This window comes from Brassica napus, chromosome A3 (genome assembly GCF_020379485.1).
Source record: "Brassica napus cultivar Da-Ae chromosome A3, Da-Ae, whole genome shotgun sequence".
In the NCBI taxonomy this organism is placed as follows: domain Eukaryota; kingdom Viridiplantae; phylum Streptophyta; class Magnoliopsida; order Brassicales; family Brassicaceae; genus Brassica; species Brassica napus.
In genome coordinates this window covers 10204440-10321903 of record NC_063436.1, presented here as the reverse complement: position 1 = coordinate 10321903, position 117464 = coordinate 10204440, and the positions used below count along the sequence as shown (strand labels likewise).

General features: G+C 34.9%; 22 protein-coding genes, 1 long non-coding RNA gene and 1 pseudogene across 25 annotated transcripts; 11 read left to right on the top strand and 13 right to left on the bottom strand.

Moving 5' to 3' along the window:
- The first annotated feature begins 4169 nt into the window (after positions 1 to 4169).
- LOC106352788 (protein STRICTOSIDINE SYNTHASE-LIKE 2) lies at positions 4170 to 6598 on the top strand. The gene is made up of 3 exons (XM_013792416.3): positions 4170 to 4636; positions 5441 to 5707; positions 5932 to 6598. The coding sequence occupies exons 1-3, from the start codon at positions 4362 to 4364 to the stop codon at positions 6518 to 6520; spliced, it is 1131 nt and encodes a 376-aa protein (XP_013647870.2). The 5' UTR covers positions 4170 to 4361; the 3' UTR covers positions 6521 to 6598.
- Positions 6599 to 13180: 6582 nt separating this feature from the next.
- Positions 13181 to 13730, top strand: LOC106443562 (protein ORGAN SIZE RELATED 1). Its single transcript, XM_013885116.3, has one exon. The coding sequence runs from the start codon at positions 13254 to 13256 to the stop codon at positions 13527 to 13529; it is 276 nt and encodes a 91-aa protein (XP_013740570.1). The 5' UTR covers positions 13181 to 13253; the 3' UTR covers positions 13530 to 13730.
- A 7944-nt stretch (positions 13731 to 21674) lies between these two features.
- LOC106437999 lies at positions 21675 to 32355 on the bottom strand (annotated as a pseudogene). Its single transcript, XR_007338116.1, has 33 exons — positions 31847 to 32355; positions 31466 to 31778; positions 30928 to 31370; positions 30714 to 30845; positions 30380 to 30478; positions 30234 to 30304; positions 29813 to 29909; positions 29280 to 29372; positions 29067 to 29212; positions 28622 to 28781; positions 28371 to 28481; positions 28063 to 28278; positions 27507 to 27664; positions 27115 to 27244; positions 26896 to 26954; positions 26656 to 26761; positions 26062 to 26158; positions 25684 to 25799; positions 25402 to 25599; positions 25194 to 25304; positions 24822 to 25061; positions 24648 to 24746; positions 24223 to 24318; positions 23897 to 24094; positions 23733 to 23807; positions 23530 to 23655; positions 23357 to 23455; positions 23022 to 23164; positions 22837 to 22930; positions 22521 to 22759; positions 22346 to 22424; positions 22184 to 22267; positions 21675 to 22082 (listed from the first exon to the last, which is right to left on the bottom strand). The product of XR_007338116.1 is annotated as a ferredoxin-dependent glutamate synthase 2, chloroplastic-like (transcript).
- A 299-nt stretch (positions 32356 to 32654) lies between these two features.
- Positions 32655 to 38413, bottom strand: LOC106441863 (phosphatidylinositol 4-phosphate 5-kinase 5-like). Its single transcript, XM_013883617.3, has 7 exons — positions 36530 to 38413; positions 36278 to 36445; positions 36033 to 36198; positions 35826 to 35942; positions 35549 to 35742; positions 35265 to 35468; positions 32655 to 34981 (listed from the first exon to the last, which is right to left on the bottom strand). The coding sequence occupies exons 1-7, from the start codon at positions 37708 to 37710 to the stop codon at positions 34690 to 34692; spliced, it is 2322 nt and encodes a 773-aa protein (XP_013739071.2). The 5' UTR covers positions 37711 to 38413; the 3' UTR covers positions 32655 to 34689.
- Positions 38414 to 38593: 180 nt separating this feature from the next.
- BNAA03G19360D lies at positions 38594 to 40757 on the bottom strand. Its single transcript, XM_013885117.3, has 4 exons — positions 39824 to 40757; positions 39519 to 39657; positions 39362 to 39434; positions 38594 to 38949 (listed from the first exon to the last, which is right to left on the bottom strand). The coding sequence occupies exons 1-4, from the start codon at positions 39843 to 39845 to the stop codon at positions 38698 to 38700; spliced, it is 486 nt and encodes a 161-aa protein (XP_013740571.1). The 5' UTR covers positions 39846 to 40757; the 3' UTR covers positions 38594 to 38697.
- A 373-nt stretch (positions 40758 to 41130) lies between these two features.
- LOC106346035 lies at positions 41131 to 43862 on the top strand. The gene is made up of 3 exons (XM_048775785.1): positions 41131 to 41655; positions 41973 to 42829; positions 42920 to 43862. The coding sequence occupies exons 2-3, from the start codon at positions 41975 to 41977 to the stop codon at positions 43706 to 43708; spliced, it is 1644 nt and encodes a 547-aa protein (XP_048631742.1). The 5' UTR covers positions 41131 to 41655; positions 41973 to 41974; the 3' UTR covers positions 43709 to 43862.
- A 225-nt stretch (positions 43863 to 44087) lies between these two features.
- Positions 44088 to 47207, top strand: LOC106453424. Its single transcript, XM_048775786.1, has 2 exons — positions 44088 to 44395; positions 44479 to 47207. The coding sequence occupies exons 1-2, from the start codon at positions 44297 to 44299 to the stop codon at positions 45160 to 45162; spliced, it is 783 nt and encodes a 260-aa protein (XP_048631743.1). The 5' UTR covers positions 44088 to 44296; the 3' UTR covers positions 45163 to 47207.
- LOC125607143 (uncharacterized protein At4g04775-like) lies at positions 45959 to 46488 on the top strand. The gene is made up of 2 exons (XM_048776968.1): positions 45959 to 46114; positions 46186 to 46488. The coding sequence occupies exons 1-2, from the start codon at positions 45959 to 45961 to the stop codon at positions 46486 to 46488; spliced, it is 459 nt and encodes a 152-aa protein (XP_048632925.1).
- LOC106453427 lies at positions 46881 to 49157 on the bottom strand. The gene has a single exon (XM_013895674.2). It carries the CDS (start codon positions 49155 to 49157, stop codon positions 46881 to 46883), a length of 2277 nt encoding a protein of 758 aa, XP_013751128.2.
- A 1412-nt stretch (positions 49158 to 50569) lies between these two features.
- On the top strand, positions 50570 to 53924 carry LOC106438000 (amino acid transporter AVT1A). Its single transcript, XM_013879034.3, has 11 exons — positions 50570 to 51039; positions 51137 to 51384; positions 51767 to 51981; positions 52089 to 52112; positions 52182 to 52362; positions 52442 to 52661; positions 52739 to 52874; positions 53028 to 53193; positions 53294 to 53337; positions 53470 to 53532; positions 53645 to 53924. The coding sequence occupies exons 1-11, from the start codon at positions 50867 to 50869 to the stop codon at positions 53735 to 53737; spliced, it is 1563 nt and encodes a 520-aa protein (XP_013734488.1). The 5' UTR covers positions 50570 to 50866; the 3' UTR covers positions 53738 to 53924.
- A 1350-nt stretch (positions 53925 to 55274) lies between these two features.
- LOC106438003 (sigma factor binding protein 2, chloroplastic) lies at positions 55275 to 56171 on the bottom strand. The gene is made up of 2 exons (XM_013879036.3): positions 56021 to 56171; positions 55275 to 55934 (listed from the first exon to the last, which is right to left on the bottom strand). The coding sequence occupies exon 2, from the start codon at positions 55861 to 55863 to the stop codon at positions 55438 to 55440; it is 426 nt and encodes a 141-aa protein (XP_013734490.1). The 5' UTR covers positions 55864 to 55934; positions 56021 to 56171; the 3' UTR covers positions 55275 to 55437.
- Positions 56172 to 60832: 4661 nt separating this feature from the next.
- On the bottom strand, positions 60833 to 64063 carry LOC106438002 (CDPK-related kinase 1-like). The gene is made up of 11 exons (XM_013879035.3): positions 63275 to 64063; positions 62963 to 63093; positions 62851 to 62892; positions 62652 to 62760; positions 62468 to 62546; positions 62089 to 62385; positions 61897 to 62009; positions 61693 to 61800; positions 61545 to 61607; positions 61289 to 61456; positions 60833 to 61203 (listed from the first exon to the last, which is right to left on the bottom strand). Exons 1-11 carry the CDS (start codon positions 63728 to 63730, stop codon positions 61066 to 61068), a joined length of 1704 nt encoding a protein of 567 aa, XP_013734489.2. The 5' UTR covers positions 63731 to 64063; the 3' UTR covers positions 60833 to 61065.
- Positions 64064 to 66277: 2214 nt separating this feature from the next.
- On the bottom strand, positions 66278 to 67135 carry LOC106438004 (calmodulin-2). Its single transcript, XM_013879037.3, has 2 exons — positions 66898 to 67135; positions 66278 to 66803 (listed from the first exon to the last, which is right to left on the bottom strand). Exons 1-2 carry the CDS (start codon positions 66971 to 66973, stop codon positions 66430 to 66432), a joined length of 450 nt encoding a protein of 149 aa, XP_013734491.1. The 5' UTR covers positions 66974 to 67135; the 3' UTR covers positions 66278 to 66429.
- Positions 67136 to 69593: 2458 nt separating this feature from the next.
- LOC106438008 lies at positions 69594 to 72017 on the bottom strand. Its single transcript, XR_007338115.1, has 3 exons — positions 71640 to 72017; positions 71329 to 71551; positions 69594 to 71238 (listed from the first exon to the last, which is right to left on the bottom strand). It is a non-coding gene; the product is annotated as an uncharacterized LOC106438008 (long non-coding RNA).
- A 2855-nt stretch (positions 72018 to 74872) lies between these two features.
- Positions 74873 to 77411, bottom strand: LOC106438006 (F-box protein At2g40910-like). The gene is made up of 2 exons (XM_013879040.3): positions 76582 to 77411; positions 74873 to 76464 (listed from the first exon to the last, which is right to left on the bottom strand). Exons 1-2 carry the CDS (start codon positions 76675 to 76677, stop codon positions 75169 to 75171), a joined length of 1392 nt encoding a protein of 463 aa, XP_013734494.2. The 5' UTR covers positions 76678 to 77411; the 3' UTR covers positions 74873 to 75168.
- Positions 77412 to 77642: 231 nt separating this feature from the next.
- LOC106352772 lies at positions 77643 to 80378 on the bottom strand. The gene is made up of 2 exons (XM_013792402.3): positions 80219 to 80378; positions 77643 to 80014 (listed from the first exon to the last, which is right to left on the bottom strand). Exons 1-2 carry the CDS (start codon positions 80223 to 80225, stop codon positions 77940 to 77942), a joined length of 2082 nt encoding a protein of 693 aa, XP_013647856.2. The 5' UTR covers positions 80226 to 80378; the 3' UTR covers positions 77643 to 77939.
- Positions 80379 to 85526: 5148 nt separating this feature from the next.
- Positions 85527 to 88863, top strand: LOC106438007 (WAT1-related protein At2g40900-like). The gene is made up of 7 exons (XM_013879041.3): positions 85527 to 86577; positions 86670 to 86732; positions 86829 to 86945; positions 87119 to 87347; positions 87763 to 87921; positions 88075 to 88226; positions 88319 to 88863. Exons 1-7 carry the CDS (start codon positions 86390 to 86392, stop codon positions 88590 to 88592), a joined length of 1182 nt encoding a protein of 393 aa, XP_013734495.3. The 5' UTR covers positions 85527 to 86389; the 3' UTR covers positions 88593 to 88863.
- A 4167-nt stretch (positions 88864 to 93030) lies between these two features.
- Positions 93031 to 95691, top strand: LOC106438010 (cytochrome P450 98A3). The gene is made up of 3 exons (XM_013879044.3): positions 93031 to 93698; positions 94170 to 94567; positions 94885 to 95691. Exons 1-3 carry the CDS (start codon positions 93215 to 93217, stop codon positions 95527 to 95529), a joined length of 1527 nt encoding a protein of 508 aa, XP_013734498.1. The 5' UTR covers positions 93031 to 93214; the 3' UTR covers positions 95530 to 95691.
- Positions 95692 to 95780: 89 nt separating this feature from the next.
- On the bottom strand, positions 95781 to 96424 carry LOC106443565 (cysteine proteinase inhibitor 3). Its single transcript, XM_048775783.1, has 2 exons — positions 96221 to 96424; positions 95781 to 96130 (listed from the first exon to the last, which is right to left on the bottom strand). Exons 1-2 carry the CDS (start codon positions 96320 to 96322, stop codon positions 95948 to 95950), a joined length of 285 nt encoding a protein of 94 aa, XP_048631740.1. The 5' UTR covers positions 96323 to 96424; the 3' UTR covers positions 95781 to 95947.
- Positions 96425 to 96948: 524 nt separating this feature from the next.
- Positions 96949 to 100277, top strand: LOC106438011 (protein kinase and PP2C-like domain-containing protein). 2 transcript variants are annotated; one of them, XR_007338114.1, is made up of 12 exons: positions 96949 to 97153; positions 97233 to 97350; positions 97437 to 97603; positions 97688 to 97755; positions 97839 to 98062; positions 98205 to 98256; positions 98411 to 98957; positions 99081 to 99147; positions 99228 to 99442; positions 99527 to 99631; positions 99738 to 99833; positions 99910 to 100277. XR_007338114.1 is itself a non-coding variant. In XM_048775782.1 (12 exons), the coding sequence occupies exons 1-12, from the start codon at positions 97039 to 97041 to the stop codon at positions 100102 to 100104; spliced, it is 1974 nt and encodes a 657-aa protein (XP_048631739.1). In that variant the 5' UTR covers positions 96950 to 97038; the 3' UTR covers positions 100105 to 100277. The 2 variants fall into 2 exon arrangements, 1 of the variants encoding a protein (XP_048631739.1); XM_048775782.1 differs by having other exon boundaries at positions 96950 to 97153; positions 99228 to 99447.
- Positions 100278 to 100545: 268 nt separating this feature from the next.
- Positions 100546 to 103348, bottom strand: LOC106438012 (phosphatidylinositol 4-kinase gamma 1-like). The gene is made up of 2 exons (XM_013879046.3): positions 102356 to 103348; positions 100546 to 102268 (listed from the first exon to the last, which is right to left on the bottom strand). Exon 2 carries the CDS (start codon positions 102148 to 102150, stop codon positions 100561 to 100563), a length of 1590 nt encoding a protein of 529 aa, XP_013734500.2. The 5' UTR covers positions 102151 to 102268; positions 102356 to 103348; the 3' UTR covers positions 100546 to 100560.
- A 234-nt stretch (positions 103349 to 103582) lies between these two features.
- On the bottom strand, positions 103583 to 105541 carry LOC106438014 (probable E3 ubiquitin-protein ligase RHC1A). Its single transcript, XM_013879047.3, has 2 exons — positions 105331 to 105541; positions 103583 to 104841 (listed from the first exon to the last, which is right to left on the bottom strand). The coding sequence occupies exon 2, from the start codon at positions 104723 to 104725 to the stop codon at positions 103772 to 103774; it is 954 nt and encodes a 317-aa protein (XP_013734501.2). The 5' UTR covers positions 104726 to 104841; positions 105331 to 105541; the 3' UTR covers positions 103583 to 103771.
- A 324-nt stretch (positions 105542 to 105865) lies between these two features.
- On the top strand, positions 105866 to 107428 carry LOC106438015 (protein SRC2 homolog). The gene is made up of 2 exons (XM_013879048.3): positions 105866 to 106474; positions 106672 to 107428. Exons 1-2 carry the CDS (start codon positions 106024 to 106026, stop codon positions 107232 to 107234), a joined length of 1014 nt encoding a protein of 337 aa, XP_013734502.2. The 5' UTR covers positions 105866 to 106023; the 3' UTR covers positions 107235 to 107428.
- A 1074-nt stretch (positions 107429 to 108502) lies between these two features.
- LOC106441865 (protein SRC2 homolog) lies at positions 108503 to 111410 on the top strand. Its single transcript, XM_013883619.2, has 2 exons — positions 108503 to 109093; positions 109347 to 111410. Exons 1-2 carry the CDS (start codon positions 108631 to 108633, stop codon positions 109883 to 109885), a joined length of 1002 nt encoding a protein of 333 aa, XP_013739073.1. The 5' UTR covers positions 108503 to 108630; the 3' UTR covers positions 109886 to 111410.
- The last annotated feature ends 6054 nt before the right edge of the window (positions 111411 to 117464 follow it).

The window sequence follows — 117464 nt, the reverse complement described above, 5'->3', positions numbered from 1 at the left end:
TAGTTGGAGTCCTTAAAAAACAAATTATTATAAAATTATATGGGGTCTACGATTTTTAGGTTTTTTTGCAAGTTGGTGCTTCTAAATTCCTTAGCTAAGGATCAATTTTGTGGAGTCTCTTAACTATTCGCGGGCCCCACTAATATGTGGCGGTCCGCGATTGGTTATATTTAAAAAAAAAAAATCCAAAAAAAGAGAAAATAGTTAAAAAAAATAGAAAAACATTTTTTTTAAGGATTTTAGTGGGAGTCCACGGTTGTGGATGCTCTAATTGGAACTCATTTAGTCTTGATTCGTTTCAGTTTCAGTTTCAATTTCTTATATATATATAGTAAGCAGTTAAATGACACCAGTAGGCATCTTATAAGGACCGTAAGAGCATGCGCAGCGTAAGGTTCTTAAAGAGTTTCTAGTGATTAACAAAATAAAAAAAATAGAAAAGGTAGTGGAAAGAGAAAGAGACTACTCTTCATGAAGGTACTCTTGTCAAAGCTAAAGAGATTCATTTCATTGCTGTCACCTTTCCATTGGTTCTTTTTATTTTATGATTTAATTTTTTTAAGATTCAATTAAATATCAATAAAGAAATGTATGAGGTAACTAAGTAGATATGTAACCACTAGTGACATCTTTAATCCTACTCTATTTTCAACTCCAAACATCATTATAGAGTAAAATCTTTTTCAAGCCCACTCCATTTTTAACTCCAAAATAGAGTAATGGCTAGGCTTACTTCATTTATGGAATAATTTTAGAGCATCTCCAATGTATTACCTCATTTTTTACTCCAAAATGGTGCAACACCAAAATGGAGTAAAGTTTTACTCCAATATATTACTTCTACTCCAAAAATAATATTTCTTAAATGATTTCACTTTTATTTTATTAATAATTGCAAATAAAATCTTATACTTATAAAAATTTACCAATTAACCCCAACTATTTTATGTTTACGATAAATAATTAAAATATAAATTATTTGAATTAAATATTTCACCGACCTTAGCGGATCCAGAATGGATTTTCCAGATTATTAAATTACATATTTTATGTTATTTTTATTTTTATTTTAATTATTTATGTTTTCGGTTATTTTATGCATTTATTTAAAATTATTAAATAATCCTTTGTGGAATATACTATTTTCATGTTATTGTATCATTTTAAATATTATTTAAGTAAGAAATAAAAACATTAAAGAGTCAAATGACCATTTTATAAATAAAAAAAAGTTCAACTTCAAAATGGAGTAATGGGTAAGGGCATCTCCAGCCCTACTCCATTTTCAACTCCAAACATTATTATGGAGTAAAATCTTCTCCAACTCCACTCCATTTTTAAAATCTTGTCCAACCCTTAGCCATTACTCCATTTTGAAGTTGAACTTTTTTTATTTATAAAATGGTCATTTGACTCTTTAATGTTTTTATTTCTTACTTAAATAATATTTAAAATGATACAATAACATGAAAATAGTATATTCCACAAAGGATTATTTAATAATTTTAAATAAATAAATAAAATAACAAAAAACATAAATAATTAAAATAAAAATAAAAATAACATAAAATATGTAATTTAATAATCTGGAAAATCCATTCCGGATCCGCTAAGGTCGGTGAAATATTTAATTTAAATAATTTATATTTTAATTATTTATCGTAAACATAAAATAGTTGGGTTAATTGGTAAATTTTTATAAGTCTAAGATTTTATTTGCAATTATTAATAAAATAAAAATGAAATCATTTAAGAAATATTATTTTTGAAGTAGAAAATGGAGTAATACATTAGAGTAAAACCTTACTCTATTTTGGTGTTGCACTTTTTCGAAGTAAAAAATGAGTTAATACATTGGAGATGTTGTAAGGACAACTTTAACGGAGAGGGTCCAAGTTTCTAAAAAAATAAAAAAGTAATATTCTAATGAACATTGTATTTTTCAGTTTCTTTTAAATACTAAAATCCATAAATAATTGACATCTGTCAAACCCAATTTCTAAAAACTCTGTGCAGAGGACTCATGCATCTTCTCTCACCCACTTTTTTATTATTTTTATTTTTTTTGAATTGAAGAAACTTACTTTAAAAACCACCGTTGGACTTGTTCTAACAATGAAAAAACAGTTTTTTATTTGTTTGATATTACTTTTCTATGAAAATATATTGTGGTGGGCAAAAAACTCATTTCCTATATTTTTATTAATTAGAAACCATTTTTTGGTAATATACTTGGAAACAAAGTTAATAAATCTATATATGAACACAAGTATCTATTATTATTATTTTCTTCTTTTTAAGTTCATAAGTGTTTTTGAAAAACTGTGAGGCTAATGACTGGCCTGTGCAGTCCACAAACCATAGACAGGATAAAAGTGGGATATGTAAACATTAGGAGGTCCATCCTTTTTGAATGATTTCCTTTTATTGGCTCTGATGTCTTTGGAATGGTTTGTTTGGATGGGTTTGATGACATTATAAAATAAAAAGGGTCAGAACTCAGAGGGCAACACAACGAATAGGTTGCTATGTGGGGCTCATGCAGTTGCTTCTTCTGCCCACTGCCGGTTCTCCTGTCAATTCGCTTCCTCTAACCTCTGTCTTATATTATGTTTCATTTATAAATACAAACTCAAATAAGAACATTTATTACTTGTTGCAGGTTAAAATGTGGATAGTACGAATATAGCAATCTTAGATGGGTTTACATAATTTAATATAATATTTTAATCTGATTTTGTTATACAATCAAATTTTCATTTAAAAGTGAACTAACTAAAAATAACAAATATTTTCACAATTTTTCATGAATATTTTATAAATTTCCTTTTAATTCTGAATTACAAATGTCTTTCTCATTCAAAATTTGATATTCCGAGTAAGGAAAATTTTACTTTCAATATATATATATATGCACACATTTTGTTGAATAAATTTTACACTTTACCCAACCAAAGTTGTAAATTGGATCATAATAGACAGTAAATCGTCAGATTTGGATGGGATAATATAGAGTACAACCCCAGTTTTTAATACAATGAACTAAATGTGACCCCAATTTCCGGCGTTCGTAAGTAATCATACGATCTACATGTGTAATATACCCTACGTTGCACGGAAGCTTCATCGGACGTCCGCTTCCCGCTTCGGAACCGGAATCGGAATCGGAATCTTGTGGAAGCTTGCGGAATCTCGCTTCCAAAACGTTTCTAAAATATTCTCTTTAAAAACTTGTTGGAAGCTTACGATTCCGTTTTGGAATCACGCTTCCGTTTTTAAAAAAAAATGCAATGTATATCAATAAAATATAAAACCGTAGTTTTAATCTATATAAAATAAAAAATCAATAGTAATGAATATTGAGTTATTAATATACAAATATTAAAAATAATACTATAAATTATCTTTATGCATTGAGATTTTTTATTAAAGATATAGCACATATTGAAATATATTGTGTCAATTATTTATGAAGTATTAAAACTAATTAATATAATATTTTTTGTAAACTTCATTTATGTGTATTTTTACAGTTTTAATATAAAATCATTTCAAAAATATTATAAATGAATGAATGCTTTATTTTAAATTTAAATCATATAATTTTTAGTCCTAATTTTTTCAAAAATTAATAATTATATATATATATTTATATTTATTTATATATGGATATACGCTTCCAACACGTACCCGCTTCCTAATATTTTTAAAAAATCTCGCTTCTGCGCTTCCTTACGCTTCCGTTTCCACGTATCTGCTTCCGTTTCCATGTAACATAGAATATACCTCAAAAATCACAACTTAAACGATAATATAATCTAATCTGAATTGAGTTATTATTTTTGTTTTCTTGTTTACTTATAGACAAATAAGAAATGAGTAATCTTATTACAATCATGGAAACTTTCAAATTCATATACCTAACCGATACACAAATTGAGGCAAACTAAAAGAAATGTAATGTTTAATTCCCTTTATAATCTCATTCCATAAACGGAAATATTTTCTATCTTATCCAACTTAAGTAGGTAAATGGGTATCACTATCATGACTGTCTGGTTTATAAAGAAGAAAACGTATATTTCATAATAAAGCTATTTAGAAGATGTTTGAACAGAAATAATAAACATATGAACCAGTAAATGCATGATGACAAAAGAAAACTAACAAACGGAATTCACCACAAATCCCAAAAATACAATAATTCAGCTACAATATTTTAGTTTATTCAGCTACAATATTTTTTAGTTTTGAGTTTTTGACACGAATTCGACATATATACGAAAACTAATTATTATTTTCTGACATCTTGGTGTATATATAAGAGAACCATAACTCTCTAACCACAAAGACAAAGAAAAATGATGAAACTCTTCTTGGTGGTGGCGATATGTGTTGCCCTTTTCTTGAGCCTCACAGATTTTTCCGGCAAGAGTCCAAAACATGGGGAGTCAATGCTGACTGTTCATTTCCCTGAGTTCCGTCTGATTCCGACCACCGGAGCTTCAGGACCAGAGAGTTTTGTCTTTGATATCTCCGGTGAAGGTCCTTACACAGGTTTATCTGACGGTCGAATTGTTAAGTGGATAGCTAATGAGAGCCGTTGGATCGATTTCGCCGTCACCACACCAACAAGGTACACAGTCTTTTTTGTGATCTAATTGTATCCACCAACTCCTTGTGTCCCATTCAAATTATCAATCTAAAAAAAAAAAAATTATCAATCTAAATAAAATCACATCCTTGGGAATTTCAACTTTTCAATAATGGTTAACTTTAATCTTTTAAGTTTATGAATTTATCTATAGTCTTATTTAAAAAAAACGAATTTATATATAGTCTTTTGTTTGATACAGTTAGTTATGAATTCCAGACTAATGACAGGTACTTCTTTTGTTTCTGCATATGTACTTGAACTTTAACTTTCTGATTCACAGTTTGTTATTCGGACATGCATGTGAAGTTTCCATTCTTAGGGGACTCTAGAACTCAGTTGCATGTGCAGTATATATATTATATTTGACAATGCAACTTAATTGCTTCTTTTATTTTCTTTGAAATTTTTTTCCCTCTGTTGTAAAATGCTCACAGCTAAAGAACTGAGTCACGAAATAGAAAATGATGTAGTCTTTTTATTTACTAGGAGTCATGAGCTTACAACCCCTTGGTTACATACTTACATAAGATAGGATATGAATGTGTTATTGACGTTTTGGCCTTCAGGGGTTCAGATTTGTTATAAAAAATTGATACATATTGCAAAGATTATAATATATACTTTTTAATATACGAAAATGTCTCTCTTCAGTAACGATTATGCAATCCTTAATACTAATAGCAGAGAAAAAACAAGTATGAAAAAATAATTACTGCTAACGGGGATTTTACACTTGGATCTCCTTTACCCTTGGATGGCCATTTATGTTTTGACTAAATGCAGAGAAGGTTGTGAGGGCCCGCACGAGCACCAACGAACGGAGGACGTGTGTGGTCGACCATTGGGGCTGGCCTTTGAAAAATCCACAGGTGATCTTTATATAGCCGATGCGTATATGGGCCTTCTTAAAGTTGGCCGAGAAGGTGGTTTAGCGAATCAGATGTTAACACGTCAGCTGGATGAGCCACTTAGGTTTACCAACGGACTGGATGTTGATCCACGGACCAGAGTAGTATACTTTACCGATAGTAGTTCTGTTTATCAACGGAGGTAAAATTCTGCAAAATTTAATAATCCTAAAGAAAAGAATTCTGTGAAAATTAATTTTAAAAAGGTTATATAGGATATACACATGCATTATACATATACCTTAATAGAACGTTTTTATGGTTATGTGCCCGAATTATTTAAATCCTCATAATACATTATAGAATACCAGATTTTAAAACACTGGTAAAAAGTGTAGGTGTTATATTTATACTGTATTTTTTTAGGAATTATATAGGAGTGATGATGAGTGGGGACAGAACTGGGAGACTGATGAAATACGACCCAAACACAAAACAAGTGACAACTCTTCTAAGCAACCTTGCGTTCCCCAACGGCGTCGTTCTAAGCCAAAATGGTGAGTACCTTCTCGTGGCCGAGACTGCCAAGTGTCGGATCCTACGTTACTGGCTGAACGACACGACGTCGGCTTCTAAGTCTCGCGAGAGCTATGAGATTTTCTCCGACCGGCTTCCTGGGTTCCCAGACAACATAAAGAGGAGTCCACGAGGCGGGTTCTGGATAGGCGTGAACACGAAACACACAAAGCTGACAAAGTTTGCCATGTCTAACGTGTGGCTAGGGCGCGCCGCCTTGGGATTATCGGTGGATTGGATGAAGGTCCACTCGTTCTGGGCCAGCTACAAAGGGAACGGGATGGCCGTAAGGTTGAGTGAGGGTAGTGGCGCAATATCAGAGGTCTTTGAGGGTAAAAATGGAAACAGGTGGATGTCTATAAGTGAGGTTGAGGAGAGGGACAGAACTCTATGGGTTGGATCGGTGAATACTCCTTTTGTTGGCATGTATAAAATCTAAAAACAATGCAAAACCTTTTGTATTAAGCAAACAAGCTCATTTTTAAAAAATGAAATTCATATATTTATCAAAAATAAACAAACAATGCAAATAAGCGTTTCCATCATTATCTTAGGGTCTGACTGGTTCAAACGCAGCGGTTGCGGCTGCGGACGTTTGCGGATGCGGGTGGTTGCGGTTTCTAGCGGTTTTAAGAGATTTGTACGACTGGTTCTGCGGTTAGAAATTGGTGCGTTTGCGGGATATTTATGACTGGTTAACTACCAAATATAGTAACGGTTAAATAATAAATTAACAATATTTATATTTTATATAATTATAAAAATATCAAAAATCATAATATTATAATAAATATGTAAATTATATTTTCAAAGTTATAGTTTTAAATTTTTAAAATTATAGAAAATATTTTTATTTTAAAATTTGATAATATTAATTAAAATATAATAGATATATTTTAGTATTTTTATAATTCCATTTTAAAAAATTTATTAAATATTTTTATTTTTGTATTTATATGGTTTTAAAAAAAAAGAAAAAAAATTATCCTCCCGCAACCGTCCGCAACCGCAAACGCTAGCTGAAACCAGCTTTTGAATTTAAGAGGTTCGGAGCGGTTTGAAGCGATTTGTAGCGGTTTGTATGATTGTTTCAAAACGCTGACAACCGCTACCAATCGCAAAAGCTGCGTTTGCGGGTGGTAGCGGGGAAACCAATCAAGCTCTTACATTCATAACTAAAGATACAATTTCGCAAATTAGCGATATTTTTTGTTTCGTCATAACGTTTGGGACACTAACTAACAAATTAAACATATGCATGGTTTTCTTTTTACAAAGTAAGATACGTAAATATCCAATACAAATGAACTGTTAAGAGCAACTCCAGTGGGGAAAAGGATTTTTCTATGGATAAAGAAGATCAAGGTTCTTCAACTACTCGCCCACCTACCTCATGAAACACTTCAAACAATCACCTCCCGGTCACATATCTCTCCATCTGGTTCAATAGAGTGCAAGGATAAGCCTGCTTCGATTAAAAGGAAATATCTAGACCCAAAGTTTGCTTCGCATTTTCAGTGCCAATCCATTATACGGCTTTTCAAATTTTAATTCTGCAGTCTATCAAATTGGTAGTAATTAGACATGTGTGGGGAAGAATCATAGAAACTGATTGACAAACTGTAAGAAGTTTTTGATTCTACGGTTAATTTATTCGCCTAATTGTATTTTAGCTTTATATGATGGCTCTAGCGATGTTTATTCATTCATTATTTTCACGTTTATGTATTGAGAAATATTCAGAAAGGTATTTAGGGAATCAGTGTTTTCATTTGATTTGAATCAATGGGTTCTTGCAAGGACGTGACCACTCTCTTGCTTTGTAGATGGTTGAGTTTGGGTACACGAGGGTCAGCGTGCAAGAGCTTCTGATCCTTTTATACGTTTTCCCCGCTTGGAGTTTCAAGGTTCAACCTTGTGCCTTTCCTCTCTTGGGTTGTCCGTGGTCTTATTGCAGACGTGGTAGTGGTTATTGGCTCTGTTTGCGCCTCGGTTTTTTATTGTTTCTCGTGAGGTTGTGGTTGTTATCTGTGATGGATTGTGGTCTTCTCAAATCTTTGTTTCTGAGTTCAACTCGTGCGTCTTCTTCAGGTTCTTGGTTATGATTGGCGACCTGGTGCTGTTATGGATTTCGGTTTGAGTTCTTTTGATCATTAAGTATTTCAAGTCATTATCATTTGCTTGTGGTAGTCTCTAGAGTAATGGTTCTATTTATGTTTTTAAATTTGGGTCTCTAGGATGTTCGATCTGTGAACTCTCTGGTTTTCGTTTTCGAAAGAGTTGCGACTCTTATCGACTTTTGGCTTGTAATGACAAAAATAAAATTCAAAGATGACTGAAAGAAAAGAATCTCACGATTGATTTATTGTTTTTGTTGTAACAAAAAACTGCGAAAGGGAATATAACTTTTCTGGGTCGGCTGAATCAACGAAGCTGTAAAGCCTGCCCAGTTGGGAACAAGGTGACCATAAAAGAAAGCTACTTGAAATAGAAAAGAAGTTGAAAACAACCTGCCGTCAAATGCCCACACGGTCGTGGTCGAGTGGTATGTTGATTCCGGAGAAGTGTTGAGCGTTTCGAGTTCGAAACCTACCTACTTTTCATATTTGTCACACACATATGGAAATCAGGTTTTCACCGACTTATAAAATTAGTTGGGTGTTCGAATCATATCACCTAAGAGCATCTCCAAAAAGGAACTCTATTTTGAAATTTCCAAAACTCTATATTTGAAGTTTCAGTGTATTCTTCTCCAAAAGTAAAACTTCAAACCTAACTTCAAAATTATTTATATTTTACACTATAGTCCTTATATTTGTCATAGTTGATGTAAATTCACAAAACTTCTATAAATAACTAGTACATATATATAAATATTACATAAATATTAATTAAAAAAATCTTACACTAAAATATAAAATTATAAATAAAAGTACATAATTAAATATTAAACTGCAAGAAAATACTACATTATTCTATAAAATTATTTTCGTAATGCTCCCATATATGATCAACTAGTGCATTTCGAAGTAAGATTATGGTTTTTTGTAATATTTTTGTTGTTTAATTCTAGTTTTAAAATATTTTAAATCTTGTTTTAAATTTTTTATTTAATTTCATGTGTAAAACTTAAATTTATAAAACAAATTTAAAATATTTATGATAAAAATTTTAAGGATTAAAACAATAAACAAAAAAATATTTAAGAATTATAAATATGATTTATAATTGTAAGGACCAAAATGCAAATAAAAAGATGAAACTTCAAATTTGAAGTTTTGAAAAGTGAAACTCTATATTTGGAGTTTCACTCTTCAAAACTTCAAATTTGAAGTTTTGAAGTTTCTTTTTGGAGAGCAAAAAACTCTATATTTAGAGTTATAGAGTTTCTTTTGGAGATGCTCTAAGTAAAATAGTGGTCAAATGATAATAACAAAGAAAGTAAATGCCAAATCTCCAAGGAAAACATTTAAAATAATGCAGTTAGGTGCAATGCATTCTTCAAATTCAAAATGTATATTTAGAAATGGAATTTTCAATTTTTTTACCTGCATGATCCAACTTGCTTTATATTTGAAAACCATCATTGTGTAGTTCTCATGACGTTTCGGCTATCGTTCAGATCAAATATCCCGTACTTACAAAAAGAAATTGTGTTAATTATGTTTATGCTCGTTCTTTTTCATTTGGGCTAATGGTTATATACTCATATGTCCACTTTCAAAGTCCCACCATGGAATCCAAAAGCAGTCAAGCTGAGAATTACATAAAAGATATGAAACTACTAGACCATCAACTTTTGTCATGTTTGTGTTTCTATGTGATAGTAAAACACATAGGGACGCATAAACTATTTGCTAGTGTAGTATATAATATATTATCTTTTAAACTTTAGTATAATACTATATGATGTTATTATGTATGAGATAGATTGATTGAGTTTAAATGAATCACACACCCCCCCCCCCCCCCATCCCCCGAATTAATATCTGAAAAACCCGATCCAAATGTCTAAATTAGTATATAATATATATATTTGAAACATAAATATGTATTTTAGATATTCAATTTCATACTCCTTTCGTTTCATAATATTTGATGTTTTGCCATCTTCCACAAAGATTAAGAAAATTATATTTCTCTAAAAAATATTATAAAGATATAATTTTAAAATCAGTTAGCCAATTATAAAAAAGACTGTTAAATCTAATTGGTTCAATAATTTCCAATAAAGTTAAAGTTAACCTTAAAATCTCAAAACTTCATGTAAATTGAAACAAATACTTCATCTAAACATCATCTATATTGAAACGGAGAGAATATTTATTATGATGTGATATCTAAAAATAAGTATTTTAAAGTTCCAATAAATATCTTAAATACCTAATGCTATATAAATAAGTATATATTTTATGTTTTGTTTTTAATTTTAAATTTTATTTTGGGTTATCCAAATCTGAACAATATAATAAATTTATGGGTTTTAGGCTGTGATACAAAACCGATCTAAATCAATGTGTTTATCTGAACCTGATTCATACGTACAAATTTACTTGAATAAAATCTAAGGTATAATATACAAATTAGAATTGAAATTCAAAATATCCGATCTGAATCTCAACGGATACTCGAACGTCCAGATCTAATCGTGGTTGGAGAAATGAGAGTGTGAAGTCTATATTGTTATACTAAATACAGAGATATTCTTGTATTGTTATACGTAGTTTGTGATTTTCTCAAGAAGGAGAATTAAGACAAAGAACCTCCTTGGGAACTACGAAAACTATATACAGAAAAGTGCATCAGCCTCCGGTCACCGTCAACTTACCTATAATATCTATCTAAAGCTTTTGGGGATGTTCATGCATCTACCTTTTCTCGTTGCCTCGTTAAAATATTTGCTTAGCTTTTATTCTTCTAGAAATTTCGATGCAAAGAATAGCCATGTCACTAAATTAAATTTTTTTTTGTTGGGTCAAAATAGAAAAGAATTTTATCCGTTACAGAATGCTTATTTCAATTAACACATACAAGCAAAAATATTGTAATATTTAGCAAACAATTTACTTTTTTTTTTAACAACAGCATACAATTTACTTATACAGCACAATTATGGTTGAAGCAACAAACAAGGCAGGAGAGTGAAATTGGTTGATTACTTGAATCAGGACATATCAGTGATACCACAGCTGTGGCATGAAACCGGTACTTTGGAGTTACTCTTTTTGCACATTTATATCCCCCCTAATGCAAAATAATAAATTTCGTAACTAATTAGTCTAACTTTTTCGGTGGGTTATAAGTATAACTTGTAAAATATTTAGGGAAAATTGTTAAAAGAGAACAAAAAAACAAGGTTGTTGTCCCTTTAGTATAAAACCAACATAAAGTTGTCTCAATAGTATAATTTTTCTCATAATCCCAAAACTAATCCTATATTTAATCTAATTAAACACAATTTAAAAGTTAATTTGAATTTAAAAAAAAAGTTAATGGAAAAAAGGTAAAAAACAGTTGAAAGGCAATCGAAAAAAAAGAGGTATAGATATGCATCATAGAGAACAAGAGTTTGTGAGAAGAATCAAAAGAAAAACTATGGAAAAACCATAGATTGATGAAGAAGAGAAGGAATAATCGTTTTTTTTTAAATTTTTTAAGTAAAATCGACCATAACACGTTTTAGAAAGTTAAAATATTTCTAAGAGATTTTTAGAATATTTTCTTAACTGAAATTTCATTAATTTTCGCAAAAAATCAAGTATTCTTATCCGTAGAAGGCGACTTCTAAAAGTTTAGAAGAATGATAAAAATGCTGAATACACTTTCTACTTTGAGTAGACGTAAGATTACATTGTAGAAAACACATTCCTCGAAATTTAGAATACTTTATAAAAGTAGAAGATGCATTCGGAAGGAAAGTGGATACCTTTACGATTAGTAGAATGTGCATTCCTCTTTTTTAGAAATTTAGTAAATAGTAAAATGAACGTTCTAAAAGAAGTAGATGAACGTGTTTATTTTAGAAATCGTTTTCTACTATACCATTTTTCATAGAAGACGCATTCTACTTTTAGTAGAACGTATTTTAAAAATCTTGTTTACCAAGTTTTTGAGCAAAAGAAAATTACCAGCTTGTGTATATGGATGTTTTATTAATTGTTTATATTTTTAATAATTTTTTTGATTCATAAAATTCTTTATTTCATTAGTTTTCAGAAATACAAAGGGTAAAAAGGAGAAAAACTAGACAAAATTAGTTTTATACTAAAGGGATAACAACCTGATTTTTTTGTTCTATTTTGACAATTTTCCCAAATATTTATTACTAGTATACTGCGTATTGGAACTTGGTCATCGGAAAGGCCTTTTTATTTAATTGGACAGGATCAATTTATTAATGTTAGAAAATGGCTATTACATTAATGTATATATTCTATTAAAACAGCAATATAACATATTGATATAAATATAATATAATCCAACTATTTTAATACAATTACTAAAAAAATTATTAATCATTTAACAGAAATATTATACTCCCTTTTAAGGGCATATCAAAATCTAATTACATATACATAAAATCAACGATAAAAGTTAAAAGCCTAATATTGCAACACGTCAAAAACAAATCACAACTCCCTGTATTGCAATCTATAAATTATTTTAATTAAAAATAAACATATCATATTTTATATTTTATTAAAAAACAGTACTTTGTCTTTCGTATTTGATTAAAGAACAAAAAGAGTCAATAATAATCATGTTTAAAGTTTTTACTTTAATTTTTTAAAAATTAAATATTATTTAATTAATTAATTTTTAAAGCAGATTTGAAAACAAATTACATTAGGAAAATAAAAAATCTTCAAAATCTTAATATTGAAATAGAGAAAATAATAATATGTTTCAACAAATCATGTATACCAAAACTGTTTGATAAACTCATAAAAAAATTAGTAACAATGTGTTACTACTAAATATGGAAAATATTTACATTTTTGGGGGTAAAATAGACCGGTAAAATAGACCGGATATACATACGTATACAGTATACACATATTATAAACAGATATTCCAACTTTGCCAATTGCCCACTATATAATTAGAGGCAGGCACAAAGGCAAAAGGATCAAAGTCATTAAAAAATTGCTTCATAAACATACTAATGGATAATGAGGGTACATAATCACCGGCTGAGATTCGAAGTCACACCCAAGCCAACAATGAGTTTGCCCGGAATTTCTTTTATCACGGCGAGATCCGTCGCAGTTATTCTCTTTCTCTGTCTGTTTCTTCTGATTCTGCCACCGTTCCTTCCGCCGCTTCCACCGCCTCCATCGACGCTCCTCCTTCTCCCTCTTCTGCTCATGATTCTCCTCATTTTCTTGGCTTTTTCTCCTTCTAATGACCCTAGCCTCACCGTGGAAGTAGAACCTCTCGACCCCTGATGAGTGATGTTCGCCGACTTCAGCACCGACCGTACATTTATATATGCATTAAACAATTATGTATAAGTGTGTCTAGATATGCATGTGTAAGAAGCAGATTAAGAGCTTTTAGTTTCGTGCAAGTAAGATCATCTCATGTGACTGATAGATCTCCGAGTTTATTTTGAATGATTTCGTATAAATTTAGTTACCTTTCTTTGATTTTTTTTCTTTCCTTCTTTTTTTTTTTTTTTTTTTTATTTCTTATTTTGTAGAAGAATATAATGTTTATCAGCGCGACAACACGACTTGTATAAGAATATTTTTTTTAAATTAAATAGAAGCCTTCTTGTTATAGTTGTATGTAATTTTTCTTCTTAACCTATACTGAAGACTTTCTCCGCAAATTAAAATATTGACATTTTAGACGATACAACGGTATATTTTAAATCAAAAATTAACCAAACCGAAATTGGTGAATCATTGCCGTTAAAAGTACCATTTTTTCTTTTTGACAACTGATAGTTTATTAGTGACAAAAAAAAAAAAAAGACAACTGGTAGTTTATTAAACAAGAGCAAAGATAACAAAAACATTCATAATGAAAACTATTTATTATTATTATTATACTTGTTTATTATTAATACATTTACCATCTCTATCTGCTTGTTTATCTAATAATTTTGTTTGTAAAACAATAATTATCTTTAGGTGGGTTTAGTGTGGAGCGGAGCCCACATATGTTAATCACAACTATCACGCACTGGAAAACTAGGGAATCGTCCTTTGATGTCCGGGAGACAGAGTCAAACGACGGATGTGCCATCTGTTCATTAGTCCTTGACACACAATTAGATTCTTAGAATATGGTCAAAATTGATTTCGGATTTTAATTTGTAACACGCATGCTCTTCCTCTTGTTTTACCAAATTGGTTTATTTAGTTGATTAGACTATCTCCAATAGTCCCTCATTCTGAGGAACATCAGAGAATAAGGGAAACTTTTTTCCAGTAGTACATTATTTTGTGTTTAGCCTTTTAATTTTTATATAATTTTGTTTTATATCTTAAAAACTCAAGATTTGTTTTATAGTTTAACAAAATTATTAATACTTTCATATAATAATTATAAGTTTAAATAAACCCTTGTATCTTTTTTTTTTAGAATTTGTAGTAAAGATTTTGGGTAAAATTTGTAAGTTATATAAAATAATAACCATTATTTAGAATTAATAATAAATATTAAAAACATAATATATTTGAAATTATTTTTTAGGAGAAAAAAGAAGAGAACCATTGGAGCAAAATGTAAACTTTTTTTGAATTTATCTCATTTTGGATTTAAACCCGTAAACCCTCTAAAATTGGATACCATAATTTTTAATTTTACCTCAAATTTATACAATTTTCATATTTACTTTTATAACATAATTATAAGTTTAAATAAACCTTTGTATCTTTTTTATAATTTGTAGTAAAGATTTGGGGTAAAATTTGTAAGTTATATAAAATAATAACCATTATTTATAATTAATAATAAATAATAAAAACATAAAAAAAATTGAAATTATATTTTTTTGAAGAAAAAAATAAGGAGAACCATTAGAGAAAAATGTAAATTTATTTTGAATTTATTTCACTTTGAGAAAAAAAATGAAGGTAACCATTGGAGATGACATTAGTGCTTTGATTTCTCTCATGAAAAATATCTCGTTTCTTTTTTCATTTTTTCACAAATAATATTTATATTTACAATGCAAATGTTTAAACCAAATTACAGATTTAACTTTACTAGTTTAGATTATTACTTTTGACAGATAACATATGGTAAAATTTTATTTGAATAATAGTTTTGATTGTGTCAGAAGAGGATGGGAGAATTCAAACCTTCTTTTTAATATTAATTACAAGGTTCTGGATCAAAACCCGTATTTCCTCTAAAATTGAATACCTTAAATTTTAATTTTATCTCAAATGTTATACTATTTTCAAATAATAATAATTTTCGTAAATATTTTAAATTAGTATAGAAAAAAAATTCTTATAAATAATTTATATTTTCAAATTATCTACCTCATAAATACTAAACCCTAAACAAAAATCACTAAACCTAAATCCTAAACAATAATCACTAAACCTAAATCCAAATGTTAAAAAAATTTGTTAAATGTATTTTTGAAAATAGTATTTAACTTAGTGTATTTTAAACAATTGATTAAAAATGATATCAGAGAAACTATATTTTTATAATTTTCGAAAATTATAAAACAATGATTGGTCAAGTAGTATACTACTTTAGATAATATTTTCTTTGAAGATCAATGTTCTAAAAATTGTTTCATAAGAAATGTTCTATGTATTTTATTAAACATTAGTGGTAAATTATAAATTTATAACACTAATTGTGTTTATTAAATTTTGGCTTAATATAATAAAAATAGGTATAACAAAAATATTATATTTATGATCAAATTTAATATTTTTAGTATATGCAGAAACACCAAAATATACATTTTAGTGCTATTGATATATTAAATTTAAAAATAGTTTACGATAAGACATTAGGAACGACGATACAAATCCTTACACATATTTATTGTTTTTTTAAAATGATTAAACAAACATCTATAAACATATACAAAAAATGTTATTTAGAAAAGAAAATTAAATGTTATACATTGATAAAAAAAGATGAATGCATCTATGAGAAAAGCGATGAACAACAAATAAACGAGCCAAGCTAACAATGTTATTTTTTGCCGGCTAAAATTTATGTACTTATCAGCGATAACAAAGCGTTTAAAAAAATTCATGATAACAATAAAAAAAGTTCAGTTAAGTTTGAGTTGTGATTAAATTCCTAGCTAGAACATCAACACAAGTGTTAATTGAACGGATAATATGAAAAAGAAAAATACTAGATTGCCATTTCGTAATAATTTTAATGATTGAGATGTTTTCTTAGTGTTGAATAGGCCACTAGTTATTGTATTATCTTCTCCAAAACCTTTTTTTGTAACCCAAAGATGACCATAACTGCATTATCCACATCAAAAATAAACATTTTGATTGTTCCAAATAATGTAGTCTTTCTATTTAAAAGCATTACTAGACTATTATCCGCGCTAGACGCGGCTTTATTTTTATTTTATTTTAAAAAATATTTAACTTTATTATTTTATAAAGATGTATTTGTCTATTTTTTTCTTCACCAGAGTCTCACATTATCCATATAACAAATTTGGTTATATAATCTAATTTTGTGATAAAATATTGATGTTTTTAGAAAATAAAATCTTAATTTTTGAAAATTTTGTTACTAAATTTTCTAACAAATTCGAGTTTTTAAATATCCTACTTTTATTATTATTTGATTTATTATTTAGATTTTGCATAAGGAAGTTTTGAATTTTTTTGAAAAAGGATAAGAAAGTTTTGATTTATTAAATATATTGCCGGATTTGGAAGCCAGATTTGTGTAAATATATGTGATAAATATTTTAAACTTCTTTATAACTTGATTTATTGTTTAGATTTTGTATAGTTTTTTATTTATTAAATATGTTCAATATCAATATCATGAGAAGTTGATTGTATCTAAAATAACATTCTTTGGTTAGTATACGTTTACTGTCATTGTCATCACGAGAATGGTTCCATTTGAACCATCACATATTTTTGATATTGAATTATAGTGCTGATTTAGTGTCAGTTTAGACCAACATTAAACGGTTAATGGGTTATGCACCATTGTGCAAGAAACAGGGTAGAGAAATGATAATTTGCTTCCGGTATGTATTCTCTCAATAAAAGTCATGTATGTTTAGAATTTAACGTTTCTGTTTATCTTACACATATGCATTGTTGTAGCAAAGAATAATATAAGGCGTTAATAGGTCCAAAACTTAAATGTCTAATGAAATTTGAATAGGTCCAAAATTTAAATGACAATTATTTTATGTAGATAAAAAGTAGGACTCTAAATTAATAGATTGGATATCACATTTTAACCATCCATTTAGTACAGAACCTACAATATTAAAGTATGGTACTATTTTCTTGAATTTTATTGAGAATTTGCATCCATTTGTTGAACCTTTAAGACCCTTTTTATATAAATTTCAAAATTATCTTGTTTTTATTGGTTCATGTTTTGTTCAAACCAAAGCGCCAAACTGAGAAACATAAGTAATCATCAAACAACATCATTCCATTAAAAAGTAGCTTCAAAAATTCGTTCAATGCTAAAGTTTTAGAAGAAAATAGTTTTTTTTTCTCAAAAAACTTTAAATCATATATGTAAATAAAAGAGAGTAAAATATATATTACCGGGTGTTGGAGAAAACTGATATTATGCCTAAGACAGAGAAAATATACTTTTTAACCTATGACTAAACATAACTATGAAAAAAATATAAAACGATGTACTATAATTCTATAAACTACTTTGTCACTCAAATATTTAATAAATTTTGACGTAAAAAGCCTTAGCTTGTTGGTAATTAGGTTAAGACTTGATTTGTATATCAAGATATCTCAATCTAAAGATATCTGATATAATACAAACGAATTGTAACATGTATCATCAAAACCCTAATTCACAATGTTATACAATAAACGTAATTTTAACGTTTAGTGAATATCGGCATTCGAATACCTAAAATTTTTGCATTATAATTATTTTAATTTAAAAAATGTTTTTGTCCGATCCAATCTTAATTATTATTGATCATTTTACGGATTATGTCGGTGCCGTTTTAAATCGAATCTCAATTTAAATTTTCTTTTATTGAAAAGTTAGATTCGTTAAATTGTTGGTTTTCGATTGTAACCGTTTAAATGCTTTGTCGGCGCCGCTCTAAATCAAATCCCAATTTATAACTTCTTTATTGACATGGAAGGTTCGTTAAATGTGGTTTTCGATCTCATTTCCATAATTTTTGGTTGTCGTATCCAAAATATATAACGACAAAATTTTAAACATTAATAAATATAATCAACATTCGTTGTAGAACGGATTAAGAATATATATTTACGGATATAAAGCAACATGTCGACAAGAAAATTGGAAAATTATTTTAAGAAAATATAATAAAATTATAATTTCTAAAACACAACCTTGTAGAGAAACTGTAAGTAAATCAACACTCTTCCAATTTTGTTTTTGAAACATTTTTGAAACACTCTCTCAGTTTTATTATATAAAATTTTCTAGCTAATATTGCAGAGTTTAAACATATAAAATTATGTTTTATTATTCTAAAACTAGAAAAAACCATTTGATATTTAATGAAATAATTAAATAATAAAAATACTATAGAATACAAATAATCACCAAAAATAATTATTTATAGAATAATATAATCTTAAAATAAGATCTGTATAATAAAGGAAATACATCTTATTGAAAATTAAGTTTTTTGAATTAAGGAAATAACTTCCTACAGAATGTGTATACTTTGAATGGAACTTTATTAAAATGCCAATTTACTAAACAAAATTTATTAACAATAGGAAAATTGATTGATTCCCTTTCATTTTTACTAAAATGTGGCAAATTTTAAACGACATTTATATAAATATGGAGATAATTTTTTCCTTAACAAGAAGAGAATATTGTGTTTTAACAAAATCAAGAAAACATCACGTTATTTACACAGACAATATTTTCACGTGTATATGGAATGTTTACAAGATATCAATTTAAAAGATAATGATATAAAAATGTATTTACAAGTCACTGATAAACCAAATCTAGTAATTTAATGGTAATTTTGGGTGATATCTTCGTGTCAAAGATCCCATAAGTGAAATTTAAAACAAAATCAAGTTGGTTGAAATTTTGATGAAAAATAAGTAAATGAAAAAGAAAGAATAAGGATAGTTTTGTCATTGGGTGGATACTGAATTGGCAAATGGTGATACTCACTGCATGAGCTTCACCTGTAAGCCGTAACGTCTTTCTCTCTCACACACATAAAAAGAAAAACGTATAAAACATTTTTTTCTTTCTTAACATAACATTATATATACACACACACATCTATGTGCAGGAACATTGAAGAAAACTTGAAAGCCTTTGAAAGAACTAGAGAAGTTTCACGTTTTTGTACAAGAAGGATCATCGCAATGTTTATGCTCGCAGTGGTGATAGTGATTTTGGTGGTGCTTCCGGCCGTTCTTCCGCCGCTTCCACCGCCGCCAATGTTTCTGATGGGAATTCCGGTGGTGCTGATGCTTATGCTTATCTACTTAGCCATCTCTTATCCACCTCTTGGTTCCTCTACCTGTGCTTCTTCTTCCTGTGACACTAACTCTACTGATGTAAAGTGAATGTGAGACAATGTGTATCCTATCCATATGACAAAGATAACATAAAATGCGTCATTAACTAATAAATTATTTCCTGCTCGACTCGTTCTCTATAGAAAACTAAGACTGAATACACGACGTAAAATCAGTTTAAAAAAAAAACATACACCGGCGTACGAGTTCTTATTTTGTCAAATAATTTGGTATAACGAATGCCAAACATCGAAGGAACAATATTTAATTTAATTATACGCTCCATTACTCAAAGCGTTCAATTTCGAGAATTCATGGAAACTGTCTTTAATTTAAGTTTCTCTTGTTTTCTCCATGGTCTTGAGTTAATTTTTTATTCTCTTTGTCTTGAGACATGTGAACTCAACTTCAATGTAACAATACTCTATGTTAGGAAGTTTAGTGGGTCCTTTGAATTGAACTTCAATCTACTAACCCTTTTAGTATCATTATTCATTATAGTTGTTGAATGCAGACTGAATACCTAAATGCTTTTTGATGAATTTGGTTTGCTTCAGGCTTTCTTTTATTTGTTGTTTTCAAAATTTAGAACAAAACTGTTTAGTTCATATTTTGAAATCTCTCACATGATTGATTGAATGTAGTTAGCACAACTAGAAAAACGCCAAACTGTTGATGTCACATGATTGATTAACGTTTGAGACTATACTACATATTATGGTTTCGCGCCCGAATGAATTACGAACTTTAGGCAAAACTTCCTGTCAACAAAAGAATCAGTTCACGCTAACTGCTGCTTCTAGCTTTGAGCTTCGCTTCTTTGACATCTTGTTCTCATTTCTCGTTTCATCAATGGTTGTGATAGTTCTCAGCTTCGTTTTTGGTGGCAATGCCAGTGGTAGTGTTGAGGTGGACGAGCAGTGGATCTATTATATTGTCAATATCAAGAAAATATACTATAGATTGAAGTCACAAGCATGGACTCGCCTAGACTCCGGCCCTGTCCACACGTCTCAAAGTTTGTTGATTGTTAAGTTTGTAAAAGTACGTTTATTCTTGGGACTAAATAAGTTGCAATATTTGATACAATGTGTGGTTGATAAATGTTTCTTATCTTTTAAAATTTTCTTTAATTATCTACGAATAAATAAAACGGAAAAAGAAAATACAATGTATCGTTAAGGAGGAGAGGACGTAACGATTTCACTCGTACATGCAATGAACTTACACTCACTTCCCACATTCCGTTTCCTTTAAACTCTTTCTTGTTTTGGTAAAATTAGTAATCTGACATGTACTGTCTTTTGGTAAGGGATGCAATGAACGTGTCTTTTGGTGCTTAAAGAACTTTCGCATTTTGAGCGTTAAAGAACTTTCTATAATTTAAAGATTGGAACATTTTTTGGGACACGATCAAAATTGGCCGTTAGGACATGCACGTTCACGCGTGTCAGCTATCTCTATTACGCTTACCACGTGAGAGCTGATAACAACAGGGAATAAACATCAAACTGAACTGAGTTTTTGTCAACCAACACACACGTACCTTTCTCGTGACGCCTATAACCTCTAATTGGTAGGAATAACAAAAGTATCGGTTTACGAAATTGAAGCATTAAATTCTAAACGTTCAATGTACATTACTAGGAAATCTGAAGACATTTTATTGGTACAAGTCAAAAACACAGAAGTTGTTCGTTTCGCTATCACATGACTGATTACATCAGCTTCTTGCACGATGATAATTTTAAAATTTTAGCGATTAAAAATTTAAACTTTTCACGTTTGATGATTGATCTCAAAATGTTACATAAACACATTGAATTGCAGATCTCAACGATGCAAATCGAACATAGTTAACTCGAAAACAAATGCATAAAAAAGTACAAACACGCTGGATTTCCTTTTATTATCAACATCGACCGGTTGAAGTAAACCGAAAGACAGCCGAATCCAGACCGAATTAGAAAAGAAGAAAACAAACCATGTCAAAATCAAATGGAGGACTTGTAATGTAATCTCAGAAACAGAGAGACTCATCTCCATCAGGACTTTGACTGTACAAAGAAGAAACTACAATCAATTCTGAATACTTCTTATCACTTCGGGAAACTACACTGCAAATGTGTTTGACACTTGTTCTTCCTCTCCTGCGGTTGTTTTCAGGTGGTGGTCGGAGTTAGCTTCTGGTGTATCTTCTTCACTTGGTGGTACAAGTTGCCAGAACATTCCAAGATACTTGTCCCATTCCTCCACAATCGCTGCTCCTTTACTGCTTCCTGTTTTCTCCTGTTTTTTATTTTACATAGAAACGGTTCGAAGATTGAAACCCAATTCATCTGATTAGGGTGGGTATGAAGAGAAAAAAGAGAAAGGAGAGAGTTAGTTACCACATGAGATTGGATCAGGCTCTTAAGCTGTGTTTGTCCCACTGGTGAAGTCACTCTTTGGATCTTCACTATCTCTTTGTTGACCTGTTTCAATGTTTCACAAAACGTTTAAAAGAAAATATCTTTCGAGATAAACTCAGAGGAGTTTAGTGATATTAAAACCTTAGGGAGGAGAGTGTCGTCCTCGTCAAGAATGTACGCCAATCCACCTGTCATCCCGGCAGCTACATTTCTACCGACTCTACAATTTCGGACAAGAAACATTCGGCGGTTAACACACTCTTACGTTCCCCGTTTTGGTTTCGTGGTCGAGGTTGAGGACAGTGTTTTTACTTACTTGCCAAGTACAACTACACAACCACCAGTCATATATTCACAGCAGTGATCTCCAGTGCCTTCTACGACAGCTTGAGCTAGAGAGTTTCTAACCGCAAATCTCTCTCCTGCTTTGCCTCTTACAAATAGTAAACCACCTGTTGCACCATACAGACAAGTGTTTCCTACAATAGTTGCATCTTCAGGAAGAAAACCCGTCGATTCCACTGGTAATATCACAACTTCACCTCCGGCCATTCCCTTGAGGCAAAAGGGTGTTATTAAGAGACTATTTATCGAAGATATTGTAGAAAGAGAACATTGATTTTGAGACACACCTTTCCCACGTAGTCATTGGCTTCACCCACAAGACGTATATTCATTCCAGGACTTAGAAAACATGCAAAAGATTGGCCAGCACTTCCATTGAACCTGTAGGGGTACGTAACGTAGTGGATCATGGAAGTTGGTTCTCACTATATATACTCAAAGTTTGTTTTGTGTTTACTGAATCCCAGCTTACGTTAGGTTCAGTTGTCCAGCAAAACCAGTGTCTCCGTATTTCTTCGCAATTACTCCCGCAATCCGACCGCAAACAGAACGGTCCACATTGTATATGCTCATGGTTTTGTGAACCATTTTTTCGTTCTCAATTGCATCCATTATCTGAGAAACAACCAAAATGTAAGTATTAAGTCCTCTTGCATATGTAAAGAGACAGTCTTCTCTCCATTGCCATAAATACAACGAACCTCTTCTAAAGTAAAAGGGTTTTGCCACTCATTAACAACTAAAGATTGTAAGCTACATTATTTAACGTTCAATTAAAGAGTCAATAAGAAAGACAATACAAGTTACCTCCGGATCCTGAAGTAGAGTATCATCAAGGACTGGACCATTTGAGTGGACCTCCTGCTTCCTAATGGAAGTACTGCTACGTTTTGGTAGCCCAACGGACTGAAAATTTTAAGAAGAAATGAGCTAAACACATCGATAAAACTTGTGAATAAACATAGTTACGGACTACTTACAGATAAGAGATAACTGAGGTCAAGATGGGTTTTCACGAGCGAGATGTCCCTTGGCTTCAGCAAATCTGTCCGCCCAATTATGTCATCCAATTTTTCATATCCTAACTGAGCTAATATGCCCCTCACCTACCGAAATTAAAATGAAATATTAAACATTAAAGTTAGTGATAGTTTTGTATCATTGAAATTTTCTTGAAGACTACCTCCTCTGCAATATACAGGAAGAAATTGACAAGATCACCAGGAAGACCAGGGAAACGTGCACGCAGCTCCTCTCTCTGTAACCAAATTTAGGGATATATTAGCGGGAATTGGTTATGAATTCGAAATAGAAACATAAACAAGTAAGAAGGGAGTTCCAATTTACCTGACTGGCAACACCAACAGGGCAGTTATTAGTGTGGCAAATGCGAGCCATTATACATCCTGTGGCAATCATTGCCAGAGTACCAAACCCATACTCATCGGCACCCATAGCTGCAGCAATCAACACATCAACACCACTCTTGAAACCTCCATCAACCCTGATTATAACTCTTTCCCTGAGTCCATTCCCAATGAGTGTCTGCAAGAGATTGAATCTTAGCTTTTAAGACTCTTTCAAGAGTGAATCTTTGACATCCAAGAATTAATAAGATATGAGATGGAAAACTGAAGCTAGTAAAGGCTACCAGTGCAAACTAAAGTATATACCTGCTGGGTTTCAGCTAGTCCAAGTTCCCATGGACCACCAGCATGCTTTATGGAACTTATAGGGCTGGCTCCAGTTCCACCATCATACCCTGATATCTGTAATCAAAGAAGCACCATAAATTTCAAAAATCCGTAATTGCACAACTATGTTTCTGCAAGTCAAAGACACATTTGAACATATACATATAGTTCGAAGAATGGAACAAAGATGGTCACTAGGAAAAGTATAGGAGTGGCATGATACAAGTGGTCTTTCAAGCCAAATTTATACTGATTATATATATCTTGCCTTAGCATGTCCCCAGACAGTACATTTTAAAAGCAGACTGATAGCATAATTACATGTCGTTTGAGCTAATATGTTGATTAAAGAATTACACAATTCTAATTTCAGATCTCTCGCAAACTCTGAAAGAAGTGCATACCTGTATGATATCAGCATTAGCCTTCGCTACTCCTGAGGCAACTGTTCCTATTCCAGCTTCTGATACAAGCTTGACTGACACTTTTGCCTTGGGATTGACCTGATTATTAATTTTTGTTACGAGGGAACCTTGATTCTCGAAGTTCGCCAAATATTTACACTGGAATAAAGGTACCTGATGAAGATCAAAGATTAACTGTGCCAGATCCTCTATGGAATAAATATCATGATGTGGAGGTGGAGAAATAAGCGGAACTCCTGGTTTAGAATTTCTAAGTCTAGCAATATATGGGCTAACTTTTTTCCCAGGAAGCTGGCCACCTTCACCTGGCTTCGCTCCCTGAGCAACTTTGATTTCCAACTGGTCTGCGTTAACCAAAAACGTCGGAGTGACACCAAAACGCCCTGAAGCAACCTATGAGACGACACAGGGTCATTTTGGTATTTGAAAATAATGAAGGGAATCAAGGTCCCGGAGTAACTTCCTGAGAGTTACCAGACTGTACACATGAATAATGACTTCTAGTCAAGTTGACTTTTCCAGTACCTGCTTAATAGCGCTTGTAGCCGTATCCCCATTTCGGAGACCTTTAAGATGTGGTAGCGTTGAAGAGTACCCATCAACAACATCTGTTAGCGGCTTCCAGCGGATCGGATCCTAGCAAGATAGACAGTGAAGTTTTAGCAACTAATGTGGTAAACTCGGCGTTTTGAAGTAAGAAAAAAAAAAGCCTAACTAGATAATGAAGAACTACCTCGCCTCCTTCCCCTGAATTAGACTTTCCCCCTAATCTGTTCATTGCAATAGCAATTGTTTCATGAGTTTCTCTCGAGATTGCTCCAAGGGACATTCCACCTGTACAAAACCTCTCTACAATAGAGGAAGCAGGCTCAACCCTCCCAACAGGGATAGGTTTACGGTCACTTTTGAACTCAAGAAGATCGCGGAAAACCTACAGCAAAAGAATAAATAAAAATAATGTTCACTTGTTCCAAAAAACAGGATCAAGTTTGAAGGTGACAGTATTATGACTCACTGTAATGGGACGGTTGGCTAAATGCTGCTGATAAACTGCATAGGCTGTTTCACTCTTTTCACGGACGGCTTTATGAAGTAACTTAGACATCTCTGGATTGTTTCCATGATATTCGCCTTTCAAATAACCAAATAATACCAAATCAAGGATATTACTAGAAAGCTTGTGCATAGTAACTAGTCTACTAAAGAGACGGTAAAATAGTGTACAGAAAGGTGTCCGCATATTCAACCTTATTATGTAAGAATATATACAATTTAAAATCTCCAATTAACTTGATAACGTTTTACGAATAAACAGACGCAGTAGTATGTATGTGTTTTTGCATGGACATCAAAAAGCTTATCACCAAATAACTGTTTCAATCTAGAAAAGTACCTCCAGGCCTAAATTGAATGAAACCAAAGTTCTCTAGACGTTTGGCTGTATCCTCGGAAAATGCCCTCACCCAAAAAGTTAATGTCTCTCTAGCCAGCTGCAGACAGAGAAAGATAAGTATGAGTGACCCTGAAAACCCTTTGAAACAGAAACTATCTTACATTGAAAGATATGAGAAGCATTCAACAATAGAGGAGATCTCAGGCTTTTATCAAAACCTTTATCTATTTTATGTTTCTCCACAATAGAGAAACATACAGCTAATGCCGTAAGAGTTTCCCATAGTATATATCTCCATTCTAGCTCCGATAATTTTATATTTATCAGTGACACTTTAGCTATTTTCATCTTGTCACGGAAGCAAACTAAATCAATCATCTAGAAAAGAAAAGTACAATTCTAAACATAAAACCCAAAAAGACACATATTTTGACTCCGTGAGAAAATATTAGTACACGCTCCCTTAGGTTTGGAAGTATAAATAATAATAACAGCATCTAAACTGAGATCCAAAAGTATCAAAGAGGTATGAAGTTAATATATGAGAAAAAATGCTCCAATTAAGTATTCCAAAATGTTTGGGAGTATTCTGACCTCATCCAAAGTCAACCCACCAATGCGTGATGCACTACCACGGAATGAAAATTCAACAACCTCCTTCCCCAATCCATAAATCTCAAATATTTGTGCTCCACAATAACTGAAAACAGAGAGCTCAGGCATTATGTTACAAAGAAAAAAAAAAGAGAGAGAGAGATCTCAGGCATTGAAATGGAAATAATCAGATACAATTATAGGATCATTAAACAAAAATAGATAGTAGAGAAACTGAACCTAGAGAATAACGAGATGCCCATCTTAGAAAGAACCTTAAGAAGACCAGTGTTAACAGCCTGCAGTAGCAATTCAAAGAATCTTAGGATGCCTTCCTTCAATTACTTATAAAGACAATGGCAGTGATACAACAGGAAAATATATGCATGAAGCAAGGGTTCGAATGGCTTATCAAAATTTGTCAATGATCAAGAGTTCATAATCATTAACATGCCTAACCTTGCGATAATTCTTTTGAGCCTGTTCCATAGTTACAGTCGGCATTTTTCAATTTCTCATCATGTTCACGGTCTTGTTGCTTAGCCGCCACTGTCTACATGTTTCCAGTGCTAGGTGCGGGCATATAGCACTGAAATATGGTTATAGACATAGAGCCAGTACGATTTAAAAAAACGTGACATCAAACAGTTGAGGAAAGCACTCTCGAATCATTACTCAACTCAAAATTAAGAATAAGTGCGTATTATAAACTAGAGATATACATGAGCATACTATAACGCAATTAATAAAAAACGAGAGAGAATAAATTCATCAGAATTCCACATGATTTGCTGTCATAGGAAAAGAAACAGCCTAACAGGATGAAGACAATGAAAAGGAAAAGTAGAAACCTTGCTCCATATCCGATCAAACAGGCAAAGTGATGCGTACTAAAGCACTGAGCTGTATCTGCAATAATTGAAGCTGACATCCGAAGACCATTCTCGATCAGATGTTGATGAACAGCACCTACTGCCAACAACATTGGAATTGCAGGACGAGTTGGTTCCTGAAAAAGGGACAGGTTGTAGGATTAGGAGTAGAAACTAAAAGTTTATTTAAGAAATAGATAAAGATAACTAGAAAAGAAAACAGCACCCAAGTTCGGCAATTCATTAACACACAATGCTAGATTGTAGCAATTCATTAACACACAACCAGTAACAATGGAACTTTTACGTTCACATTTGAACTTAACAAACAAGTAAAATAAATCTGCAAACTGACTTTCTTTCCCTAAACATTTCCAACTTTCGCAAGAGCATAGACAACAATTTCGCTAGTCCAAAAACAGAGCCTAGGGAATAGTTGTTGGTAAAACAAAATAAACAAATCCAAAGGTGATAACCATATATCATAAGATCTAAAATAACAATTGACCGTATACACTTGGAAATATGTATGTACCGGATTATCAGATCTGTCTGAGAGAACAAGCACTTGGGAACCATTACGAACAGCTTCATCTGCAGCTTCGCAGAGTTTTAGAAGAGCCTTCTTCAAAGATCCGTCAATTCCTCTGTGGATGTCAAAAAATGTGGGCAAGACTTCAGATTTCAAATGTGGATCGCTGAGCAGACCTTCAAGCTCCCGTTCATTTAGTACAGGACCAGACAAAACAACCTACTCGTGAAATCACAAGTATGAATGAATATAAAATCGCGCAAAAGCCAAATGTTTCTAAGCCAACACAAAATCCAAATTTAAACTCTTACCTGTGAAACATTCTGAGGCCCAACCTCCAATATATTCCCACGCTTTCCAATATTAACTTCAAGTGACATGACCAAACCTTCTCGAAGGGGGTCAATAGCTGGATTCGTAACCTGTAAGCAGACCATGCCAAGAACCACAAAAGAAACCATTTCAAGGACAATTTAATGTTTTACTACGACAAAGCACGCAATTAAACTAGATCAGAAGAAACAAACAATTCAAATTGTGCCCTTTCGAAAGGAGGGCAAACCTGAGCAAACCGCTGCTTGAAATAATCATAAAGCATATGTGGCTTCTGAGACAAGACTGCCACTGGAGTATCATCCCCCATGCAAAAAGTCGGTTCTTTTCCCTGTGCAGCCATTGACTCAATTACCATTTGAACATCTTCGCTCGAGTAGCCAAACGCCCTAGTCCATCAAAGTCAAAATAGCCAAAATTAACGTCTTGATCAGGGAAAAGGCAACTAGTAGCTACAAAATGCAACTTATAAAATACTACTGGTGAAAAAAATTGATGAACTTTCTACAATTCTACTTTGAACAAAAATCAACCTTTTCACCCACACAGCAGATATATGCCACTTATACAAAAAGAAAATAACAGTTATAAGAAGTTAAGTACTTTGACTTCTGATAAATCGCCATATGATGCGCACATGATGGAAGCATAACAGAAGAAACAGAAAGGCTTACTGTTGGCGTCTTAAGATCTCTTCAGTCTCCATGCTTGCTGATGAAAGAAAATTAGAAGGCTTCATGGTTCGCAGGTTTTCACTTACCCATTTTCCATATGGGTTATACGAGGCAACCCGCTTCTTCACTTCAGTGTTCTCATATACCTGGAAAAAATTCACATTTTAACAATGGGAGACATCCGAAAGATCGATAGTAATCAGGTGCACCAACCTGTCCACTTTCCAAGTCGACAGATATCATCATGCCAGGTCCTAGACGACCCTTCATGGTGACTTTTGATTCATCCATTGGAAGAACACCGACCTGTATAAAGGCATGACTTAGTAACTTTCTAAAGCCAACATATAAACACAATATGATAACAGAGCCCCTGTGTATCTTAACCAATTTGTATCTATTTTGATTTGCAAGCCGTAACCAATCATATATCTTAATTTGCAAGCCTTAACTCAGTTTCTAAAGAAAACACTTCGTTTGCTTGACTGGATTTAAACTACTCCAAGATTTCACACTAAATGATCACGAAGAAACTATTTTATACTGATCACCTATCTAAAGAAACAGTTCGCAAAGCTATGTCAAGAAAGGAAAACGAAGATACTTCCAAAGTGATTAAATGAACTGGTTTTCTGACCTGTCAGGACCAAAGCTTTAAGATTCAGGCATAAGCCCAGTCATCTGCTGGCAATCATTAACCTTGCTTAGATAAAGAACAAGTACATAGAGTAAAAGACAAAACGCACCTCTGAGGCTACATAGACAACATTATCACTTGTCCGCCAATATCTAGCAGGCCGAAGACCATTACGGTCAAGGCAGGCTCCAACCGTCTTTCCATCACTGAACCAAACAACTCAAGGTTACGAAGATTGAAATGTGAAGGCACAAAAAGAAATGCGACAGACTTGCTAGCTCAACTACTACCACTTTGAATGACAAATTATCACCAGGGTCATTTGTCCGCCAATTGTCCACAATGGTGGACATTTTGAAAAGAGTAGCAGAAAATATCTGAGTGGTCAAAGTCTTTCAAGCCTCTGAGAACAGTTATGACCACTCAGTTTTCTTAATTAAATAAGCTTCAGAGGAATAAGGGCAAACTGAAAACTCAATCTTACTCACATGACTAACTTTTCATGGCTAAGAATTCGTCAAGCAAATTACCTGAACAATATCAATGCAGGTCCATCCCATGGCTCCATCTGTCCCTTGTAGTAATCATAGAAGTCTACAGCCTACAGTCGGAAAGCTGATAAGAGAAGCACTTGCAAGTATCCACAAAGATCAAAAAAGCAAACACGAAGAAATACCTCAGGGTATTTAATCATTAAGGTCGGGTGATTTTTATATGCCTCTGGCACAAGAATCATTAGAGATTCCTCTGGAGTCCGGCCACTTCTTATCAAAAGCTGCACAACCTCACTAATATAAATACATTGAACTCTTGCAGCAATAAAAACAGTCTATTACCATGTTTTGTTCAACAGTCAGAGAAGTTTTATGTAAGCAGAATATCACTATTTATTTTATGTTTTAGCTCCTAAAGCAAGAGACTCTTACTATGCTTCTTCTTAATCCAGGAGTAGATCCCAAAAAAAAAGTATCAGAACGGGAAAACAAGTTCGGTAATTAGATGACTCTTACTTCCGCTGCACTATCAAGGTTAGAGGAGTCCGAAGCCTTTGGATTGCTGATTGGGCGAATATCATCTTCACGTCCATGCCAGACAGGTGATTTTAGAGATGCTTCTCGAGATGTCATCCAGTTTAGGTTCCCCTGCAAAACTTGTTCGGTTTCAGTGAGAGGTCCTAGCTTAGTCTCGATATAACAAATCTATCAACAAGAGGAGACGCATAACCTGTATGGTATTGATCTCCCCATTGTGTCCAAGAAACCTCATTGGTTGAGCAAGAGGCCATCGGGGACTAGTATTTGTGCTAAATCTTCTATGATAGATGGCAAAAGCAGATTTATAAAGATCATTTTGAAGGTCGGGGTAAAATAACCCAAGAACTTCTGAACGAAGCATTCCCTTGTAAACAATGGTCTGGTTAGACAAGGAGCTGAAGTAAAGCTCAGATGCCCAACTTTCAGAAGCAACTGCTCTTTCGATCAGCTTCCTGCAAATGTAAAGCTCTCTTTCAACGTCGTCTACTTTATCTTCTTTGACAATTCTAACAAAGACCTGTTGCGTATTTGGCATTGTCTTTCTGGCATAATGACCAACGATGGATGGTTCTACAGGAACATCCCTCCATCCAAGCACCTCCAGGCCCTCTTTCTCAAAAATACTTGTAACCACTGAAGAGATATTCCAAACATAATTTAGCGAGGCAAGATATTACATGTTATAAATAGGAAAATAATCAATATGTATAAAACTATTCTAGATTCACCTTTCTTGGCTTCTCTCCTAACGTTTTCATCTCTAGGCAAGAACAACATTCCAACACCCGTATGCAGCTTATCAAAAGAAGCCAATCCTTTCTTCTCAGCCCAATGGTTAAACAAATCCCAAGGGATTGAAGTCATCAAACCAGAACCATCACCAGAAGCATTATCAGCACCACAACCACCCCTGTGTTCCATACAACCAAGCGCTATCAGAGCATCCTTCACAATCTTATGCGTAGCCTCATTCTCCAAGTGTGCAATGAATCCAACTCCACATTCTCCCCTCTCTGAAACTATATCTTCCAAGTAGGCCACCTGCAACGATCCAATGCAAACAATTAACCCCCCGGAAAATCAAATGAATTCAAAAGTGCATAAGTCACCTTAGGTTTCAGATCAGAACCAGAAGCCGATGCATCGAAATTGAGGATCGATTTTGCCGATAGCGGAGACCTCAGCGAGGACTTTAGCAGTGGAGTGGAGCCGCGAAACACGGAGAGTCCGTTACGCCGTTTGGTTCCGACGAAGTCAACCGAGAAGAGAGTCTTAGTAGAGCTCAACTTCGCGGAGGAGAGAAGACGGGAGAAGGAGGATGAAGCTCCGGCGGCGCCGGGAGATTGTAGCGCCATGGGATGATCGATCGGAGGCTCGAACTTTTACTATCTCTCTGCGGCTGTTGCCGTTATTATATTCAAAAGTCGAAATAGAAGGAGAGACTGATTCGCTGCGAAGGGGTGTACGGTGCACCGGAATCAGCAGAGAAGATTTAGCCGTTGATGTTGTTCAGATTATGGCACGAGGTAAGGGAAAGAGGTTGAGTGATCTGATCAGTGAGCGCACGGAGGAGTCGAATCAAATCGCCGTCGTTTTTTTTTCACAGTTGCTGTTGTTGCAAAAGGTGGTGATGGAAAGCTGAATTTATTAGCTTTTATGTTTTCAAACGTAATCGCGTCTTTCAAGATCTAGCGGTGCGTTTGGTGACGCATGTGTGTTTTAGAGGTACAAGAACAATTGAATTGAATGACTACACACTACTATTTAATGTTGAAAAGAATAAATAAAATCAAGAAATGTGGATGTTATATGCAACATATCTAAACAACATTGATATTTTTCTAACTACAAAAACTGTGTAATTAACATAATAACATGCATTATATAGTTTACATTATGCTTCTAATCTATTAAAATAGGAGTACAAAATTAGATTATCCCTTAGTTTTCCACTATATTTACAATGGCATGCCACTGAAGTTATTAATTAACCTATCTTTTAGGATTTTTGTCTTTTCTCTTCAATTAATGTATTTCCAAAATCAAATTCTAACTAAAAAATCATGGCAACAATAATTAATAAACCTAACTTTTAATATTTTTTGTCTTTTCCTTTTTATTATACATATGTGTATTTGAAAATAATTAATTCCATATATACATTTCGTAATTACATACATTATACGGTAATTATTTTACTAATTCCACATATACATAATAAATAGTATACAACAATTTCATTATACATAATCATAAAATTTTGATCCATAAAAACAGTTTATACAATAATTTCATTATATATAATCATAAAATTTTGATCCATAAAAAATAAAAATACATTTGTGTGATTTTACAGGTCGTATTCTAAATAAATGGATGATATAATTAAGGGTTTACATGATAAAATAAAACTACTCAATATAAACTATAAAATTATTTTGTTTATAAATGTCATATTAAAAAAAAATTAAACGGGTAAATTTTAAAATATATATTATCACTTATACAAATAAATATTCATTTATCAAAAAACTAACACCTGCGCGGATGCGCGGATCAAGCTCTAGTATATCTTTATTATCAGAACAACAAACTAAATATAGGAACCTAATTATCCAATATTAAAAATTGTTTCATTCTAAAACTGATTCATTTTAACCAATCTAATTTAATTTAGCTGATATGTCAAACTTATTTAGATTTGTTAAGTTGGTTATGATTGATTTCTCTTTAAATTATGTTGGATTTTAATATTGAATTGTTAGGCTACCAAAGTATGTTTATAATTTTGAAAAATTATGATATCAACCAGATAAAACATAGGTTATTTAATACATGTCGTCATATTGCTATAACTAGTAGTACTTTAATGTTATTTAAATATGTAATCATCTATAGTTAGTGTGGATGTCGATCATTTTTCTAAAGTAAATGGGAATACGTAATCATCGCTTATAAAACTATATTAGTGGATGTAATTAACTTTGCTTGAACAGTCGCATATTTAATTATATACTGTGCTCTGACTCTGAGCCTCTGTGGGGGCAAATCTCATAACAAAACAAAAGATTCTTTCTCAACTCTTACCCACAAAACAATAACAACAGCAAGTGTTTCTAACTTAGAACAATATTGGAATATTACTCTATTTCTTTATTGAAGAAAACAAAAGAAAGCATCATCACCTACGTAACTCCATTGCCCAAAGTTGTGTATATTTATAAAAATCTGCCTGCTGTCTTGTTCAGCAACCTCTTACCAGACCAAGAAAGTTTCAATTTTATCAACAATCTTTTTTATAGCCAAAATGATGACCAATCAGGTTTAGTTTTAGTCTTTTGAATTGAATCTTTTGATTGGTGCATCAAAGATACTTTCTTGCAATTTATATATATATATACACTTAAATAGAAGCAGTCACAATTGCAGTTCTAAATCAGTGTATACCACCAGGCCATGTTCTGTTAACATGATTGTATATATATTATTATTTTCCTCTTAACTAAAGCAAGTTTATCTTGAAAAGCAATATGATTATTATTATTGAAACCGTTCAAAATATATTAGCTTTTAACAACAACAAAATAAAATTTTAGTCGAAAACTTGAAACTATATACTTTACTACATCTGATAGACCGGAACAGACTTGATACTGCGAATGTCACATTATTTCAACCACCATGTTCGCTCAACCCAATATCTCTACAAGAATTATGCATTTCATAAGATGAAAAGTTAGAGAACAGTATACAAGAAAGCAAAAGAATATTCATTTTCTATGGTTTTCAACTGATTACAAAGTTTAATACAACATCACGAAGATATATATAAACTGAAACAAACAAAATGGAATTTCATACTCGCAAGCTGCGGAGCCCTTGCCGAAGTATGTAAATTATATATGTAGCCCTATTTCTTGTGACACAAGAAACCTAAAAAGCACAGAGACAATCAATTATCATCTGTGAACGCCTTGAAGATAAAGTCACGGAAACGCCTCGAGTATTGTTTCGGATCAACAGCAGAAATAGAGGAAGGATCATATTGTATGCTTTTGTAAGCATGTTCAAGCTTTTTGCTGATATCATAATCTTGAAGAATGTCAATGATACCAAATATCAGCACCACTTCATAGAACTCTCCTGTTGGCTCTCCCACAAGCTCAAACTCGCTATCACTGCTTTTCCTCACCGTTCTCTCTGCACGTGCTGGCATGTTGGTTCCCAGTCTGATACTAGCCCACCTGCAACAATGTAACCATTTTTTTTTTTGGTGAAAAACAAAGTTTTATATTTTTAGTGAAAAATGGGATGGCCATTTAAGTTTTTTGAGAGAAAACAAATTTTATATTTCTGACAGAAAAACAAAATTTTATGTTTTTGGCGGAAAATAGGTATCCGCCCGTTTCCAACCATATGTATTTATTTAGTCATATGGGTAATTAACCATTATTATCACTCCTAGTGTTTTTTTTTGTAACTTATTATCATTCCTAGTGTTGGTATTGTTCTCTTGTGTTATGTTACCTTGAGGGATCTGAAAGTAGTTGGTCAACCTCTGCTCTAGAGAGACGATGGCATGCTTCTTCATCAGATTCACCAATAGGTGTTTTAGCTCCAGAAGGAATCAGATCTCCAGCTACTGAAGATTCTCTGAAGTGAATACCAACTAGAAGACTATAGTCCATGATCCTCTCTTGTTCTAAGAACTCACAGTCTTTATCTATTTGCCTGTAGTTTTAACAATGAGACATGAGAAATGAAACAAGCAAAAACTAACCAATCAAGAGTAGAGTAGAATGGCTTTCCACCTGGTGAATTCTTGGTACCATGCTTTCTGCAATCTGAAAATGAAACTCAGGTCACGGTCTTTTAAGATGGTGTTTGAATCGATTTCTGATTCGGGTTTGTCGGTGGTGCGTCCAAGAGAAGATCCTTTCAGATCAAAGATTCTGTGAACAGAGTACTTAGAACAAAACAGATTACCCATTATGACAAACCTCACCTGTTGCAGACCAAGAGAGATATGAGATCAAACCAGCCCTTTCTAAGGCCATGTCACATTAAGAGTTAGTGTTTTGTATCTACCTTCTTTTGAGTTGGTCCATTCAATCTCACACAGTGTAGACCAAAGAATCTGATTACTAAAGAGTTCTCAAAAGCTCTAACATGGTTGTAATATGCTGCAAGCATCCTCAGAAGCACCTAACATCAAGACGTTTTAAGTATATGCAATTTAAATACTTGGTAACACCAATAACAACAACAATATATGGTAACTTGAATAAATCTTACTTTTGTTTCAGACTTCTTCATTGTTTTTATCATGTAACGGTCATCATTTGTTAAGTAAAAGAAGCTCCCACTTTTACCAGGGGATGATAATTCTCTGAGGGCATCATCCCCACAGATGGATAACATATAATCAGCTGGGTCTACTTTGAATAGCTTCCTCAAGCTCCTGGAGCATTAAATCATGAGCAAAACATGTTAAGTGTAAGAAACACATGATTACTAAGAATGTTAAAAAAAAGACTAACCTGAAAACTAGTGGGCAATAATCTTTCCATTTGAACTCAGTAGATTGATGTGGAGGTGTGTACTTAGTTCCTTCACGTGGAAACCTCCTCCATATCTTATCTTTTGGATCAAAAGCTGAAGGTTTCAGATCAAGAGATGCCGCTGGAGCTTGTCTTCCAACAGAATGTCTGTGGAGACAAAACCACTAAACATGACACCAGAAACAATGGCATGGCTCCATGTGCATATATACCAACAAAGATCATATTTACCTGATCCCTAGCTGTAGATTAAGCATAAGGTCGTAATTGCGATGACCTTTAGAAATAGTCTCCCCTTGCTTCCTCCCTGCCTTTGGTAGTTTCATAGGCACAGGGCTAGACTTAAGGCTCTGAATGCCTTCAGCCTCCAATCTCATCAACTCTGCATCCAACTCCTTCCTCAAATCTGTGCCTTCTTCACCGGTTTCATTCCCCCACATATTCATCTTCTCAAACGCTCTATCTACACCCACACTCACCCTCCCATCAACTGACACCCTTCTAGGCTTCTCTATACGCTTAGAAGAGTTCCAAACAGCTAGTTTCTTCTGTGATGGCAGCATAGGAACCCTCTCCCCGCTGCATATAGTGTACTCACTCAAATTATCAAACAAATCTTTAGGATCCCATTCAAGATTCCCTTCATTTCCTGATGGATAATAAGTACCATTCATCTCCTCTGGATCTTTAGACCAGTTACCAACATAGAAACTACCATCATCCCATTTATAAGTCCCATTCCCTCTAGGAAACCCTTCATCCCAACACCCATCATATCTATTACCATTAGTCCACACAAAGCTCCCTTTGCCATAGATGGTACCATTCTTCCATTCACCAGTGTAATGACATCCATCACTCCATTGATACCTTCCATGACCTTCTTGCAGACCTCTCCTCCATTCACCATCATAGGCATCTCCATTTGCAAAACTCTTGACACCATGTCCATGCTTCAGGTTCATCACCCACTGGCCTTTATAAGCATCTCCACTTGGACCAGTGTATGTGCCGGTACCATCCATGTACCCACTTTTAAACTCTCCTTCATATGTAGCACCAGATGGCCACCCAAACTTTCCATTTCCCATGGTTTTACCATTGTACCAGTCACCAATGTACATGCAGCCATCTGTCCAGAGGTATTTTCCATGGCCGTGAGGAAAGCTATCGTACCATTGCCCTGTGTAGTAGTCCCCATTGGGTAGTACTCTCTCAGCGTGGTAAAATTCCTCTAAGCTGCTCCTGTTTGTGCTGGTATCATCATCGTTCTCATCAGTGGAAGTATCGTTATCCGTGTGTGGAGATACCGATACTGTTCCAAAAACGCTGTTTGCTCGCTTCTTGGCTTGTTGTGTCTTTCGCACGGTCACCTCCCATGCTTTTAGAACATAGCTTTGTTCCTTGCTCATTTTGTTAAACTAAGAAAATGTATATCTAAGAAAAACTGTAACATGTGCGTTCTTGTCTTGATAACAATGCCAAAGATGTACACATGCCCAAGAAATCAACAAACATATGTCTCACTTGTGATTTTCTTTTCTGCCTCTTATAATCTCAATGTAATAATTGAGTCAGAGGCAAAGATCTTGCTTACTTTTTCCTTCAGATTGCAGCATTATTAGATTGAATATTTCTTTGGACCATGTTGCAAAACCAAACAAAGACTCATGGCCAAAGAAAGAGTACTTAAATGGGAGACAAAATGTCTCCGAGATTTCATCTTTTCTAATCAGTTTTTCAAACTAATTTTACCATACTCAAAGAATGACTCGTTCATGTCCTCAAACTAATGAAAGGCCTTGAAGTTTAGAGAAACAAGCAAGACCCTCAAAGTTTCTATATTTAGCATCTCCTCGCTTCCTTCTCACGCAAAGGTTCATTGTATAATAATAAAATAAATAATATTTTACAAGTGAACAAACTTTGACGAAGAGGCTAAAAATATCTCGGACCTTCATAATTTACTACAAAATAGAGTTAAAATATTATCATGAAAAAACAAAAATATTATAAAATAATAATTTTTTGTTCATCCATAATAATATTTTTAATTTATTTTACAGTAAATTATGCAGTTGGGTTGGAAATGCCTTAAAAAATATTTTAGTGTTTTTTTTCACCATGTCTTCTATTCCTCGGAAGAATAACACATTGCAGATTTGTTAGGTAAAAGTGTTAAGTTTTCTATTTGCAAATTGGTTTTTATTGATTGTTTATCTTGGTTTGGTTTTCCTCCGAACCACTTCAAATTTGAACAATAAAATAGTCTCGTAATTTCAAAGAAGTAAGAAATAAAAAAAATCTCCAAATTTAACCATTGACACATTCACTCATAAACGTTACCCAATACAAATTTAGAAAACAATGTAAAGCTAGAAAAGACCAAACAAATAGAGTCATATCTTGTTAAGCTTGGCGAGGAGGAAGACAGTGGCGGAAGTGACGGCGGGGATGAGCAAGTCGTTGGGAAAAGACGTCGGAGCTATACGGTTCTTGAGGAATACGGTCAAGGCAGGAACTCCGAAGATGAAGAGTAGAAACTCTTTTACTCCTCCGACGCCGGTGAAACCCGCTCCGATCAAAACCTCCTGAAGAAGCTTCTGAAACTCGTCTTTTGATATCTTCTTCCCCTCACCGAGATTGTGTCTCTGGCATGGTTAAGTATAAAATGTCCATGTTATAATAATTTTATAAAGATATTTATATAGTAATAATTATTTGTACGTTTTTAATATTTTGAAATATTGATTATTTAGTAATCTCTTTAAAATATTATAACGTCCATGTGTGAAATACATAAGATAACATGTTTAAATACGTTTACAAAATTAATTTAAGTATTTTGTCAGATATAATATGAATGTTATACCATGTAATATTTGCAAATATAATGTCTTAACTTTGATTTGCTTTGTTTTATCAGATTATGTGCAACCCATCGTGTCCTTACTTCGAATATGAACCCAAGTTTTGTTACAAATGAAAAAAAAAAAAAAACCATGCTACCACTAATTTAAGTAAATAAAGCTGTTTAACAAAATAGAAACTGGAAGAATTTACCTCATAAGCTTCTTGTAATTTATCAACACTTGGCACCTTAAGTTGGGTACCACCGAGTCTTCTATTAATTTCTCTATCAACACCAAATAAAATAATTAGGTGTAATCACATCTCATGTACGAGTCATAGCATAGTGTATAAGAAGGGTAAAAATTACTCGACAGCTTCATCCACAATACGGTAGAAGTCACCAAAAGACCATTCTTGATCGTCATCTTGTTCTTCAAGGCGTTTGCGGTAGCAATTTTCTGCCATAGTTTCCAAGTCTTTCCCATTTAACTCACCATTCCCTTTTGCTGCGCTCCACGACCAAGTGTCACAAAAAAAGAAAACAAAAATATTAATATTAAAATACGATAAACTTTCATTAATGGAATGTATATATCGTATAAATGAACATTAAAAAGACATGTCACGGTTGTTGCTCCAAAAAAAAGAAAAGAAGACATGTCACGGACGAACCGGTATTGAGGGCTTGACCCATGATAACTTCTTCTCTTCTTATGATTTTTTCGTGATAACTTCTTCTTCTTCTTTTTTGAAAAAAGGCATATAACTTCTTCTTTCTTATTGTAACATATTTAAAGGATAGTATTATACGAAGCAAATGATGGAGGCGTAACTTGTGAGGTGCGCTCAGTATCTTGGCATTCCTGATCGGTAAGCCACGTATCGGAAGCGTGACAGATGATCCTAAGGATCGGGAGAGAAAGTGAGATAATTTCTTTTGCTTATATAAAAAATATCGCTACTTTATACTTCTTTTTGCTCTCAGTTCAATATCTCAAAAGTTGCTGTATATGTACAACCCTGGATTTTGATAAAATAACATGTGTTCCCGATATGATTTTTGAGTGAAAATTTGATAATTTATTTCTTAACCAACTTTTTGTTTTCTCCTAAAATTGACATGCAAGATTATAAGGAAGGCAATGCATCACGCCTTGTCTCTGGGTTACAATAGTGTGAACTTCGAATTGGACTCCAAACAACTGGTGGCAGCTATTGCAGAAGAATCCTGCTACTCAGAGATTCATGGAATTGCAGCTGATATCACCCTTTTCGCAAGCTCAATGGAGTTTATATATTTTAGGTTTTGCAATCGCAACTTTGTTTCTTTTGAAGATGGTTTAGCTAAAACAGAGACTTGGTTCTCTTGTACCAGATTCTGATTAATTTCTCTATAAAAGCATAGGTTTGACAGGAAATAAAAAGGTTATAAGGAAGATATTCTCATGTTTTGCTAAGTACCATGGGCGCAGACTAAGAGGCATGCAGATCCTTCTTTAATAATTCCCTGTTTTCCTTCCAATAATTCTCTGTTTAAAGTACACTGAAGAACGTTAACTCAAAATAAAAATACATTTGGGTCAAAAGGAAAATTATTAAATGAAATGAACCATATGAAGCTTGGACACTTAGGTAGGATTAGGAATCACATGCATAGATAACGTATTTCTAATTTTTCTGCCTGACAAGGATGACAATTCCACCCCATTCCCTCGTCGACTTCGCGTCACTCAAATCTTCTTTTGTATTTTCTTGATTTGGACTCTTTTGAATGCTAAAGATTCAGATTCAGACCAACGAATGAGTTTTAAGGAAGGATTAAGCATAAGAACTCAGCGACATTTAATTGTTTTTTTTTTGACAAAATCATTAAGATAAATTGTTTTCACAATTTTAATTCGAATTTGTTAAAAATCAAGATTACGACAAAATAAGGAAGAATTAGTAAGTCTCTCTATAGTCAATTAGAAGATTTTTTTTAGGGAAAATTGGAAATATGGAATAAAAAGACAAGTAGATTGTCCCTTTGCCATAATATGAATTATAAGTTGTCCTAATGTCATAATGTTTTCTGTAAACCCAATTAAACCCCTAATCTAATCTTTTAAACGTTTTTGTTAATTTAATTATGTTAAAAAAATATTATTATTATTTTTAATTAATTTAATTATTAAAAAAAAAATACAAAAGGGGAAAATCGACCAAAATTTCCCCCAAGCTCGACGAACCCTAATTGCTCTCTCCTCCTTTGGCGACAGAGAGAAAGGACGATTTGAAGGGGATCTCGCCGTCGCCGGTGTCGTTTTGGCCGGTAATACTCCGCCGGTGTTCTTCTTCTTCTTAATCGAAGTCTCAGAGACCTCGTCTCACTTCGCGACTCGTTCTCAATTAAGTCGCCGAAGACCGCTGAAGCTCGTACCTCGCCGATAACTGAACTCGTGCCTCACCGCTCCGCTCTCACTCTCTCAGCCATAGTTTCAAGCAAACCAATCGATTCTCCTCAGGTTTGTTTATGAATTTTTTTGCATGTCTTTGTATCTCTTACTTGAGCTTGTTTAAGATCGATTTTGAATGTCATAAGTTTCGATTCTTTTTTCTGTGAATTATTATTTAGGCTTCAATCTTATCAAAATTTCCTACTTTTTTGAGCTTTGGTTAATTTGTTTTTGTAGCAACCGATCTCTAGTGATTGTGTTTCTTATCAAAATTTCCTACTTTTTGAGCTTTGGTTAATTCTCTTGTTTTATCTTGTGAATTATATTATGATGCATGCGTTTATAAATATTGACTGTAGTGATTGTGTTTCTTGCATTGTTTATAGGTATGACAATTGATCAGTTGCCTAAATGCTTATTCAAAGAGGGAACTGAAACACAAGTTGAGAAGGTCAACAACAGTTGTCGAACTTCCATACTTGCGAAGGTGGCGAAGTACTGTCCAGACGAGTACAAAGAAGTGTCGGAGGATCCGCTATTTGCTCAGATTGTGGCCATTCATGTACACAAGCTTCAGTTTTCGGCAAGAGCGATCCACACCTTCGTTTGCAAGCAGCTTCTGTCCGCAAAGCGTTATGAGTTGTGGTTCCATTATGCTAGGAGGCCTCTCAGATTTTCAATGCAAGAATTCTATGCCATCACAGGTTTGAAATACAAAGACGAGCCCGACTTGGAGATTGATGACTGGGCATATGATGGAGGGTTTTGGAGTAAGTTGCTAAGGAGACAGAAAAATATTTCGGTTCAGCAAATCAGGAAGGTTCATGTGAAGTTGTGTAATACATGGTCTCGTGTTGATAGGCTGCGGTTGGTCTATTTGTGTGTGATTGCTGGTATTCTTATGGCGAAGGATGAGAAGGTGTGGATCCCATACAAGTACATCAAGCTCGTGATGAACTTCGAGAAGATGAGGAAATATCCGTGGGGTCTTCACTCTTTTGATATGCTGGTGAGTTCCATTATCAACGCTAGGGATAAAGTGAAGACGCAAAACAGTTATGTCGTAGATGGATTCTCGTATGCACTTCAGATTTGGTTGATGGAAGCTGTTCCGGACATTGGGTCTCTTTTGGGTCAGAAACTGAGAGAAGGCGTGACTACCATGAGGTGCAGGAATTGGAAAGGATCTGCTAAGATTTCCTATGAGGATATTATTACCATAGAGTCTAATTTTGCTTCCACCGTAAGTTCTGTTTCCTTTAATTGATGTTATTGATGTGCATAGTTCTTAAATTGGTGTGTCTTTAACCTGTTTTAATTTTTTTTTTTGTAGGGAGATGTGTTTCCATCCATTTCTACATCTGGAAATTTCAAAGACGTGATTACTGATGCCGAGTTTGTTCGAGCCTGTGAGATGAAGGATGAAAGAGTTGATCTAATCATTGACATGCAGCGAAACAAGTATGACTGGAGTAAGCATGTTTGGGCTTATAAGGAAACAGTGAAACCATTTCAGTACAGTTCTGAGGAAGATGGTTCAGATGAGGAAGCGGCTGTAGAGACAAGTGAAACTGAAATTGAAGAAGAAATAGAAAGCACCCGTGTGTCTCCTACTAAGAAGAGGAAGAACAGGTTTCGGGATACTGGTGCGGAGTCGAGGAAGAAGAGGTTACTTTGCCAAAGATCAACCGAGAAATATAGAGATCTTGAAGAGGAAATGAAGTCCTATATCCAGAGTATGTTTAACTCTTCTTTTACTGCCTTAGGCCTCGAGGTACGCGAGATTATTGAAGACCGCTTTACCAAATTAGAGGAGAAGATCCTTTCATCTCAGACTCAGGGTGGTGCGCCTGCTAATACTCAGACTCGTGGTACTGATCCGTTTTGGACTCCTTCTGCTGCTGCTGCTGCTGCCACTGCTCCGGCTTCGGTTTCTGGTCGTCCTCCTGCTCCTACTCGGGCTTCTACCGAAGCTCCTGCATCAGTTTCTACTCGTGGTCTTGCTCCTTCTCGCAGTGCGGCTTCTGCTCCTTATCGCAGTCGAGCTTCTGCGACTGCTCACAATGGTGGGCCTGCGAATGCTGCGAAGACAAGGTCTCAGACAAAGGTAAACAAGAAGTAGATCATTTCTCATGTCTTCGGTTGCTGTTATATTTTCATGTCTTTGGTTGCTTTTCTTTTTCATGTACTCGGTTTGCGGTTTGTAATATTATTTTAAGGATGATGTTGTCTTTGCTGTGTGTAATAATTATGTAAGGATGATGTTTTGGATGGAATCTTTCTTTTAAAAATATTAATGTCATGTTTTGTGTTTCATAACCAGGATGCAGATTTGTCTGATGTGTTTGGCAGCTTATTTAGCACCTTAGATGTGAATATAGGGACCCAAGAGTACTTACAGAAGACAATGGGTAACCTTACACAAGAGTCAAATGTTGACGGTTTTGATCCATCTCAAGACAAGCAGTCCGAAGGACCTTCTGATTTCACTACGCCAATGACTTCGTTTCGGCCACAGATCTTCAAAACACCATTCTTGGTTGATAGTGATGATATAGAAGTTCGTTGCAAAGCGAAAGACTACGAGCTAGTTTTCCTTCCAGAAGAGAAATGGGCCAAACTAACTGAATGGACATTGAATCCCACGTAAGTTATTTGAATTGTTTTATTTATTTTTCCTCAAATCTACCTCTTCACTAACATCACAGCAATGCTTTCTTTTTACAGAGTACTTCAGATTGGGCCATCTACATTTGATGCAGAGTTAGCCTCGCGGATTATTGGGCCTAATATTTGGTTGAAGAACTTTGTGAGTTTAGCTCTGAAATATTTTGCAGATTGCTTTTTGTTGTTGGTTCTCATTCCTAAACAAAATTGTATTGTCTTTTTCAGGACATGGACGCCATGATGTATTTGTTTCGGGAGAAAACCACATTGCGTCGGTGGAGTCCAGACCGAGTCGCATTTTTGAACTGTATGTTCAGTAATCAGATTATCACGGCCTATGGGAAGTTTGATGGAAACAGGAGAGGGTACAAAATCGACGACAATTTTCTCGAGTATGGAAGAGGCGAGCTTCCATATCATGGAAGCACAGGTTCAGTATGGAGCGTTGATGTCGATCGTCTCTACATCCCTATATGTGTTAACCAAATCCACTGGATCTCTATTTGCGTCAATCTTGTGAACCGGACAATTGATGTCTTCGATTGTGGGGGTAAGAAGAACAACAGGGTCATCGAAGCTTTTGCCGTCCTCATTCCACGAATCGTCAAGGCAGTCCAGTCGCCAGAGAGGAAGAAAGATTTCAATGTGAAACAGTATACTGTTTCATATGTCCCCATGCGCGGCCTAAACATGAGTGGTAATGATTGTGGTGCTTATTCATTGAAGTTCATAGAGTGCCATCTACTTGGATTAGATTTCTCATTGGTGAACGACGAGAACATCAAAGAAGCCCGACACAAGATAGCTTTTGATCTTTGGGAAGCAGCAAATGATGCGGTCTTGCAATCTCGGATGTCTACATTTAAGCCTCCAAAACGTGCTCCGGTGAAACCTGTTGACCTCGGTTGACTTCATGATTTTTAGCTTGATCCTCTTAGATTTCAAGTTTGTTTCTTCTTTGGGTTTAAGACATGGTTAATTGATTCTTACATTACTCTTATTGTTATGGAATTATTGGTTTTTCTACTATTTTACTGTTTCATGAATTACTTTAAGGAAATAAATCACATAGGGTGTCATTATATACTCTAAACCCTAAAATACCGTAAACCCTAAATCAGCTCCGATTCATACTCTAGAACCTAAAGTAACTTTGATTCATACCCTAAACCGTTTATTAGCTATGATTCATACACTAAACCGTTTATTAGCTATGATTCATACCCTAAATCCTACATTAACTATGATTCATACCCTACACCCTAAATTAGCTTGAAGTTATATCAAAAACTTTAGTATAGATAGGTTTCAAATACAATACCCTAAATCACATAAAGAAAGAAAAATAATTTTTTGTTTTAAAAAATAAAAATTAAGTATATTCAAAAGACGATTTTAAGTTGGAGTTATAGAAATTCGTATTTTCAAAATTTGTCTTCTTACAATTGTCAAATGTCGATTTTTGTGTATTAGGGTGTAGTATTTTAGCAGTCAATATAAGAGTTATAGAGTATTAACCGTTTATGGTTTATACCCAGTAGGCCCACCCGAAAGTTATTAAAACCCGACCCTGAACCCGGATCCACACACCCCCAAAGACGTGATTTTCTTTTCAGTTGTCGAAACCTAAGAAAAATAAATTTGAGAGAAAAGGGGATTAGGGTTCTTTGTCTGCGATTCCTGTGAGCCTCGAAACGAATTAACAATGACCAGTTCGACGACTTCTTCTGCTCGTTTTCCTCGCATCTCTAATCATGGTGTGCCCACAAGATGTTGGTGTGGCGAGGGTATAACCACTTTTGGTTCATCGACGGCGGAGAATAGGTATCGACGATTCTACAGATGTCAAATCGCAAGAGATGTAAGTCCATGTTTCAATTTTGTGTTCCACATAACACCATACTGACTGATTTTTGGTTTCTTTTGCTATAGAGAAAAACTGAGAATCATCTATTTAAATGGATTGATGAAGCTTTGATTGACGAGATACGGATGGTAGATGCGAAACATGAGAGAGTTGCTCAAGAGATTACAAAGTTTGAAGAAAGGGTTATGGAAAAAGTGAAGTCCGAAATTGTTAGAGTTGAATCTGAGATGTCAGAAAAGTTCAAAGAGAAGGTGAACTTGGAGATTGCTAGAGTTGCACAGGATATGAAACAGAAGCTAAAGATTACGACGGTTGCTATGGTTGTTGTGGGAGCAATCGTGGGAATATGGACTTCTCTTACTGTCTGATCAAGTTTCAGTGATTGGTTGCTTGTCGTTTGAGTTTGATGGGTTCAAAATAGCTTAAGATTGCATTATTGTTTTCATTATGATCGCCTATAATACACTTGATGGCTTCTTGTTGACTCTCGGTTGCTGACTATTATCAGCTTCAGTTCACAATCTAATACTTTTCTTCTCCTTTATGTTGTTTCAAAGCTAGTAGCTTCAGTTCACAATTTTCTTCTCCTTCATGTTGTTCACGAAGCTAGTAAAAATACAAGAGAGATAACACGATGTCTAATATCCATAACCAAGAACAAAAAAATCCAAAACCAAGCAAAACGAGTAAATCAAGTAACCAACACCATAATGAAAAACAAGCTAATCAAAAGCAAGAAAAATCCAAAACAACGAACTGACTAAATCACTCTGTCGCATGTAGCTCTGTTATGATTCTCTTCGCCACATCGACTGCATCTGCGCCTCTTCTTTTCTTCAGCTCCTTGCGATGAACGAAGTTTGTCTTCGACCGTCTCGTATCTGCGCTTTCTTCTCCTTCCTGCTCCTCTTCTTGATTCAGGAGGTTCCACATTAGCATTCCAGACATCATCTGGAACAACCCAACTATCCTCCGGAACACCTATTGGATTGATAGTTTCTTCATAAGCTGTTCTCCAAGTGGAAGTCGTGTACATTTCATCCGTTAGTGAGGATGGGGCTCGACCAACTGTTAAACCAGCCTTGATTGCGTGTCTACATGTGATTTTCAGTAGGTCGTATTTCCCACATGAGCAGGTTCTTCTATCCAAATCAACCAGGCAGTCGATTGTATCTCCGCGAACCAAAAAACGGTACTCATCAACTGGCTGAACCAGAAACGTTTTACCCTTATTAATCCGCCTGTCTATCTTTTTCTCGATGGCAATAGTTAATGGTTTTGTGTGCTTCCTGCTTCGTGTGCGCCGTTCGAAGAACCAACGGGTCAGCATTTCTCTGATGCTATCCAACAAAGGAATGACTGGATACTCTCTTGGTGTGCGCAAAGCAGAGTTTATTGATTCAGCTGGGTTAGTCGTTCTGATGTCATACCTGAATCCTGGAAACTGACAGCGAGCCCACTTTGTAACATCTGCATCTGTTAAATATTTTCCAATAGCTGGACTAATATTGCAGACAGCTTGGAATCGCTTCTGAAAATCAATGACTCTATAAGCTTTAGAAGCTTTTGCAATTAATCCAGCCAGTCCCTTTCCTCTGTAATGTGTGACCACATTATTCAACAAATGGTGGATGCAAATTCCATGATGAGAAAGAGGATACACATTCTCTATTGCCTTACAAAGTGAGGCATTTCTGTCTGACACAAAAGCTAGAGAATGCTCGTCCGCAATAACAACCTTTAGCTGTCTCATAAACCAATCCCATGAACGATCATTTTCTGAGTCCACAACCGCAAACGCAACAGGATACAAGTTAGAGTTTCCATCTAAAGCGGTCGCAGCAAGTAAGACCCCTTTGTATTTGCTCTTCAAAAATGTCCCATCTACCACAAGAACTTGTCGCATGGCTGTCTGAAAACCTCGTACTGATTGGCCAAACGAAACGAAGAGAAATCTGAATCTACCATCAACATCGGTTTCATAAAACGTATGTGTTCCTGGATTAGCTTCTCTCAGCATGTGCAAGTACTTTGGAATTTTTCCAAAACTCTTCTCTGGAATACCTCTAACCATGCTAATTGCAAACTCCCGAGCATCCCATGCTAAGGACTTAGATATCTCACATCCATGTTCCATCCTCATAATCTGTATGACATCATTTGTTTTGGGACCTTCTTTCACACCATCATACCTATGCATTATTAGACTGCCAATTGTCTTTGCAGAAGCTGTCCGACCACCATTATTCATACTCGACGCAGCGCATGTATGATCCGCCACATATTTTTTGATGATGAAATATGTGGAACCTGATAACCCCTCAGCTCGAACACTCCATTTGCAAGGGTTGTATTTGCATCGGATGTACCAAAGGTTTCTGTCAGATTTCACAACTTTGTAATCGAAATTATGCGTCATTGCCGACATTTCCATAGTTGCTTTCAACATGGTTTTGTTTTGAAACGTTTCACCCCTCTTCACAACATCCACCAAAGAAAACCGAACACTTTTTCCATTATCGTCTTCTTTTGCTTTAATGGCGAGAACATCATCTTCTTTATTGGCGTTTGAGTTGGAATTATCTTCAACATCCTTGCTTGATTCAGATGAACGAACACTGTCAGCTCGAGGTGGAAACGAGGAAGGTTCACCTTGTTCTCTGATAGGCGAGCTAGATTTCTCATTATCAACCCCAATGTTGCTGTTGTTTCCACTGATAGGTGAAGTAGACACACACAACCTTGTAGAAGTTTTTCCACGTACATAAGTAAGAAAATTTTTGACTTGCCGATCACTCTCAATGATAACTGGAGGACAGTCTATTGAACCGATTAACTCCATAGGTAAGTAGCTTAACTCAAGCTCGACAAGGTTTTGGTCAATTCCAAAATCTTCTAAAACCATACGGCTTAGGTCTTCAAAGGAACTTGTCAATTCCATGTACAATACTCTACCTCGTTTGTTCGTATCAACCGCAAATCCCCATCCTTTAAGGGGATCAAATTTCCACAACCCACAAGAAGCATAGATATGCATCTTCTTCAACAAGAAATTCAAAATTTTTGGATGAAAAATATCAAAATCCTCTCACCAAGAAGAAGACCACGATTTTTTTTAAAAAATTTACTTGGAATACACGAAATTTAAGGAAAATAGATTTAGAAGATATTCTCTTACCAGATTATGGAGATATTTAAGGAAACTATACAATTCGAAATTCGTAGAACGTACATTACGTTGTCCGAAGAATAAAGGAATGTGGTAGATTATGGAATAATATTATGGCAGACTCGTGAAACATGGCAGATTTTGTCATTTGGCCTCTGTAGTTATATCAGGAAATAATAGTAAATCAAATCTACCGTAGTTCAGAAATAAAAGTTATGGTAGTCGTTTACTTCTACCATGTCTACCGTAGTTCAGAAATAAAAGAAAGAGTAGTCGTTCAATTCTATCATGCTAGAATTATAACAAATGGTCGATTTAAATTTCTGGTGTTTGCAGATATTTATGTAGTTAACCGAATATGCAATCTACATCCTCGTAGACACTAGATTATGTTTTCTGCCATCGGTAGACCAAAATATGAAATTGTGTTCCACAATTATTTAGTCAACCAAAGTATTTTTCATATGTTTGTCTCTTGTTTATATACATTTTGTATATTTTTCCATATTTTTAGGATTCTTAAAATAATTGATATGATTTTTCAAAGTTCATCAGGGGTACCTAAGTCCAAATCTGACCAAAAAGAGATTTATGGCAAAGGGACAATGTACTTGTTTTTCTATTCCGTTTTGGCAATTTTTTCTTTTTTTTATGTATTCGACAAGAGTAAGTTGAACATCTAACACATAATGGACATTTCGACTTTCCAAATATAATAATGCTTTGTATGTGTTTCACATATCTGTGTTTTGTATCCAATATAAGAAAAATGCTTTGATTAAGACAAACATGGAAGAAAATCATAAGATAAAGAGAAGAGATGACATTAAAAGAAAAGACGATGTTAAATAAACTTGGATTTTATTTGGTTAAAAATAAGTTAAATAGAGAATTTGTTTTTTTATTTGCTCAATTTAGTCAAAGTGAAATTGGAGTTTTGGTCAAAAAGATAAAAGAATATAAGGACAAAAAGTTATATGTTTCCACATTAAGTAGATTTAAATCTATTTAAACTTTTCACTTTAAATTTTTGTATCAAACATAAATAGTCCAAGATTTTAGTCATTGTAATCAAAATTTTCAATAATGATAGACTTCAAACTTTTGACTAATATTCATAAATACAATATTTCGAATACAATAAAAATGACATTGGATTTTAATAAAATAAAAAAAATATTTGCCCAAAAAAAAGATTTTAATAAAATATTAGTTTACTTGTATTAAACTCTGCCGCCACGTCACCATTTCCCGCCTTATAATAGCCATGCAACTCGCAACACAGAGAGACAGAGAGTGACATCAATCAAATCACAAAAAGCTTCAAAAAGAAAACTAAAAAAGAAAAAAAAAAACGGACACACTGTTTTATTCATCTTTTCACAGCTCTCTCTCCTCTCTGCAAACTTCTCGAACCCTTTTAACATGATTACCAAAAAAAACTTCTCGAACCCTCTCTCTCTGTAATAACAACAACACACAACAAAACCAATCAAGAAGATTGATCTTGTTTCATTTTCTTTGGTTCTCTGAAACACTCGCTAGATCGATCACCACTGAAGGGTTAGTTTCAGAACATGGAGGTGAAGAAACCCGAGTTCACGTTGGAAGACGATGAAGATTTAGAAGATAGCAGTAAGTACGAGAACGACAGTGACACTGATCAAAGTGATGTGGGTGATCTTCCTGGTGACGACGACAACAACGATGACACTTTCATCTCCCAAGTTCAGTGGCCTCAGAGCTTTAGGTAATCTTCATCACCCTTTCCACACAAGAATCATTACCAAACCGATGACATTCTCGGATGTTTTGTAATGAACAGAGAAGCTTTTTGTTTTAAATAGGGAAACGACTGATTCTTATACGATTGCTGCATCACCAATCTTCGGGTCTCTCAGGAGTAATCCAAGTTTCTATAGACAGAGCAGAAGTAATCTTGATGTTGAGTCAAAAGCTCCTTTGCTTCCTGAGAGAAACGAAGAATCCGACAAAGCCTCAGTTACACAATCAGTTTGGTCTCATAAAGGCTCATTTGCTGAAGAGTTGCCCATTGGTGGCTATGGCTGCAGCGTTACTCAAACCATTTTCAATGGTAAACTATAAGAAATATGATTCTTTTACTAATCAAGAAACATGTGTAACGAGTATCACTATGATTCTTGTCCTAGTCAAGAAACATTTGTAACGGCTGCGATTATGATTCTTGGCCTAAACATGTGTAATTGATATGACTATGATTCTTGCTCTAATCAAGAAACATATGTGACGATTATGAATATGTTTCTTGTCCTAGTCAAGAAACATGTGTAACGGTTATGACTACGATGCTTGCTCCAATCAAGAAACATGTGTAACGGTTATAACTATGGTTCTTGTACTAATCAAGAAACACATGTAACGGCTATGACTATGATTCTTTGTCCTAATTAAGAAACATGTGTTAACTTTTTCTAAAAAACTATACTTGATCACAGGGATTAATGTGATGGCTGGAGTTGGACTTCTCTCAACACCTTACACAGTGAAAGAAGCTGGATGGGCAAGTATGGTGATTCTTCTCATGTTTGCTGTTATATGTTGTTACACTGCTACTTTGATGAAAGATTGCTTCGAGAACAAGCCTGGTATTATCACTTACCCTGACATTGGAGAAGCAGCTTTTGGGAAGTACGGTCGTATACTTATCTGTGTAAGTCACTTTGCTGACTTTATCTAAGTTGTTCTGTAGCTTTCCATCTGTAGAATAAAACTTTCTTATGGTTTCTGCAATGTTTTGTGTTTTTTTTCTTCTTGCAGGTGCTATTGTACACTGAACTATATGTAAGTGAAGATCAACCCTAAAGCTTGTGTTTCTGTCTGTACACTGAATATTTTTCCACCTTTTTGTAGTCATATTGTGTTGAGTTCATCATTCTGGAAGGGGATAACCTGACCGGCCTTTTCCCTGGTACGTCCATAGATTGGCTCGGGATCAAAATCGACTCTATCCATTTATTTGGAATCATAACTGCTCTCATCATTCTCCCAACTGTTTGGTTGAAAGATCTTAGCATCATTTCATACCTATCAGGTATTAATCATCTGCTTTTTCTTGTTGCATACATGTTTATATAGTCAAGAATCTTGATCAGCTTCTTGTGATTCCACAGCTGGTGGAGTTATTGCAACTGTTTTGATAGCTGTGAGCACTTTTTTCCTCGGTACAACGGGAGGAATCGGGTTTAATCACACTGGTCATGCTGTGAAATGGAACGGGATACCGTTTGCTATTGGTATCTATGGATTTTGCTATTCAGGTCACTCTGTGTTCCCAAATATATACCAGTCCATGGCTGATAAGACCAAGTTCAACAAGGCGGTAATCACATGGTAAAACGATAATGTTTTCAACTCTTATAATGGGTTGATCCAGTTCTTACATCAAGGTGCGTGTGTCTACATTGCAGTTTCATTTTATGTGTTTTGATATATGGAGGAGTTGCAATCATGGGTTATCTCATGTTTGGTGAAGCCACATTGTCTCAGATTACACTGAATATGCCAAAGGGCTCATTATTTTCTAAAGTGGCTCAATGGACAACGGTTAGAAAAGAAACTAGTGTTTTGTTTCCCTCTCCATCATCTTTTGAAGTTCAATCTAACAATTAATTTTAACATTTTATTCAAAAAAAAAAAATCTAACAATTAAACTCCATCTTGGTTCTGTTTTGTCTTTACCTTTTTTTATTGTTTCAGGTTGTGAGTCCGTTCACAAAATACGCTCTATTGATGAATCCACTAGCAAGGGGTATAGAAGAGCTCTTACCTGAAAGAATCTCAGAGAACATATGGTGCTTTCTTCTTCTAAGAACAGCACTTGTTGCTTCTTCTGTTTGTTCTGCTTTCCTTATCCCATTTTTTGGTAAGAAAGTTAAGCTAGAAATGTTGAGAACTTGCATGTCTTTAACTTGGTTTAATCCTTAATGATCTTCTGCAATTGGTGTATTATCTGCACAACACAGGTCTTGTGATGGCCCTGATTGGATCTCTTCTCAGTATACTTGTGGTTAGTAGTATTCATCATCTCTCCTCTCCTTATTTTCTTAAGTTGCTAAAAATATTGTTCTTATCAAGACCCAGCACACGTTCTTGGATCAAAACTTATAAATATTTTTACATAAATTGTATTGTGCCTCAGGCAATAATAATGCCAGCTCTATGCTTCATGAGAATAATGGGTAACAAAGCTACAAGAACACAGGTATATATTACATTGAGCTTTTGTATAATCTTCTCTTCTCAACTTCTTGAAAGTAATTTTGGGATTCTTAGACTAAAACTGATTTGTGTTGTGTTTTTGTTATGGGATATAGATGATTCTGAGTTCGACAATAGTAGCGATTGGGTTGGTAAGTGGGATCTTGGGGACATACTCTTCGGTTGCAAAGATCATTAGGAACTATTAATGACTAAACCCCCTATAGTCTTTCCTTTTCTTTGAGTTTAATGTTCATGTTGATGCTCGAATAAAATCTTGATTAGTATTGGTTTTGACTTAATAAAGATAGTGAAAGGTTTGCTTTATCAAAGTTTGTTATGTTTTGCTTTTGTATTTTTGTGTATTTCCTTCATTTTAATAAGCATCTTTCTCCATTTTTGTAAGATTCCTTTTTGTCAAACAATACATGGTCGACAACGTTAACATTTAGAAAGAATACCTGGGATATTGGGCCCTCGTTTGATATTAAGCCTCTAGGCCCTATACACGTTTGCTACATAAAGATACCATGAGCACACACAAGCTAGGTAGCACGCCAGACGTGCGGTTCCGAAACCGGAACCAAAACTAAAATTGGAAGCTTGTAAAAATTTCTGGAATCTCGTTTCCAATATATTTTCAAATATACATATTTAAAAACATGTTGGAAGTTTACGCTTCCGTTTAAGAATAACGGTTCCATTTAGAAAAAAACTAAGTGTTATTAATACAAAAATAAAAAAAATATGTTTTATTTTACATAACATTCAAAATTAATAACATTAAAATAGAGAAAATACAAAATATACAAATATAAAAACTAATATTACAAATTATCTTTGTGCATAATAATTTTTTATAAGAGATCTTGCACATATATTAAAATTTATTGACACATATTTTTGAACTATTAAAATGATTAACTTGTTAATTTTTTTTATAAAATTAATCTATGAATATTTTTATAATTAAAATATGAAATCAACTGAATGGAATATAATTATTAAAAAATAAGTATTTTTATGTTCAATCATATATTTTTAGTCATTAATTTTATAAATTCATTTTATGTTATATATATATGGATATACATTTCAAACAAGTATCTACTTCCTATTTTTTTAAAAAAAATTTGCTTCTACACTTTTATACGATTCCGCTTCCATATATGTATTTCCGATTCCATGTAACATAGCACATAAATAAGTTTTATATTTTAAAGACGAGAAAACGAGTTTTATCTTCAAAAGTATTGTAATTTAGGAAAATATAAAAATGCCCAAAAAATTGAAAAGGATTCCTTAAGCCTTGAGATAAGTTTTACTAAGCTTAAATACGAATCTTTTGAACAAAAAAAAAAGAATCTCTCAAAATTTTTATTTTATTGATTAAACATAAATTTACAATATCTTGATAAATAATTAAAAATACAAGTTATCCAACATATTATGTTTATTTTGGGATTTAATCAGTAGTGCATTAGACATACATATATCCACGTTCGAAGATTTAAGAGTACAATAATTTATTATCATACATGTGTTTTGTCTCATTTCTGCTAATTTTCTACATCGAGATCGGACTTATTACAGAATTATTACCACCAAATATGAAAATGTTAAATGTCATATGTTTCAATAATGAAAATTTGATATGTTACTTTAGGTAATTATATACATAGATCGACCACCTAACAAATTTTGATGAAAAATGCAAGATTTCTTCTTTTAAATGAACGCAAATAATTACTCACTCAAAAAAAGAAAAACAATTCGCCACATGAAAAAACAGAATACATGTTTTTTGTAAACAAAAACAGAAATACATATGTCGGTATCCAGGAAACCCTAAGATGATTTCTTCTTCTGATCTGTGTTACATTTTTATGTAAAAAGACACATAAGATTTTCAGAGAGAACCAATGCTTTCTAATGCATTCACGTTGTAAAACCCAGACGAGAAAAACGCAGACAGAGCTGCCGACATTTGCGGAGCATTAAACACTTCATCATCCATCGGTGAGTAATACTCACAAATCCCTTCATCCAACGGCTCAGGATTAATCTCCTTCTTGTGAGGATCTTTGGCGGCGAAAGTTGTGGGCCCCGGAGGTAGATCGGCGGCGTTTTGACCGGTCAGTTCTTGAACGAGCTCTCTGAACTTAGAAGCACACGTCTCCACTCTCATCGGGTTTGATATGTAACGGACTTTGATGGGTTTGTTATTGCTCGTGGTCGTCGTTGTCTTCCTCTTTTGCCTTGGTGGTTTCCTTGTCGGAGACGATGGTGACTTTCTCTGGTTTGAGCTTTTGAGCAACGTTGATGATGACTCCATTTGCTTGATTCTTTGTAAAGAACTCAAAAGGAAAAATAATCCAGATGTGAGCTCTCTTGTTTTAGCCTAATCTGAAATTATATATAAAAAAAAAACAAGTATAAGATTTTTTAGGATGGATATTAATGGTAAGGAAACCAAACAAAAATTTAATGACAGTCTCATCGAGTCCTCGGCTGGTGTTAGCCGACGGCGCGTTTAATCTACACGCGTGTATATTCACCGTTTCACACCTACTCCTTTCTTTTAAACAGTTGTTTCTACATGAGGTAACAAAACAAGATTGATAACCATACTTGGTTTTAGTATATCAACAAAAGAACAAATAAGTTAATTTGGATATAGACGTATTTATAACAAAGCTATATTGATATTCATGCATGTATTAATAGTTATTAGTAATTTTATAAAAAATTGATAAGAAACGAAAAAATATCAGTAAATTAAAATGTTTATTAATATTACATTTTTTAAACAATAAAATTTTTAGGAAAATAAGTTTCAGTCAAATGATTAGTTTGTTATGCGTGTGTTTTCACAGAATACCCGCTTGGTGCATTGAAAGTTTGAAGCTTGTTTAATTTTTTACATACCAAAGAATCTACAAGTTCTACCTATGTTTCAGCAGGCAAATAATGTAATTATAAATAATTAGTCCAATGATTTCTCTTAATACGTGATTGTACGCGCCAGTCGCATGACAAAAGAAAATGTGAATAATGTTAAAGTGGAAGCCGCCATCCGCTTATTGGTCATCAAGGCATCTACAGAAGCGCCACGTCTATATCCGTGACATAGACACATAGACGCCATGACGTCAGTTGACCCGACGATAGTGATGTCACCAGATTAATACTGAAGATAAATCACAAATATGGAAGCAAAAAAAACTACTCCTACCTCTGCTAGAACCATAGGAGTCCATTATGCTGATACTTAACCAATAACCATCATGACTTGACCAAAACTTGACCACAAGCCAAAATGACTTAACCGACACGTTCGAATGATAGATAATTATGTACTTTTTTTTTTTTTGGGTCAAAATTATGTACTTTTCTAATCTTCTTTTTTAGTGTATATTGGTTCTGTATGTTTTGCACGTTTGAGATTAAAACAGTATTTGTTACGTTTGTCTAGTCCATTGTTTGATATGTTACCAATTAGTTTTTTTTAACGAATGTTACCAATTAGACTCGAACAAAAAAAATTCACCAATTTAATCAGGACGAGTTAGTCTGGTGGTAAACGGCTTGCGGCTGCAAGTACGGTTTCGGGTTCGACTCGCACTGGCCACCAGAGAATTTACATGCGGATTTGCTCTGGCGCCCGAGACCAAAGACCGTTGCTTGGCCATGACCCACCTTTGGGTGTGCGTCCGTGCCGCTAAAGGGTTCGGTCTCTAGTCTAGACCACCACGATGAGGCCAGGACACTCGGTTATCAAAAAAAAAAATTCACCAATTTACATTTTAAAATAAATACATAATTCGTACTCTCCACTAGATTAGTATATTGTACTGATCCAATAGCATTTAATTTATTAACAATTATCTTTGGAGAAGAAAGAATGATAAGACCACCAATGTTGAGTTGGCCTAGTGGTAAAAGGATTGCGACTGTAATTTCTGTTACTTAGATTTAATTCACGGTGAAAATGACTATTTACAATGCTTGAGTTTCTAGTAAAGAAATTGAAAACACCTTTTTTTAGACTCAAAAAAAAAGAAAAAGAATGATAAGACCATCCGAACAAGATGCTGTAATGTCAGTGGAAGGAAAATAATGATAGTGTAGGATATTAGTGAAGATGTTGCATATCAGCATATGCCATTTAAAAATATATATATACACATAAGATGTACTTACGCCGAAAGTCTAGTAGAACTATAGATTTATAGAGATATATAAAACCAAAATGACAATAGCCTCGTCATAAGGTTCTGGTTTCATTACAGTAACCTAAAGTAAAAAAGTGAAAAATAATCAAAAATGAAATGATGAAAAAAATAGAAATATTATTGTTTATTACATTACCAAAATATGAAATAAAGCCGAGTGTATATTTTTTGAGGAAAATATGTTTTACCTCATTTTGTACTATTTCTTATGCTTATTTTTGATAGAGAGATATCTTTACAAATACTTTAAAGTATGAAGTTTTATTAAAAAAAACAAAAACCCTTCTATCCTTACTTTATAGATATATAAATATAAATAACTATATACATAAATAATAATAATAATAATGATAAATAAAGTTTTCAAATTATACATTTTTAACTTTTATAATTTTTTTTCGATTTTTCTTTTCAATTTGTTTTTGTTTTTAACTTCGAATTTTTTTTTGAAACTGTTTATAAAATTTAAGTATTTATTTATTTATTAAAATCCTAAACCTCGACCTCTAAAAATTTCACCCATCAAATCTAAATCATAAGTCTAAATTAGTTAACCATAGAGATACAGTCACAACCTAAGTTAATCGACGAATTATTAGTGACCGGCGAATTGTTAAGAGTAAAAAGTTACGTTAGAGTGATACCGTCACAACCTAAGTATAGTGAAGGAACAAGTTTTTAACTATAGTCAGTTCAACTATTTGTGCTCTTTGCTCCAAGTTCATGTTCATTGTAAATAATAAATACTAGATGAGTATTCCTAAGTCATAACTAGTAGACAGAGTAAATAAGTTTTGGAGTAAAAATTTGTGGTAGAGTGACTATACAGTCATAACCTAAGAGGTTTTTAACTATAGTCAGTTCAACCTTTTGTGCTATTTGCTCCAAGTTCAAGTTCATTGTAGATAATACTAGATGAGTACCCGTTTGTGCTCTTTGCTCCAAGTTCAAGTTCATTGGGAAATAAATGGAGAATTAGTGAAGGGGGTCAAGGTGGACAAGTGGGGAGAAGGAGGAGGTTAGCACTCTGGTGTCTGCTGTGTTGTTAGTCCCTGCTTAAATGGTCTACCATTAACGGGGCCCTCTAGTCTCCCCTCCCATTACTCCTAATTATAAGCTCCTTTAACCATACTAGTACATTTTCTTCACACAAATGTTGAGGCTCCAACGTCTAAGATGGACCCTAAGAAAATACTGTATTGTGTCAGTTCAGTAACTAAGTTTCATATGGAAAATAAAAGTTTCAGTTTCTGCATCGCCTACTAGACAGGAGGAAATAAATGACATTGCATGTGATCGATACATGTGTGTTATGAAATAAATTGCTATGGAAATTAATGTCTTATGAATAAACGTTATGAAAATATCTAAAATACTATTTCCTCAAAAGAAAAATCTCAAGTCTGGCAAAAAAAAAACTATCACGTTCGTCATTAAGAAAAATAAATATATATATCACATTTACCGCCTTACATCAGTCTCATAATTCAAAACGCGACTCATATTTTCTTCATTTAATATTCCTGAAATTTAAAATCAAGAACTTGTCGGCGAAAGCTTTGCTTATGATCTCTAGGCTAGCTAAGTTGGCCATTGAGTAATGACTAATGACCGTACTATGGTGCGGGATATTAATTTTGGCCTAACTAAAGAAATTGAAATAATACCATAGCCGGATAAATTGTTGAATCAAAAGTTTGGAAACTACAAAAGTCAAAAAGCTTTCGTGGTTGAATCATAAGGAGAGCACGTGTGTTGACTTTAAAGTAAACGGATAGATGCAAACAACTTCTTCTGATAGGATCTACAAAGTTGATACGTTCGCTGGAGTTATTGTCCACCAACATGTCCATTACACATAACCCTCCAACCATTTTTTTTATCGGTACGATTGATTTTTTTTTTTGGTCATTTGGAACGATTGATATATCCTACCACCTTTTCAATATAAAAGTAGTTTTACTTTTAAAAAATAGGTTTGAAAAAATACAATTTAATATATAAATTTAACCAATAATAAAAAATCATATATAAATGAATTGGTCACACAGTATCCAATTAATGCAAAAATTGTTTTGAATTGTGCAAACACCTTATATTGTAAATTATATTTTTTGGCTAAAACCACCTACATATTGAACAGAGAGAGTACTATTTTATATGTTTTTGTATGTAGATTTTTTATAAAAGTAAATTAACTAGTTATAAATCTAAAAACAATTCATTCAAAACAATATCTTACAAACTAGTAAATGCTTTCATATGTTTTTGTTTTGTTGATTGAATTTCTTAACTGAACAATAGATAACCCCACTGAACCAAATTTTAAAAACAAAACCTTCTTCATTAATGATTTTCTATAATAGGTGTCCACTGGACCAATTTACAAAAGATGAATTGTCATGGGTTAGAATGCATTTTTTTTTGTAGTTCAAAAAAAAAGATTGCATTCTTTTATATTTAGGGGTTGGTACATTTATTTACCGGCTTATCTTCAGGGTAATCCAAAACCAAAGCCTTTTTTTTTTGCTACAGCCAATATTCTATAAATCGTTAGGCATAGTTACACGTCTTAACCGGATGTCTAGAACGATTTTTTTGAATGTATAGACCAAATTAAAAAAAAAACATTTTAGAAAAATCGTTTTGTTTATACCCAATGTACCGACTAGGCGGTGGTCAAACGTCTAGGCGAACATTTATATATTGTCTAAACCAACTTTTAGAACAATGATTACAACTAAATTTTTATTCCTTTTTCAGCTTTCCTAACGGGTCAGTTAGAATTGCTGATTCTTGTTTGTAGCAACCTCTGGAGCATAATTAGAGGAGCTGCTGAATTGCCGAATGACGGAACCAAACCGCTTATGTCTACACTGAACAAGTCTCTCGACTTAGTTTTTGTTTGATGATGCAGTGACACTTTCTTTTTCATGTATCCTACTTTAGCTTTCCCTCTTTGATCAGTCTTCTCGTCGTTGGAGATAGTAAATTCAAACAAAGCTGATTTCTTAAAAATTCGGATATTAATTTTGATCATAGGGTCAAGGTTTTTGTGTAACATGTTTATGCAGAAACTACTGTTCCGAATATAAAATGGGTTAGAAAACAAAGAAGTTAGAGATAACAAGACTCATTCTGTACATTCCTCTTCATCTGAAACCATTCCTTCCCCAGACCACACACATTACACATACACACACTGACATAATCATCGAATCTTTGACTCAAAACTACCAAGAAATGGTAAAAAAATAAAATAAAAAAGAAACCAAATCTACACTCAAACAATGTCATTGCTCCTAAGCTTTATGTAATGTACGAGAAGACACACCATGTAGTAGTCTGACAAAACCCAAGAAACTAAGCTTTCCATCTGAATGTCTTATCCAATCCTGAAGCACAACATGCACAGGTACTGATGGTCCGAGTCCGAGTTCCTGCAGTCAACAAACAATGTTTCTAAGTTTTGTTCTTCTCCATGAGTCTCTCTATGTGAATAAAAAAGGGTAAAGATTCATATACCGATGCAAGCTCCTCAATCATGATGGGTCTATTCCCATCTTTCTCAAACAACTCGTAAGCTCGCCGTGCGTGTTGCTCCCATGTTTCCATTGCTTCCATCTGATAAACGCTTAAAGCTGATGCACAGAACTCTTCAAAGTCTAGTTTCTTGTATTGAAGACAACTTATCTGCATCCCCAAAAAAAAAAGATGTTATACCGTTTTTAAACAAATGATTTAACTATTAGGTGTATGTAATTAGCCTCTTGTTTCTTACCATGTGAACAAAATCTATGACTCTTGAATCCTTCATAGCATCTGTTGCGCTCTTTAAAATTGCCTGAGATTTGTATGAAAAACATCAAAAAATCATATAAGATCCCAAAAGGTGATAGATGGAATCACTGAAGACAGAAGTAACTCACTGTTTTGTAATTTTGCATGGAGATGTATCCATTTTTGCTTGGCCCCAACAATGTAAATTGCTCCCTCAGATAAGCTAGCTGTGGTACAGTTAATGTCTTGGCAAGAGCCTGTAACCATGAGAAGAAGAAGAAAAAAAAAACATTTATCATACAGTTAATGTCTTTGGAAATAGAATATGTAAAGCTTCTTAGATTCCAACTCACAACTAAAGCTGATTTTCTCAATGAAGTAGACATTATGTACACTTTCACAAGCTTGTATATGATCATATCACAAGGTATCTTCAGTTCATGCGAGCCAACCAGCCACGGATGACCTGAGATTCACATGTTTTCATAAATATAAGACATGATACTAATGTGTTATAGAGATGAAGATGATGAGCCTATACTTACACAGAGCCTGTGCAGCAGTTAGTCTTTTACGGTAGTCTTTGTTTAACAATCTTTTCACAAAATCTACAGCATCAGGTGATAGTGAAGGCCAAGGAGCTTCTTCAAAGTTGGGTACTGACTTAAGTACAGCTCTGAAGATTCCTGATTCAGTACGGGCCCAAAAGGGTCTACTCCCACAAAGAAGAATGTAAGCAATCACTCCTATACTCCACATGTCAGCTTCTGTTCCGTATGTACGGTGCAAAACTTCAGGGGCTACGTAGTAAGCACTTCCTACTATATCATTCAACCTCTCATCTGCAGAAATTGCAAAAACATTGTTGAGTTTTCTTTTTCCATTTAACTACCAGATGATGGGTTTATTGTTTATATGTCTGACCTGGCTTGACGTAATCAGAGAGACCAAAGTCAATTGCTTTTAGAGGAGAAGTCTCATCCTTTGTACTGAACAGAAAGTTCTGTGAGAGTAAAAGAAACAGAACAGTCATTATCACTCTTCATGACTAGAAAGTGAAGTGTCACCTAAAGCCAAATGAATTACAAGAAAAAAATCTATAAACTACCTCTGGTTTAAGGTCACGGTGAACCACACCTTGGAGATGACAGTAAGCTACCACACTAAGAATCTGAACCATAACTTGTTTAGCATCTTCTTCTGTGTACTTGCCACCCCTATATGAGACCAATCTCAACAAAGTCAATACATCAACGCATTCAAAAAGCATAGATAGACACATGTGATGTAGCAGGAGATTAAACTACCTTTGAAGTATTTTGTCTAAGAGCTCACCACCTTTACATAACCTGATATAACAAGAGATTAAATTAATTAAATGATTGATCAAAGGGAGCATAGGTAATGATGTATACTTACTCCATCACAATGTAAACATTCTCATCATCTTCAAAAGCGTCATAGAACTGGACTAAGTTCTTGTGACCAGTCAAAGCTCGCAGTATCTTCACTTCTCTACAAACATCCTCAATCGCAATTGCTGTTGTCATCTGCAACATAAAAACACTAAGCATTTGAATAGGATCTAAAAACACACACTCAGACCAAACATAGAAATAACATCAAAGTGTCAAGTTAAAACATATAACATTTGAACAACTAAACTCTATTCGTAACCACACTATAAAAGAATCAATTTGAACACTAACAGAAAGTGATCAAGAACCAAACCTTGGACTTAGGAATGACCTTAACAGCAACTTCTTGTCCCTTCAAGCTTCCTTTTTTACCTTTGGCAGAGCAAGTATACCCAAAATGCCCTCGACCCACCTCTCCATCAATCTCGTAGTGCGAAGCAAAGTGTTTCGAGAAGCCGAAGCTCTTATCAAGACCGATCTCGAACTCCTTGCCTTCGGGGATCGAGACCTCGTTGGGCTTGTTGGTGGAGCCGTTGCGACGCGCGAGGAAAGCGCGTATGTGCTTAGCAGGGGAAGGAGGAGGGAAAGGTCTCTTGAAGATGCGGAGAGGCGTGGAGCTCGCGCTCGCCGGCGAGGGTTTGAATAGGCTAGGCAAAGGGCTTGGACTGTATAAAGGAAAGCCTGAAGATTTCGCCGGAGTTTGATCGGAGGAAACAGAGGTGCTCTGTTTTGATTGTTGTTCGATGGGTTTTCCGTGACAGATCCCCATTAATTATGAGATGGGGAAGTGATAAGGAGGTGAAGAATTGTGATTTACAGGAGAAAGTAAGAAGCTTTGAGGAGTCAGTTAGTTTTCCCGGGAAAAAACAGAGTTTCAGAGGAAGAGATAGACTACACGCAAAAGAGGAGGAAGAAGAAGAAGAAGAAGAGAGATTCGTTACAATGAGATGGTAAAGTTGAGTAAAGACATTAGATGAAGCAAAAGCAAAAGTGTTTTGAGATTGAAAAGAGAAAGTGAAAGAAGATGCTTTCTCAGTAGCAACAAGAAAAGGAGAGACAGAGAGAGCATAAACACACACAAAAAGTAAAGCTTGATTGATTTATTTTGATTTTGATTTTTAATATTTTTTGCTGTTTTTTTTTATTTTTATTGTTTCTAGTAGCAATCTCTTTTGTTAAATGTGAATGTGAGGTTTGGTTGCCAAGAAAGAGTCGTGTTTGGTGACTATTCTGAAACAGAATTATAATCATATCTTACAAGTTTGTTTGTTACATCATATATTTGAATAGTTTTGCATTGATATCCTATTCTATTATAGAGAGATACAATTCAAGGGTGAATAAACGAGTCTATAAAAAAGGAATTTGAGATTGCCAAATCTTACCAAGGCTCGGAGCAGCGTTGTCTTTGCACTGCACAATCTGCAATGCTAAAAAATATCAGACAAAGGATCCAAAAGAGTCCTTGAATCATGCCAAAATGATAAAAAAGAGAGTATATGACCTCGAAGTTGGCACTTGATAAAAGCAAATCTACCCAAAGAAATGTCTTGCATTTATAGGTTAGTATATTTTGTTGTTTATATGAAGTTAACCATACTTCACTGGTCCACATATGTAAACTGTACATATCTTTTTCCTTTTAATTTGATTTAATATTATAATATTACATATTATATTAAACTCTAGTTTCTTTCCAGTTTGCATTTTAAAACTGAAGAAAATGAGATAATTTCTCCAGATTTTTGTTCAATGGCATCTTTCATTTAGATTTGTTGTTTGCCTACTCTAACAACTTAGAAAACAACATTTTATGAATTTACTTGCACGTCAAAACCGAAATCAATAGAGGAATGAACAATCCCTCATGGGTTTGGTAATTGGTACATGTGATTTAATATATGAATATATATCGATACGTTTCTTATCGTAAAAAATACTTCTCGTCGTTGGCATAATTAATAACCTGAGTTTCATGGTTTTAGTTTTCTCATGACAGGGTGTTTTAGGGCAGAGCTCTATAGATTGCACAAAAACTATATAGACTGAAGTCCACTGTAGATGTGAATGTCGCAGGTATTCATGAATCATGCATGGACAAACCCCACGTCAGTCACGTTTCAAATGAATAAGAATACATAAATGTTCAACAAAAAAACCATAAAACCATATTTTAATTATATATATATCCTATCATACTTTGTTTAAATATTTGTTAGTATTATTTATTGTTTCGTGGACTATGGCTGCACTCAAATTCAATCGTCTTAATTGTTTTTTTTTTTAATCAAATATCGTCATAATTCGTTTAATGTCACTATGTCATAATAACTTTTCTATTGCGTGAGATGAGACAATTACTATCTCACGTGTTACAATGAGTAGGAGATCCAATTTCAATAGCTGGAAGGCAATGATTAGATTGATTCTCTCCATTGAAATGCATGTCTTGAATATTTGTGTACAAATTTAATCAAAAAGATAACCAAGTCGTGTTTAGTTACCTGTTCTTATTAAAAGAAGAAACATGTAGAAGAATGAATGTTTGTTTTCAAAACCAAGTAGAAGAGGCCAAGTTAATAATTTAACGGACATGTGCTTACCAAGTTGGCAAGGTTAAAATTAAATAATCAAAATGACGATGTTATTAACTAAGTCACACTGCTCTTGGACGCTTATACGGATGGACCCAAACTTTCGAGCTTATTTGCATATTTAGCGAGAGGATTTATCTGTAGGCTATACCTTCTTTTTGAGATTAGTTTGAGTTTTTTCATAGCTCCGGTATACATTGGTTAAGAAAATGATATAATATGTGTGATAAGAGAGTTGGAGCCTTTGACGTACGGACGTAGTCTTGTAACTTGAAGTGTTTACATAATTGTCTTATCGGAGTTACTGCCACTATGGAGTGCTCTACACAAGTGTAATCTGGGTCTTTCTGTGCAAACCTAAGAGAGAGCTCCAAGTTTTCTTAGATGTGCTTGAATCCTATATTGCTTTATCCATAAATAATGGGCCTAACTATATTAAAATAAATGCCTTTTATTAACTCTTGGTGACTATGCTCTTCTCTCTTTCAAGTTCCTCCTCTGAGCCAACAAGAATGAAACCCCAAACTCTAGCTGCAGCCTATAAGCATCTTCTTGATTTTATATGTGGTGAGAGTTTCTAAGAGAACCATGAAGCAGAGTGATACTAGAGACCTGAACAGACACTGCATCTGCTCTGATTAGGAATCAGAGTTACAAGATCTATTCTATACATATTTCCAGGATAGTTTGGTTATTCATTTTAAATACATAGACAACCTCTATGAAGACAAAAAACCACTAGGTAAATCAATCATTCAGACAGAAACTAACAACATAAAAGAGATATAACATTCCTGTCTCTTGTAATCACCAAAAGAAAAAGCCATGAATATTACATAATAAAAAGAGGGGAAGTAACAAGTAGGTTGTGGCCTCACTTGGCCATCATAACCTTGACGAACTCTTCATAGTTAATCTGACCATCACCATCAACATCAGCTTCCTTAATCATCTCATCAACTTCCTCATCAGTTAGCTTCTCGCCGAGATTCGTCATCACATGTCTCAACTCAGCAGCAGAGATGAAACCGTTCTGGTCTTTATCAAAGACTCTGAACGCTTCCTTGAGTTCCTCCTCAGAGTCCGTGTCCTTCATTTTCCTAGCCATAAGGTTCAAGAACTCAGGAAAATCGATGGTTCCGTTACCATCTGCGTCAACTTCGTTGATCATGTCCTGAAGCTCAGCTTCTGTCGGGTTTTGACCTAGAGAACGCATCACGGTGCCAAGCTCCTTCGTGGTAATGCAACCTACACGATAAATAAAAAACCACATGGATCTTCTTTACATCTTGGACAAGGAATCAAGAAGTATACAATCAGGAAGAGAGATGAAGATACGTACCGTCACCATCCTTGTCGAATAAGCTGAATGCTTCCTTGAACTCAGAGATCTGATCGTCGGTGAGCTGATCCGCCATAGCTTTGTTTTCTTTACGTGGAATATGCTAAAACTGTGTTTTTTTTTTGGAAAGAGTTTGTGGAGAAAATATGAGAGGGCGATAATAAACCGTTCTTCTCGGTGCCTTTTATTTACCAGAATTATTTTTGAAATGACGTTTAAGCCCTTAGTTTTGGCCTTTAATTACTTTAGTGCCATCAATTTGAGATTTTTAATTTAATGACGAGAGAAACAGAGGAGATGGATCACACGTTTACGCGGTTTCTACGCGGAGCGTTGACTGCCATGTCATCATTTCCATGAGTGGGTCTCCCTGTTTGATTTTCCTTGGTTGGTTGGTTGGTCGCTGTTAATATTTCTCTCATATTATTATTTAATGCTAATTTTTCTTGTTTAAAAGATTTATTTATTTTTATAGTGGAACAGAACCATGGATGTTTCTTCCCATGTGTTGTACAAGTGGAGCAACATCTGTCAAAATTTTAAAGATTTTGTATTATGAATATGACAGACATTTTTCAGATATAATAAGAGAAGCTTTCACCCACTTCTTTATTCATTTCAAGGCTGAGGCATGACTAGTGGAGCGATAGTGGTGGCAAGCTATCCTGTGAAATGGTGTCGTTCTTTATTTGAAAGGTGTCTTCGCTTGCAAGGTTTCATTTTTCCATCGTCATGGCTCCTACCACAATCTCAACTATCTATTTTTACCTTTTTCACTGATCATATCTTCCGACTTATAACACGTTCATAGTATGCTTCCCGTCAGAGAAATGATGAAATCTACTACCATCTCTTAACGTGATCTCTCGGTTCCTGATCACCTGTATATACTTAGAAGGCAACATTGCAATCGTTGCAAACTCGCAAGTTCTTGATTATTCTAATGGGTAATACCTTCAGGTAATATTAATGAGTGCATATGCAACCGCTTGCTTTACGCTGTGCTGCACCAAGTCTGATTCTTTCTCCTCATCATTCATCTCATGCAACACTGAAGTTGTTTCAGGCTTGTCTCCCTTCAAGTTCACCTCCATAGTCAGCTCTTGCAGGTATGAATAGATCTCTTTTTTATTTAGATGGAGAACAGTCTTGACCTTGTATGTTATATAGATATCTTTCCAACCATCAGGTGATTCATGTCAAACAACTCAAGCCCTTTGTCATTACATGCCTAATGCAAGTTCAACGTCTTCTCGTTGATCTCCGTCACAGTTTGCTCTTCCATAATATTAAACAGTTTGATTGCCTCCTCATGATGTCCATGAATCCCATAAGCAGAAGTCATCGAGCTCCACATCACTTCATCTTCACGTTCTGAGAAAGCTTTAGCTGCATCTTCAAGGCACCCCACATGTTAAAACATGATGAACAATGAACTAACCACATCTACCACGGAGCTATCTCCGATCTTAATAGCTTCGGCATCAATTTGTTGACCTTGACTTTCTAACCGCTAAATCAGAACAGGAACTGAGCACAGTTACAAGAGTGATATTGTCCGGCCTATATATTTTAATCTTATACTGTCTAAACACTGTTTCAGGACATTCGTTTTGAGCGATCATTGACCTAATGACATTTTCTCCATCTTGCAGTTTCCCATTTCTCATATACATATGAGCCACTGAACTGTTATCCTCTGAGTCCAACTCAAGCCCGTATTTTATAACCAGGATTTGTGGTCTAGTGGTTTAACTTGAGGATAAAGTCCAATACGGTGAAGTCATCATGGTTCGAATCCGGACTAGGGAATTATCGCCAGGGAAAAAAGACACGTGGACTGAAAATGTAAGCTGTTAACACGTGCTTAGTCTTGAACCATTTTTGTGGAGGCCAGATATCCCTGTATAATTAAAAAAGCATGCATTTTATCGTGCATCAATGAATCTATAAGTTATTTAGAGAAAATCTTTAAACATGAAACGAAAACAACAAGTTTTTCATTTATCCCGGTAACGTAATCGGATTCATACTTGAACAAGTGTTCATGCTCAAAAGTTTGAACTACCTGCAAATGAAAGACTACAGAAAAGACAGAAACAAAGAAGTGTCTCTCTGATATGAACCAACACAAAGAAGAAAGAAAAAAGAACGTCCAAGAAGATCATAAAGAAGCATAGCTTGTCCGCAGGAGCTTCCATTTAGGATCCAACAGTGTTTAACTTGACAAGATCTTCACCTCCTGCCATTAATTAACCCAATCATTCAGAACAAAGAAACCATTGAATCAAACTACTACCACTAAGGCCATGTTTGTTTCTGTATCCAAAACGCTGCATCTGGATACTAGCATCTGGATACGATCATACGAGCATTCAAATGGTGTTTGTTTAGACACTATTGCATCAGCATCTAGATGCATCATCTAAATGCAACATATATAATATCTAAAATATATTTGAGATGTTAAAAAAGTATAGTTGGATGCTACATTTGAATCTTAAAAATCCAAAGACCTAAATACCCTTAAATACAACTACAAAAATAATTAAATTCTTTATTATTATATAATATCTTTAATCGTAAAATTGTAAATTTTCTTCCAAAATAGAAAAAATGCATTTCTTAGCCAAAATCTAAAAACCGTATTTTCCCGCCAAATTCCAAAAATCGCGTTTTCCGCCAAAATCAGAAATGTTTTCTCGCCAAAATCAGAAAACCGGTTTTCCCACAAAAACCAAAATATCTGTTTTCCCGACAAAATAAAAAAAAACACATTTTTCCATCAAATCATGAGAAATGCATTTTTCCGCCAAAACTGGAAAAATATGCTTTCCACCAAAACCGAAAAAAACATTTTCCGACAAAACTGGAAAATTGCAAGAACAATAGCATAATGCAACAAGCTTACTTTTCTTTTTCAACAGAGGCTGTTGTGAAACTACTTTGTTCTGTGCAACTCAGAAATCAAATGTTTCATGTGAGACCGTTCATGATTCAAAGAATGTTGGGACAGAGCAAGACAGAAGGAGATCAAGTTATATGAAAGTCAGGTCAGAGGACAAAGGTTATGGTTCTCAAGAGAATGGTGGGAAAAGACAAGAACCTCAAGATAATACAACACATTCCACTCTCTTCCTTGCAAGAACATGGGAATCACTATGTGTTCATGAGACCACTTCATTCATTAGGTGTCATGAGACGAAGAGAAGCTTTGAATCGGTTAAAGGAGCTCTTACTGGTTCTGGAATTCATGTGCCAGAGATATTGGGAGTAAGAGTTATGGAGAAGGGACGCATACTTCAGAGTCTGAGGAGGACAGAGTTCAGTGGATGAGAATTAAGAACGTCCATGATCTCAAGTTATTGGTGGCAATTGTACGCATGAAAAAAATTTCATTGAAGAAAGTTTCAGATGAAGTAGCAATAATACAAGTGAAGATTTCAGATACAACAATCTGGGTCAAGGCTGGAAAGTTATATGGCAGAAGTGAGTTTGGCAGCGTTGGAGATCCATTCTCAATTCAAAAATATTGTGTTACAATATGCAAAGATATACTTTGATTTGAAGTTGATGAAAGAGAGTGAGAATATCATCTACACGGTAACTTGAGCACTAGTTTTATTAAAGAAATGAATCTCAAAACAAGGCCTATAACTTGAAGTTTAAGGAATCTTAAAAATATATTAAGAGACCTAACAACAGACGCCTTTGAGATTAAAAATATATATATATATTATTGAAACAAAGAAGCATTAACATTAAACAAGCATCACAAAAGCAATTCTTCAAGGTGTTAACGAAAAAAAAAAACCATTCTTGAAGTCATCTGTTACAAATACAACTGACAACTTTTGAAAAAACAAAGCGTACATGGAAAGACAAAAAAAATACCATACTAGAAAAGTTTCATTCTTTCAAACATGATGATGTATAAAAAAACCTAAAGACACTAATGATACATGAATAAATTCCCTCTTAAATATTAATCCACCAATGAGAACTAACACCTCACAGAAATCACAAGTGCGAAAAAAAAATGACAAGATTAAAGCAGAGAAAAAGGGAAACTGTCGTTGGTATATAGCAGTAAACCAATTCACAGAGTCAAAAGCTGAGCATAATAGAAGCTTTAACAAGGAGATTCTTGGACATCTAAAAAGTTTGGCAAGCATAATAGAAAAAACAGAAGACAACATTCCGATGAAGTAAAACAAATGTCTTTTTTTTTTTAATGAAAGAAAAGTTGTCAGCAAGATGAGTTGACAACACTTTTGTCAAATGAAGCCTTCTAGTATGTCTTGGAGGCCTTGAAAACCATAGAGCTGGGTCACGGATGCCCTAAAAATAGAAAGAAAATCAAAGACAGAGGGTGAAGAAAGTATGTAGAGAAGGAGCATAGAAAGAAACAAAAAGCTAAAAGTGACTTACCACATAGGCTGCATACTTCTCTTCAAACCCAGACACTTTCCATTTGTTGATGAGGAATAAATCGTAGGAGTCATAGTCCTCACCAGTCCAGTTATGCATGTTCTTGAGGTCATGTCTGCCCTTAGAAAACAGATGGAACAAGTCTGCTGCCACGTGCTGGAAGTTTGAAACGATAGAACCTCCTAGCTGTAGTGGAGATCCTAGACTTGAGGCTTCTGATATTCTACGATAACAAACAAAAAGAAAATCGAAAATATTAAAGAAGTTGAATAAAGAGAAAAAGGGAATGAATCTTTGTTTAGACTTCTTACCACATACACCTTGTCGTTTTTGTCAAATCCGTTGATCTCCCATTTCTCGATCAAATAGTCATCATATTCTTCATATTCATCTTCTGACCAGGAGCGCATTGCGAGGATGTCTGGCATGTACAAAACATCGAGTTTCTCAAGATCAGGTCCGTTCTTCCTTTTAGTGTAGGCAACTGCAGGACGTTCTTCAGGTGGTCCTGAGTCAGACGAACTTTCAGAATCTTCAGCCGTAGACTTTCCTTTGTCTGAAAGGACCAAGTAATAACTGATAAAGAATCTAACAAAATAAAGCCTGGCTCTACATACAAATAATTATCATCATAGGCAACAAACTTAATGAAAACACAAAACCAAATCAATGTATAAACTAAGCAAAGTCGTGAAATGATATAATCTTGATATACATGTAAATCATATGCCAAGAGATAATATATGATTGTATAAAACTCAAACAATACATAAACATAAGAAATTTGTGAAGTATGTGATACAACCAAAACAAACTTATGAATTACCTGTAGAGGTAGTGACAAGTCCTTGGTGCTTCACACTCACTGAGATGGAAAAACGTAACAATCAAAACATGAACATCAAAAATTCGAAATGTTAACAATCAAAAACTTAACCAACTTCCAATCTATCAGAGAGGAAAAAGAGCTAGACTCAAAAGAGAAAACTCAAACCAAAGGTCATGGATCAAGAATTAGAGGTTAATAACAATCGATACTATAAAATGTGAAAATCAAGATACTAACAATTCATTTTCATTTGCAGAGTAGCAGAATATGCCCAAAATATTAATTAATATAAAGTTAATGGCAGAGAAAAAGTGGGATAGTTCTAAAATTGTGCATAATATTTAATGTTATCATTAACAAGATCTTACTCGATATGGTACAAACATAATCATTGATATCATCAGTCTGTTGTTTTTTCATATTTGGTTTTTCACCAAGTTGTATTTCAAATTGCTTTTAGATTTTTTATTTACATTACAGAAGCTATATGGTATATTACTCAGATTAATCAAAGATTTACTGATTTGTTTCGTTCTGGATTTTATGTATAGATTAATCAAAACATATATATGAAAAAAATGGTGTTATGTTTTTCAAGTAGTACCAAAATATTTGATTCAAATTATTTTATTTATTTTCTTACACATATTAAATATTCATTTATTTCAAATTAAGTGTTGTTTTCAGAGTTTATTTTCTATATAGAAATTGTTTTCAAAGTTTAGATTTTGTTTCATTTATAATTGTAGTTTTATATTCAAAATGTTAATTTTACTAATTAATAAAGTAGAGGAAAAGGATACAACTAGAAAACTACTATTGTAACTAGTAAAATTAATAATTTTAATATAAAACTACAATTATAAATAAAACAAAAAGAATCATCTTTCTCAAAAGAAAACGTTCATTGTTTTTAATATGTATGAAAATCATATATAAACAACATTTGATGGTTGTAGCTCGAAAATTATTAGTCGAGATTTTCCATATGATTAACCTGAGAAGTATTTAATTTGTTACCCCATATTTAGTTAAGTTTTTGAAACAAAATTTTGCAAATTATAATGGTTGTAGCCAGGAAAAGATTAGTTGATAAAGAGACGTGGCGTGCCATATAAGTAAATGATTCCAAACGTGGAAGTGTTCAGATTGCTATGTCTGAGCCAAGCTTGATGACTTGTCCTGTCTCTTGTTTAATCTTTCAGGAAATTTATTGCGGAGGGAGACTAGTGTCTGAACCAAGCCATTCGGACTATCTGAATATTGCTACACTAATTGTTTTGGATCACTGATTCTTTTTGTTTTTGAATGTATCTTTAAATATTCTGAAGGCAACTTATGAGAATTTCTAGTGTACCGATATGACAAAAAAGTAAATCCTTGCACCAACTCCAAGGGTCTCTTCAAGAACCTATAATGATCAACTTCAGAGAGTGGACTCAAGAGGAACCAGATGTGGAGGTTGGATCCATTGCATCTGAGCTAAACCGAGCCTTTCGACCCTGAGGAGATAAATATGATCAACAAAGTTAGGTGAGGAAGTGTTTGATGTGAGATCGTAATTGGGCAAATAAAAAATGCCCTACACTTGTGTAAACTACTCGCTTACTTCTAAAGCCATACACTTCTCTTGATCGAATTAAGTGTCTATGTAGTCGCTGCATGGGCCGTTTCTTGCGTTACAAGGTTTAGCAGCTTCGTGATTGGCCTTCCCTCATAAGATAATATGTTATAGAACTATTTAATTTGTATCTACCAACGTAGCATAAAAAGAATCAATGTTGGATTGAACACAGAATGAAAACTCGTAACACAAGTCAAAATGGGAACAGGCTCTCTCACCTTTACAATACTCATTACAATAAAATAATAGCGAGAACGTTAATAAAAAGGAACAGAACATTGACGACAGTGAATGAAAACACAGAATCTAATCCACGCCAAAGATCTTGTATAAGAACATAACAGTTCAGACTTGGCAAAACCGAAGGTTACGTCTCATCGTAAAGCTTTCCAGTCTCGGACAGGTTAAAGCAAAGAGCACCTGAAAGAATGTTCGAAAGGAATCGAATGTTTTATATAAGGACCTCTATTACTACATAGATGAACAACTAGTGCTTAGCCTGAAGTTTCCATTTCTTTACCATGATCATCTGAAATATTCCTCTTCAATCTTCTCAGCCATATCCCATAATCTAACGGATACGGTGTCCCACATAGACTGTCAACGTAGTCAGAAAACGCTTTCAAAATGGTCGAGACATCACCTAGCTTCTGCTGAATCAATCTTTTGGACCAAGAGGTCTTTCTCCACTGAAGAGCTCCTTCAACTGAATCCAAATCAGGCATGTCTCCAAAACAGAAATAAAGCATGTTAATCAAGCTCTCTGCATCTGAGGCAGCACAAAGTATCCCTTCCTGGAGTGCGTAAGTAGAGGAGAAGTGAAGATTCATTGCAAAGTGCAGATAAGCGAATTCCAGCTGAAGAGGAGCCAGAAAGTGCAGATAAGCAATCATGGCAACATCTTATAGCATCTTCTGGACCAAAACGACCCTCGTTTACCATATCAGCTACTGTCTCGCCAACGGGAGTGGTCACAAGAATGGGAGTTCCGCACCAAGGATGATCACACCGTCCACCTGAACTTGGTTTTTGACATTGGCCTGGGTGAATGATCCACCAGACCCATGGATGCTCTCACTCTCATCAATACGTATTTTTCTCTGGATCCGATGCGAACCGAACCAGAATTTTTGAGTTGATTTTGGTTTGGTTTTTCGGGGTCCATGTAAAATACCCATGCGCAAAAGAGAATTACATAAGATTTATACAAAATTCCAAATAAAGTAATTCATGAATTATATAATATTTTTAAAAATTATTTATTTTATATAATTCGACTTTATAACATAATAATGTAAAACAATCACACAATACTAATTCATATCAAAATTTGTTATAACAAAAGAACCCGCGGGTCAAAATCTAATTCATATTAAAAAGCTAGTGGTCAAGTTTCCAAGTAGATGACACTACTCTCATTCACCAACCTCAAGTCAAAGTAGCACTCTTTGTCAAACCATAGGTGTGGTATTCCTTTGATTTCAACCTTACTCAAGTCATTGCTTTGCAAATCATAACGCAAAATGTAGAATCCAGATGAATGCACATCCATAGGTGCTAAGATAACTTTGTTGTCTTGAGTTGTGCCCTTTACAATCAATTCAATATCTTGGACTAAATGCATCTGACAAGGCTGCAAAACAAGGTTCCTCGTTGACCATTCCTTTTTCTCAGCATCTTCCAATACCCATAATACCGTCGTACCCTCAGTTTTTAAGTAGCTATATTCGAAAATAGTTATTTTTCCACCATATTCTATAAGTTCTGCCCTCATCTCAAATGCAGGAATAAGATATCTAACATCCACCAAAGGTGCTATGATGGTAGTAAACTCTTCAGACCTAACGTCAAAACTCACAATTGCATGAGTGTCCATATCAAGCCAAGCCAAATAATATACTACTGATCCACTGATAGATATGCCTGGTATGAAAGGAACATGATGACGATAATTCTCAGGGGGAACAACTTTTTTCCAAGAAGCTCCTGGTTCTAGCACGAACACCCAGTGCTCTGTCTGCAGATTAACCAAATTGTCCGAATGTATAACAATTGTGGATAATAGTTTGTGCTGATTATCAACAGGGTCGTATCCGATATGGTTCTGCTGAACACACCTAATTTGACCTGGTTCGGCTATGATGTCGGGCTTTATCTTGGGTAAGGTCAAACGCTGTCCGGTGCTGGGGTTGTATATACAAACTTTTTCCCCCATTGAGAAACACATCAAGCCGTGGAGGCCGTTCAAGAAGTAGCCTCCCATCCCTGGGATGCTCAAATCTTGGTCGACCACGAAACAAGTGTTGTCTGGAGACGTTGATGACATGGACAGAAGTTCACGTTGCCCGTCTCTATCCACCAAACACATGTATAGATGTGGTTGTTGTTTCCGTTGTGTGATCGTAAGTAAACGTTCGCAAAAATACCGAGAAGAGACGAGGGATGACCACTGCTTTGAGACGCACTTGGACCTTGCCAAGTACTTTCCCGGCAGTCTGATGAGAATTTCGACCAAGAGATCGAGAGGAATCTCGGACATATATCTTCTTCTTCTTCTTCTTTTTGTTCTGAGAGGTAGACCCAAATAACAGCCCATGACCAACAGGTTATACGCGCGATTAGCTCTTCTTTTCTTCCGTTTAAACAATGTTGATGAGTTGTTGTCTGCTTTTGCATCCCTTATCTTCAAAGAAAACACCAGTTAAGAACAAAATCAATTGCAAACTCTATGAATTAGCCTCAAACTTTAATCATTAAATACATATACACACAAAAAAAAAAGTAGGGTTTTTTTTATCACCTGGGAAATACTCTGACATTGCGTGAAATCCTGCTCGGAAGCTGGTTGTTTCAGATTCCTTGCTCCTCTGTTCATCTCTTTGACCCTTAAGTTCATAGTTCTGCACCGGCGCTGTCCGTCAGAAAAGACCTAATGTGTAAAAGTACTATTTTATTGTCTAAAATACAATTTTTTTTTGTAAAACTTGTGTTGACAAAAGGAAAAATGTCACATCAAAACTTATTTTAATGTGGGCCACGCCTTATAACCAAAATTCAAAACTTCTTTGAATTATTTGATTAATAAAACTGCATAAAATCGACATCGGAGACGTTTTGGGTACATTGGCTCCCAATCGGATTTCGGATAGGTCTCAGACACGAACAGAAACCCGTATTTCCAAAAAAATACGTATTTTTCTCTGGATCCGATATGAACCAGTATTTTCGAGTTAATTTTGGTTTGGTTTTTCAGGGTCTATATAAAATACCCATTCGTAAGAAAAAATTACATAAGATTTATACAGAATTCCAAATAAAGTAATTCATGAATTATATATTTTTTTAAAAATTATTTCTTTTACATAATTTAACTTTGTAACATAATAATGTAAAATAATCACAAAATACTAATTTATATCAAAATTTATTATAACAAAAAAAAATATGCACTTTCAACCGCAGGTCAAAATCTAATATATGTTAAAAGTTCAGAGTTTTAAAAGGATAATATATCTTCACTGGTCATAGTTTTACAAGGAACCCCTAGTATATATGTCAAGTCGAATCAAGATATTTTTTAAAGCCGAATCAATATATGTTAAGTTACAGAAAAATATGTTCACCAATCTGCCATTACATTCGACTCAAGAAAGCGTACCAAAAATACAACGAATGATTTTTTTGCCTGATTACGGTTGAACATTGATGATATAATCGTTAAAAACCGTTGAGGTTATAGTTACCACCAGGTTACCACCACTAGGTTATGCCCTTCACTCATAAGTCATAAGATACACTATATCATAAACAACGCACGCCGAAACAGAATCATGGTTGGATTTAGGTTAAGAAAGCACAAAATGGGAACAAAAGCTCTCATCTTTACAATACTCAATTACAATAATCATAATAATAGAGAACCACTCTTGGAGATAATAATAATAATGACGAAAAGGAACCGAACATTGACAGAGAAGGTAAACACAGAATCTAATCCATTTAGGAGATCATGTACAAGAACAGAACAAGGTCCAATCTACTCAAACTTGGCAAAACCAAAGGATACGTCTCATTCTGAAGCTTTCCAGTCTCGGACAGGTTAAAGCAGAGAGCACCTGAAAGAATGTTCAAAAGGAATCGAATGTTTATACATCCCCATTAGCCTGAAGTTTCAATTTCTTTTCCGTGATCTTCTGAAAGATTCCTCTTCAATCTTCTCAACCATATCCCGTAATCCAAAGGATACGGTGTTCCACATAGACTGTCAACGTAGTCAGAAAACGCTTTCAAAATGGTTGAGACATCACCTAGCTTCTGCTGAATCAATCTTTTGGACCAAGAGGTCTCTCTCCACTGAAGAGCTCCTTCAACTGAATCCAATTCAGGCAAGTCTCCAAAACAGAAATAAAGCATGTATATCAAGCTCTCTGCATCTGATGCAGCGCAAAGCTTCCCTTCCTGGAGTGCGTAGGTCGAGGAGAAGTGAAGATTCATTGCAGGTCTATCTCTATCCTCAAGCACCGCGTGACCCCAACCTATTAGTACAAAGTAAGGTTGTCTCACACCTGATGTGACATAGACTACGTTCTCTGGACGGATGTCACCGTGGCGGATTCCAGCTGATGATGAGGAAGAGAGTGCAGATAAGCAATCATGGCAACATCTAATAGCTTCTTCTGGACCAAAACGCCCCTCGTTCACCATATCAGATACTGTTTCCCCAACCGGTGTGGTCACAAGAATGGGAGTTCCGCACCAAGGATGATCACACCGTCCACCTGAGCTTGGTTTTTGACATTGTCCTGGGTGAATGATCCGACCAGAACCGTGGAGCTGCGGCAAGTACTTGCTAGAAAGTCCTCTCTGTCTCATAATACTTAGCATTTTAGTTTGTCTTTGCACCTGATACCACAAGTTCATGTCCTCCAAAGCTGGCTCTAGCTGTGAAGGAGGAGAACCAACGTAGAGAAACACAGACTTCCCTGCTTCATCCACTGGTGACGCGATATGATAAGGAAGTGTACCGTTCGTCAACACTTGGTTAATCTGATACCCTTTTTGATAGTTTGAATCCTCCAACCACAGAACCGATCCAACTTCAAGTTTCATCAACGGTTCAGGCTCAACTTTACTTGACTCTTCTTCTTCATGAACTTCGACGATTTCAGGAGACATGGTTCTCTGCTGGAGCCTAAACATACCGTTCTCGTTAAGACCACTATCCCCTAACTGCCTCTCCTGTCGTCTAGAGTGGACACGAGAGCTATGGTCAGCAGCTAAGTCTTCAATAGAGTGCCTAGGCGGCCCAAAATACTGCACTATACTATGGTAAGTGGCGAAAACCACTTGCAAAGCACCAATGTCTCTCCAGTTAGCATTCCCAAGCTTGTTCCATATCCTATCAATGGGAGACACAGAGATCTTCGAATGGTTCTTTACCCACTCCATAGCGCAGTCATAAACATTATTAACATCATAATCAAGCTTACTCACATCCCCTTCCACTTTCACAACTCCCCCATATTGCAAATCAACCAAAAGAACGAACACACAGTTTGAGCTTTGAGAAAAATCCAACCGGCTCACACTTCTTGAGATAAGCACACGGAGAGCATAGAAAAGAGCCTCTCCCAAGACAGGCAACGAAGGCTGACGACTTCCAACTTCAGGCCTTAGCAGAGCGAGTTCAAGAACATGATCCCACTTCCCATGAGGATGCCGCGGATTCTTCAGCAACACACCCGTTGCAGAAAGACCATCAAGCCTCCCAAGAGCTAAAGCCTTCTCCGCCTGATAAAACTTAAGATTCTCACTAAACAAACACCCAACGGAGAAAGGAACAGCCTCCTCCTCCTCCTGACTCCAAAACGCCTCCCAGAGGCTCTTAACCGCTGCGTGCAAAAAATCCTCTACCGCTAGATAAGCATTGGCTTCAACTGAGGTGGATGTTGATGCGTAGACAGCGTTTGGCATTCGAGTCAGCTGCTGGAAAGAGACTCCTTCCAATGCGTAGTCGAACTTCTGCAGCTCAACGAGCTCGAAAGGAGGTTCAAAGACCGGTTTATTATCATGGTTCTCTGATACTGAACCGAACCAGTCTTGGAGATTCTCAGTGAAACGCTCACTGTCAGTGAACCTGGTGAGGAAGTCTCGTCGTGTACGAGATCTGCTTCCTGATGATCGCTTCGTAGTTGTACCAGACCCGATTGATTCCAGGTCTGGAGATGATTTCGCTGTAAGAAAAGAGGAAACTTTAAATCGAATCATTACAGAACATGGCAATGTCTTCACATAGCTTCAAATTGAATTGAATTCGATTCTCTCTTGAGTCTTATCACTAAGGTGTCGATTCAATCGAGATCAGATTTAGGGATTGATCGAATCTAGGGTTTTCGAAACGGAATCTGAGAAGGGGTATGAAGAAGAAAGTAACGAACCTTCCATTGAAGAAGAATGAGAATCACAGTCTTCTTCGTCTAGTCTCTGCTCTCTGTAGCTTTCTTCGTCGTCTTCGCGTTTTCTCTGAAGATTCTCTCTCTAATGAGACCTGAGTTCGAATCCTCGCTGACATGTGTTCTCTTACCTTTTTTTATTATTTTTATATTCTTTTGGGTAGTTTATTTTTAATTATAATACAGGTCAAAAGTACCAAACACTAACAATTATTAACCAATAAAATTAATAAAAATCTAGTAGGTAGAGCTGTCAAATGGTCCGTCCATGACCCAATTGGGCATAATCATTTGGACCATTTCAGTTTTGGGCAGTAATGGGTGGTCCATATTGGACAATGGTCCAACAAATGTCCAAGACCAATAGAGACCATGTCCAAATAGGCATGCCCATGGACACCCAATAATATTTATAATTTTTTTTAATTATTAGTTTAGATTTTATTTTTAAAATTTTGAAATTATGTTTACTTTCCAAAATTATAAAAGTAATTTTAATCTTATCAAAACTGTAAAACTATGTTTTCCTCTCAAAATCGAAAAAGTTTCATTTTTCCGCAAAAACCAAGAAATCGCGTTTTTCTGCCAAAACCGATATTTTTTTATTTTTCCGTCAAAACCGAGAAATTACGTTTTTCTGCCAAAATCAAAAAATTACGTTTTCCTGCCAAACCCGAGAAATTACATTTTCCCGCCAAAACCGAGAAATTGTGTTTTTTTCCGCCAAAACCGAGAAATTGTGTTTTTTCGCCAAAACCAATAAATTGCGTTTTCCCGCCAAAACCGGGAAATTGCGTTTTCCCGCCAAAACCAAGAAATTGCGTTTTCCCGCCAAAACCGAGAAATTGTGTTTTCCCGGCAAAACCGAGAAATTGTATTTTCCCGCCAAAATCTGAGAAATTACATTTTTCCGCCAAAACCGAAAAATTGTATTTTCCTGTCAAAATCCAAGAAATTGCGTTTTCCGCCAAAATCGAAAAATTGTGTTTTCTCGCTAAAACTGCAAATTTGCATTTTCCCGCTAAAACCGAGAAATTATGTTTTTCCGCCAAAATCTGAGAAATTGCGTTTTTCCGCCAAAACCGAGAAATTGTGTGTGTTTCCGCCAAAACCGAAAAATTAAATTTTCCCGCCAAATTTATGAAATACATTTTTCCGTCAAAACTGTGAATTACGTTTTCCGTCAAAATCATTAATTTTTTATTTTAACGATAAAACTGTTTTTTTGGTTAAATTGTAAAGTTATGTTTTCTTTTATTAAACTCATGAAATTATATTTTAAGAAGCCCATGGACACCCATTGTCTATTTGGTCTTCGCCCAATTGGACCGTGTACCAATTGGTCTTTTGTCCAGTTGGACCATTTATTAATAGGACATGTCCATAGCCCGCCCAAAATGAATTGGACTGGGCTAGTCCATGGTCAGCCCGCCCAGTTGACACCTCTACTAGTAGGGGCCGCAGAAAGACTGCGGTCTTACTGTATATTCAAAATAAATTCTCTAAATTTAATTGTAGGGCCATTTTTAAAAACGAAGAACCACAAGATTTTAGATGAAACAAAAAAATGAAGGGCCAAGCAGGGACGTTGCAGCGCCAGAGGCTTGATGCATGCATGCATTATCAAGTGCTTGTTCCTTGAAGCAAAGTGAAGAGCTGAAACTTGAAGAGGTTTGTTTGTAGCTTCAAGTGCTCTTTGAAGTATGATTGTCATCAGTGTATTGGCTTTTCCTTTTAGTTAAGGTTCATATGTTTCGTGGCTAGTCTATTTCAATACACAGTGTTGTTTTGTGTGTGAAGGTTCTGTCCACAATGCAATGAGGCTTCCTGAATTGTTGGTGATATACATCTAAAGAGATTCTCATACATCAGATCCATGAACACACAAGTTGGAAACACTCGTGAACTTCCCAATGCAGGACTTAGATTTGACAAGGTATGTAGCCAAACAAAAATCTCTCTGGGCCACAACTCTGCGAGCTATATGCTTTGACCAACCATTACGGTGGTATGGGCAGTGAACACTACACCGCATATATCAAGGTCAGTTACAAGCAGCTTTAGTTCTCCAAATGGCTGTTGGTCCGATTCTGTTTCTCTACATCTGAATTTCTTACTTTGTTTTTTATCTTGATTTTGTCTGCAGCCTTTAGACATAGTTTGCAAAAATGTATGACTTCTATTTAGGACTGGCTCAACTTGTATTTGGACCCCTAGATAAAAAAAAAAGATTTTAAGATCTTAACATGATTTATGTTTATCTAAAATTTTGATATATTTAAAATTATTATCATTCAGTTTGTTTATAAAATTTGTGATGAAAACAAATTATGTATATGTAAAATATTTTTGGTATCTTTTCCAACCAAATTTAGTGAATATTTAATTTTTTCTATATATAAATATGCATATATAAGAAAAATAGTTGACCCTTACATATGAAAATACTGTGGGGACCGGTTGCACTGTTTATCCCCCACGGCTCTGTTCTAGTTTCACTAAAGACATTGTGGTAGATAGAGTAGTTGTATTTCTGATATATTATATACATGTTGATAGCATTTTTGAAGATAGGTACATGAAGGGATCAAATGTTACGGAAGCCTTGTTGCAGATTGGACATACCAATGTTGACTCATGTTGCCCCTGTGAAATGAGACATGTTAGGAGACTGAAATTCCCAAACCAAATAAAAATAACAATATGACATGGCTCTGAATTCACAAGCTCAATACCAGTTTAAAGCTGATAATATATGATGGGTACACAAATAAATAAAAAGGAAAAGTGCATACAAATTGTTGGGAATAAACTTTTAGCCATATAGTTTTGGACCATCCCAGCTCCTCTCTCATATCAAACTTATATACTCAATCTCTGGTTATAGGTATCTTTAATTTTGTTCACTAATATATGATCCTTTTCTATAATCCGGTCTCTCGGTTATAACACAAATTGTTAGAATGTATCTAAATGTCTGTTAGACCTTCATGTCGGGTTTGCAATAAAGATCCTAGTGAAACTTGAGTTTCTTTGAACGTAACAGAACTAGAGATACACGAACTTCAATAATTAGGTCAAATAAATAAGAATCAAAATAAAATGATCATTAAAAAACAAAATTGCTTTGTGATGAATATGTCATGTGCTGTACTTGTAATCATTTCTAGTGTCTCAATTGATCCAGAAGAGATGCCCAAAACCTTAAAATTCTTATATATAAATGAGTCATGTACGTAATCAATATATGAGAATAAGTAACTGCAGAAACATCATACGAAATATTGTTTGTACATATATTTAAAATAAGAGAAATAATTTAACGTATTGATACGCATGAATTGTTATTGCTTAACTACATACCGAAAAGTAATCCTATGCTGAAAATGTTGGAGTTGCAAGACCAAATAAAGTTGCCCTAAGAAAAAAACAAGACTTGGACTACACACGTCACTACAGTTATAAGAGACTCCAAGTTCAGTGAGATTGCCATATTGCTCAAACGCCATTTTCATCAAGGAAAAAAAAAGGTGCCAAAAAACAAAAAACAAGAACTTTGTGTAGGCCCAAAAGTCGTGTGTGGAAATGAAGTTGCTGGAGGGTGATTAGATGACCATTTGGATTTGTTGCCCTCTCTTTTTCACATTTTTTCTTTACTACCCAAAAATGCACCCACATTTTTGACCCACATCCACTTTCTTTATTTTTCTTTCTCAAATTTCTAATCAAAATGCGTCTTTTCTTAAAACCCACCCTAAAACATTTAGTATCTTGAGTATAATATTTATGTCTATACATATATAGACACACTTTCTACGTAGATTTTATAGTCCAAACATTTTGATGTTTGGATAATTAACTAGATCTCTTGTATTGAAATTCTCGAATCTCCAATTCCTCTATATATGTTTCTAATTTACAATGCGCACTGAGTGATCAACACCAGGCTTTGCTTCCAAGATCCAATTAAATAATTATGATAAATATGTTAACCATTACTGTTTTGAAGATTAATGATTACAGAAGTTTATGATATAAAGTTATGAAAACAATAGAAAGATAGAAAATGAAAGTTCTCAAAAAAAAGATAGAAAATGATGTGGATATAGACGCCCGACATTATGCATGGTTCAGCTCGAATTTGGTAGAAGTATGTGATTCATACATAAAGCTGAAAAATATTTAAAAGCTTAAAGTTATTTAGTTATATTTACGAATTATTTTCTACGTAAAAAAAAGGTGCGATACATATGCCAGCCTTTGTCAGAAGGATTTTGTGTAAGCATATAATTTCCCCAATCGCTGAGACGTAAAATATTCGATTTGGTAACTATCACGAAGACTCGAGTACGTGGAATCAACACATCCCCACACTCACATGACACCAAGTACACCGTTTCATTTCCAACTCATTTTCTTATAACTTGAAAGTGTTTTTTGTAAATACATAACTATAATATTAATGCATGTTTACGGGGATCATTATTAAAATTGGTCACAATAAACTGGCGTCTGGCAGTACTATAATCAAATTTACTTCTTAAAATTATTTTAGAGTTTTATCTGTTACATATATAAGTACATAGAGGGTTTATCTATCTTATAGATCTGAAATGAAATTTTATAATAAAATAATACCTCTACGTTCTCACCATATCTATAAATTAATGGGATCTTGTTTGATATATACCATTGAATTTATATAATTTATCTAATTAAATTTTATGTTAGATACGAATGACACATAAACCTTCCTCAACTAAGTAAAGTAGCCACTAATGCATATTCTATAAAAGATAATGGATGCTCAACTATATTATAAAACATAAGTGAAGGGTTTGAGACATAAACTCATAAGATATGCAATATCTAGGGATATAATAATATCTATTAAAAGGAAGATAATCCAATGAGTTATTATGCTGTGGTTGGCTTTGCAGATTGACATCAACATGGTGCATATGATATATGTATGCAGACGTGCTCACATATATCAGCATATGCACGTGCAAATACACATGCACATTCATATATATATATATATATACACACAAATTCTTCTGTAGTAATAAACGGAAACCACCAAATATAGTCTGTTTTAATTGATTTTACATCAAGTTTACCAAAAACATAGTCCAAATTGCTTATGGATATATTATTGTTACCTGCGAAACTTCAGTTTCCAAACATTCAAATCCGTAAAGTTCAGTACTACTGCTGGTCATGACATATACTAAAGTTGAGACAGACCACGTACATTGTCACTATGTGATTTGATCGCTATTATTATTTCACACTTGTCATTGTACGAATTGCTAGAAAGTATAAATAACATACACGTAAAAGATTTTACTCCTCTTCTAATGGTCGTAACTAGTTGTATGTATAAAAGCGACTTCAAACGGAGGAAATGGAGATGTGGAATCATGACAACCACTTGAGGTGGAGTTTGGGGGCGAAAGGTAGTTTAATAATAACAAAATAATCGTTTTCCAGTAAAATATCTGCATATGATTTTTATGATATTATAATTTTACGCTAGAATATTTTTTTAATTAAGTTAGCCAACAAAAACTTAAACTATAAAGTTACTTTAACGAAGGAAACATAAAATGGAGCAAGAAAAAAAATGAAAATATCGTTTATGTCGTTCTATTTGCACTTCAAACTAAACACGAAAAAAGTATCGATCTTACAAAACTAAACACTCACCTGTTCCACATCAATCACACTAATAATCTAGACTTTAAGTAGCCACAAGTTTTATGTACCTAATATGATTGGGTTCTTGAAGTCAACTAAACCGAATATTTATATGTAGAATGATCTATCCACTTACTTTAAAGATAAGGAATTCATGTATATGAAGTCATTATAATAAATCTAAAATTAATAACAAATATAGAAAAGAGAAACGAAAGGGAGAAAGCAGAGAACACTGAAAAATTCGAATATCTATATATATACAATGAACCTCACCACTTGGTTCTTAAAAAAAACACATATTCTCTAAGTGTTTATCTTCTCCCTATTCCTAACTCATTTCTCTTATATACAAACACAAATCTTTGACATCTTTGTCATCCTCAAAGATCATAAATATCCCCAAATTTTGTTTAATTTTTCTTGTCTTAAAATCTTAAAAAGCAAATTAAGATGGGATTAAGGATGTCAGAATCAGCTAAACCTTACTTTGCAATGGTTTGCCTTCAGTTCGGATACGCCGGTATGAACCTGGTCACTAAAGCCGTCCTTGACCGCGGTATGAGCCATTACGTTCTTGTTTCATATCGCAACGCTTTTGCCACTGCCGCGATTGCACCTTTTGCATTTCTCTCCGAAAGGTACATTAAAAAGTTCATATTGTTTTTAAGATAACACAGTTAATTTTTGCTTTGCGAGTTTTATGATATTTATGTGATGGTGGATTTTGTAGGAAAGTGAGGTCAAAGATAACGTTTCCAATATTCATGCACATATTTGTTCTTGCTCTTCTTGGGTTAGTCTTCTTAAACCATAACCAAAACTTGTTTTGTTGAATGTATACAAAACTGTTACAATTATAAGGCTAACAAATATGATTTTATTCAAACAGACCTGTAATTGATCAAAATCTATATTACATCGGTCTGAAACTCACATCTCCGACGTTTTCATCGGCCGTCAGCAACATCGTGCCGGCAATTACCTTTATCCTCGCCACTCTTTTCAGGTACATACACATGCATGATGCATACATAGATACATTAAAGCAATATTTTATTTATATTTTCATACGTGGATATGCACCAATTCATACATAGATGTATAGTACAATATGTATGTTATAATATCATAAATTGTTAAATATTAACGTGTTTAATGTGAATATTTGAATATAAAAAGGATGGAGAAAGTGGAGATGAGAAAAGCAAGATGTCAAGTGAAAGTGGTGGGGACTTTAGTAACATTGGTTGGATCCATATTGGTGATATTATACAAAGGTCCTTTCATCAATTTCTTCCGATCTCACCTCAGTACCACCACTTCTTCGCCGTTGGCCGGTAATTATCTTAAAGCCACCGCCTTCCTCCTTGTCGCCTCCCTCTCATGGGCTTCGTTCTTCATTCTTCAGGTATCATTTATTGATCCAAACTAAGAAAGTAGTTGGTGTTACAGTTTCCTGAGATTTTGGTTTACTCTTAGATTGTTTGAATTGATATATATCAATAAACCCTTAGTTTGGCCTATGAATAAGCTAAAGTGTTTAGGTTGATTACATATATTAAAATATATATTTTATATTATTCTGAGATCTGAATTATATGTTACAGCATTTAGGTATTGATTTATTACATTGACTAATCTAAAATATTAAGCTGCAGTAAAATCAGACGAAAAAGGATTGGACTAAAACTTATCACGGTTTTTACTCTATACATTATGTATAGGATTTTTTTTTGTCACTGCTACATTTTGCATAGGATAGATTAATTTATTTGGATCTAACTAATTAGTGGTTATGTGCTTTTTTATTATATTTTTGTTAGGCATCGACTTTGAAGAAATACTCAGCCCATCTCTCGTTATCAACCATGGTGTGTTTCATGGGAACGTTACAATCTTTAGCCCTTACCTTCGTAATGGAACACAATCCTTCTGCTTTGAGCATAGGTCTTGACATGAACCTTCTCGCTTCTGCCTACGCGGTCCGTGCTCTTCCTTTAAAGTTCAACCAACTTTTTATATATATATAAGTCAACGATCAATACACAAATGATGGGTAATTTTTTTATTTTTTGGTAAAATGTTGAGTAGATGGATAAATTGATACTTATATATTGTGATTGGTTCAATTATAGGGAATAATGTCGTCCAGCATCGCTTACTATGTTCAAGGACTTATGATGCAACGAAAAGGGCCTGTCTTTGTCACTGCTTTTAACCCTCTAGTCTTTGTAATTGTCTCCATAATGAGCTTCTTCGTTCTCGAGCAAGGAATCTACCTTGGAGGGTATGTTAACAACAACCGGTTTATTATGATATATACCTGGTTTAGTCTTGTTCTATCGTGTTAATTAATTTAATCTTGAATTTATATTTCAGGGTTCTTGGAGTTGTTGTTTTGACGGTAGGGGTCTATGCTGTGTTATGGGGAAAGCACGTAGATGATATCAGTGAGGAACTATACCGTGAAGATAACACTGTTTTAGAAGCCGTTAAGTGTTGTAGTAGAAATTCTGGTCTCTCAATAATGCCAAAAATCAAAGAACCTGATGAGGATGTTGAAACCGGGAAATTTCAGGCAACGGAGAAGGAATCATCGTTGGCAGTTATGGTTTTTTGTAGTGAAAATGTGAATAATGATTCACGATTCTAACTAGATGGTTTTTGTTTGAGGCAAAATTGGGGAAAAGTATAACTTCTTTTTGATACTTAGTTTAAATTTCATCCCCTGCTTCAAAATTTCTATTTATAGTTTTGACTCTCTAGAGTAACCAAGGATTAATGTACCATCCATTTTGATCTTTAACTAGCTATAAGCATATATGTAAATCACTGCATTTGGTATTCATATCCAACTGCTACATACCCATTATATTGTAGATTTAATGAAAATACATATAAAGATTGTATTTCCTCGTTTTCCATTTTTTCATAGATGTTGGTTTACAAGCTTTCACATAGAAACTAATAAATGTATTAACTATAATTTATTTAGAAGAATTATCAATAAGCATAAAATCAACCAAAAATAATGTGATGAACAGAAAATTGGCTATTATATCCAGTCTGGTATATAAATATATTAATTTCTAATTTACTATTTTCCTTTTATTTAATTATATATATAATTATTTCTTTTAGTCTTTAAAAATAAAAATGATTCAAATTCACAACTTTGTTTGAAAAGCATAAATTATATGAAAGTTGATAAGTGATATTAAAGTAAAAAAGCATCCACATAGAACACAATCGTATTCACTTTTATATATAATTTTTGTAATATATTAGCTCTTTAACATTAAGAAAATACAATATTTTGAATTTATTTATAAAGATTTTGTTTAAATGGATTAATTTTTACCGATCTAGAGTTTTGGAATTTGAATCTAAATTTAGTTATGTATATCTATAATAAATTAGAAAATGTACACTAAACATGTTATACATAGGATAAAATAATGTTTGTTGTATACTTATTTGTTTTGTACATTTCATGAAGAATAAAATGTTTAACTTTTTGTTTGGACTTTAATTTCATATATATATGGCTAGCCACTTAAAATATTTTTTCTATCTGCTATATTCTGTTTTTTTTTTGTTATTTTATGTGAATTGTCCCATGTATGTATAATTTATTATTGCTAGATATTTTCTAATCAAAACTATATTTTCAGATTATAATGAATTGGTGATAGTGAATGAAGAAACTATTGATCTTGTTCAAATTTAAAAAATGCAAATGAAAACATTTTTTAAACCACATCAAGAAGTTACGATAATGTAGTACAAGATATAGTTATTTAAGAAATTGAAACCAACTACAGAATGTTGATAGGTTTTGAAACTCTATTTCCAAACTTCCCCTTGTACAAGCCGAGCACAAACAAATTATCTGGAAACAGTCATTTATAGTCATGTCAAATGGTTATATACAAATCAAACAAGGTTTACTATTAAGAAACTAAATAAATGTCAATATGAGAGATTCATCTCATATGAATGAACACAATTTTCTTAGTTTTTCTATACATTTTTCACATAGAACAATGTCATATTTTATTCTATATAGGACATTCTATTTTATATATGATTCAATATAAAATATTACTTTCAACATAAAATATACACAACCTTAGATTTTTCGTTTATTCATTAGATTTTATTTTAAATCGTTTGATGTTTACTTTTTATTTGAGTTTTTGAATTTTTAATCTCAAATTTAATTTGCATAATCATGATGAATAAAGCAACATATCATTTTAATATTTTTTTAATAAAACATTTAATATTTTTTTATGTATGATTCATGAAGAACAAAACACCTTTTTGGACTTTAATTTGATATTGATTCTTAGTCACTTGAATTTTTTTATTTTATATGTTGTATTCTTAATTTTATCTTTTGGTTATATGGAAAAAATCAGCTAATAATTTATTATTGGAAGATTATTTTTAAGTTAAGACTATACTTCAGATTATCATAAATTGGTGATGGGTGATGAAGAAACTATTTTCTGTTTAACTATTTTAAAAAGCAAATGAAAGTATTTTGAAACCAGATTAATAAGCTAGTATAACATGGTATGAACTATTAATGTTCAAGAAAGTGAAATCATCTTAATTACAATACAAGCCATACACAAACCATGCTCATGCTTAATTATATTATCTGGAAATAAATCATTCATAACATGTCAAATGTTTTCTTTTTCATTTTCTGTGCCAAAAAGATATGACATACAAAAAGATGAATTACATTCTTGGAAGCTGAAACTATGATTATCAGAAGATTGGGAATTAAACAATTTCTATAAACATAAAAACCAATCTAACCTAATCAGTCAAACATATAATAGATTCTAAGAATCAAAACGTTTAACCACTTCCTACAAAGTCAAACACTTGCTACCTTCATCACATAATTTTTCTAAAGCTAGTTTCACCATAATATAAGAATAATTTTTAAGTCAAAAATATTTAGATAAATTCATTTTTCCCTTATTTATTTGTTTATTTTGATCATTATTCTAAATTACATATAAAACTAATGTTTAATAGATTAGATCAAGTTGTTTGTTAATTATATATTTTCTTTGTTAATTAAATATTTTGAAAAAGAGTATAAATTAATTGTGAGTGATAAAAATCTGCGTTACTAAATTTTACATCAAACCATAAAAACATGGAATATAAGTGTGGGATAAAAAATTGTTTTTAAGAAATTTATACTATTAAAATTTTAATTAAATCACTTGTATTTTTAATCGGCTAGAAAAAAAAACAAAGTGAAAATGTAATCAAGTTTGTAAGTGCTACGAAAGTGCTATACTGACTTGGAGTTTTGTAGCACTTTCTTAACTACAAAACTGCAAATTAAACCGATACCAATTGCTATTGATGTGTCTCAGCCCAGCCCCAATAAATATCTTATCTTTGGTTCGAAACCTAGAGCCCACCAACTATTGAAGCAAAGTTACACTTTGAAGATATAGAATTTTAGCCAATAATCTCTTTTAATTAACCCATTATTCATTCTCCAAATGTCGTAATAATAGATTCAAAATAGGATCCAACAACATTAAAACAGAAACTTCAGTCAAGACTAATCCAACAAAGATATTTGTAGCGAAAATGCAGACTATATATCATTGGAAAAAAATGCAGACTATAACTTTCAACATTAATGATGTTAATGATTATAACTTAAGCTGACTAGTTCATCAATAAAGTGACAAACCGATCATATATGTAAATTCAATAAAAAATATAGTCTGCATTTTATGGTACTGTTGTTATTCTGTCACAATTGGAATCAGATTAATGTATACTGGTGATTAAAGAAAAAAATAACTGCATGTAACATGTTCAACGAAGATCGCATGATTCATTGAACTCACTTATAACAATCAACATTAAAAAAATCAAAAATAAATAAACTTTACGTTTCACCAAACACACCCACCTACTCCTCTGGTCCTACCACTAAACATACAACACCGACTCTCTCAAACCTTTCTGTGTTTTCTTTCTCTCTCTTTTTTTTTTGGTTTAGAAACAAAGGCAAATATAATTATCTCTTTTAAAACTGATTAATTATTTATTAGACTATTATCTGAAACAGACGTATGACGTGAAAAGTCACTAACTTATTTGCTGTTGTTGAAAATCCTATGGGCAAAAAAAACAAAGGTTTGTAATGAGTGAGTCTAAATCAACTAACGCACGCAGTTATGTCTGGTCGGATCCCACACCAACCCTCTCTACTTCATCCTCACACCAACCCCAAAACTAAACCTTCCTACGCTTCCCCACTCGCTATCAAAACGCTTGTTGTAACCACCGTCTTATCTTATGGAGGAGACATCATGAATGAAACATCTATTACCGTCGTTGGACCACTAAACAATGGAATAATTTGAGAAATTAAGAATTTTAATGATGGCAACAATACTAGTTTAGTAATTAGTATGGATTATGCTTTTCTATTTTCGAAGAAGATAGATACTATAACAAAGCTGATTAGTATTCTACTTTCGTAGACAAATATGTTTAGAGAGAGGTAATGCCCTAATCTTTGTTGTTCACGTGCATTTCCTTATTAAGACCTTGCTAAGTAATGCATGTGTTTATACACTGATGCAGTAAAAAAACATTTTGCTAGTATATACTCATTTTGTTTCATTATTTTGTTTCATTTTAAGTGTCATTTTGGATTTAAGCACACAGATTAGAAAAAAAATTAATTTTGTATAATTATCATATAAAAACACAACTACATATATACCTAACCATATTTCAATCCATATAAAAATAAATTATTAAATAAAATTAATAATTTTTACATTGAAAGTCGGAAAGAACATTTATTTCGTAACGAAAATATTTTTCTACAACGGCACTTAATATAAAACGGAGGGAGTAACATTTTGCATTGTTATGCAATGAAAAACAAAACAATATTAATTTTTCCCTTTCTAAAAAAAACAATATTAATTTCTCATAAACTATTTAATTCAACCGTTGACAAATCATGGAAGATATATTAGTGTAATTTTTTTGCCCTGAACCTTGCGATTTATTTCCATATTTTCTGGTTTGCTAAAAACAATAAATATATCCATATTTATTACTTTAAAACAAACAAAATAAATCGGTTCACCAACCCCCACCCTAATATAAACCAAAGTCTCAACCACACCCACCTAGAATTCTAGTAGTGAATTCGATTTACTCTTCTTCTTTTTTTCGAACAACAACACAAGTTCAACAACCCCCATGTCGTGGTTTCTTATAGCGGCGGCGATTGTCGCTGCCGTCGTCTCATACAACCTTATCCAACGTCTGAGATTCAAGCTCCCACCAGGCCCACGACCTAAGCCTATCGTCGGTAACCTCTACGACATAAAACCTGTCCGGTTCAGATGCTACTATGAGTGGGCTCAAACCTACGGACCAATCATATCGGTCTGGATCGGTTCTATCTTAAACGTGGTCGTATCAAGCGCCGAGCTAGCCAAAGAAGTCCTCAAAGAGCACGACCAGAAACTCGCCGACCGTCACCGGAACAGATCCACAGAAGCATTCAGCCGCAACGGTCAGGATCTGATATGGGCTGATTATGGTCCCCACTACGTGAAGGTTAGAAAAGTGTGCACGCTTGAGCTCTTCACACCAAAAAGACTCGAGTCTCTTAGACCTATCCGTGAAGATGAGGTCACTGCCATGGTCGAGTCCGTCTTTAGAGACTGTAACCTTCCTGGTACGTAGTCTTTTTTTAGATATGGTTTGTGTGGAAATATTGTAAGCCACGCGTTACCTTTACTCTTTAGCGTCAGAAATGATATATGTTTATATGCTCTATTTTTCTTGTAATCAACGTCATATTTATTTATGTTGACTTTATTTTTGAATAGTATGATTTATATTAATAAATAATCTAGTTATGGCACTATTAATATATACACTCTGATTTATATTAATAATCTAATTATGGCATTATTAATGCATGCACCTGATTTATATATTTATATATACTCCTTATGTAGTTATGTTCAAAAAAAAAACTCCTTATGTTTCTGAAAGATAAGTATTTCTAAAGTTGTTTCAGTTTTTAATTTTTAATGCATTATAGATAATAATAGTTAATTGTAAACTTAAGGATTAATTGTTTTGTTCAATTCCTATTTGTTTAAAAATAATGATCTTTCTATACTGAATTTATTTTCCCCAGAGAACAGAGTGAAAGGATTACAACTGAGGAAGTACTTAGGAGCGGTTGCGTTCAACAACATAACGCGGCTAGCGTTTGGCAAACGTTTTATGAACGCAGAAGGTGTGATGGACGAGCAAGGGCTTGAGTTCAAGGCCATTGTATCCAACGGTCTAAAGCTAGGTGCTTCACTGTCGATAGCTGAACACATCCCCTGGCTCCGGTGGATGTTTCCAGCCGATGAGAAGGCTTTTGCTAAGCACGGAGCTCGCCGTGACATCCTCACGCGAGCTATCATGGAGGAACACACTTTGGCCCGTCAAAAGTCTAGTGGAGCTAAGCAGCATTTCGTTGATGCGTTGCTTACGTTAAAGGATCAGTATGATCTTAGTGAAGACACCATCATTGGTCTTCTATGGGTACGTTATAGTGCTTATATAACAAATTAAAATACATTTTGAATCTCTAGGCTTGAATAGTTGCTAAGACGGTGCATATCAAACCGCTATATAGAGCGGTATAGACCATTAAAACTAGATTTTGGAGAATATAGGCAATTTAGTAAGAATTTAATAATTTGGAAACGTATATTTATATAAATTATCTTTTAAATTTTGGGGTTTTGAAATAAATTTTCAATTGCATAGACAGTGATAGGCGCTGGAACCATTTAAACCCTTTGATTAATGTAGATTTCTTGTAGCTCACGTTTGGTAAATGTTGTGTGTGTTTACAGGACATGATCACAGCGGGTATGGACACAACAGCTATAACAGCAGAATGGGCCATGGCAGAGATGATCAAGAACCCAAGAGTGCAACAAAAGGTACAAGAAGAGTTCGACAGAGTTGTTGGACTAGACCGGGTCGTAACCGAGCCAGACTTCTCACGCTTACCCTACCTCCAATGCGTGGTTAAAGAATCATTCAGACTCCACCCTCCAACGCCTCTAATGCTTCCTCACAGATCCAACGCACACGTCAAGATCGGAGGCTACGACATCCCCAAAGGCTCAAACGTCCACGTGAACGTCTGGGCGGTGGCTAGAGACCCGGCCGTGTGGAAAAACCCATTAGAGTTTAGACCAGAGAGGTTCTTGGAAGAAGATGTTGACATGAAAGGTCATGATTTTAGGCTGCTTCCGTTCGGAGCAGGAAGAAGGGTTTGTCCCGGTGCACAACTTGGGATTAACTTGGTGACTTCTATGATGAGTCATTTGCTTCACCATTTCGTTTGGACACCGCCTCAGGGGACTAAACTAGATGAGATTGACATGTCTGAAAACCCTGGACTCGTTACTTACATGCGTGTTCCTGTTCAAGCCGTGGCCACGCCTCGGTTGCCTTCTGATCTGTATAAACGTGTGCCTTATGAAATGTAAATGTCTCTGTCTTCTACCTTCTGCTGTTGCTACCAGTAATGCTTAATGGTCTTGCTGTATTTCTTGTATACTTGTTTCTTTTGAGGTTTTTTTATCATCTAAAACTTTTGATGAGATTAGTTGTCATTTGTCATTGAGTTTAAAGATCTTTTGTATTATTAATCGAACCCGACCCGAACATATATGAAACCCCAATGGCCTTAGGAGAGGCTGGATCCGAAAAACCCGATCCGAACCGAATGCCTGATGAATAAACAGACAGCCATATACATAAAGCAAATTTCATGAAAACAGAACAAGTCTATTTTTATTACATTAACTTTAGGTTTCGTCTTAACACACACTGGTCTGAAACAAAGCTATCTCCAGGCTCCTTTATTCTCAGAAACATTTGGATTACCTTTGAATAAGTGAAATTTCAAGAGGAGGATTCCTTAAACTCTTGCAACTGCTTGAAGTTCATCCATGGCTTAACCCAAACTTTGGCTTCGAAGTTCTTACTCTTGCCACCTTCACTTGCTTCTAGAGTTAAGTGGTACATGGTTCCTGCAACGACCTGTTCTCTTGCCTTAACAATCTTCTTGAACGCAAGAACCTTGTTCTGCACTTACCCGGAAACAATCAGACAAAGATTCTTGTCATAAATTTCCTTAGGATCTATAACCAAAAAAACAGAGGAATAATCAAAGACCTCTCTGTTGTTATGCTCCTGGATAGCAAATCGAGCGAGACTCGAGATCACTCCACTGCTATGGTTTACTCGGAGATCATGAACGCCTTCTAACATCATCATCGTCTTCTCCACGCTTTTCTCTTCTGATCTGCAAAACCCTAATCGAATTGTTCCACAGAGAAGCCAGATGATCTTATAAAAGCATGTTTATTGCATGTCTCGTTACGTTTTTATCGTAATATAAGATACAGTGTCTTAGCTTTTAATTAATAAAATTTCTCAATAAAAGAAATAAGAGACGTCTCTTACTTTTTTTAGTTAAAATTTTTTTTAGTAAAAACTAAAAAAAAATAGCTTTTAATTAATAAAATCTCTCAATAGAAATAAGAGACGTTTCTTATCTTTTTTTTTAGTTAAAATTTTTTTTAGCAAAAGCTAAAAGAAAAAAAACTCAACCTAAACATTTTTTATATCTTTTATTTAAGAAACGTCTCATAATTTTTTTAATTAAAAGCTAAGAGACCAGACCTAACCTAAAAAAACCTACAATAAACATACTCTAGCTTATGGCTTCATCGGTCTTTTCTTGACGTTTAAAGAAGGAAAGTGACAAGTCACGGGATGAATGACACGTGTCACCACCTGAACGGGAAAGGTCGTTTATTGAAAAGTCAAAGAGATAAAAAAAAACCAAAAACAAAACGGCAAGATTTGTCTGTGTCTTATTCACAAGGAACGGCATGCATTTTCGCAATCGATTGTCGTCATCACCACTATCATCATCACTGGATCGATTTTACCACATTGAGCTTCGTTCTTCCGGCAACCGATAAAAAATGGCGATGGAAATCGTCGAACCGAACACCTGCATTAGAGGATGCTGCACCAGTAAATCAATTCCTCTTCATCTCTCTCCTTCTTCCTTCACTCTTCTCTCCCCAATCGCTAAAGGTAACTGCTTCAGCTCTCTCACCTCTCTCTCCGTCTACCTCCGGCTCTGAATTCGATTGGTGTGAGCATTGTGTTTCAGGATCAGAGAGTGTAGTCTACGAAGCGATCCTCAACGGGAGAAGAGTCGCCGCGAAGAAGCCAATCTTGTCTACTTCCGATGACCTCGACAAGTTCCATAAGCATTTACAGCTCTTATGGTATAATCTCTTTGGACCCATTTGAAAAAGTTTCTTACTTTAACACATTTCAACACAAAGTTTGATTCTTTTTGGATTTGGTGAAGCAATCTTGATCATCCAGGTGTGGCTAAGCTAGTGGCAGCACACGCCAAGCCTCCAAATTACTTGTTTTTCTTTGAGTTCTATGAGGCTGGGAACTTAGCTGAGAAGTTACACGTGGAGGAGTGGTCTCCTAGTGTTGATCAAGTGCTAACGATCACGCTTCAGTTGGGTATATGACTTCATCTCCTTATGATGATGGATTCTCAATGGATACATATATGATTCTAAGTCTGTATCACTCATTTTTTTTCAGCTAAGGCATTGCAATATCTCCACAAGAATGGGATTGTTCATAGAGATGTGAAACCAGCTAATGTTCTTGTAATGATACTCTTCTTCCATCACCTGGAGTGTTTTTATCTTCTTAATGTGAAGCTTAAGTGAGGTTTTGATTATTGATGCAGCTTGACGAGAAGCTGTCCCCATATCTGGCTGACTTCGGTTTAGCGGAATACAAGAAGGATTTGCGTGAAGTTAATCTACACAACTGGAGATCCTCTGGGAAGCCAACCGGTGGTTTCCACAAAAAGAATATGGTTGGGACACTTATTTACATGGCCCCTGAAATACTTAGGAAAGAGATGTTTACTGAGAAATCAGATATCTATAGCTTTGGGATTTTGATCAAGTAAGAATTGTCTTGGCTAGAAGTTGAAAACTTTCTTGCATTCGTTTCTTCATTCAGATGCTTAAATTTGTTTGCGGTGTATTTAGCTTTCTTCTTAAAAGATCTTTTCTTTTGAAGTAATGTTCCATTTTCGACATTGCAGTGAGCTTTTAACTGGAGTTGTTCCATATACTGATCTTCGTGCAGAAGCTCAGGTTAAAATATATTTCCTCATTTCGCATTTTAACATGACCATTCCTGTTAGAAGCTCTTGAACCGCATATATATAACTGTTTGTATATATTGCTAATGTGTAGCTCAATTACATATAAACGCATTCCTTACACAGTGAATATATCTGGATGGCAGGCTCACACTGTTTTAGAGATGAATTACACAGAGCAGCAACTTACAGCTGCCATTGTGTCTTCTGGTCTCCGACCTGCTCTTGCTGAAACTGGATTAAACATTCCGAAGAGTTTGCTGGATCTTATACAAAGTTGCTGGGGAGCTGATCCTTCTAAGCGGCCTTCTTCAGACGATGTGGTTTTGGAACTAGAATCACTTTGGCAGCTAGAGAGAGAAAAACAGCCAAGTCATTTCCTTGAGACAACTTCTATTTCCAGGAGCGATAAAGATGAGGTTGCCATCAAAAATACAAGAGATTACGGAGACAACATTAATTGGTCCAGTCAAGGGGAGTGTTTATCCAAGAAATCGTCTCTTTCAACTGCCCCTGATCTGAAATCATGGTCTCGTTCAACAGATGACTCTTCAAGATATGTCCCTATAGTTTCTTGTGGGTCTTTTGCAACATGTGGAAAAAGAGAATCCATGGAAGATACACACTTCCTTATGCCCCACATGTGTAATGAAGAGAACATTCACTTATTTGCTATATTTGATGGCCACAGAGGTATACTAACAACCATTTTTAACTCAGCATGCATCAAACATCCATCATTTTACACACCTCTTGTTCAAAATTCGTTAGTTATTCGTCAGATAGTGTTTATAATAGCACCCTAATGACATGCAGGTGCTGCAGCTGCTGAATTTTCTGCTAAAGCTTTGCCAGGATTAATTCAAAGCTTATCTTCCACAAGGTTAATGCTCAGCGCAAGCGTTTCCGGCTTACTTCTTCAGCTTGATTTGTTCAAAAACTCATTCATATGTTTCATTTCAGCGCTCAAGAGGCACTGTCACAAGCATTTGTCAGGACTGATTTAGCTTTCAGAAAGGAAATTCACTCCCATCGTCAATCAAACAGGGTGAGTCAGAAAGACTGGCATCCTGGTTGTACCGCTATAGCCTCTCTCCTAGTGGACAATAAGATTTTCGTTGCGAATGTTGGTGACTCCAGGGCTATTATATGCCGTGCCGGCAGCTCTTTTGCTCTAAGTAAGGTGAGATAGGATTATCACTACTGAAGTGTGCTAATTTATTGCCGTTTACCACTAAGTCATCTCTGGCGTATGTTATCAGGCACATCTTGCTACCTGCATTAAAGAAAGAAATCGTGTGATTGGAGAAGGTGGACGTATTGAATGGCTGGTTGACACATGGAGAGTTGCTCCTGCTGGTCTTCAGGTTTGCCCCTTATGTATTTCACATATTTGCTTAAAACAATATCAACATTAAAGGAACATGAAGTTAGTCCATCGTAGGCGATTCAGTTTATCCTTCTTTGTAACAGGTTACCCGGTCCATAGGAGATGATGACCTAAAGCCAGCTGTAACGGCAGAACCAGAGATTAGTGAGACCATTCTATCACCTGACGATGAGTTCCTGGTAAATATTTTAATTTTATGATATTTTGGGTTGATTACTTGTCAGTTGGGAAAAATAATAGGTAAGACTTGGTTAGGTTATGGCGAGCGACGGGCTCTGGGATGCTATGAACGATGAGGAAGTTATTGGTATAATCAGGGATACTGTAAAAGAACCTTCAATGTGTTCCAAGAGATTAGCAACAGAGGCTGCAGCACGTGGTAGTGGTGATAACATCACAGTCATTGTTGTCTTCCTGAGACCAGTTTCTACAGCTGAAAGGATTTACTAGTAGCCAGTTCTTACACAGTATTAGATGCAACTTCTTTACATATAAATTATTTTTCATGAAACTTGAGAACAACCAGTACAAAGTGTAATTCTTTCTTTAGAGGAATATATGAACATGTAAAGCACTGGGAAACTTGAGTGCATATATTCCTGATTACATCAGCTTTATTACAATTGATTGTGTGTGTTTTATTTAGAAATTTATAGTACTTAATGTTTCAGAATAGTGTAATACAATAAGGGATGAGAAAGAAGAAAAATAAGAAGTATAATGGAGTTGGACGGCTTGAGTATGCTCGTCTCAGAATCCATATGCTTTCTAAGGTATTAATAGTTAGCCTACAGCCCTGCACTATGGTCATCTTGGCAGTAATGCACACTTGTTACCTCTATAAGATTTAACCTCCTGAGATTTCATCTCTTTGGTTAGTTGTTTTCCTGTCTTTTTTTTTATTTATTATTGTTTTCCTAATCTTGGCACTGACCCTTTGCTCAGTGCATCTTGCAAAAGTGTCTGGAAGCTCTGCAGGAACATGTCCCATTCGACTGTTGTCATGTCCCCGAAAGACACACCTTCTGATTCAGCATGGTTCACACGCATCGGTGGGCTCCTGCTCCTCATGGTGCCTCCTCTCTTCTTTTCTTTTGCATTCACAGTAATCCGCTGGTTCTGTGAGGATAGCATTGAAGCAGGTATGGAGTTTGCACGTGGCCCTTTTGGAGCCAAAGGTGGTTTAGATACATGAAAGACCTCTGTTATCTCCACTTCACATTCGAGCTCCGCGTTCACTTCATTTCCTTTGTCAACTGCTACAGTTGCTTTCGCTTTGGTGCAGAGTGTCTCCAACAGACTGAGACTATCTTCACCTCTATAGAAATCCCTTGTCATCTTCTCACCTATCTCTGCAAGACAGAGCCCTGCAGCTGCTGCTTGTTTCAAGAAAACCGTGCAGACAATGAGGACCCTTATGGCAGATTCAGGCAAAGACTGTAGTTCATTTCTCAGAAGCTCCGCGTCTTTGAAAGGGTCCAGATCGGATATATACTGCAGCTCAGTGTCGGTGAACGGAACCAAAGCTTGAGGCCAGTTTAGCCACTCAAAGTAAGGATCATCTAGGCACTCAGGGAGGCAGAGACCATGATCTATAGGCACAAGCTCAGCTGTCCCAACTCGGTTATAACGCTTGTCTTGATCACAGCTCTTCACCAGCATGTTCCCAGCGTGCCTATCAAGGTTCAAGACTCTCACGTCAAGTATTCCAATCCTGTGAACCGAGGTAACCGTAAAGCTTCCTGGACCTAACTCTCCAGCATCAAAATCATGACACACAAATCTCTGCAAGGAAGCAACCTTATAGGGAAAGGAAGAGAAGGAGAAGGCGTCGCTGACGTGGAACGGGACATGCGAGATGCTAACCAAAGCTGTTGGTGGAACATTAGAGAAGCCTTGGTAATCAAGAAGGTAAGCAGCTAACTCTCTGATACCTGTTTCACCAACAGGGATAGAATGTTTCATTCCCGGTTGCCCTAGCATCAAACTTCCAGACTTTTTAGGATTGTTTAAGGCCAAAGGCTCCTCATCAACCGGTTTAGCTACAGCTATGTTATGACCCTTTCCGGTTTGGAGAAGATAAGCACCTCCCAAGCCACTTGGTAAAAGCAAAGGCTGAGCTCCAGATACAATAGCCATTGTCACCTCAGCCACAAGGGCACGGACGGTGGGAACACTCTGTCCACCAAGAATCTCAATCCGTGGAGCACACGTTGCTTTCTTGTCTTCCTCCATATTAGCAGAGGCAGCTATGGAGAAGCAAGGAGAGGAGACGCTGCGATGGATGTTGTCATCTTGAGACATTCCATTTAAGGATTGCGCCAGGCTAGATCCAAGGAAGTTGAAGTCAAGGTTGGTTAGGGATAAGAGTCTGCATCTTTGTGAGGATCGTTTGAAGTAAGGGAACTGGTCACTGAATGGATCAATAGCCACGGCCATATCAGAGATCAATGTAGTCTTGCAGGTGATGATTAAGGTCGTAGCCAAGCAATTCATACCAAAACCTAATTTTTTTATATACACAACTAAAGAACTCGTTTTATACAGTCACAAGATGGTGTGTCCTTTGCTTCGCTTGAATCCATTGTGCTTATGTGTGAATCACCGCAATTTTCTGCAATATAATCACAAGGAAACCCTAAGAAAACAACAAGAAGAGAATGATTGCTTGAGGGAGAAGGTATTGTAAAATCAAACAAACCCTGATGAAGGCATTCAGTAGAGAGAACGGAGAAAGATTGAAACAACAGAAGGGAGCTTCAGAGAAGCCGACACACACTGTCACCGGAAAAAAACTTATCTCTTTTGTTTTTTCTCCTGAGACTCCCCTCTTCCGAACGATACTTTCTTTCTCCTTTTTCTTTTTTGTTTTTTTTTTCCTTTTTTGATTTTTCTCTTTCTTCAAACCCTTTGCATCTAAATCTGTTTGTGTAATGCTATAAATGTCTTTCTTGTTTGGCACGTTATAGGTTTTACCGCGTTTTTCTGAGGTAAAGAAAAGAACAGAAAACGAGAGTTTTTGCTTAAAATAGACACTTACTGAAAATAGCTAAGAAGCTATCACAATATTTTATTTTGGATCGTTAACAACAAACACATAGTTTTTGTATGTCTAATGGTCCTTGTGAACAAAGGAGTTGAGAGCTTATACTATTTTGAATGTGAGCCTTTGGAGGCAGAAGTTCTATGCAGGTATCCAGAGCTTTTGAAACATACCTCTTAGAAGAATTTCTAAAATGAGCTTGAGTTTAATGTCAAAGATCATTTTAGAAATTCTTCTTGGCAATTGAAAGCTTAGTTTTCATGGTGGCCTCATAATCAACATCCTATGCATAATGTCTGCTACGTCTCTCACACCAACCTCATCTTCTGACTTACCAAAGAACATGGGAACTGCAACACAAGCACCCCTCCATAGCATTTTCTACAACAAAGTTAATTATCTTTTAAGAAAAATCTGATCCTGTCACATTAATATCTATCTAGTTCATAGCTTGTCTATGTTACTTACTCGAAACAAAACATCTGACATGACAATGTATTTCTGTTTGCTACTGGTGGAGTGGAGAGAAAGCTCTCGATTGCCATCTGACATGACACGCCATATATAAAAGATATTTGACAGGAAAGTCTGCTTTGGCATCAAGCAATATGCTTACCATCTGGAAACGATGATCACCTTTGCTTGCTCAAACTGCAAGTCTAGAGACAACTGGAGGTGGTGAGTGCTGTCTTGGAGAGTGAAGCCGAGAATTGTTATACATGACAAGTTGACAACTTAAGATTCTCATCAACGTTGTATATTCATCATCACTTTACGTAGGCAATCAACAATGACTTTTTGTGGAAGATATTACTTTCTTGATTCGTTCGATCGCTCCGCACCGTCAGTTTCTGAACACGAGTTTCTTTTATAGTAACGAAGATATATATCAAACCCACCCAAATAACATTGACATAAAGCATATAGAAAATGATGATACGGTTTTACACAGACGCAGAAAATCTACAGTAAAAGATAAGAGAGAATAAGAGAGAGATAAGAGAAGAAAGCTCAAGGGCACACAAGGCATAGAACACATAGTGAGACCAAAGTCTTTTTACTTTAGCTTCACCTTTAGTAATCAAAAGGCCACCCACCATAACCCATATGTGACTGTTGCTGTTGCTGCTGATGGTAGTTATGATTCTCATCGGTTCCATCCGAGTTTCTTGTCCCTCCACGGTTCTGTGTGGAGTTTGAGGTTGAACCAGACGAACGAAATGGCCAGAAGGAAGAGAAAGGATTCCTTCTTTCATTGCTGCTCTCACGGCTATTACCACTACTACTACTACTACTTCTGTTGTTTCTGGTGGTGGTTCTGTTTTGACTACTCGAAGATCCTCTACCTGATGGTAGCTCTTGGCGACAGACCGGACATGAGTTATGCTGAACCAGCCACGGGACAATGCAGTCAGAATGATAGATGTGGTTACAAGGCATCTGTTTCGCTTCTGTTCCCAATTCAAATTCGTCTTTACACACAGCACAGTTGGAGTCCGAAGACCTAAGATGCCTCTGAGCGATCTTGATGGTAGGCAATGCATCTATTGAAGATCTAGGAGCAGGTGGTGGTCCTCTGCGAGTAGTAGTCCCAGCTGAAAGCTGCTCAAAGAGCTCTTCAAGACCAGGACCGAAGAAATAGTCACCAGTGTTGTTACCACGTGTGATGCCGATGCCTGGTGAGCCGCCATTGAAGAGTGCTTCGACTCCAGATAGTCTGTAAGGAACCTGACCACCAAAGATCAATAAAGGAGCCAGACCAGGGAAGTTCTCAGGACCAGAGCTGATGGATCTTCCTCTGGTTTCTCGGTTCCTCATAAAGTCGGACAAAGCATCCATGAGATCGAAAGTAGGATCACGTTCCACAACGTCCCTGTGAGATCTGAACATATCAAATGGGCTGGCTTGAGGGATTTCAAGCAGCTCAACAAACCCTCCTCCACAATAAGAACATACAGGGTCTCGTCCGTGTAGCCTGACAGCACGCTGGCATCTATGGCACCAGTGGGTGTTTCCACCGCTTGACATATTCTCACTGTTGTAAGTTCCCTTCTGCGCACTCAAAAAACAAGACCACAACTGACAACAACTAAATCCTCTTCTTGAATCCCCTTAGAAGTTTAGCTCATTTTACAGATATAAGCCTGCAAAAGCGAGTACATGTTGGTCATAACTTATCCACATATTGCCAAGTAGACACTCCAAAGACTCTTGAGAAAGTTCTTTAACTTTGAATTTACATCAATTAATTGCACGTTACAAAGTTCAATAAATAGAGATCAAGCTAAGTGTTTGCCACAACACTATATTGCCAAAGTTTGAATCTTTTCATAACGAATATCACTCAATCATGAACCGAACAGGCACTATAAAGTCTAGCTGCTAAATTAACACACAAAGGCCGAACATGAAGTTTTCAGCTTTGTCGGAAGTTGGATATGAACTCGGAACTTAAATGATGCAAGTCACCTTCTCTAGCTAAACCATATTATATATAGAGAGAGAGAGAAAGAATGAATGAAAGGGCAAGGAGACAAGCAACGCAACAGATGTAAGAAGGGATAAATCAAAAGAGTTTCAATAGTACATAACCATATCAAGACAAAAGCCAAGTTCAGAGACCACGAGATTACCTAGTCATCTGGAAGAAGTAAAGATTGGAGGATCTGGAAGACAGATGAGAAACCCTAGAGAGAGGATTTGGGGGAAGAAGAAGACGAAGACGTAGTAGAGTAGAGGAACGAGTCTAGAAGAATCTCTTTCGTTTCTGTGTAATTAACGCACTGAAAACTCTCGCTGTTTGACCTGACCCCACCTCTCTTAACTTCTCCACTACTATTAAGTTTTTTTTTTTAATTTATTTTGGCTATTAATGGAATAAAAAAGTTTTTTTTTTTTTTGGTTACACATTTTTAAATATAAAAATTAATTTTAGATATATAATTGTTTTCTGTTAAAAAAAAGATAGATAATTGTTTTGTTTAAAAAAATGTGCTATTTTTATATATTAAATTTTGATTTAAAACATTATGAATGGGGTGTTAAAAAACATTATAATTGGATGAGTCAATATTTGTGAAATTTTATACTCTTTTTGCTGAAGATTATTTTTAGCTGAATAATTTTTCTTACTAATAATGATGTCAAAAAGGTTATAATGTCGGTCATCCTCATTGTTGTTAAGCTGTGTCCGAAGATTCTCATTTACCCCTTTACTCTTTCACACTCTCAGTCCATTGTCGAAACAAAGAACTCAACCCCTAAGATTTCTAAAAAAGTTCCAAACTTTATATAACCTTCTCCTAACCTCGAATCAATCAATCAAAATGGGAAAAACCCACATCGAAATCTGTTTGATATCAGCACGAGGACTCCGCGTCGGAACCGGATTCGGATCCTCGCTGCTGAAACACCAATGGTACGCCGTCGGATGGATCGATCCAGAATCCAAGTATTGCACGACCATCGACGCTTCGAGATCAGACAACCCTCTTTGGAGAACAAAGTTCGCTACTTTACTCGATGATGATGATTCCAAGATTCAAGCTTTGCACGTTGAGGTTTATAGCAGGGAACCAATCTTCTTGAGGAAGAAGCTTCATGGCTCTGCTACTGTCTCCTTGAAGGAGTTTTTGGTTAAGTATAAGAAACAGAGTTCGGTTGTTGAGGAAACCGGAAGCTATCAGCTTAGGAAGGTGAACTCAAGTAAGGCTCAAGGGTTTGTTGATGTTTCGATTCGTGTATCTGCTGAAAGACAAGACTTTGGTGGTTTTACTGGTAAATGTCTCTCTGAAACTATGTTAGTTTGGCATTTGTCTTGACCATGAGAGAGTAAACCCTGATTAAAAGTTTTAACCTTTATACCTAGAAGCTTGCTAAGTGTAAATGGGTATGTGTGTAATGGGATGAATGTATTGAAAGACAGCAACTTTGCTGAGAACACTCATCATTGTTCTTCTTATTCTATTGGGCAGGAGATTTTGGAGGAGTCATGCTCTCTAACAACTCCGGTTATAACAACACTTCAGGGCAAAACTACATGTCCGGTTCATCACAGCATCCATTTGCTTCATTGAACCAACCAAACAATCCAAACCCATTCTCAGTCCCGCCAGATAAACACCACTCCCCAATGCCTAATCCTCTAACGAACAACGCTTCCCCACAGATGCAGCAACCTTACTATCCTCCTCCTCCACCAATGCAGCAACCTTACTATCCTCCTCCACCACCATCAACTTCTACCGCAGGCTACATGCCTTCATACATGCCGAGATCAGAGAACGCTGTGAACATTCCATCATCATCATCTGGAGGAGCAGGAAGAGGGTATACAAGGCCTGGACCAGGGGGTTCTGCAGGATTGGGAGCTGGTGCAATAGTTGGAGCTGCTGCAGCTTTCTATGGCAGGGACTATCTATCAGGAGGATTCGACTTACCTACGAGCTTACCTCTCCCAAATTTCTCCATCCCAAATATCTCTCTCCCAAATGTCTCCATCCCAAATGGCTCCATTTCCATTGATCCTCCATTTTGATCACACTCCTGACTCCTGAATAATTATATGAAAAGTGGCTACAACTTGTTCGGCATGGCTTGTGACTTGTGAGACTTTATAAGACTATATATGTATTTGATATGATAAGAGGTCATTCCATCAAACTTTCTATATGGTGTTGCTTGAAAAATTTACATGATGTTTATAAGCAAACTAATGGGGGATGAATCTTGTTATGTAAAGCTCTATGTACATAGTCACGAGTAATAACAATGCAGGTCATTCACTGGAATTGGCAAATGTGAAATGAATTAAATCGTATGCAGTCTCACCAAATCTATTTCACGTAGACATTGTTATTTACAGAGCTTTGTGGGGGTGGTAGGGAGAATAAATGAATAAACACTGAGGAGAGATCTCAGGGTGATTATAATATATATACACAATGAAGTGAATTTTCCACAAGAAATCAGAATTGGGCTTATGATAAATTCCATCCACGCTGGTGATACCAACCGAGTACGCATTGACGCTAGCATCATGGGCATGTATGGTTTGTACCATAGTACAGCCAAAATGTTCAAGTCGAATCTCTCCAAGATGAAGAAGACCAAAGCAAAGCCAGAACAGATGTATTTGAGTGATGAGAAAGGCAACACAATCCTCTTGGTTTTGCTCGAGTTTCATTCAGATGAAACAAAACTGAAACAACAAAAGATTCTGGGACTATCCTAATAAGCACCTAGACACAAAAGTAAAGCAAGAAATTTTTTGAGTGAGATCAATACTCAATACAGCAAAGGTTTTACAATGTTTGTTTTGAGCCTCCGTGGGCCGCAAGCTATTGGCTCTTTAACTACCATAAAGCTAGATTTAACATGCGTGTCGTTTCTTAAATTGGAGATAACACCGCTTGTCGTTTATATTTGGTGGAAGGATTCATTCCCCTTGCCGTTGGGACGAAGGCTAAACTGAGTAAGGACGCACTTGATTAATCTCATCATAGCATTACTAAGAAAATTTGTTTTAAAATTGCACCTGCTTGACTTTAATGCAAATGAATTTGATTAGATTTAAAAATATTGATTATCAAAAATTAAATTGTCGCATACACAAGTGTATGTTTAGTACTATATTTTGAGTCTCTGCGAACTGTTGACTTAGTTTGAAGAAAGCTTGAATCACAAGTTTTCAAATCTTATCGAGTCATGGTTTCCATGTAGGAGTCATTGATTAGGATTAGACAGAATATTTATGAGTCATCTAAATATATGTTACCTAATGAGATTACTAATTATCTTAACTTGTATATAAGAAAATGTCAAATTGTGATAAAACTTATGAGTTGTAGAGATTGTTTAGAGAGAATCTTAGTTTTGAGTTATTCTCTAACGTTGAAAACTTTATACCTTCTCGTCACACCAAATCCAAACCAATGGGCAAAATATTTATTGAAATCTGTTTGATATCAGCACGACAACTTCTTGTTGGATCCGGATTTGGATCCTCACTACTGAAACACCAATGGTTCGCTGTTGGATGGATCGATCCAGAAGAAAAGTATTGCACCACAATCGATGATTCAAGATCAGACAACCCTCTTTGGAGAACAAAGTTCATTTCTTCACTCGACGATGATGGTGATTCCAAGATTCATGCCTTGAACGTTGAGGTTTATAGCAGAGAACCAATCTTCTTAACGAAGAAGCTTCATGGCTCTGCTACTGTTCCCTTGAAGGAGTTTCTTGCTATGTATAAGAACCAGAGTTCTTCTAGTTCTGTTTTTGAGGAAACCAGAAGCTATCAGCTCAGGAAGCAGAACTCAAGTAAGGCTCAAGGGTTTGTTGATGTGTCGGTCCGTGTATCTGCTGAAAGACAAGACTTTGGAGGTTTTACTGGTAAATGTCTCTGAGCTTATAATACTGTCATTATGTTTCTTAGGCATTTGTCTGGACCATGAGACAGTAAACCCTGATTAAAAGTTTAAACCTTTTTTACCTAGAATCTCGCTAGAATCTGTAGAATGAACTGAGTGTAGGTGGGTGTGTGTCTAATGGGGTCGATCTACAGAATGACACCAACTCTGCTGCTTCTTGGGTTTGTTTGTAAGAGAATTCTCATCATTCTTGTTGTTCTTCTTCTTCTTCTCAGGAGATTTTGGAGGAGTCATGCTCTCTAACAACTCAAGTTACATGGCCGGTTCATCACAGCATCCATTTGCTTCATTGAACCAGCCAAACAATCCAAACTCATTCTCAGCCCCGCCAAATAACCACCACTCACCAATGCCTAATTTTCTAACGAGCAACGCTTGCCCACAAATGCAACAACCTTACTATCCTCCTCCACCGATGCAGCAACCTTACTATCCTCCTCCTCCACCAATGGAGCAACCTTACTATCCTTCTCCTCCACCGATGCAGCAACCTTACTACCCTCCTCCACCTATGCAACAACCTTACGATCCATCTGCACCAATGCAGCCACCACCACCACCAGCAGGCTACATGCCTTCATACATGTCGAGGTTGGAGAACGCTGTGAACGTTCCATCATCCTCATCATCTGGAGGAGCAGGAAGAGGAGCAAGGCCTGGACCAGGACTGGGAGCTGGTGCAGCTTCTTATGGCAAGGACTATATCTCAGGAGCAGAGCCGGACGGGAAGTTTTCGGGGCCCTATACAAAATAAAAAAAAATTACTGATGAATTATTTATTATTGATTTATAAATTTTGCAAGTTTCTTTTAAAACAATTAGTATAAAATTGATTCAAATATCAATTATACCAATATAAAGTTTATCTAATATTTTATAATCATTTCCAAAAACTAAAATTTTATAAATTACATTTTTACCTACTTTTTTAATGAATATTTATTTTATATACTATTATATCAAAATTTATATATACATATACAGATTTTTCTGTTTAAAGTGTGGCCTCATAAAATGGGATCCTCATTCAAATGTTTCAAATAAATATGTCCAAGCCTGGCTCTGGTCAGGAGGATTCGACTTATCTCTCCCAAATATTTCTATCCCAAATGGCTCCATTTCCATTGATACTCCATTGGGTCACACTCTTGAGTTGTAAAATGGCAACAAGGCTTGTGAGATTATCTGAAAAATTATAAGACTATATATGTATTTGATATGATAAGAGGTCCCATTTGGTTTCTTAGGGAATTTGATCGAACTGTTATTACTTTCTATATGGTGTTGTTAGAATATTTACATAACATGATGTTTATTAGCAAATTAATGGGTATGAATCTTGACATGTAGCTCTACGTACATAGTTCCTAGCAATAATAATGTAGGTCCTACACCATTTCCATGTAAAAAAAAAGTTCGATAATAAGTTAATAACCAATGAAAATTAATTTAGCAAAAAAAAAACCAATGAAAATTAAATAGGAGAGGACTGAGGCCTTTGATGTCAGGAAAGGCCCGAAGAAAATCTTAGGCTTATGTCATACCTTAGAAGACAGGTTTTATGGACCTGAAAAAAGTTATAAGTCATGCCATAGATCCAACAACCGAATTTATATTCAACTAGTATAGGATCTTTTCAAAATTTGCATTTTCGAAAAGTACTACACTTGTATATCAACGGAGGTTATAAAATGACCCGTATACAATAGATTAAGAAGATTAATTTATCTTATAAAAATTATATACATAAGTTAATGTTTTCAACCATTCCAAAAACTAAATTGAGCTTATATACCACCAAAGAAAAACCTCTAAGGTAGATAAAGTAATATGTAGTATTGTATTGATCTATGAAAATGAGATTAGGTACATTGATATTTCACGATCAATGTTCAAGAAATGGCTATGAGGTTGTTAGGATTAGACGGACGCATATACCGATTTTTTTGAACTCTTTTGAAAAAATATTTAATTCAAACCCAATTTGCTGACTGGGGGGATTCTACCTATACAGAGACTAAACCGATTTTAGAACACTGTTCACAGTACAATAATTTCAACAGTAACAGTAATGCTATTATCCTTATAAATTAATAATCATTTTGTAGATTATAAGTGCAATAGATTTGTCGAGTTTTCTTTGTTTTTTGATGTTTGCTGGGTTGTATGTTCTAGGACATCGTTTTCTCATTTCATTAATGAAAAAAATCTAAGTTGGAAAAAAAAAAGATTTGTCGAGCTTTTATAAATGTACTTTTTGAAACATGTTAAGGTATCATATATTTGTAGTAATTAATTAGCAGAACCATTTTGCATTTTTTTTATCATGCATGTATTCTTTTTTGACATTCCCTTTCTCAAAAAAAAAAAAAAACACGTAAAAAGATGATACATTTTGTCCGTAACCACGGGCCTCAACTCAAATTTACTTCTAAACCCTAAATTCAGACATACTGTTTATTTGTTTCCTTCCTTCGACCAAATGATACTATGATGCCCTTTCTCTTAAAGGTATTGGTTAGTTGGAGCTCACGTGATGCTGGATTATCTGTATTATTAGTTGTAGACCCTGCATGAACCACTTGCTGCGTTTCCATATCTGTATTATTGTAGACACTGATGAACCACATAATTACCTTTGAAAATAATATTAAAATAACAACTCGAGATAGTGCACGAGGTCTATATTTTAATCACATGCGAGTTTTAAACGATGTACTTCCAAACATAAATTTATTCTATTGTCGAGTTATTCATCATGATGTTACGAATCGATTTCTAATTACCTTTGTTTTTGTTTTGGCATGACCGGTCTATAAAAACTAGTTCAGAATATGCATTTTATAGGATTTAGGCGTAACCCGATTAGGTCTTTGTGTGGTTGTGATCCAATAATTGACACCAAAAAGTCGCAAGCCAATTATTGACCCAAAATAAGTCGCAAGCCAATTATTAACCCCCGAAATAAAGTTGTGAGCCTATTAAAACAACTGTCAGATATGTAAAAGACATTTTACTTGACCAGCACACGTTCATATTTTGATAGGACTGGCTAGCTGGATTGACCCTTACATATTTTGCTAACACTTTATATTAGCCATTGAGTGATTTACACTCAGGACGGTGAGTGATTTAAGCAAAGGACGGTGTGAAGTCTTTAAAAAGGACGATGTGAAGTTGTTAAGCATTCCATGCTCCATCTCCAGTCATCGGGAAAATACAAATTAACAAGTACAAAAGTTACTTATTTTACAAAATACGAATAAGGCAAGAAACCAGCTCTCTCCCCATATTGTGTCATTTCAATTCCCAAAAACAAGAGTACACGTCTTTAAGAAAAATGAAAAAAAAAACCATCGTAATTGTATCTATAACTTAGGGACCCTATCAATAGTCACTAGCTAGTGTTGTGTATATATCTTTGGAAGAAAGCTTGTAAATATGACTATATATTCTTTGAACACAACACTAGCTAGTGACTATTGATAGGTTGTTTCACATAAAATTCTAAATCATATTGTTAATTAAATTACATACTTATGTTCCTTAGTTAAATTCATCACAGCTAGCGAGGTAAATGCAAATCCCTATTCAATTAAATGTCAGTTTTGCACTAGTGATCGACGTGTCTAAAATGCAAATATATCATGATATATTATGACATGAGAAAACTGAAACATGTAGAGAAAGAAGGAGCTCCCTTCAGTCCAAACACAGATAAAGAAGGATGAAAAACATCTCCCGCATCATTCACACAGTCACTGTGGCCTAAAATTTCTTGTCTTTTTTACCACCGGTGTTTGGATGGATGAGTCGGCAGATATTTCTACTCTCTTCTTGTTCTATCCATGATTGGACTGAAAGAATCTCCTTCTATATCTATCTTGATATAGTTCCCTACATACACTTGAAGCACTAAAGGCAAGATTTATATAAAAGCAACTTTGGGTTCAATTGATTGTACGAAGAACAAATAAGGCATAGTTTCAAACACATGCACTTTTCTGTTGTTTATGGCTATCCCGCGATAAAAAAGACATGTGACCAAGACATGTGCCTATGTACTTATATTTGGACATTTGGTTTGAAATGGTATTTGCATGTATTTATAAATGCAGAGAATGCCAACTATGATATAAGTATATACAAATATTTGTAAATGGGAATCAACTTACAAGGTTTGGATGCTGAGATTTATGTTTGAAACTTCACAGGAAGCAAGAAGTCTTACTGTACAAGAAAGACTACTGATGGGTCTTGTCAAGAAGAGGCTGCCAAGAGAGAGACAGGGGACGAACTGCTCATCAAACATTGAAATCATAAACATATTGTTTTGTGAATGATGAAGCTCTGTGCATATGAACAGTCCTCATATTAATAACAAGTTAACAAAATTAATAATAACCACTTGAGTAAATATATGCATTGGCAAACGACAGGTCTCAAAACATGTGCGAAAAGATTCCACCATAGTCATTGCAGAGCATAATAACATAAAACAAGAAAATATACAGAAAGACAACATAATTTTTTGCCTTAAAAACATAATTTTGTTTGACCATTTGGTAATTATAAGCCAAGGTTATTCAATTTTCTCATGAGATCCTCAGTTTCTGGAGAGTTTTGTGCAAGAGATCAGAGTCCAAAATCATAGAGAAGTTGCTGTTTTCAAATACAGTTACACAATAAAAACTCTATCAGGATTTAGAAAAAGGTTTCTTCATCAATCATGCATAATATGTGTCCTTAATGACATTATTCTTGAATCATGATTTAGACAAGGTGAAAAAACCTAAACACAGAAATGAAAAGACTAAACTTTTTTTTTCTTGTGGGCTATGTATAAGAAATAGATATTGGATCTAAAGTAAGTTGGGATCTAAGGTAAGTCGTAGATTTAGTAGAAGATCCTAAGATGAAGTAAACAAAACCCTAAAACCGGATTTTTTTTTAAAAAGAGTCAAAGAGATCGATCTCAAGCAAATCAAAACTAATGATAGATGTGATGATAAGAAAACACTTACAATGGATCTTGAGATTCCATGACCACCTCAGAATTTTGGAGCTGTCTGAAAACCCTAACTTGCTCTCTATTAATGACGAACAGTAACTTATATAAAAAGGAGAAGTGTGGATATAACCACACTAGTACTTAGCTAGGTTTTAGCAAGTAGTGGTTCAAAGAAGTAACAAACAAAAGAGATGGTGATAATGATGATAAATGATGAATGATGGTGGTGAGGTTGGGTCAATGTCTTCATGAGAGTCAGGGAAAGCTACCTGTTTCTTCATCTCTCACCATATCTCACATACATGATAATGTATGATATATAAAGGAAGATGGCGACTTGTATAATTTTGTGTTATTTTTCAGGTTTTTGCCGATTGATTTTTGATGGGAGAGAGCTAATAAAAGGTTCATCAGCCAGCTTTTTAAGGTTCTTTAGTTTTATATTGGATCATATTTAATGAGCGGTGGAAGAACTTGAGAATTAAGATAATGTTTTTTAGTACCTATAGTCTTTTTTATTCGATTTCTTATTCATTTTAAGCTTAGATTAACGAGTAGACCAGAGATGAAACAATAGTAGCTAGAAATCATATTATTGTATACTTAGGAATCAGGATGATTAGTGTATCTATTATATAACTAGTCCCCAAAAATAATGCTATCGTTGTCTTTATGCATTCAAGAATCTCGCAAGCTCGTGAACACACATTTCTCCAAAAACAAAGACATTTCTCCAAGTGAAAAATATATAAACACCCCAAGTATTAAATACTTTCAAATTTAGTCAAAAAGTGTATTAAATACTGAATATGTTTTGGAAGCATTCAAAACTCACAAGTTTTCATTAGTGTGGAGTCATTTATTTCTTGCATATTAAACATAAAATACTAAAAAAAATACTCTGATTCTTGAAAATACAGATTATGTGATATTTTAATATATATACATGTAACCTTCTATTTACTATATATTAATATATTTTTAATAAGCCATATATGAAAAGCACATCTTAAGCAGATCCATATATTCTAACTTATAAATTCAAAATTTTAGAATCCCAAATATTTTACTGAGTCCTAATTATACTTGAGAAACTGCAAATTATATTATCAAGAGCTAATCAAGTTATTTACAAAATAGTCATGTTGGTTAATCTGATTGATAAATGATAACTAATAATTAATAGTAACATTTCATATACATTCTTTTTGTAGTGAATCTTCTTAATCTATTCATTCATAGCGCTTATGCCATAAGAAAGATAATGCAACTGGTCGATGGCATGATACTACAAACAAACTTTAGACGACCTCTCATAAAGTCACATATCAACCATATGGTTGTGTAAAGATTCACATATTATTGTTATTTATAAGATTCGTGATCGTCACATATACTTAGGTAAAAAAGTAAAGCAGCATACAAAGTTTCATGGTCTCAGTGAACCAAAAAGATATAAGTGGGTGTGTGATTCATATAAGATTGATCCCAACTCAGATATAAAAAAGATTACGTCAAGTCCTCCTTCCTCTCGGAGCAGGACCACCATTGTCTGATTTTAAACAACCACAAGAAGAGCTTTAAAATGACGAATTTACCCCTGCCAATCTGTCATCTGACCGACCAGAGAGTAGCAGTGGCCAGTGGGCATGGAGTTTTGAACTTTCTTACACTGTGGGTCCTTTGTGTTGTGCTTGTTTCTTCATTCAAGAAGACGCGGTAAGTAAAAAAAAAGGGTCCTCCACCCGACCCGACACGAATCAACCCGGGTTCTATAGGTCTATTATGTCTAGCCTAGGACTGAGTGTAGCAGATTAGAGATGTTATTAGTTGGTCATATAAATTTGGTGAATGGGAAGGAATAATAGGACTGTGATAAGCTTCCAAGAAGTTTAGCCGCTCAGCTATTAGCTATAAGTCTACTATATATCTATCTTTAGGACTTAATGTGGCACATTAGAGCATGTTGTGAGTTGATTAGAGCGTAGTTTAGCAACTGGTGAGTCTCTCATTTATCGATCTTGTGGTTTGTTTCCTCATTATGACATGAAGCTTTTGGTGGTGCACATTCCACCAAAAGTCATTCAGTTTTGTAGTTCTTTCAGAAGTGTTCCGAAAGAGTGATGAATGAAGGCTTCTTGGTCGGTGGTTTGGTCTGCAAGTTTTAACGCCCCATGCGAAGGGGCTTCAGGTCTTGCTCATTTGACAAGTATAAAAGTTTCCGAGCTCTTAAGCTCAGCAATCTAAATCATTATCACAGCTCTCCTTATGTTCATATTGAAATAACAACATACGATTAAAAGCAAAATGGGTTCTCTTTTCTGATTAATTTTGGAGTGTATGAAATTTTCTTGTGTTATAACATTTGAGAAGACCCATAAAGGAACAAAAACTTATTCAGCTTCATCGCCAAAGATGCGATAAACAAACTTAGAAACAAGAAAGAAAGAAAAAAAGAAAAAAACTCAGAGTTTGTCAGTGAGAGTCTTTGATGATCTCTCTCACTCAGTTCTCTTCAGCTGCAGGTTTATCAATGAACGTCTTCTTTATCCAATCAAAAGGCTGTGAGATAGGCAAAGATTAATGTCAGCGAAGGAGAAAATAGTCAAAAGAGCTAAAGGGACCTACTAATCTCTTGATAACACAAAACCACAAGCTGAGAACATTGTCTGTGTCAGTAATGGATGTAAAGACTTAAACTTCAACAGAAAGATGGAAAACAACAAGTACACACACTAGTTCATGTCTCAGTCTAAAGAAAAAGTAGGAATCAACCAACCATCCTAAAGATAATGATCATATGAATTGGATTCACCATAAAGTTACCGCCTTTATGAATAAACATGTAACGATTTTGAAAGTGTTAACGCATGAAATCATCATTTCTCCGTCCAATTGAAAAGGCAAGAGATCCAGAGAAGGAGGCAAGTTGACGACTTACTTGGACGACCCAGATGGCGCCGGCTGCGGCGGCGATGCCCCATCCCGCGGCGGCTTGGATATCCACCGATTGGATCTTTGGCTTCAAGGACTTGAGTGCACCTCCTCCTCCTCCTGGCATAACTGCTTCGATCTCTCTCTCTCTCTATCGAATCAACTTTAGCCCCACAAAGATCCTTAAAACGAAATGACGATCGATTATCAATGCAGACGAATGTTTCCCCCCCATTAAAAGGGACTTCTTTCGACACGCTACTTTTCACACTGGCTGCCGTCCTACGTGTGAAAACTTGAACAACGTGCCGTTTATGCTGTTTTCGTTGTTTTCCCAAAATGCTGAAACCCAGACCCGATCCAAACCCAAATGACTTATCTTAAAAAT

What these genes read in the sequence shown, in the direction of transcription:
- LOC106352788 (XM_013792416.3), top strand. Translation starts at nt 4,362, where the DNA reads ATGATGAAACTCTTCTTGGTGGTGGCGATATGTGTTGCCCTTTTCTTG. An exon ending in GCCGTCACCACACCAACAAG is followed by an intron (nt 4,637 to 5,440) that starts GTACACAGTCTT and finishes GACTAAATGCAG; the next exon opens with AGAAGGTTGTGAGGGCCCGC. An exon ending in AGTTCTGTTTATCAACGGAG is followed by an intron (nt 5,708 to 5,931) that starts GTAAAATTCTGC and finishes GTATTTTTTTAG; the next exon opens with GAATTATATAGGAGTGATGA.
- LOC106443562 (XM_013885116.3), top strand. Translation starts at nt 13,254, where the DNA reads ATGAGGGTACATAATCACCGGCTGAGATTCGAAGTCACACCCAAGCCA.
- LOC106441863 (XM_013883617.3), bottom strand. Translation starts at nt 37,710, where the DNA reads ATGAGCAAGGAACAAAGCTATGTTCTAAAAGCATGGGAGGTGACCGTG. An exon ending in TATTGCCCACTAGTTTTCAG is followed by an intron (nt 36,199 to 36,277) that starts GTTAGTCTTTTT and finishes TTAATGCTCCAG; the next exon opens with GAGCTTGAGGAAGCTATTCA. An exon ending in CTACTTTCAGATCCCTCAAG is followed by an intron (nt 34,982 to 35,264) that starts GTAACATAACAC and finishes ACATTGTTGCAG; the next exon opens with GTGGGCTAGTATCAGACTGG.
- BNAA03G19360D (XM_013885117.3), bottom strand. Translation starts at nt 39,845, where the DNA reads ATGGGTCAAGCCCTCAATACCG. An exon ending in ATTGTGGATGAAGCTGTCGA is followed by an intron (nt 39,435 to 39,518) that starts GTAATTTTTACC and finishes TGGTGTTGATAG; the next exon opens with AGAAATTAATAGAAGACTCG. An exon ending in AATTACAAGAAGCTTATGAG is followed by an intron (nt 38,950 to 39,361) that starts GTAAATTCTTCC and finishes TAACCATGCCAG; the next exon opens with AGACACAATCTCGGTGAGGG.
- LOC106346035 (XM_048775785.1), top strand. Translation starts at nt 41,975, where the DNA reads ATGACAATTGATCAGTTGCCTAAATGCTTATTCAAAGAGGGAACTGAA. An exon ending in AGTCTAATTTTGCTTCCACC is followed by an intron (nt 42,830 to 42,919) that starts GTAAGTTCTGTT and finishes TTTTTTTTGTAG; the next exon opens with GGAGATGTGTTTCCATCCAT.
- LOC106453424 (XM_048775786.1), top strand. Translation starts at nt 44,297, where the DNA reads ATGCTTTCTTTTTACAGAGTACTTCAGATTGGGCCATCTACATTTGAT. An exon ending in ATATTTGGTTGAAGAACTTT is followed by an intron (nt 44,396 to 44,478) that starts GTGAGTTTAGCT and finishes TGTCTTTTTCAG; the next exon opens with GACATGGACGCCATGATGTA.
- LOC125607143 (XM_048776968.1), top strand. Translation starts at nt 45,959, where the DNA reads ATGACCAGTTCGACGACTTCTTCTGCTCGTTTTCCTCGCATCTCTAAT. An exon ending in GATGTCAAATCGCAAGAGAT is followed by an intron (nt 46,115 to 46,185) that starts GTAAGTCCATGT and finishes CTTTTGCTATAG; the next exon opens with AGAAAAACTGAGAATCATCT.
- LOC106453427 (XM_013895674.2), bottom strand. Translation starts at nt 49,157, where the DNA reads ATGCATATCTATGCTTCTTGTGGGTTGTGGAAATTTGATCCCCTTAAA.
- LOC106438000 (XM_013879034.3), top strand. Translation starts at nt 50,867, where the DNA reads ATGGAGGTGAAGAAACCCGAGTTCACGTTGGAAGACGATGAAGATTTA. An exon ending in TTTCCTTATCCCATTTTTTG is followed by an intron (nt 53,194 to 53,293) that starts GTAAGAAAGTTA and finishes TGCACAACACAG; the next exon opens with GTCTTGTGATGGCCCTGATT. An exon ending in CTCTTCTCAGTATACTTGTG is followed by an intron (nt 53,338 to 53,469) that starts GTTAGTAGTATT and finishes ATTGTGCCTCAG; the next exon opens with GCAATAATAATGCCAGCTCT.
- LOC106438003 (XM_013879036.3), bottom strand. Translation starts at nt 55,863, where the DNA reads ATGGAGTCATCATCAACGTTGCTCAAAAGCTCAAACCAGAGAAAGTCA.
- LOC106438002 (XM_013879035.3), bottom strand. Translation starts at nt 63,730, where the DNA reads ATGGGGATCTGTCACGGAAAACCCATCGAACAACAATCAAAACAGAGC. An exon ending in AATGTTTACATTGTGATGGA is followed by an intron (nt 62,893 to 62,962) that starts GTAAGTATACAT and finishes TTGTTATATCAG; the next exon opens with GTTATGTAAAGGTGGTGAGC. An exon ending in CCATGCAAAATTACAAAACA is followed by an intron (nt 61,608 to 61,692) that starts GTGAGTTACTTC and finishes TACAAATCTCAG; the next exon opens with GCAATTTTAAAGAGCGCAAC.
- LOC106438004 (XM_013879037.3), bottom strand. Translation starts at nt 66,973, where the DNA reads ATGGCGGATCAGCTCACCGACGATCAGATCTCTGAGTTCAAGGAAGCA. An exon ending in ATTCGACAAGGATGGTGACG is followed by an intron (nt 66,804 to 66,897) that starts GTACGTATCTTC and finishes TTTATCGTGTAG; the next exon opens with GTTGCATTACCACGAAGGAG.
- LOC106438006 (XM_013879040.3), bottom strand. Translation starts at nt 76,677, where the DNA reads ATGAACTTAAGGGTCAAAGAGATGAACAGAGGAGCAAGGAATCTGAAA. An exon ending in AATGTCAGAGTATTTCCCAG is followed by an intron (nt 76,465 to 76,581) that starts GTGATAAAAAAA and finishes TTTTCTTTGAAG; the next exon opens with ATAAGGGATGCAAAAGCAGA.
- LOC106438007 (XM_013879041.3), top strand. Translation starts at nt 86,390, where the DNA reads ATGGGATTAAGGATGTCAGAATCAGCTAAACCTTACTTTGCAATGGTT. An exon ending in TTTGTTCTTGCTCTTCTTGG is followed by an intron (nt 86,733 to 86,828) that starts GTTAGTCTTCTT and finishes TTATTCAAACAG; the next exon opens with ACCTGTAATTGATCAAAATC. An exon ending in TTCTCGCTTCTGCCTACGCG is followed by an intron (nt 87,922 to 88,074) that starts GTCCGTGCTCTT and finishes GTTCAATTATAG; the next exon opens with GGAATAATGTCGTCCAGCAT.
- LOC106438010 (XM_013879044.3), top strand. Translation starts at nt 93,215, where the DNA reads ATGTCGTGGTTTCTTATAGCGGCGGCGATTGTCGCTGCCGTCGTCTCA. An exon ending in TAGAGACTGTAACCTTCCTG is followed by an intron (nt 93,699 to 94,169) that starts GTACGTAGTCTT and finishes TATTTTCCCCAG; the next exon opens with AGAACAGAGTGAAAGGATTA. An exon ending in CCATCATTGGTCTTCTATGG is followed by an intron (nt 94,568 to 94,884) that starts GTACGTTATAGT and finishes GTGTGTTTACAG; the next exon opens with GACATGATCACAGCGGGTAT.
- LOC106443565 (XM_048775783.1), bottom strand. Translation starts at nt 96,322, where the DNA reads ATGATGATGTTAGAAGGCGTTCATGATCTCCGAGTAAACCATAGCAGT. An exon ending in AGGAGCATAACAACAGAGAG is followed by an intron (nt 96,131 to 96,220) that starts GTCTTTGATTAT and finishes GGGTAAGTGCAG; the next exon opens with AACAAGGTTCTTGCGTTCAA.
- LOC106438011 (XM_048775782.1), top strand. Translation starts at nt 97,039, where the DNA reads ATGGCGATGGAAATCGTCGAACCGAACACCTGCATTAGAGGATGCTGC. An exon ending in TCTCTCCCCAATCGCTAAAG is followed by an intron (nt 97,154 to 97,232) that starts GTAACTGCTTCA and finishes ATTGTGTTTCAG; the next exon opens with GATCAGAGAGTGTAGTCTAC. An exon ending in AGCTTTGGGATTTTGATCAA is followed by an intron (nt 98,063 to 98,204) that starts GTAAGAATTGTC and finishes TCGACATTGCAG; the next exon opens with TGAGCTTTTAACTGGAGTTG.
- LOC106438012 (XM_013879046.3), bottom strand. Translation starts at nt 102,150, where the DNA reads ATGAATTGCTTGGCTACGACCTTAATCATCACCTGCAAGACTACATTG.
- LOC106438014 (XM_013879047.3), bottom strand. Translation starts at nt 104,725, where the DNA reads ATGTCAAGCGGTGGAAACACCCACTGGTGCCATAGATGCCAGCGTGCT.
- LOC106438015 (XM_013879048.3), top strand. Translation starts at nt 106,024, where the DNA reads ATGGGAAAAACCCACATCGAAATCTGTTTGATATCAGCACGAGGACTC. An exon ending in AGACTTTGGTGGTTTTACTG is followed by an intron (nt 106,475 to 106,671) that starts GTAAATGTCTCT and finishes TCTATTGGGCAG; the next exon opens with GAGATTTTGGAGGAGTCATG.
- LOC106441865 (XM_013883619.2), top strand. Translation starts at nt 108,631, where the DNA reads ATGGGCAAAATATTTATTGAAATCTGTTTGATATCAGCACGACAACTT. An exon ending in AGACTTTGGAGGTTTTACTG is followed by an intron (nt 109,094 to 109,346) that starts GTAAATGTCTCT and finishes TCTTCTTCTCAG; the next exon opens with GAGATTTTGGAGGAGTCATG.